The sequence below is a fragment of the Miscanthus floridulus genome, chromosome 19 (genome assembly GCF_019320115.1).
Source record: "Miscanthus floridulus cultivar M001 chromosome 19, ASM1932011v1, whole genome shotgun sequence".
NCBI lineage: Eukaryota > Viridiplantae > Streptophyta > Magnoliopsida > Poales > Poaceae > Miscanthus > Miscanthus floridulus.
In genome coordinates, this window is record NC_089598.1 from 93,238,329 (window position 1) to 93,377,272 (window position 138,944).

Consider the following 138,944-nt stretch of genomic DNA (forward strand, 5'->3'; position numbering starts at 1 on the left):
GCAGACGGCACAACGAGCTCGGCCATGCTTGCCATCTCAAGATGAAGCGATTCCTCGTGGTGAAGCCTGGAGGTGAGCGTTGTGACACAGGGTCGAGGGCAGCGCTAGTGCCAGCAAGCTCTAGCCCACAGGGCGAGCCCTATGCCCCTCTGACTTCATGACTAGCCCCTCTCCCTCCCCCTCTTGGATGGATCTATGATGCTACGTTGGAGGAGCATGACGCGTTTGTGGGCAAGGAGCAAGAGGCAGAGTAGCGGTGCGTTGGTGAGCAGAGGGCGATGGCCGTGTGGCTAGGGCTGGAGCTCCTCGTCAAGATCTGTTTTAGCGGATCCTTCATTCTTGTGATCTTGCAACATATGATTGTTTATGTTGCATTGATCTTTTTGGAGCCGTTGCATTGACTCACTCGGGATGTTGCACCGCATAATAAGCGGATTTTGATATGTTTCTGTTTTAGATGTATTTTTTTGGATGTTGCGGCAATTATACCTATATGTCCCAACATTAAGTTGGTCTTGTTGCAATGACTTTTCTCTGCCTGTTGCTGGTTTGTTTGGTCGAGATCGAGATGGAGATAGACATGTGTTTTTTCTATGTTGCAGTTGCATTCGATGGTGCAACAAGTGACCTAGTTTTTTTTTAAACATTCTCTATCCTATTGCTTCATGTTTTCACTAGTTGTTTCATAATGATTCAAGATGTTGCAACAATTGTGTTTTAATGTTGCACCAGTTTTTCTCTAGTTGTTTCATAAGATGATTCAAGATGTTGCAACAACTTGTTTTAATGTTGCACTCGTATCTCTTCCTTCTTTTTCTCTATCATGTTTGGGCGGTGCAGCATGAGGTTGTAGGTTGGTGCGCGGTTGTGCTCCACCCTGGTTGAGCAAGGCGAGCGCATGGAACATGGTGGGAAAGGGTCTGGGTGCGCGGCGTGATAAGCATATGAGCAAAGATACTTTTTTAATCATGGAGGTGGGTCAACACATTATCCGACATTTATTTGAATTTTCCCATTTTTCCCATTCACTAGATTCGTTCACACGCATAGAAATTTCCAGGCCATGGTCAGCGCTAGATCGCTCTACGTCGTTTCAATTTTGCAGGCCTGGCCACACGACGGACGACGCAGATTCGTTCCCCAACGGCTACCACGGCCACGCACCACAAAGTACCAAATCCAAACGGCAGGCGCGTCGGTGCACGGCGCCCACGTGGGCCCGCGCCATCCGCGCCGCTCCCGGCCTGGGGCCCGCCCGGACTCAACGGTCTGATCTCTCGTCCCTATCAGGGCATGACCCAGAGACAGGTGGTCGTCTGCAAGAGCCTAGAATCCGACGTAAAGACACTTTAAAAGATAAGTCGCACAACCCATAGATAACCCATAGATAGTGACTTGTCTGCGAGCTGTTTAATGCTTTGAATGTAGCCAAGATTAATCATGAATAGCACTTTCGCCTTGTTTAGTTCACCCTCAAATTCCAAAAAGTTGCTACAGTACCTATCACATCGAACGTTTGCGGCCCGTGCATGGAGCATTAAATGTAGACGAAAAGAAAAACTAATTGCACAGTTTGGTGGGAAATTGCGAGACGAACGTTTTAAGCCTAATTAGTCAATGTTTGGACACTATTTGCCAAATAAAAACGAAGGTGCTACCGTAGCCCCAAATTCCAAATTTCGCGAACTAAACAAGGACTTTGTAAACCATTGTGTTGCTATAAGATGGAAAATTGATAAGCAAAAATTTTTAAAAAAAATTAGTACAAAGAAATAGATTGCATAGTATTGTGTTACAACAATTCAGTTCATTCTAAAGAAGGGGGCAGCAATTTTAGATTGAAGCTTACAAATTTACGGACACCCACATTCCTTCAAAATGACAGATAATCTAAGTAGTCCATACTGATACATCATAAGCTCCAATCTTTATCCCTGCAGCAAATAACCAAAATTGCTCAGAAACACACAGGCAGTACAGCAAGATAGCTAACACAAAGAGACTGAAACCATGTTCTCAGAGAGACTGAAACCATTTGTCAGTACTATTCTCAATCATTTGATACACAAGTTTCAGAAGATAGCCTGCACTAGCATTCTGGGTCAGCAAAGAGCATTGCCGTCTAACAGCAACAGGTTGCTTATTCTGTGCTTTCTCTTATTGATCTTCTCTACTTCTTCAGCTAGTCATAACTGTAAGAAACAAGAACATTTGGTATCTTAGCTGATGCAGGTCAAGAACAATTCTCAATAACAAATTTTCAGTCCAAATTACCAAAAAAAAAATACAGGAGAAAAAGGTACATAATAGGTACATTCAGAGGCCTGATGGAAACAAATTGAACACACCTAAATATTCAGTCACGCTAATTCTTATAAACAGCCAGGGAAAACTGCAAGTTGTACATGCAGAGGTCTGATGGAATATAGGAATCCACAATTTTACACCTACAAATACTTCATGTTGGAAATATGGCTGCACTATTTTCAGAGTTTACACTATCTTGCGCCTCCTTCCTTTTGCAGAGTTCACACTTAGATTCATATTCACACAATCTGACTAAAAGAGGAGTTCACACTATGTCATAGCTAGGTAGATAAGCTAAGTACCCAAACAGCTAAATGCTCACTGACAGCATATTTGGCTCAATCAGACCATACATTGCAGTAGGTGCTAAACAACCAATATATAACTTCAGTTTTCAGAAATGGTTGTTCATATGACATACCTACTGAAATCGATGTTTCAGTAGCTGGATTGATTTGCTAACTAGCCCTTGTCTGATTAACAGAGAATGGACATACATATCAGAGAAAAATATAACAACTGGTATTCAGAGCTTCTCCCCTGTGCTTTCCAAAAATAATATACCCATTGATCCTCAATACTACCTTGAGAACCAAATTAGCAAGGTGAAAGTAGCACTATATATACGGCTAGTGCTAGATTATGAATCAGATCGGACCCATAAAAAATGTGAGATGCAGCATCAGGAAGTAAAACATCACCTAGTGGCAGACTGCACTCATTTTCTCAGATGTATGTCACACTCATGTTTTCTCAGATGTGTATTACTTTCACACCATAAAGAAAACGGAAAACTGAATCTGAATATAATAGAGCAGGAGCTGTGTTCAGTCAGCAATAACACATATGATAGCTTCGAATACACAAATGAACGAACACCTTGAAGGCTAGGGTGGGGAAGAGGCGCGGAGGCAGCAGAGAGCGGCCGGTCCTGGCCGGTTCCTGCGGCGGCGGCGGCACCCCATCTGAGCGGCGCGACAGAGGTGGCGCCTGCGGCGGAGACGAGAAGGACGCGTCGAGCTGGACGCTGTGGGGACGTTGGGAGACCGTCGGCGAGGTCGGAGAGGATGACGCGACAACGCCCTCCTACGAGCGCCAAAACCAGAACCCCGCGCGCCCGGGATCCACGCGCCTTCGAGTTGATGAGGCGACCGTACAACGGCGACTCCACCTCGGGCCACGGGCTCTCCCCGTCGTCTCGCGAGACGACGATGGCCCCGTCTCTTCGAGTTGGCAGGGGGGTTTCCGCAAAAATGACATCACGGAGACGGGTTCAAGAGGACCGTGGTACATGCCCTCATGCGCCGCTCCCTCCGGTTTCAGAGAGCAGTTGGTTCTCATCAAAGCTCGCAACTACTTCCTCCCCTCCCCTTCCCTTCCCTTCCGGCCGCCTCTCCTCCTCCCCGCCTAGGGTTCCGGTTCCGCCCCCGTCCGAGCACTACCCAAGCGGCGGCAGCCCTCCCTTCTCGTCGCCCCCGAGACTTCCCTACCGCCGCACGTCTCGGTTGCTCGTTCGGCCGCTCCCCCGCCGGCCCGCCCATCGCCTGAGGTAAGCGCCTGCAGTACCGCACTTCTACTTTTCCAGTCGATCGTTGCCCTCGTAGTGCGTGGGCATCGTCCCCGTGCCGCCGGAGGGCGTGGTCCGGGGGTGAGGTCTTGCGAGGCGCGGACCGCGGAGCGAGGGAGAGCGGCCTCCTCCTCCGACCGGGGCCGAGTTGGTGACCGGTCGATTTCTCAAGCTAGGGGTAGAGCGGATGTCCAGCGGGTTTCAGATCCACCCGCACGGTGTTTCGCTACTGTAAACGAGCGTCGATTGTGTTTGGTCGATCGATTGGCCTCGCATTTCCCCCAAACCTAATTTCTGGGCAGAAACATTTCTGAATTCTTAGGTAGTCCCATGTTCTAGCACACTGCAGAGCCTAGATGGCCAGGCAGGGGCTTGTGTGGCTCAGGCTGGTGCATGTGCCCACTTGCGCTTGTGGATGTAAGGAGGGAGGGGAACACTTCGCTTTTCAGTGCCCATAGTAGTCTCATCTTGTTGTGGTCATGATATTATTCACAAAGTTGGCTTGTGGAAGTGGTTCATTACTAGGTTAACATAGTTGTGGTAGCATGGGACTAGGAATGTACTGTATCTAGAGCCAAATTTCCAATTACATTACATCTTCTTGCCAAAATGGTTCGTTGGTGCAATTTATTGAAGATGTGGATATGTGCCAGTAATAGCCAGTTGCAGGCGTTACTGAATGCGCCTTTTCATTTCTTAGAAGCATGGGGGCATAAGAGCCAACTCCAAGGGAGTTACCCAGAAACCATGATTTTGAGGCTCTAAAAGAAATTGGTCTCCCAAACAACAACCCTCTCACAACAAATGCACATTCATTCCATTCTCCATCTTTTAAAAGTGCCACGTAACTATTTTGTACCAATTTCCCCCCTGCCTATCAGATCGCAACTGTTTCGCACCAGCGCATATCGTGCGTCCTTCCTGCCTTCACCCAGACAGGAAGAAAAAAAAACATCAGCTGCCGTGGCCACCAGTTACCCGCCATGTAGAATACTGTTTTATTCATTTCATAACTATTGTTGTCATATTTGAAAACAATTCCTATGTGCTTTCTCACATTTCATTATTTAGTTTCACAATAATATTTTGAGAGCTCCATTATTTGAAGAGTGACTGCTCTCTGCACATGCACAATCAGTAGTTTCCTTCATTTAGTGTTGGCATGATTTTAAGCTCTCTTTCAGGCTACAAAACTATCCACATCTAGCTCACAACTAGTACTACTACTACAGCTCAGGTGGCAACACATTGGTGCCAACATATCTCTCCACACAAATAAAACTGAAAAGATGAGCCCCTGCTGGAGTTCTGAAACGTGTTGCAGCAGAGCTGTTGCTGCTCTGAAAACTGGCATTTCAGAAGTACTACATGAAGCAAGCAATGGTGTAGATTCCACACAAATTTCATTAAATCCAAACTAATAGGATCAGTAGTTCCTGACGGCTGAAAAGCAGTACAACAAAGATCATTGTCTTTCTGATGGCACTCAGGAAGTACAACAAATACAGATTATTAAATTTTAAAAGCTAGAATCGCCCAAGAAATAGCTACAGGGAGTCCTTTTACGTCTTCTTTTTGAGTTGCTCTAAGGAGGGGACAATGGTTGCTAAGTTTGCAGAATTGTCCTCTTTGACCCTTGGATGTTTAGGTATTAACTTATGGTGGTCAACACTTAACACCATGCAGATGATAAATCGGGCTTGTGTAGATGAATAAAGTTTTAATTACATAGGTATTGTGCTTACCTCAGTTAAGTGTTGTACCTGAAATGCTGATACACAATGGTTTCTGTAGGTTCCTACGGTGCCACGGAGTTGCAACTGCACAAAGGCCTTTTGTGGTCACAAAGGGTGCTATTGTGTTACAACAACAGTTCTAGTTGAAGTAATAAGACAGTTTTGAAACTGTCTGCTGTCATTGCTTCCATGGTGAGCATTGCAAATTCTCATTTTTTTAGGATTTTCTGTGCTGTGAAAGAGAATCATTACAACTCAGCAGTACTGTATCCCATAATTCTAATGGCATGTCTGTGACACTGAAGGCAACCAATGAGAACCTCCCACCAAATGTTATCAGGCAATTGGCTAAAGAACTGAAGAATCTTGATGAGTCACCTCCAGAAGGGATTAATGTAATTGTCAATGATGATGACTTCACTACTATTTTTGCTGATATTGAAGGCCCTGGTAATATTCTCTCAAGATGCTTTGGTTTACTGTGCAAATATTTTTGGCCTTCATCTATTGAATTTGCGTGATCGATCATGCTATGTACCTACTTTGCAGACACTGGTGTCTTTTACTCTTTTTCCATTCCATGACTTTCCTTTCTCATTACTTTTTAATAGTACGTCTTAAAATTTTAATCTGGACATCGTGCAGCTGGAACTCCATATGAGTATGGGGTGTTCAGGATGAAGCTATTATTGTCTCACGATTTCCCTCAATCTCCCCCAAAAGGTAGTTATCCTGTGAGATTTCCCAAGTTCTTCCTTTGTCGAAGTGAAGCCTTCAGTCGAAAATCTGTTCACTCTTTGATCTTACTTTGATTTGCAGGATTCTTCTTGACAAAAATTTTCCATCCAAACATAGCTACTAGTGGTGAGATATGTGTAAACACACTGAAGAAGGATTGGAATCCTGGCCTTGGATTAAGACATGTTCTTCTGGTAAGATTGGCGTTCAACACACATAAACCAGTCCATTATTTTATTCGCAGCACTACAAAATTTCTTTGTAAACAATTACTATGCTTTGATCTAGTAGACCAGCTGGATATGTTTCAGTTGTTGTCCAACATGGTCGAAACATACTGAGTTGCTTGTTGGCATGCCTTGTAGGTAGTGAGATGCCTTCTGATCGAACCATTTCCTGAATCTGCACTTAATGAACAAGCTGGGAAGATGTTACTTGAAAATTATGAGGAATATGCACGGCATGCAAGGTCAGCCCTTGAACTTTGATGGGATAAGTCTCTGTGTTGGCTGGTCTTTGTGGGGCTGCAGCATATGGTTCTTGTGGCTGCATGGTGGTCTTGCTGTCCATCAAGGACAACATCCTTGACTGGCTAGGACAGCATCTTAGCATCTAGGACAACATCCTTGACTGGCTAGGACAACATCTGTTTTAGGACAGCATGTTAGCATCTAGCATCTTGGCATATGCTTGGCTGGCTAACAGCCTATATTTATGTGGCATGACATTTGTGTGAGAAATAAATCAGAAAATTGCCCCAACTCCTAGTGTCATCCTCTCTCGATGAGAGTAAGAATTCTGCTACTACCAAGAGTAAGAATTCTGCTACTATCAAGAGTAAGAATTCAGCGACTAACAACTGGTATCAAAGCCGTACTATCCTGTAGCCTGAGCATCTCCTGCTCATCTCCTTTCCTAACCTCGCAACAGCCCTAGCTGGGAGCAGCAGCAGTTCCGGCCGTTCCTGCTCACTCATCTCCCTCTACGCAGACGAGCAGCAGCAGCTCGTCTGAAGCATCCCTCTCCCCACGCAGCAGCCCCCCGGTAGCGCGTCATGTCCGCAGGACAGTCTCAGCGCTCGGTCACCTCGAGCACGCGGCGTCGGCAGGAGGCCGAACTTGCCACGGCAGAGGAATGCGAGCGAGCGACGGCAGAGACCGCTGCGGCGGCGGCAAGGGCAGCTGGCAGCGACGGCGCTGGCAGCAGCCAGAGCGGAGGCGGCGGCGGATGCATCGCGTGCGGCGGCGGTTCTGCGCGGCAGCATCAGCAGCTCCATTTCTGCTGACGATAGTAGTCGACGTCGCCGTATCGGACTCCACATGTGCCGCACCTGGAGCTTTACCCTCATCACCGCAGCCCACTCGACGTAGTTGGTCTTAGTGAGGGTAGGCCACCCGCCGCTGGGGCCGACGTCCCTGACAATAGCCTGGAGCCCGTGGTAACCACGGTACCGATCTGGGGAGAGAGCCACGCTGCCTATGAAGGCCGCGCTCTCCATCGACCTGTCCGCCACCGTTGCCGTGCGCGCCTCCTCCAGGAGCGCCACCGTCGTGCGCGCCTTCTACAGGAGCACCACCGCCGTGCGCGCCTCCTCCAGGAGCGCTGCCGGCGCGTCCGCGCATGTCTGGGCTGTCGCCACACTCGTGCTCTGGCTGATACCAGTTGTTAGCCCCAGTTGGGAGCTGCAGCAGTTCTGGCCGTTCCTGCTCACTCCTCTCCCTCTGCGCAGCTTGTCTGAAGCAGCCCTCTCCCCACGCAGCAGCCCCCGGTAGCACGTCATGTCCGCAGGACAGTCTCAGCGCTCGGTCGCCTCGAGCACGCGGCGTCGACAGGAGGCCGAACTTGCCGCGGCAGAGGAACGCGGGCGAGCGGCGGCAGAGACCGCTGCGGCGGTGGCAAGGGCGTCAAAGAGCGGAGGCGGAAGCGGCGGCGACGGCGGATGCAGCGCGTGCGGCGGCAGCGGAGGTCGAGGTTCTGCACGGCAGCATCAGCAGCTCCATTTCTGCTGACGACAAGCGCGGACCTCGAGCTGCTGGGGAGGGAGGCAGTGCGAGCGCGGGCGGCGCAGTGGGTAGCCGGCGTGCGTGCGCGGCGGCAGCCTAGACATGCGCGGACGCGCCGGCGGCGCTCCTAGAGGAGGCGCGCACGGCGGTGGCGCTCCTGGAGGAGGCGTGCACGACAACGGTGGCGGACGGGTCGATGGAGAGCGCGGCCTTCACAGGCAGCGTGGGTCTCTCCCCGGATCGGTACCCGGTTACTACGGGCTCCAGGCTGTTGTCAAGGACGTCGGTTCCGGCGGTGGGTGGCCTACCCTCACTAAGACCAACTACGTCGAGTGGGCTGCGGTGATGAGGGTAAAGCTCCAGGTGCGGCACATGTGGGAGGCAGTCCGGTACGGCGACGTCGACTACGACCAGGATCGACGGGCGCTGGATGCCCTCATCGCTGTAGTCCCGTCCGAGATGCAGTTCTCACTTACCAACAAGCGGACTGTCAAGGAGGCTTAGGGACATCATCGGCAGCGACCGCGCCCGCAAGTCCACACTGCAGGCACTTCGCAAGGAGTGGGAGAACCTGGCCTTCAAGCCAGGTGAGGATGTTGATGACTTTGCTCTTCGTCTCAACACTATTGCAGAAGATGGTGCAGTTCGGCGATGACACCTACGGCGAGGAGAGAGCTATTGAAAAGCTCTTCCGCTGTGTCCCCAAGAAGTACAAGCAGATGGCTTGCTCGATCGAGTCTCAGCTGTCGATCGAGGAGGCGATAGGTCGCCTCAAGGTCGTAGACAGCGATGAGCCACAGTCTCTCTCGAGGCCCATCACCACTGGCGGGAAGCTCCTTCTCACTCGGGAGCAGTGGGTTGCTTGCCAAGGTAACCGGAAGAAGGGCCCCTTCTTCCGCGACAGGCGGCCGCAAGCGTGGCAAGGCGCGCAGAGACGTCTAGGCCGGGGCGCGAGGACGTGCCGAGGGTGATCCCGCGGAGGCGTCCAGGGCGGCGCCAAGCCGGCACGAGACGACACCTGTCGTAACTGTGGCCAGCTTGACCATTGGGCCAAGGACTGTCGACAGCCACGACGCGGCCAGGCCCATGTCGCACAGGCGGAGGAGCCGGCTCTGTTCATGGCACATGCAAGCATCGAGCTACCTCCAACGACACCGGCTGCTGCGACTCTATCATCAGCTTGGGACAGCTGGATGAGAACGGTTCGCGCGTGGTGGTTGAAGATGGAGTCATGAGGATTTAGGATCGCCGTTGTCGCCTTCTTGCTAAGGTAACCAGAAGCGCAAATCGACTCTACGCCTTTAACGTGCAGGTGGCACAACCCCTCTGTCTTGCTGCTCGTCGGGATGACGAGGCGTGGTAGTGGCACGAGCACTTTGGGCACCTTCACTTCGAGGCCCTGAAGCAGCTCAGTGCCACGGAGATGGTGCGAGGCCTGCCGTGCCTCGACCATGTGGAGCAGCTCTGCGACGTTTGCGTGTTGACGAAGCAGAGGCGACTCCCCTTTCCCCAGCGGGCGAGCTTTTGAGCCAAGGAGAGGCTCGAGCTTGTGCACGGGGACTTGTGTGGCCCGGTGACACCGGCCACACCGGGAGGACGACGCTACTTCCTGCTGCTCGTCGATGACCTCTCCCGCTACATGTGGGTGATGGTCCTCGGCAGCAAGGGAGAGGCTGCGGACGCCTGATGGCGCGCGCAGGCTGCTGCGGAGGCGGAGTGCGGCCGCAAGCTACGCGTGCTACGCACCGACAACAGCGGCGAATTCACGACGGCTGAATTCGCGTCGTATTGCGCTGATAAGGGCATTCGGCGCCACTACTCCACGTCGTACAGCCCGCAGCAGAACGGCGTCGTCGAGCGGCGCAACCAGACGATTGTGGGGATGGCTCGGGCCCTTCTCAAGCAGAGGGGGATGCCGGCTGTTCTCTGGGGAGAGGCGGTGGTGTCGGCCGTCTACATCCTCAACCGCTCGCCTACCAAGGCGCTCGACGGCAGGACACCGTACGAGGCTTGGCATAGGCGCAAGCCGGCGGTCTCCCACTTGCGGGTCTTCGGCTGCCTCGTGTTCGCCAAGGAGCTTGGCCACATCAGCAAGCTCGACGACAGGAGCACTTCGGGAGTGTTCATCGGCTACGCGGAGGGCTCGAAGACATAGCGTGTGCGCACGGCGCGCGATGTTGTGTTCAACGAAGGGCGAGGATGGGCGTGGGACAAGGCGGTGTACGACGACTCGGCTTCGACGTACGACGACTTCACTGTCGAGTACGTTCACTTCGAGGGACCTGGGGGAGTAGGCTCTTCTTCGACGAGCGCGTCTACCCCAGTCCCCGAGCCTCCACCGACCCCGGCGTCTGCTACTCCGACAGCACCACGCTCTCCAGCCAGGACCTCGGCTGCGATGAGTTCTTCGCCGGCTCCACCACAGCCGGCACCGCCACGCACTCCAGCACCGACAGGCACCTCTCCGGACACGTCTACTCCAACACCAGCTCGTGTCGAGCACAGCCCGGTTGAGCTCGCTACTCCGCTCTCTCACGACGAGGAGCGCATCAACGCGTACCACGACGGCGACCGTACGATAGAGAACCTTCTCGGCGACCAGCCGGTGCCGGGACTGGTGCCTCATGACCTGGAGGACGCAGTTGCCCCTTGCGTGTGACGACAGCGAGCCTCGGTCGTTTGCTGAGGCCGAGAGACACGCGGCATGGCGCGCTGCGATGTAGTTGGAGATGGATGCGATTGAGAAGAACCGCACTTGGGAGCTTGCTGACCTTCCTCGTGGCCACCGCGCGATCACCCTTAAGTGGGTGTACAAGCTGAAGAGGGATGAAGCCGGCGCCATCGTCAAGCACAAGGCTCGCTTGGTGGCACGAGGTTTCGTGCAGCAGGAGGGGGTCGACTTCGACGACGCCTTTGCTCACGTGGCACGGATGGAGTCCGTGCGACTCCTTGCGCTAGCTGCCCAGAAGGGCTGGCGTGTTCATCACATGGACGTCAAGTCGGCGTTCCTTAACGGCGACTTGAAGGAGGAGGTCTACGTGCACCAGCCGCCGGGATTTGCGATCCCCGGCAAGGAGGGCAAGGTGCTCCGCCTGCGCAAAGCCCCTCTGTGGCTTGCGGCAGGCACCGAGGGCGTGGAATGCCAGGTTGGATTCCACGCTAAAGGGAATAGGCTTCGAGCAAAGCCCGCACGAGACGGCCATCTACCAACGAGGCAGTGGAGGAAATGCTCTGCTGGTGGGTGTCTACGTCGAGGACTTGGTGATCACCGGCACCAAGGACGCGGAGGTGGCGGCATTCAAGGAATAGATGAAGGCCACCTTCCAGATGAGTGACCTGGGGCCTCTCTACTTCTACCTGGGAATCGAGGTGCACCAGGATGACTCCGGGATCACGCTTCGACAGACCGCCTACGCCAAGCGCGTCGTTGAGCTAGCTGGGCTCACCGACTGCAACCCACCTCTCACTCCGATGGAGGAGAGGCTGAAGCTGAGCCGCGACAGCACGACGTAGGAGGTGGACGCTACGCAGTACCGGCGTCTTGTGGGGAGCCTTCGCTACCTCGCCCACACACGGCCGGACTTGGCATTCTCCGTCGGCTACGTTAGTCGGTTCATGCAGCGACCGACGACGGAGCACCGACAGGCTGTGACGAGGATCATCCGCTACGTTGCGGGGACTCTCGACCACGGCCTCTACTACCCTAGGTGCCCATGGGGCGGCACACTTCGTCCGGTACAGTGACCACGCCGGCGACATCGACACCAGCAAGAGCACGAGCGGGTTCCTCTTCCTCCTCGGCAAGTGCCTCGTTAGCTGGCAGTCGGTCAAGCAGCAGGTGGTGGCCCTGTCCAGCTGCGAGGCCGAGTACATAGCTGCCTCCACTGCTTCGACTGAGGCGCTCTGGCTCGCTCGACTGCTTGGTGATCTCGGCAGAGACACTAGAGCGGTAGAGCTTAGGATGGACAGCAAGTCCGCTCTGGCCCTGGCAAAGAACCCCGTTTTCCATGAACGGAGTAAGCACATCCGGGTGAGGTACCACTTCATCCGAGGCTGTTTGGAGGAAGGGAGCATCAAGGCAAGCTACATCAACACTAAGGACCAGCTTGCGGACCTGCTTACCAAGCCTCTTGGGAGGATCAAGTTCCTTGAGCTCTGCTCCAGGACCGAGATGGTTCAACTTTCCCACAAGACGACGCACAAGACTTAGGGGGAGAAACTTATGTTATCAACTTGGAAGTGCTCATATGTCCTCTTATTGGTCAAAAGTACTGTATCAGGAACCTTTGATTCTTTATGCCAGCAATACTGACACTACAGCAATCATTTGACAATCAAGATCATATCACTTAATTGTTTTTTAGGTCTCTGTCCTCGTTGCTGACTTGTTCGTTGTGCTCCATATTGCAGGTTATACACTGGCATCCATGCCCTTAAACCTAAGAATAAGTCCAAGACTGGAGCTATATCTGAGTCGACCACAGCTCTGAATGTCGACACGTCGAGTACTGCTTCCAGCGAGAACACACCATCGATGCCGCCGGCAGTATCTACCTCCACTGCATCCAGAGCATTTGGCACGAATTTGCAGGATCAGAACCCTACTGTTTCTGATCCTGCTGTAGGAGCAGCGGCGGCGCGAAAGAAGAATGGCCCAATGGCCTCCAAAATTCCTGTTGATAAGAAAAAGATGGATGCGCGGAAGAAGAGCTTGAAGAGATTATAGGCAGGGAACCCTCCTGGGAAGAAGAGGGTTTATAATAGTTCAGAATTTAAATTTGTCAGAAATTCAGCAGATGCTTAGTGAAGCTGGGAGAGAAACAATAAGTCGAGAGGCATCTGATGACCTGGCTTTCGGGAGAAGGGGTCCGGGGCGGGGCCAAGAGTGAATAATGTGAACTGGTCCTTCGGGACAACTGTATGTGCAATGTTCAATCATTTGGAAGAACACTTGCCTATTTCCTTTTGTTGTTTCCCCTTGTCTGATCTGATGCATTCAATCAGCATGCCTGCTAGTTGCGGTGCAGGAGCAACTGGTGGCAGAGCGTACTCCGCGTACATGGCCTTCCTACCAAAACCTCTACCTGACCAATTGCGCGTCAGATGGTCAGATTCTGGTTTCAGTGCTGGCTGCAAAACTATGCCTGTATACTCTCTGGATCGTGGTTGTTGTGGTAGTAGCAGCGGTTAAGATCTGATACTTGGAGTAGCCTGGCTAGTTGGTGGTTGCAGACGTTAGTTGCTTGCGCTTGCGCGTTACCAAGCTAAGACCCACCAGCTGGGAACTCTCACCATTGGCGTATGGCGAGGCGACCCATCCAAGTCAACTTTTCCAGGCCTTCCTTGAAATGCGGGAATTTGTTTAGGCCGAAATGATTCCCAGCCGCACAGATCTTTCACAAATTTGTATTACCGCGGAAGATTTCGGGGCTCGGAACGGCCCGTTCCGAGACAACCGAACGGCGCCTTACTGATTCCTGTGTTTTTCCTATAATAGTTCGAAACCTGGTACTTTTAACTAAAGTACTGTCTTTGCTTTCCCTTTCCTCCTCTGCCAATCTGCAACCTCCACATCTAATTCCACCTTCTCTATCTCCTCAGTCTTCCTCGATAGCTTCCGTATCAGTCTTCTTCGCTGCTTCGTCTTCCCCTTATCCTCCACAAACTGTGGTTGCTCTTCCTCTCTGTCTCACTGTCTCCACCTCCGTACCAAATTAATCTTCACGTTATCACGTAGTTTACCTATACAAGCCGGAGGTGGCTTCCCGAAGGAACCACCGTCCACGTCACCGGAATTTCCTCGTCCGTTCGATCTCCCCATCCGATGCCTGAGATTGGTTCCGTCAGTTTTTACTGAATCGGATTCTACTTCTTCTTCGTAGCTTCTTATGGCTCCTCCTCATGTTCCTTTGTCTAGAACGGCTCCTCTTCAAAATCAGCGCAAGTCAAATATATATACAGCTTCTGCTTCACTTTCCGAGACTTCTCTCCCGCACGCGCCCTCCCTTCCGAGGAATCCGAGCCCGACGCTTCTCCTCCCGCGAAACGCCGCCTCCACCGTCTCGGCCCCTGCCTTCCCTTCCTCTCTCTCCCTCTGCCTCCCTCCCTCTCTCTCTCTCCCGGCGTCGAGGTGTGCCGGTCCAGCCCCACCGCCGCCGCTTCCCCGCGCGAAGCGCTGGCTGGCAGCGCCGGCGTCGGCCTCGGCCGCGGCCTGTGCCTGTCCCCGGCCATGGCGCGGCGAGGCCAGCCCCACCGGTGCCCGTCGGCCTGCCTACCCCCGCCGCTGCCTCCTCCGTCTGCTCCGCGTGTGCTCATATGCTACAAGTGCTACAGGAAACCCTACCTGCCTTTGCTACACGAAACCCTAGCTGCTGGTTCCGCTCAGGTCAGCTCTCGCTCATTCATTCTCGTCTGGTAGGCCTACGTCTCTTCTGATTTCACGTGTCCTAGGGTTAGGTCCTACGGTCGATGGGTCGATTTAGAATACCAACAGAGTGATCATCTACCTGTTCACTCCAGTTGCGTTGCCATTCACACACCTTGTTTAGAATTAATTTTCCTGTTGAAGTTGTGCATCTGTACATCGATTTTGTTCTCATGGATATCGTCTACCGCCTGCTCTATCACTGCAGCAACAAGAAGGACAATTGGAATGCCTACGTATTTTGCTGGTACCTGTCTATTTGGTGCCTTTTTCTGTACTACAGCGATTTAGGCTCTGTCTGTCTCTCAAAATTAACCTATCTGAAATCATTACAATGCAGGGTAATGTGGTGGATTGTTATTTCAAAATGGTGAATTCAACTATTTTAGATCCTATTTATTGTTCCTGAATATGAATACTTATATTTTGCAAAAACGGAATAAAATTCTTGTTTGGATGGTGAGTTCAGCTATTTCAGATCCTACTTGAATATGAATACTTATATTTTGCAAAGATGGAATAAATAAAGCATTGGAAAGGAGCATTGTCCCCTTCTATAAATCATAATTATTTAAATATATATGCATGTAGAATGTTCTGTTTCCTAATTTGGTGACAACTTTTCAGGTTTGGTTTCCTAGGTCATAGGATCAGCAAGATAATAAAGAAATTGGAAGCTACCTGCTACATTCTAGCAGCATGAAAAAGGTTAGCCTTCAGCCTATTTTTTCGATGGTTTGTGTTTATGCCTCCGAATGGCAATGACATAATTTATTGTTATAGCCTATATAACATTTGTCTTTGAAAGACATATTTTATCCACTACCCGCTGAAAAAATGTATAGTGTGACGTTTCCTTGTCACTACCTCGGTTGTTTTTTCACATAAACAACCGAATTTTCATGACCTTTGTAAACCACACACTACGAAAGTAGTCTGTAGTCTTCTTCCAATTATTACAGGTGTGTAACCATGTCCTTCTTAGTCATTGCATAAGACAGAACGATTGAAATTGAGCTTTCCGTGTGCAGGTTACATCTTGGGCTGCTACTTAGCGAGCACCAATACTGAAGAAGGCTAAAGGGCATTAGAATGTTACCATTTCATTCTGCCTGGCGATGAAAAACGAACGCCGGGGGGCTCTGCCTGGCCCCGGAGGTGCCTTGCTCCTATGGTTTTCACATTATCAATCGAACAAGAAATGTTCAAGTTTCTATATGGGTTAGTACAAATGTTCAAGTTTCTATATGGATTAGTACAAATGTTCGAGTTCTTATTAGCGTGCACTACTGTTCAGGAGCCAAGACGTGTGATTTGGTTTAATAAATGGATTTACTATTGCTCCTTCTTTTGTTTTCTCATGCTGTAGCTTCAGCTGGCTATCAATGTTGACAAAGCAGCTGTTGTCTTGGTCCACCAGAAGGTCTTAGCAGAAGCAAAGGATCCTGATAGGCGACCTGCATTCCATGTCCGTTTCTTGAGGGTAAAGCTCTTTCTTATGTTGGTTGGGAGTTTGGACGGGTGGGACGGGGGCTCGCTAGACTTTTGATGCAAAATCTGTGTTTGTTTCAAAATGGTTCTGCACTTGAGTTCGTGTCTGAATGGAGCAAGGTTGCACTTCAGTCTTCAGGCCTCCATTCTAACTAAAGCCATATTCTGTGCTTATAGATACTGTAATCACGTTTCATAGAGCTAATAACATTGTAGGTGTCTTATATGGTGGTGATCATTAACCCTTTTCTGGTCTTGTTTGCCTGTCGACAGGCTGTATAAAGGAATGCGACAAGTCAGTTGGCGATATTCTATATGCAGTAAGCACCTTGACTATGGATTATAAATCACTTGATTTTGTTGTAGAAGCCTGAGAACATCTTACTGGATGCTAATGGTCATGTAAGGATCTATTAATATATCTTCTGTTCAACTGTTTGGCTGCACAACTGTTTGCTCCATGTATGTATGTACTTAACAGAACTAGAGTCTAAAATAGTTGTATGTACAATAGATGATAGCTCACAATGATAGCTCTATTCTCATCCTGCATTTTTCTTCTTTAAATCATTCTGTAACTATTCTTAGTCCTTGTGACAGACATGCTGTGACTGACAATTATCATGCTCCCCGGAGCGGAGGGCCAGGAGGCCACGAGGAGGAAGGAGACCATGAAGCTGTTCCCGTAGAGCGCTGGGTTTGACGTTGAGGATGCTGCTGCCCCTAGGTGTGTACTGCTGCTTCACATCATGTAAATCCATTTTGATTTGGATCTGTACCACTAATAATGCACCATGTCTGTTCTGTCGAATGATGAGATTCAGATGCTTTGTTATGCAAAGGTGTTTGAATTTTGATAGATTCCCCGCACCTTGAGGTCACTAATGGGAATAGTACATCCACAAATTCATTGTTGTGAGTTGAGGTATGAAGGAAACAAATCTTTGCATCATTCTCTTTAATTCATAGCCACCTAGCAGATGTGTGGTACAAATTAACAGGTTTTTTTTACTTATTATAGAATGCCAATAATGACAATACGCTCTCTGGCTTTGCTTACAGGACTGGCATATCGTTAAAATAAAGATTGGTGGTAGTTGCACACTAAAAGAAAATATTAGGACGGTTTTTTTTTGGAATGAAACTATTAGGAGATAAGTGGTCATTTTTCTCCTTCTCTGAGTATCAGATAAGTATCATGACACATGGTTCAGCCGTTCCTCAGCTCCACATTTATCAATCTTTGCATGTGTTCAGTTCATCGATTCCAGTAATGGGGGAATGACTCGTTGCTTATTTCTTTTTTTTTCTCCACCCATTTTGTTGATGATTGGTTTTGTTTCATACTGCAACCGACCATTATCGAAACGAGATACACTAAGAAACCCACACGAATGGGGTCATGAAGCAAACAGCGAATCAAATTTATTTTCTCAATGTGGATCCATTTCCATTCAAAAATTTGCCGTGATGTTTTGATCCAATAACCTCTTATTACATGATACCTTGCCTTTGGTATGGCATCCATTTCAGGAATTCTTTAAATTTCTCAGTAAATAAAATTTGCTCGCTGTACCTATTTCTGATCTGGTAGGTTGGGACAATCACGCTTATAGCATTGATTGGCCTTCTGATCTTTATGTTCCTCCTGCTAATTGCCACTGCTAATGCCATCATCGTCTCAGTCCAGATGTCCCTGGCCGCTGCCAGAGGATTCTTGGCTATCTTCTTTGCTTGCTCAGTTGCAGTGTATGTTGGAGCAGTATTAGTTGCTATCTTTGCCATTTCTGCTACTGTCATCTCAGCATTTGTTGGAGTTATGATTGCTACCGGTAAATCATCTCTATTCCCATGTAAAAGATAGTACAACTATCATTTTATTTTATTTCTTATTTACTTCTTATTTACTGAATAATGATTAAAAAGTTTATTCAGTCTAGCAAAAGATATTCATGGATAAAAGTGTTCTAGGAGGACTAATACCGACGGGCCCCGGTCGAGCCGTTGCACCCACACTTATCCCCCCAATAAAGTCTGGCTTAAATATCTTATACATACACGTGTTGGTAGTTATGCTATTATTCCAAGCTAAGCTTATAGTTTCTCCCTAAAACATCCTCTAATTTACAGATTGTTTATGGCAATTTGTTTCTCATAGCATAGTGTCTGTTCTTGTCTTAGGTAGGTACAATAGATACAACCATGCAATTTCTTTGGCTATATTTAAAACATGAGTTCTTAGATTACTTGAGTTCTTAGTTATGGTTGATCAGTCAATCCAACATATACTACCGGCATTTACCTCCTATTACGGCTTATTCACACTGCCTAAGTATGATATGATGCCCTTCGCTAAACTAATTTCCCTCTGTTGCTACTCACGCTAGCGAAATATTAACAGATTTAGGTTAAGTCTGACTAGTTATTTTTTCTCCAAAGATCGTCCTGATTTAAAGTTTTTGCATCTTGTTGTGTTCTCTTTCTATGTTTTAGTCCCCCCTGGATTCTATGATTTTCACCTTCCAGGTTTTGTTTTTCTAACCTTGTGACAGTCACTGGTGCACCACATTAGTGCTTCTATTATGTTGTGATTCCATCTTTGCTAAAAAATATAAACTGAAGAAAAAGCATTACCTACAGATGCCATAACAAAAGATTTCATTTCAACGCATATTGTACGGATAGCTAGGTTCAGAAATTTCAGTCTCATGTCATTATTAAGCTTAGCGACTATATTGTTACATGATAGGCCTGATCAGTTTTCCTTGCAGTTTGACCATCTGGTACCTTCGAAACAGTGCCATTGCAAAATCTTGAAGCTATCCCACTTCACATTGATTGGAGCCAATAATCGTGTCAATATTTTGGAGTTCATAGACCAAATCTTGAAACTACTCCACTTTGGCTTGATTTGGAACAAATCATGTCATATTTTTTGGGTTCAGGAACCTCACACTAACTAGAGTGTGCTTAGTCACAGCAAAAGACATTCACAAAGCCATGTCGTGTTGTTACCTTTAGTTTACTGATGATAGTATCTTGCAATTGACAACTATGTGTTCAGTTTGCCTACACCTACTACATTTTAGATCATGGCTGTGTACAACACCTCTATAATTTTTGGGCCTAAAAAATTTGTCTGTCTTACCATATCTAAACTTTTCATCAGATGTTGCTCACATCCCTCTGCAGTGCACCAGATTGGCAAGGGGGCTCCTGCAGCTATGAATCAAGCAGTCCCATGAATGCACCCCTTCTAAACCTAGGTCTCCTTTGTGATACCGCCTACGTACTTTTCCCCTCTTCAGTTTCCTTCAGTGTATTTCGAATGTTCATAAAAAACAGGACTTCAGAGTCGACTTTTTTATTGTTATGGCTAGGTTTGCAAGCAGATTCTTCAGGCACAAGTCTAGCCTCCATGGACACAACTTTCGGACCGCAAGCCAAGCTACCGAGAAGATCAGCAGCAACCAAACACCATATGTATGACCTGCACGTACTCATGTAAAACACATAGTTGCTGCCTACAATGCAGCGCAATGAATAGAATGACCACAAACCAGAGGCCTTATCAGTCAGCTACTCATGTTATCTATCTACGTAATATATAAAACTAACATGTTGGCCTGCATCAGTGGTGTTCGCCTGCTGCTTGAAGTTGTCGATTTCCTTGCAACTGCACATTACTTCATAGACCTACTTATAGCTGTGTTTGCTTTGTATTGCACTAAACCTCTTGTTGGGTTTACTTTTCAGCCTGCACATGTACAACGTGAACGCCAATGCAGCCGGCTAACTTGGTAAGCTCTCATGTTCCTTCTGTTTAGTCCGCTGTCCAAATTATGCATGTCCAGTTAGTAAAGATTAATTTCTTTGGCCTTGCCGTGTAGCGATGAAGTAGTAATTTCCTACCGATTCAGTCATCACCTAGGATTCCAAAACGATCTGTTGTTTTGATGAGAGCCTTTTTTTAACATTTTAATTTATATTTCAATTCATGCATCTATGGCATTTATTTCTGCTCGAGTTAACCTCTTCAGCCATGTCAGGTTACTGCCTATTTTTAGACTGCTTTTACTTGCCTTCTCAATGCACATATCATGCCTCCAGGACCTGGTAAATTTCTGAAGTGTCAAACTGAATCTCCTTATGCCTCACAGACCACAGAGAGCTAACAAAAGCAAATCTGCATACAGATTCATCCACCTGGGAAGCTTCTGTCTCCACGGATAGTGACCTCTGAGACCGAGAAGCGAGATGCTAACAAGGTCATCACCGAGTGCTTGACCTACAATGTTTAATTACCTGAACATGTCACCGTGTGTATAAACTATGTGTCCTCATATCAGCACTGCCGTTGCTACCTAGCATGAACCCTAATGTATAAAGCTTGCAAGTGTCGTCAACTGTTATGTTAGCTCTACAGACCTGACATGTGCATCTAAGGGACCATTACCGCGCTTATCACATCTATGTAAAATATATGTACATACCATCCTCATGCTACGACAATGAGGAGTTGTCATGTCAGTTGCTAAATATTAGTTGATTGTTCGATCCTGCGTTGTATCTATGGTTGGATAACCGACGCGCGCAATGGCGCGCGCAACATACTAGTACTTCACAATCCGGCAGGCCGGCCGGAGAGAGCAGTGGTTCCTCGCTGCCCGCCGGAATTTCGAATCCGAGGCCTGGGCTGCTGGGCAGGAGCAGGACTAACGGCTGCCACAGCCACGGCCCACGGTTCCGGGGCCTATCAAACTGTCGGCAGGTGGGCCCATAAACTCTCCTGGGCCCATCCTCTAGGCCGTGCTCATCATCGGCGGGGACCACTCGACGTCAACGGTCGGATGGCTCTCCTGGCAGCGGAATAGCGGATTGCGTTGCTCCCATTTCGGCAGCTCGACTCTCAACAAAGACTCAAGTTCCTGGCTCCTTCGTCCCTCTCCTCTCTCCTCTCCCCCTTCTCCCCGCACCTAGGGTTTCGTACCCCTCCCCTCGTCCAGGCGTCCACCCGGACCACCGCCGGGCGGCGCGCGGCGGCCAGCCCCTCCCCGCCGCCTGAGACTTCTCCACTACCAGCAGTCTCAATTGCCCTCTTCGTTCGCTCTCTGGCAGCCCGCGCTCCGGGATCGATCCCTGCCTGCGTACCTAGAGCCGGGGGGCGACGTCGATCTATCGGCCGTACAGCCGGAGGCGGTGGTAGGCCGGTGACGAAGAAGGGGCGGTCTCTTCCTGCCCTGCGTCGGGGGTAAGCAGCCAATTTCTTATGTTGGATTGGAAGGAGGGGACCCAGATGGGATCTCAGCTAACCTCGTGCCCATGTGCGCTGGGGCAATTGATTCGTCAATTGATTGGTCTCGCATTTCCTTTGCCCAACATTGATCATTTCTGAACAGAGACATCCGTTTCTGAATTATGAGATGGGGTTGGATTGGTATGTGGTTTAGGACTGCCATTGTGTTGCTGTAGTGAAAAGTTCACCGTGCCAGATCCTGGATGTAAGGAACATGAAGCACACCCTGCACAATTGATCAAGCTATTGTAGTCTGATATGTTTAGTTGGCGTTGCTGTTTTCTATCTCTGTGTTGTTAACGACTTAACCACAATGAATAGCTTGTGATAACGCTCCCATTGATAGATTGACACAAATGCAGTAGCATGGAACAACAATGTAATGGACAACCGTGACTCACTTCCAGAATGGCAATTAATTGGTCTGACTTAACTGCGCTATCCACATATTTAATACTTCTTTCATATTTTATAAGTTGCTATACATTGCAGTTCTTGGTGTTTGCCGACATTGCGGGCATAATTTCTTAGCAGCATTGAATTACTACTGTCGCCCTTACGTGTGCCTTGTGTGGTTGTGCATGTCATGTGTATCCTTCTGTGTATGAGGGGACAATGATTTATAGAAGTTGGTATATTTATTAGGAATTGATTCCTTTTGATGTTTGGATAGCCAGCAAATGACTAGTTAGGCTGTGGAAATGGCTCCTTTATATATCAAGAAAGTTGCAATTACTTGGGACATGGAATGTTCCATATCCATCTCAATTATACGGTCGATCTGAAATGCTGAAGGCCTGAAGTACTCCTTTCCTTTTTCTGCTTCTATGTCACTTCCATCGGTACCTGCCTACCTGGTCTACACCTAGTTACCTACATACATAATTCATATGGCAATATTTTTTATTCAGTACCATCGTTAAAGTTACCACTTACACAGCAATGGTTCTTGATATTCGTATCAGAGATCATTTTCATTGGGTGTGTCTATATCTCTACAAGAGCTAGTGATATACCATGTGTCGCAGGAACGAAGAATACAGGCTTAGTGATGTTAATTGTTTCGTAAGAGCACCCCTAATGTGTGTTCAAATTGAATGGGGCGATTTTCGGCTGCTTTGATATGTGTGGGTTCCACAGACAACTTAAAAATAATTCCTCTCTTCCTGACCTTTACATGACTATAATAAGGGTTCTGCCTGTTCCTTTAGGTTCCCTCACCCTCTCAAACAAATTCAGCCATGGCTCCACAAAACTCGTGGAGATGACTAGATCCGGTCAATGGCACAAAACTGGCCGGATTTGCTCCAACTCCTCTCGTAGTCTCATTTGTTTCCTTCTCCATTGGTTGTTGCATCCAGATATCACTGGAGCCCATAGAGCTTGCATGCGATGCTGATAGAGACCTATCCTCCACACTGCATAGGAGGCTGTGCTCCACTGCTCCTCCACACCAGACCACTTCCCGCTGCCTGAGGTGCTTCCAAATCTACCACAGAAGTGGAGAGGGGGGTGCTGGTGTCGCATGGTACCTCTGATGTCTGCTGTGCACCATCCTCGGATAGATGCAGCAAGCATGCGGATGGTTGGGCCAACAGCAAAGAGCAAGCAACATGTGCGAAAAGCCGAAAACTATTTTTATTCTTTTTTAGTTGGAAACCGAACTTGCAATTCGATTTTAGGGTTCTGAAATAACTATTCGAGTGCTCCTATGTGCAATGTTTGCTTTCTGCTCGCCACAGTTTAATTTGCACACAGTCACCTGCTTTGGAGCCACTAGCACAAGACCATTCTAAGCACCTTATGCATATTTGATTTTTTCCTTAGTTTTTATAAATGCTTACTTGATTTTGTGATGTTCTTCTATATATCCAACAGTATCTAATACCATAAATACATTTTGCAATTGCACAGTGCTCAGTTTGTGCCAAAGGTGTTATTTTGGTACTACAGGATTTATAAGTGAAGTTGCTGAAGAAGCGGCTTTAAAGCTGTCTGCTGCTATTGCTTCCATGGTTAGAATCTGAAAACTTAACATTTAGGATTACTTTCTGGATTGAGAATGATTCCAATGGCATATGTATATGTACGTCACTGAAGGCAACCAACGAGAACCTCCCACCAAATGTGATCAGGCAATTGGCTAAAGAATTGAAGAATCTTGATGACTCGCCTCCAGAAGGAATCAAAGTTAGTGTTAATGATGATGACTTCACCACTATTTTTGCTGATATTGAGGGTCCTGGTAAGATATTGTCAAGATACATCGGTTTTACACCTGCCATTATTTTGTTACTTTAATGATTAATTTTGCATGCATCTTTATGGTGCCCATGCTGTTGAACTTGCTTAGTAAGTAGTGTTAGTCTTTTGTCAGTCCATAGATTTTTAACAAACTGTTTGTTTAGAGCTAAGTATTATGAAGCTTGCCCTATGACAGTGGCTATGACAGACCTTGAATTGCTTTGAAATTTCTAAGTTTCCTTTTATCTTGTACTACTTTCTTAAATTATGTCTTCAAAATCTAAATCGCAACATGGTGCAGCTGGAACTCCATACGAGAATGGATTATTCAGGATGAAACTATTATTATCCCGTGACTTCCCTCATTCTCCTCCAAAAGGTTGCTATCTTTTGAAACTTTGAGAATCTTCCATAGTAGATTTTTTCCCCTTTTAGTGAAGCATTTAACTAAAAGTCTTTGGCTTTCTACTTACTTGCAGGATTCTTTTTGACCAAAATTTTCCATCCAAACATAGCAACTAGTGGTGAGATATGTGTGAATACACTGAAGAAGGATTGGAATCCTGGTCTTGGATTAAGACATGTTCTGCTGGTAAGCTGAAAGTACAGCACACTCACCCTTAGTCCTTATTCCACTGCTAATGTGTTACCTGTCTGTAATCAATTTTCAAGTTTGATCTATCTCACTATTGGACTTACTATTGGTCGCTTTTTTTACACGTTTGTCAGGTAGTTAGATGCCTTCTGATTGAACCATTTCCTGAATCTGCCCTCAATGAACAAGCTGGAAAGATGTTACTTGAAAACTACGAGGAGTACGCACGGCATGCAAGGTTCGCCTCAATTTCATGTTGTCAGCCTAGACTAGCCCTCAGCTTTTTTTCCCTTTGTGGTGAAGATTACATTGTTAGGCTTGTGTGCAAGCACTGTCTACAATTACATGTGTCAGATCATATCTCTTACTGAAGCGTCTTTTGAACCTGTAACGAGTTCCTGATGACCATTTCTGTTCTCTGTATGTAGGCTATACACTGGCATCCACGCACTTAAACCTAAGAACAAGTCGAAGAGTGGAGTTATTTCTGAGTCAACCACAGCTCTAAATGTGGGCCAGTCCAATACTGTTCTCGGTGAGAACACACTTTTGGCGTCAGCAGCGATATCTACCTCTGCTGCGGCCAAAGCATTAGGTAAAAACTCTCTGGATCAGAATGCTGCTACGTCTGATCCTGTTGTAGGAGCATCTGGCGTGCCCAAGAAGGATGCGCCACATGCAGTCAAAGTTCCAGTCGATAAGAAGAAGATGGATGCAAGGAAGAAGAGCCTGAAGAGATTGTAATTGTAACCGAATAATCCTGGGAGGAGAGGGGGAGTGCTTAGTGGTAGATAAGATAATGATGACTTCATTTGTTGCTAGATTCAGAAGACGCCGGGTTAGAACTGAAGGTAAAATAGCGCCAGAAGCATCTCATGGGCTGTACTCTGTTTGAACAATCTGTCCGTGCAATTACAATCATTTATTCATTTGTTTGGAAGAATAGTTGCCTTTTTCTGTTGATTCCCACTATCTCTTTGTTTAGTCTTGTTCCTCTACAAAAGAGATTAGATGCTCCATGGACGATGGACATGGAATAGCTAGTTCAGTGAACGTGAAGCTTTCTTTGACGAGGCGTTGAGTGCTAAAGTGAAGAAGGCAGTAGATAGATACTCGTTCCAGAACCAATGAAGAACGGACACGAGAAAACAACAAAACTATTGCCCCACCGTAATGATCATTTCGGCTACTGCAGAACCTTTTCCTTCGGGTAGTAGGGCTGGGGCCTAAATTGGGAAACCATGACGGAACTTTCGTTCCGGGCTGATTCTCAGCCCACTGACTTTTGTCCCCCGTTGGGAGCTGTAATCTCATGCCCACCTCGATTCTTCAGGAGTACTATCAAAAAGGCCTTTTACCAACACTAATCTGCCTCCCATCATGCCCATCCCCACTAGCACCACATCAGTCCAGCACCAGCTCCGGCACTCTCTCTTGTTCAAGCACTAGGTGTCTAGGTCATGTGGATGGAGTTTCCTTTTCGAGATACGATTTCTTGTTTTCCTTTTCTTTTTCTTTTTGAGATATATTGTTTCTGTTTATAGACTAACTCAACTTATCTGGGACTGAAAAGCTATGTTGTTGTTGTAGTATATATTGTCGCCAATATTCTTCTCAATTTATCTGGAGCAATGTGACTACTGCTAATCTTCAAAAGACTAAGATTACAAGCAGTCAAGATCCAAGAATCCAGATGACAAAGCCCAAGTGAGCTTTTTACACTTTGATGTGCCGGTGACGTGCTATGCCCTGCCATGCGATGGTGATCCACTCGCTCTTCCGACCCCAAAGTTCTCGTGACCCAAAGAGGATTCAGGAACTTTCACAGCCAGCCGCGCCACTAGGCACTAGGCAAGGGCACAAGGCTGGCTTGGCTATGCTTTGCGCCTCTCTCTCTCTCTCTCTCTCTCTCTCTCTCTCTGCCCTTTTGCTTTGTTTTTTTTATATATAAAATATACTCTTTAATCCGTTAGGTTACTTTGACAGGAGAGACCAGTAATGAAAAGTCCAAAGCGATGGCAAGTGAGGCGGTGACGTGCTACGTGCTACGGCTTGGCTAGGGAAACATGATCTCGCCACCTCTCCGGACGCAACGGAGGAGATACGCGGCTTGTTTTCGAAGCCAGGTGCGGAGAACTCTGTGCAGCATAAAGCTGCGGCGATTTTCGTGCCATCAGCCTCATGTTTTAGCCAGGTTATCCAGAAGGTCAAAGCAGCTGGTGGTGGATGAGATGTTTCAAGGGCAAAGGCTACGCCGTACTCCTGGTTGGTCTTGTCGCGAAGAGGAAAGAAGAATCTCTAATGTCACGGGCACGAAACGTGCCTACTCTTGCGTCTATATATCCATGCCATGATCTTCTCTCTGACTAATATAAGTGTTACGGTTTCGTACGTTTCACTATTTTCTTTATATTATATTATTAGGCTACTAATAATACCATTAAAATAACATTGTGTACACTGTAACGTGTGCTCCCTTAAGAATAGTCCAGTGTTATTGAGCCCTGCAGGTTGCAAACCGGGCTTAATTAATACAAGAAACTGTGGTGGATGAACGTCAGTCGTCAGGGTTGTGACAAAAGATTCTCCATGCCCGGCCTAGTGGCCACTCCTCCTACCCGCACTAATCAGATGCCCAAATCTTCGATCTCAATTCTCACAGGACGAATGTCCGTGACATACGCGTATATGAGTGATGTGAGATCCACCGTTGTTTGTTTATAAGGCTTTAAGCCGTCGTCCTTCCTTCGTGCACCAAATTAATGCGCCTCGATTAATTATTAGTATTAAGCACCCAGTCACAGCACATCTATCACTGTATTTAGTATGGGTTATTATAAGTCTTCGTGTGATTAGTCAACTCATCATGCAGATGCAGGGATAAGGATGTGGCTCGTCAACTCATCACTATTGAACGGGAAGCGAAAGGAGATGCCGCAGGTCTCTCGGTGTCGTCCTGGCCTCGTTTCGTCTCGTCATTTTCTAGCGCTTGATTTAGAAACATGTGGTTGACCGTAGCGAGCACTGCAATTTCCATGGCATTAGTCTCGCATCCATGATGAGGCTAGCTTGGAAGAACGGTTCTACGGTTGACCAAGAGCTCGATGAGGAGTATACGGCTCCGTTCGCTGGTCTGAAACTTGGCTGAAACTGACTGAAAAACACTGTTCCGGCTGAATTGTTGTGAGAGAAAAATACTATTCCGGCTGAAAAAAGAAGCCGAACAAGCCGAATATAGGGTAAGCCGAACATGGCCTAAATATCAATTTATTGTTGGTTAGTGAAGTCACCACACCAGATGCTACTTGGCAATTTCTTCCGCAACAACAACGTCCGGACGTGGAGCCATCGATGGAGAACTTTTGTGCCCTAGACGACCGTGTGTGTTTTGAAGTCGTACAAATGTACTAATAGGTGGCAGACCTCAGCTCTAAGAGTTATCTATTTATAGCTGGCCATCGCTTGCTCTAGAAAATTTTAGAGCTAAAGCTAATGAGTGGGCGAACGTGCACTTAGTTTAGCTACTTTGTTTCTAAATTTGGATTAATTAAACCTAGAGGTTCAAATGATCTTGGTTTATTATAGAAACTTCGAATTCTACGTGGATCTCGAAGAGCTCTGTCAACAGGTTGTTGGTAGCAGCAGGTAAAGAGCAACGTAGATAACCTTTTTCTATAAAAACTTCGAATTCTATGTGTAGATGTAATAATTCTTAATGCAACTGTCAGTCAACGGCGCAGCTCAAGTAGACGCGGTCACCGGTCAAGTGCACACGCACAGACACAGTGCCGAGGTGGTTTCGCTCTCCGGTAGGCTCGCCATCGCCATCGCCATCGTTGTCAAATCGACGTTGTACTGCGTGTCTAGATCACCCGATTTTGGATGGATCCTGGGGATTGTCTCAAAATTCCAAGTTTTTTCACTCTCTATTCATCACATTAATTTTTGAACGAATGCATGGAGCATTAAATATAGATAAAAAAATAACTAATTGTACAGTTTAGTTGTAAATCACGAGACGAATCTTTTAAGCCTAGTTAGTCAATGATCAGACAAAGTTTGTCAAATACAAACGAAACATGCTACAGTGTCCAGATTGCAAAAATTTGCAATCTAAACAAGGCCCTGGCCATTTCGGTCCCAAGAGAGACTCCCGACGACCAGCCAGTGGTAATTAAATAAAAGCAGCTCACGTTCCAACCTGTTCGTTTGGTTGTGGCGTGTCGTAAACGATCATAAATTTTTAGCTAGAACAGTATTATTCTCTCACATAAATCAGCCAGCTGTACTTATTCACAGACCAGCAACAATACGAACCATGGCCGGAGTAGTTGGTGAACTGCGTGCCTCGTCAGAAACCAGATGAAACGTGCTACGAGCAGCCGGCCGGTCCGCCGCTAGCGGGCCAGGACAGGAGGAAACGAGACGAATAGGAAACAAAACCTGGCAAGAACAGCTATGCCCACGAGGGCGAGCGGGAGGGAGGCGCAGCGCAGGCCGCGACCGCGACATCCGTCCGTCGTCCACGCGCAGGCGGGCGCACATGCTCCCCCCGCGGTCCACGCACTGTTACCGCCGAGGACCAGCTAGCCAGCAAGCCCCCCGAGTCCGGAGTCCCCCCGCGTCGTCACCCCGGGCCCCGCCAGGCGCCATAGCGTGAGCCGACGCGCCCAATCATCCCATCCCCATCCATCCCACGCTGTAAACAAAACAAATCCCACCCCGTGCCAACGCCGAGGCAACGCAAGCCTTTTTTACGGCCGCTGCTGCGTTGCGTGCTCCCCTCCTCCCCTGCTGGTGCCTGCTGGCAGCCGCGCGCTACTTGCCTTGCCAGTTGCGTCGCTGCTTGTCCCCCAGTCCCATACCACACCACCCCAGCCATCTCCTCTGTCTCCGACTCGTCGCTTCCGTCCACTCCTCCTCCACCCTTCCTCCCCTCCCCCACTGCTCCAAGCGCGGCGGATCTGGGCGACCGGCGGCGGCCTCCGCGCGCCGTCTGAGCGGTTGCGATCCGAGGCGCGGCGGCCACTTCGAATGGTGTGATCGACCCCGTTGGGAATTGGGTTGGGAGCGAGGCCATGCAGCGGGCTCCGGAGCGCCGCCGTGGCGCCGGGCCGCTCCTGCTGCTGGCGCTGGTCGCATTGGTGGCCGCGCCGAGGCTCGTGCGCGCGGTCACCGACGCTGCTGATGGTACGCTCGTCCACGAGCTTCCCCGCCCCCCCTCTGCTCTGCTCTGCTCGCAGCAAGTTGGTTCCGTGGACTACCACCGCTTCGCCGCCGCTCGCTCGTGCTAGCTGGCTCGCTCGTGCGCTGGTTTGGGGTTTTGCGTTCGCGGGTGGGTAGTTCCGGTCTTGTCGGTGGTACTGTACTGCGAAGCGAAGCACCCAAGCAGGGGGATCGGATTGATTCTGTGCGGTGCTGACGTGCTGTGCAGCTGTGTGTGCCGCTGGGGAGCGGCGGTTCACGTTGCTCTCGCACTTTTCTTTCTCTTCTGCCCGCCCACCTGTAGTTAAGGATATGTGCGGTGAAATTATGTCGGTGCCGGCGCTGCTGTGGTGTGTGTGTGTGGTGACAAAGTGAGGAATGATGAGGGCCTCTGCTTTTGCGGATTACTACAACTTCGTCTCGATTCCGTGAGCGAACCCGACATCCGAGCTCGCTCGCTCGCCCGACTGTCAAGTTTTGTCATCAAACCTGCAATCTCGTGTCTGCTTGCTTCTGCCAGTGCGGGGCGGCTGTAATTTGGATCGCTTGGTGTTTTTCATTCTGTTGGTTTGTACCACGCGGCAGTGGCGGAGCTTGCATGAATGCGTAGGGGGGCCAATTCAAAGCTACGCTGCTACAGTAATTATCAGTAGTAGTATAGACAATTGGAATTCTGTGAAAAATATTTGTTTTTTCAAGTTCTATCTATATAGACTGCAATGAACAATTGAAATTCTGTCAAAGAAGAATGAATAATGTGTGGATTTACATATTTGTAAGCTGTGATCCATTCATCAGCAACATCAAGCATGGTACGAGAGAGGCATGAATTAATTACATACATGCAGTGACATGCAAACCTCCAGAGTGATACAGCCGGAACAAGAGAGGCCAAGACCCAGTTTGACCCCACATAGCTCCGTCCGTGCTTCTAACCGCTGGCTAACGGGCTATTTGACACGGCTCCGGTAGCAGAAGTGACGAGAAGCTGTAGCAAACACCACAAAAAGCTAAACTATTTTTTTTTGTACGGAAGAGGAGTGACCAATACCTGAGTAAGGGTGCGTACGTACCTCAGCCAGAGGTATAACGACACATATTTCAAATCCCTGAAAGGTCACAAGAAACAAGGTGCACTAAATGGGCGGACACTAAGCCTTGGGGCGAGGACTCCATGCGCCACGAGTCTCCTAGAATAACTCGATGGCAGGGACTCAGTTGTGTCCAGATCACGCAAGCCATCGAGTCGCGAGGCATAACTAGGAAGTTTATTAGTCTATGTTTATTAGAATCCTACGCCTGACTACTCTTTAAAGGCTTGTCCATGCTCTGATCCCATTCCACAGCATACATCCTCATTTTTTTTTACCGGGCAAGGGGGGGCCGGAGCCCACTATGACCAACACATGGCTCCGCCGGTGCCACGCGGGCCGTCCCTCTCGCCTGGGATAACGAAAGGGACTTTTCAGGCGTTATCGAAACAAGCTGCCTCTGTCCTCTGCGCCTGTCTTATCCCTATCTCTTATGACAGCAATGACAGACGTGGATGGGCTGCTCGCATGTTGGATCCGTGGGATATTGATAACATGCAGATGCAGGAGAAAATGATGGTTTGCTAATTATGTTACCCGTACTAGTAGCAGGATGGTTTGTTAATTACGCTAGCAGTACAATACAAACAGCACGGGAGCATTAACCATACTACTTGTGTTAATTGTCACATTGATGGTACTGCAGGTAGTGCCCGTAGTGAGGGCCCTACTCATGTTGGGATCCTAGGATGGTAGTCTAATTGACAATGATAGTGATTGGTGTTGTAGTTGGTTCATTAGTCAATTATTAAGTGTTGATGTGGGATCATGTTCCTAGAATTATTGAACTTACATATGCTTTGAAAGCGCAAAATCTTCTTTTATACGCTGTTTTCAGGTCAGGTGTTGTGCAATGCAGGCAGTGTGGATTCTTTTTCTAAGGGTTACTCAACGCTAATTGCTTCTTCATGCATTCTTTTATCATCTGTAGTCTCTGCCATAAACGGACTGTACATTTCACTGGGATCACCACCTCTTCCTGGATGGACTGGAAATGGTGGAGACCCCTGTGGTGAGAGCTGGCAGGGTGTTGTGTGTACCGGCTCTTCCATAACTGGAATGTATGTCAGGTTCTTCATTGCATCTCCTTTTATCTATTATATTTGTTTTACTTTTCACCATTATCAACTCACTGTTTCTAGAACCATGAATGCTGCAAACTTGGGAGGACAGCTGGGAAGTTTAGGAAACTTCACTTCCATCACCAGCATGTAAGGATGTTCACACTAAATTTGTTACTCATTATTTGAGGTTTTTCATTATATCCTTGTGCCATGATCAACACTAGTATGTTACAGTCTGAATTAGAATATTTTCTACTGGTTGAGTTTATGCCCACTTCATATACAGGTTGAGTGTCTGACCAATAACTTTATTTTATCTATAGAGAGCTTAGCAACAATAATATTGGTGGAACCATACCGGAGGACCTACCTGTTACATTGCAGAGTCTGTATGTTCATCGATCATTTCTGCAGTCCCTTTTAGCCTTTTGAGACCATTAATTTCATGGAATGATCTATGTTTTCTCTTGCTACAGTTTCCTCTCTGCTAATCAACTTACTGGAAGCATCCCAAGTTCACTGTCAAAACTCGAAAACTTAACAGCCATGTAATCCTCCCCCCCCCCCCCCCCCCCCCCCCCCCTGCTGCAAGATTGTATTCATGCTGGTTTGGTGGTTTGGTATGTAAACCACATGCTGTGTGATCCTTGTTTTCCCAGGTCAGTCAACGGCAACAGTCTAAATGGAGACCTACCAGACGCTTTTGATTCACTCAATAGACTTGTAAATTTGTAAGATGTGTCCTGTTTCCTACATTCACTCATTGGACTTGTAAATTTGTAAGGCATATGTGTGCAGATGTGGACCAATATGGTGTCTTGATCGACTGACCATACCATCTGCACTTGCTTTACAGGGATATTTTTTCGAACAACTTGACTGGCGTGTTACCATCTTCAATGAAAAGCTTGGCATCTTTGACTTCATTGTAAGTTTTCTTGTTTTGTGGCCTTTGTTATGTTATTTTCCTATCTTTGTTTTCCCGAACTTATTTCCTTCTCCACCTCTTCTATGATAGGCACATGCAAGATAATCAACTGTCTGGGACCCTTAACGTCTTGCAGGATCTCCCACTGAAAGACTTGTAATACCTCGATCTCATAGCTTTTGTCCCATAGTTGTTCTGTTACATTTGTATTGATAATTGAAGGCATGCTGTTTATCATTATCTTCTCAGTTACATAACTTAGCCTATATGTCGAGTTTTCCCTAATGTATATGGTATTGCAATACCATGTGGTGTGAATTTCCATCGCTGATTTCCAAAGAGTGTAACATTTCATATTGGCTCTAGCACTACATGTTTGACTTGAACAATAGTTTAGCAGATCGTGATTGGCTGATGGCAAACACTCCACAAGCTTGTGCACGGTTGCTAAAGGAGTTAACAAATTTAACAAACTATCTCTTGCTGCCTTCTCTTAGTATGTTGCACTTGCACTTCTCTCATGTACCGCTCACTAATATTTGGAGGTAATGATATCTCGATAGGGTTTTCTTCTTTGGAGAAAGCAACTCATGCTTCATTTACCATGATCTTGCAAATGAGCACTTAATCAGCACTAAGGAAGCGTTAAGCAGTTCATGTCAAGCTCTGCATTCATGCAATACAGCTGCTCAGCTCTTGTAATTGAACTGAATTACTAAAACCACATGTAGCTCTGACCTCTTATATTGAAAACATTACTTTGATCATTAACTGTTTGCATTTTTTAATATACTTTCCTGACTTTGAACAGGAACATAGAAAATAATCTTTTTTCTGGACCGGTGCCTGCGAGTTTACTTAACATACCGAACTTCAAGTGAGATACCTTCTTCGGTTCTTCCTTTCACGTTTACCTTAATCAGCCTCATTAAACCTCCACTCTGTTGTCTGTAGCAATGCTATTTCATCTATTAGACAAATATATAATTATTTAGTTAGATAAGTTATCTATATGACTTGTTAAGCGACTAATAGTATATCATCACAGAAAGGACGGGAATCCATTCAACACCAGCACAGCCCCATCTCCTCCTTCAACAGGACCAGCACCAACTCCAACAGCAGCAGGACCAAAACCAGCTCCAACGCCAATACCAGCACCTACCACTTCAAATTCAACGCCCCCAGCACCAGCACCCCCATCTCCTTCAAGAGCTCCTCCCCCACCTAAAACAACCCCAAACTCTTCTGAAGGATCAACTACCCGAGACAGCACTTCATCATCTAGGAAACACAATGCATCAACCCTCAAGATTGTTGGCTCTGTTCTTGCCGGAGTAGTGCTGTTTATTATCATAGTCCTCCTAGTATTATTTTGTCTATCCAAGTACGAAGAGAGACAGTCAAGATATGATCATAATAGAAGTCAGCTGGCAAGGGTGCATCATAGGGTTGAACCACAAATCAAGACACCTCCAGTGCAACAAAGCAATGATGTTAAAAAAGGTAAACCTTTCATCCCAGTATTATATAGCTTTTTGTTTATTTTTGGTGTCCATGTAATTGGTTTATTTGATAGGTCCAGGTGAGGCACTTGATAGGAGGGGCCATGAACTAAATTCATCCGCGGCAGGTATAAAGTCTTTGTGACAAAGTGCATCTAAGTTATATTCACCAACTACAAATGTCTGAAAGTTTGCGTGCTATTGTTTACAGCTCTCCCAAAGAAGTCTCCCGAAAACCAAAAGGAGCACATAATTAACTTTGATCGAACAGATTCAGATCTGTTTCCTGTTTCTCTACCACCACCCCCTCCTCCACCGCCATTACCCCCAATTGAAAGAGTTGTTGCAAATCCCATTGTTCCACCAGAAAAGCGATATAGTCCTCCAACAAAGACAAGTAGCCCGACTTCTGCCACACCATTCTCTGTTGCATCTCTTCAGCAATATACAAATAGTTTCAGAGAGGAGAATGTGATAAGAGAGAGTAGATTAGGAAGGGTTTACCTAGCAGAGCTTCCTGATGGCAAGGTACGAACTAAGTATTACCTGTCTTGATGAAAGAGCAGTCATTATGCTCAACATTCAGTTCAAATATTAAGCTAGTATTATTGTATTTTGTGTAGTTATTAGAGGTTATGAAGATTGACAATGCTAATGGAAGAATATCAGTAGATGACTTCCTAGAACAGGTTGAATGTATCTCAGATATCAAACATCCTAACATTCTTGAGTTAGTCGGATACTGTGCTGAATATGGGCAGAGGTTACTCGTGTATAATCACTTCAGCAGAATGACACTAGATGATGCCCTTCATGATGGAGAGGATACTGAAAGTGCACTGTCATGGAGTGCCCGCCTCCAGGTTGCTCTTGGTTCAGGAAAAGCCTTAGAGTAAGTGAAATTATTATTCTATTATCAGTATAATAATCCACATATGGTGTTCTTTAAGGCAGTTAAGCTTTCTGTCAATTTATTTTCAAATTAATTTTTCCTGCAGGTATCTCCATCATAACTTCGAACCTCCAATTGTGCACCAGAATTTTGAACCAGCTAATGTGCTCCTTGATAAAAAGTTTTCAGTGTGTGTTGCTGAATGTGGACTGGCAGAATTGATGCCATCAAGTTCAGTCACTCAGGTAAGCTATAATATTGATGAAGATGTTTCATGTTTTTAGAACACCTAAAAAAGGGGATAATGCAATCATGGTTCTATTTACATCTTTTCGTCATGTCCAGTCTGTTTGAATTGCTCACATTACTATGGCTGAAGTATCTCAAAATTAGAATATCATCTTGAATTCTCGATCCATAGGTGTTAGTGTTAACAGTGTTATCACTTATCAGGCGTAACAGTTACTTGTTCACTGTAAGATAGTTTGTGTTGACAAGCCAGGGATTTCCCATGTTGTAAATTGTAATCAACTTAGCTACTGCAATTGCCTATTGCAACATTTCTATCTTAATGTTTTTCAGCAAGGACATTTTAATCCTTTAGCTATTCTGTTGTTCATAACAAGCTAATATGCTTTACCGATGGTGGGTGCAAAGGCCCTGTGGAACCTCCAGCGCTAGGTCTAGTGGCTGTGGCTGCAGTAGATGTTAATCAAAAGGTCACAAATCGGTGAATGCAATCAAAAGACTAACCCCACTGTGGATTTGGCATGTAATTAAACCGCTTTCTATTAATGCAATGACACAGTTCTCCTGCATGTTTGAGAAAAAAAAAGGCCTGGAACAGAGTAACTGAATGTTAATGGCAAAAAATCATGTAATATATGCAACTAAGGTCTGAACAACATGGATGATAGTATGGTGATAATATATCCACTTCTCTAGCAACTCCTTGTAGTTCAGCCTTGTAACCAGATCCTGACTGACATAGATCAGCTTTTGGCTCAACTTGTTACAAAATGGTACATAGGACATAGCCCTTTGGTTTGAACTTGGAAGCGACTAAATTCTGATTTACGTAAAGATGTTGATTGTCTGCTCATAGTTGATGCCTAATGCTTTCCTAGTCTCATCACAAATGATTGGCTTAGTTTGTTTCATGTTGCTGAGGTGTGACAAAATGCATCTTCTTATGCTGAAGGGCAGAAATTTCAAGTTTACTCACAGCTGTTGTTTATTCATTACAGCTGTCAGGTCGGATGCGTGCATTACTGAACTACGAAGCACCTGAGTTCCAGGATTCTGGGGTCGTTTCAGAAAGGGGTGATGTCTACAGCTTTGGTGTAGTGATGCTGGAACTTCTTACTGGGCGTAAACCATATGATAGGTAAGGGGTTGTTGAAAGCAAAAGGCCTAAGCTTAACCAGTATCTTTTCCTAGTCGTTTCAGATAATTTTTGTTCAGTTCAAAAGAAGTTAAAAATGGCTTTCTGGTTGACATACCCGTTTTATGTGAAAATACGCAGTTCACGCCCGCGTCATGAGCAACATCTTGTTAGATGGGCCAGTTGTCAGCTTCATGACATTGAATCCCTGTCCAAGATGGTGGACCCATCTATACGTGGACAATGTTCTGAGAAAGAATTGTCACGTTTTGCTGACATAATCAGCCGCTGTATCCAGGTAATTCAAATTTGCTTTCATCTTCGTCCTTTCATTGTAGTCTGCAATATCAAAGCGGCATATTCCATAAGATTATTTGCACAAAGTGTTTAGGATCTAGAGATCATGTGTCTGATCTGAATCTTTCATAATGCAGCGGCAGCCAGAGTTCAGGCCACCAATGTCTGAAATTGTACAAGACCTAGCTAGACTTGTAAATGCTACTGGTGAGGAATCAGAGTAACAAAAAAAAACATGGAGGGCATACAATACAAACCTCGTGACCATGACCAAGTCGCGTGTTGTACAAAATTTTTTGGTAAGATAATTGTCTTGCCACAATCTGAGGAGAATATTGCGAAGATGTATTTTCCTCAGAGAGCATTCCACACTAACTCATGTCAAATTGGAATTTCATTTGATAGACTTGTAGGACCTCTAGGTGCAGATTAGTTGGGAAATTCTTAACTTAGATAAGCAGACTTGGTAATGTATCTCGTCGAGTGTAGTCGTGGCTGTGGCGCCGCCAACAAGGTGGCCGCGACGTGTCGGAGTAAGGGAAGCCGTGCATGCGCCTGCTATGTCGTCGACAGTAGCAGCAGCGTAGGCGCGGACCAGTGGGGACGGTGAAGGCGGTGTGGACTTCCCGTCGCTTACAGCGCGCCCTTCTAGATCGGACTACGGCTAGGAACCTCGGTGGGGTGTTGGCGGCTACGGTGAACCTCGTATCTTGCGCCCCGGTCACCACCTTTCTTTTTATAGCGCTGCGCGACGGGGGCCCATCAGCTAGGAGAATGGCTGGACGTCCCCAATCAGGGCACGGATAAGGGTCCAATTGACCGTTGGGCCAACTGGTGGAGATCAATCTAACATTCTCCCCTTTGATCTCACCTTATGACTTAAACTTAACTTACTTTATCTTTTTTCCATTTCATCGCTGATCAGTGCATAGAGCGTGCCTTATCGTTACGGTCAGTTGCCATTAGATTAAACAGCTATAGTGCATCTCTCTGTTTTGAAACAGATTCTTAACTAGGCCCTTAGTATCTAGAAATTATAGGCTTTCCCGTAAACCCATGTCGACTGTGTGTTATCTAAACGCACTGGGTGGTTAGCCTTTGATAAGCGGATCCGCAAGTACTTGCTTGGTATTTATATGCTCAATGCTTTCAAAATGATTCTGGATTTTCTACTTTACAGCATATAACTTAATGTCAATGTGTTTGGTAGCACACTTGACCTGTTGTCTTATGAGTTAACTTTAAATGGTTATTGTTGTTGACTACCATTGTTATATTCGGGTATATATTCCCTTAACCACTTTTGCCTGTTCCTGAGGCCTCACGACAAGCTATACTATGGTATGCATCATTGATGACACTACAACTGTTTCATTGGAGCTTTTCCACAATAATACTCCAACTGCGAGTGTTAGCAACTACTGTGAATTTCACTACACATCTCGTCAAAACTTAACATTTGTACCCACAACTATTTGAGAGTACTTATTCTTTCTAACTCAGCACGAGGTCTATGATACTTTGCAAAAATTACAAGACATTCTTAACTCCATTCCAGTATTCTATATCTGGACTGGACTTCTGCCAAAATATCCCATATACGTAAACTACGTCAGGGTAAGTTCTTACTTATACATTCTTTAAGCTTCCAACAGCTGAAGCATATGGAACCATGTTCATTTGATCGATCTCATATCGGTTCCTGGAACACTGAAAGTTTCCAAATTTATTGCCCTTGACTATAGGAGCAGACGTAGGTTTACTCGCATGCATACTTTATTTCTTTAAAATCTTTTCTAAGTATGCCTTTGCGATAGTCCTAATACCATTTTTCATCTATCTCGGTGAATTTCAATTCCTAGAACCAATGAGGCTTCACCAAGATCTTTCACATTGAAACTTAAGGACAAAGACTTCTTCTCCAATAGCAGATTAATATTACTACTAGTGAGTAGGATGTCATCTATACACAGGATGTGGAAAAAGAATTTTTCATTCTAGAACTTCACATAAACGCTATTGTCCTTCTCATTTTCTTTAAACCTAAACTTTCTTATCGTTTCATCAACTTCAAATACTATTGTCTAGAGACTTGTTTTAACCCATAAATAGATTTTTACAGGTGACATCCCATACGTTCTTTTTCTTCCACAACAAAATCTTTGGGTTATGCCATGTAAACGTTTTCATATAAATTCCCGTTGAGGAATGCCGTCTTTACATCCATCTGATGTAACTCTAAATCATAATGTGCCAATAACACCATTATGGTTCTAAAAGAATTCTTGCATGAGACCGGAGAGAAAACTCTCATCGTAATCTATTCATTCTCTTTGCGTAAAGCCTTTTGCTACAAGTTATGCTTTATATCTTTTCACATTTTCTTTGGAGTCACATTTTGTCTTGTAGACCCTTTCACAGCCTACTGTTTTGGCTCCATTAGGAATTTCTTCTAAGTCCCAAACATAGTTGGTATTCATTGAATTCATTTCAACTTCCATAGCTTTTTGCCATTTAAACGAGTAAACGCTTCTTATGACTTCTTCAAATAAGGTGGGATCACCCTCCATTTGAATTTCTTCACTAACATAGACTTCATAGTCATCAGAAAACTGGTTTACTAATTCTTTGAAACCTTCTGGGGCCTCAGCTACTGGCACTTTCATATGGGGCTGTTGTTGCTCTTCATTGCTAAGAGGCAATTGATTCTATAGGCTCCTGTATCACAAGATCATTGTTTACATTATTTATCTTCTTCGAAGAGCCAACAACAGGTGTTGTATAAGTCGTACAACATCAACAGGTTTCGAGAAATTCATTGTTTTGAATCACTGAAGTGGGCACGCAGTCCCGCTTCTCTTCAAGTCATAGGTCTCTACATACCGTGCTCCCCCAGATCGTCCCATCTTTTATAAAGATAGTGTATCTTCCAATTTCTTATTTGGATTCAATCTGTTAAAACCTTATATGACGCTTTAACCACCGCTTTAATATCTTTGAGGGTGACTACGCTATCTTTCTCTTAGAACTTTAAAAAATACAGGAATTTAGCTGTTTTTCTGCTTAGGGGTATCATTGTTATGACCGACGGTCACATTTATCAAAATCTTTATCTTACTCTTAATGAAGAGTAGTTTTTTAATTGATCTTAATTCTTACTCTTAATTCATCTCACAATTCTCCCATTCGAAATATGGCATGAACTATGATGTCATAATTTCGAGAACTATTCAGAAAACTATGAACGAGGAGACACTTATGACTTACTTCATTCATATAATTATGCCATGCAAATAAAGTTATTTCTTGATCCGTATAGGAGTACACTTTTCTCATTCCACTTCAAGAATTCGACGAGGTCTTTTATTAACTGTACTTTTATATGTCACGCTTACATCTTTTTCTTGTCCTTAGATTAGTATTGACCATGACGGTGCATTTCTATTGTGCCTAGCATAAGAGCTACCCAAACTTCTCTCGCTATGCGGGATAAAAAACATATGAGTCATCACAAAACTTCTCCCGTCATGCAGGATTGACTAGCATAAGTACTATGCCAAACTTCTCCCTATGCGGGATAAATTTATATACAAATTACGGTAACGAAAAATTTAGTCATGATGACTAAAACATTCACTTATACTTTATTTTCCAATTAAATCTGCCCATTGGTTCTAATTTAATCAGAAAATGAGTAAACTAATAAAAAACTGTCCTAAACTGGCTTGACTCAAGCCTTTTCATTCACCTACCCTAGCATTGCAGCCCGTTGACATACAGCCGAGTGATCTCGTCGATTAAAAAATAAAACTTACAAGATGCTTCTGCATCAATTCTACATCACCGTTGGGCAGAAAATAAAATTAATGTATAAAACTCATAAATTAACTTAAAAGACATATAACTACTCTTCAAAATTAAATTCCTCCGTTGGGTCGAATTTAATTAGAAGATAATCAACATCATTGCAGTGAAAACATGAGAATAAAATACATTCTATTAGTTCAGAAGCATTTCTTGGTCCTTATCTACTCTCTGAAAAATTAACCATGTTGGTGTAAAATTTATCAGAGATTTAAACTTCAAACTCATAAATAAAAAAATATAATATTGCTATCATCAATGTTGCTATCATCAACTTTCATCAGAAAAATAGCAATATCATAAACACAATATTCTTCTACATTAATTCTATATCACAGTTGGACAGAATTAGAATTAATGCATGGAAAACTCATTAATCAACTTACAATATTGTTATCATCGACGTTGGTCAGAAAATAACAATATCATAATTTAACTTAAAAAAATTGGACTACTCCTCTAATTTAAATTTTTCCGTTGATTCTAATTTAATTAGAGGATAAACATAATCATAATTTACTGAATAAATATAACTGCTCTTCAAATTAAATTCTTCGGTTGGTTCGAATTTAATTAGAAGATAATAAACATTAAATTTTGCAGCGGAAACATGAAAAATATTTTATCTACTTTTCAGAAGCATTTTGCTGTACTCATCTACTCTCTGAAAAAATTATCCCGTTGGTTCAAATTTTGACAGAGATTTAAACTAGACAAAAATAATAAAAAATTTGCTTCTGAAAATGATAAAACAATTCATAAACTTTACTGTGCATTTTGGGCCGAAACACACTCGCGCGCTGCGCGCTATCGTGGCCCAACAGTGAAATCCGGCCTGCATCGGCCGCTTGCGCCGCCCTCCCCCGCGCCTAGGCCGCAACCTAGGCTTGGGCCGAGATTTCCCTCGCCCACCTGGGCCGAATCTAGCCCGAGCACCCGGAGCCGTTCATCGCGATCGGACGGTCGGACGACGATCTCGGCGGAATAAAAACCCCCGGCCGCGCCGGTCACCCAAAACCCTAGTTTCATTTCTTCCCCTGCCTTCTCTCTCTTCACCACACACGGAAAGGAAAGAGCAGTGGAGCAGCGCCACCGCCGGTCGAATCACCGGCGCGCGCTCTCTCCCTGGGCTGAGTACGCCGACGTCGAGCAGTCTGGGCGACGGTGCCCTAGTCCCCCACACGCGCTGCGGTGGGGCTTGCCCTAAACCCTAGCTCCTCCCCCTTTCTCCTTTATCAACCCTCAGTGCAGCAGACGCCGGAGAAGAAGTGCGGCGCCGCCGCGGGTCCCCTCGCCGGAGCGCGTGCTCCCTAGTGGGTGAGCGCGCCGCCGTCGAGCGGTCCTGTGATGGTGCCCTTGGTCGAGGCTCGCGCGCACGGCGATGAGCGCGGCTCGACTATCTCCTCGCGTGCCGGCGAGGCGGTGGCGGGGCTTCTTCCCGCGCGACGGCGGTGGTGATGGCGGCGAGAAAACCGGGTAGATCCCTCCCCTCTCCGTCCATTCTTCTAGGGTTATGGTGAGGGTTAGATTTAGGGTTGGAGTTCGATCTGATTTGAATCACCTCCTTCTAAATTTCTTGTTCTGATCTACCCCAAAAGCTAGATCTACGCCTAGCAACCTGGCTCCGATACCATTGATAGATTAACAGGATCCACTAGCCATAGATCTAGTGGGTCAAACTGACATTTAGGATATGGAGTAAACCCTAGAACATGATTTAGTGTGAGGAAACAAAGAGAGAGAGAGAGGGATGCGGGGTAGCAAACCATCGGCCGCCTTCGAGGAAGACGAGCTGGCCATCGCGTCGGTGTCGGTGACGCGGTGGAGGCGCAATCGTAGAGAGGCGGTGCAGAGGCGACGGTGTAGAGGCGGCAGTGGCCGGTGGCGGTGCTTCCCGTCGCTGGCAGCGCCTTCTCTCTAGATCGGCTTAGGGTTAGGATGTAGGTGGGGTTGTGGCGGCGCAGGTGAATCTCGTGCCTTGTGCCCTGGCCCCCCATCTCCCTTTTTATGGCGTTGTGCGACGGGGGCCCACCAACCATGGAACGGTTGGGCACCCCCGATCAAGGCGTGGATCAAGGGCCCAATTGGCCGTTGGGCCAAGTTGGCGGAGATCAACCTAACATCATTTACACATGGCTGGAGAGTGGAGGTGCAGCCATTTGTGCACCTGGTTGTTGATGATCAAATCCATGTAATTTTTTGCAGACATGATGTTATATATAGCAAGACCCTGAATTCTTGTAACTAATAGTCAGGAATTCGTTAAATTGGTCACTCTAAAGTTAGTCATTTACTTATTCTCCTGTTTATCATGCTGAATGGATCACTCAGCAGTCAAAGAAAAGCCGTTGAGCCTTTTACTGCGTGAAGAGAATAGAGATGATTTGGTTACTGTTGTAAAACTCAATGGCGTTCTCCTTCCAATTCTTGACGGGCGGGCCTGGTGTAAGCGGTAGAGTCTTACCGCCTGTGACCGGAAGGTCCTGAGTTCGAGTCGTGGACTCCTCGTATTGAACAGGCGGGTAAGGCTTGCCACTAACACCATTCTCTAGACCTCGCACAGAGCGGAAGCTTTCTGTACTTGGTACACCTTTTGTTCTCCTTCCAATTCTTGCCTGCTGATGTTTATCTGTGGATCTATTCCGGCAATGCTGAAAAACAAATGTAGTGTGAATTTTGTTCATAGTGCATAGTACGTATCAAGATATATAAAATTATGCATCGTGACTCATGAAGACGTTCAATTTTCCAGCTCCACCAGTAAAGCTGTGGCTGCTCCAGATCTCCTTCGCCGCATATGTTCTTGCTGACACAATCAGGTACGCATCGTGACTCATGAGTTTAATTCCTCAGCAAGTTTCCAAGAATATTATGGTTTATATGATTATTACGTCTTGAAGTAGACCGTAGATGTTGGTTGCGTCTGAGACTTGAGTCTTTGGTTTGTATGGACCGGCTACTTCTGCTTCCCGGTCTGTCGATTCTTTCATGGCATCATGTGGTTGAGGTTGACGGTAGCCTTTCATGGTCTCCGGTGGATGTTGCGGTCTCTGTCGATTCCTCCTCGCGTGAGTTGTCCGTTTATAGGTGTGTTTTGCACCTTGCTTACAGTGTAGTTTGGCGACTTGATTCATATCTACTTTTCCTCCATTTGGGGAAACCACACGATTATTACTGATTTTTGTTTTCGCAAATACTGATTTTTGTTTTCGCAAAACTTTGAAACAGTATGTATCTGTGGATGCCAATTCGGGTCACATGCCGGTAAGAAGCGAGGACTAGATCTTCTGGGCTGCAAACGACCAAAACGCATAGCGGAGGTAGGTCTAAACGAGGCCTATCAGCTGTAATTTTTGTTTTTATAAAACTCCAAACCAGTATGCATATGTTGAAAACGGCTACCGGTAAGGGCTAGATGATTGCAAACGGCTAAAACACATAGCGGAGGGAGGTCTAAACGATAAGGTCGATTAACACACAGCGGAGGAGGTCTAATCGGCGAGGCTGACCAACAGGTTGCCGGAGCCAATTGACGCTCGTTTTTCGGCCGATACATCCACAAACGCCTTCCGGGAAGACTCGTTGGAGAGACGTACGACGGGGGTGCCCTAAAATCTGCAATGACATCTAAAACGTCCACAAACCCATCGAGAGGCACGTAGGACGGCAAGGTGTTGGAAGAGATAAGAAGTAAAAAATAGTAGGTAGATTGATAAATGACCGATTGTGTAGTTGGATATCTTAATTGGATGTGTACCCCATATTTTATATGGAGTAGGAATAGTCTTATCTCGTTGAAAACCGATGTGGTATAATTTTATATCATAGAGTTTCTCTTGAATTGGGTTAAAACTGGCTGGACCAATTCTAAAATTGGTCTAGGCCCAATTCAATTTCAACAGCATCAAAGTTTACCATCATTAGAGCTGCGAACTCCGTCAGGACAGCGACGAGTTCGCATCTGCCCAGCCCCAGCCCCAGCCCCAGCCCCAGCCACAAGATGCTTGTAGTATGCACTATGCAGTGCCTCGTGGACACATAGGTCTGAGAACTGCGACGTTGGTTTAGTGGTTTGGAGCAGGGGTTGGCGATCATGCCATGTGGTTGGCACAAGTTGCACATTTTTCTGAGGCAAGACAAGACAGATGCTTAAAGCCTTAAACCATGGCTGGGATAGCTACTAGACAGGTTCTCTTTTTTGGCTGTTGCTTTAATAAAGGCGAACAAGCTGATAGTTTTTACCATTTATCTAGAATGACTTATAACTAGAACAGAGAAAGTATTTAACATTCTTTAACTTGTACCTCAGTTAAAAGAGTGGTTTGGTACACAGCGCACCGAACGCATTCTCGCCAGCGACGCCGTCTCATTCGCTATCCATGCCGGCACCTTCTCGACTCTTTCTCACTGGCCATCGATGCGATGCATGTATCGTCAGTTTCGTCCGGTAACTGCACACCAGCGCGCGGCTGCATTCTGCGAAAGAGCATTTCAGGCCCCGTTCTTGTGGCTCTCCCTGACTGATCGAAAGGCATTATACATGACTCCATCAAGTGGGCTAAGATGCAACACGTATCAATTAGTAGACCATACTACATCTGATGGTATCATCCCATACATTCAGATGGTTTGTGTGGCAGCCGTTGATCTGGTCCCGTGAAGGGCGATCTGGATGGGTTAAGTAAGCCTTGTGCTCCGTCAACCCGTAATGGCAGATGCTAAAGCTGAACTGTATGCTTTGTGTGCCTGCGAGGTAGTACTAGGTTAGAGCTACTAGCTGAGGCGTCCGCGGCCTCTCTTGTGCGTACTCCTACGTTTCATTAAGGACGCATATTTGCTGATAGAACCAAGTGCACCAACCTTTTCGTCTCTGGACGCTTCTGATTCTTGCCACGGCCAAAATGCGTCGGACTCGGACCGGAGTGCAGGTGCACCGGCCGAAGACGTGGCGCGGTACAGAGTCCTCACGAGCCAGCGTCACGTCGCGCTGGCATGGCGCGGCGACCTCAGAAAACTCGTGGCTGGAGACGCGAGTGGGGGCTCGGCTTGGTCGCTGTCGCCGTCGCCGTCGCCGTCGCTTCTGGGCTCCCCGTTCTGCCCCCGCCCGCTTCTGGACCAACCGCACGTCCCGGGGCATTTCCGGTCGTTCTCCCTCGGCCAAATCTGATCCGCCGACGAGGTGCCGCCACGTCGGCCGGGCCGATCTTTCTATTGGGTTGGGTTCGCGTAACAGTCGCCGAAATAAGTAGAAGGTTCGAGAAAACATAAATCAAGAGGTGACGAACTCACGAGAGTACGAGACACATTAAAGCAACCATCAGGAGAAATACCATTATAAAAAAAGTAATGGTCCAGAATCAGAGAATCCATCTATATTCTTATACGCAGGGCCTTGCCTGGCGCCCGTGGATCACACAGCTTGGGATGTGGATGTGGATGTGGGCTGTGTTTCATGCGAACCGTTACCACCGGCACGTCATTAGTGGGCGGAGAGCCGGAGAGCCACGAGTTGAGTTGCTGTGCGGTGCGGACTTGACCTGCCCGGCCGGGCGCCGGTCGACACGTACGTACGTTACGCGCGGGAACGTGCCTAGCCCGGAAATCAGAATCAGGCACGGTTGAGTTCCTCAACAAAATTTACTTCATATTCAATAGAAGGTTAAGTATTAAATATAGACTAAACAAATAACTAATTGCATAATTTACAACTAATTTACGAGATGAATCTTTTAAGCCTAATTAGTTCATGATTTGACAATGTGGTGCTACAGTAGCACGTATATTACTGACGGGTTAATTAGTCTTAATAAATTCGTCTCACGGATTATTGACGGATTCTGTAATTTATTTTTTATTAAGTATTCGAACCCCAATATAACACTCCATATGACAGCAGATGCGACACACCCAAACTTTACATCCTACGTTTATAAGGCCTAAGGGCCTGTTCGCTTGGAGGAATTCTGGAAAAATTTGGATGGTTTAAAAGAATGCTGAAGGAATTTGTGAGAAAAAAATATTGTTTCGAATAAAAAAAAAACAGACTAAGTCGGATTTAAGGTCACGGGAACGGACGTTAAGTCTCCTGGACTCGGGCGCGGCACCGTGTCCGTCAGCCAACCTGGTGGTCGGATATTTTCCCAGGCAGAGGCAGACGGCAGAGGCAGCAGCAGCGTTCCGTTGCTGCAACGTAACCAGAGGCAGGCGATCTAGCGTCCCAACTACCACCGCCCACCGCTTTGTTAACAGCGAGGATGGGACCACGTGCACGCAATCGGGCAAACGAACAACCAAGGGCCGGATTCCATTTCATCCCCATGGCAGGCACGAAAGCTAGCGAGAGAATTCAGAATTTTCAGACCAATGTTTTGATCTCGTGGGCTAAACTTTATTCCTTTATTTTTTATCTACTTTTAGCTCTTTTAGTTTTTAAGGATTCAAGCAGGTGGACTAAAAGAAAACTAATTTTTAGCCTCATTTGCCTCTTAAAGTGGGCTAAAAGGGTCTAAAAGTGGTTTTACTCTCCTTTTGTCTCCTCTCCTTTTTATCTTTTAGTCATCTTTTAGCATATGGATTCAGCCATTTCAGACTAGGATAAAAATTGTAGCTCTGTACCACTTAAACTTATAGCTCTGTACCACTTAGGTCCACGAACTCTCAAAATCGAAATCTAACTCCCTTTACTTGTTAAGTCGTGCACTGCAGGTCCATACCCCCTTCATGTGGCTGCTGACTAGGATAAAAATTTATGAAAAACACCTCCAGCAATGCCCAGCTTATCCTCCGAGTCCTGGACTCCCGGTTCACCTGCTCCAGCTGTGACGTGATCTCCTGCGCGTCGAAGGGGCTCTGGCACTTCTCCACGAACACACGCAGGGCGCTCACAGCGTCAGCCACGCGGTCGTCGTATGCCGGCATGTTGGTCACCCTGGCAGCGCATATGCCGCGGAGCGGAGGCAATCCTTGTACAGCGCCGTGCAACTCATCACCAGGCGGTCTGTCGGCGTCCCTCACGCCCAGTAGCTAAGGTTGAACGCGTGCAGCCTCGAGGATCTCCTGGCGGCAGCCAGCGCGACTCCGGTTGCTGGACTCTCGAGCAGGGAGACTCAGAGGCGCTGGTTGGACGTCCAGCCGCAGGTCTAGGCGACCAGGGACGTTATTCGATGCTCATTATTCGAGTGAAAATTTTTCATGATGGAAAACCTGTTAGTTTTAGTAGATGAATGACCAGTCTCTGGAGAAGGCGAAGGCCAGCATCATACGCGCCAAGCTGGACGCGGACTCCACGTGGCCGTGCACCGCGCCGGCGTACGAGGTGGCCTCCGGCCCACAGCCGCGCCGGCCCATCCGGTCGCACCTATCCTACGAGGTGGCGGCGTCGGTCGCATCCTACGTCTACGCGCACGGGGCCTACTCTCGTTCGGCGTGCGGCCGCCGCCGCAGTAGGCGTGTCAGGGTAGGCTGTACAACTCGGGCGTGGCCACGGACATGGCCGCCTTGACGGTGACGGCGGTGGTGGCCGCCAAGGACGAGGCGCGGTAGGAGGCGGCCCGCTACCTACGGTCGCCATTGTCGTCGCTATGCGAGTGGTTCTTCTGTGACGAGGCGGACGCGCGGACCCGGTGCCTCGGCATCCAAGGCTCCAACTCGCTGGCATCGTCGTAGGGCAACCTCCTGTTCGAGCCCACCGAGTTCGAGGGCACGGGGGGGTGCTGGTGCATTGGGCATATCTACAAGGCGGCCAAGGGCATCTACGAGCAGGTGATGCCGGAGATCGAGGCTCACGGACCACTCGCTCGGCGGCAGCCTTGCGGTGCTCGTCAGCCTGATGCTGCTGGCGCGCGGCGTGGTGACAGCCGACGCGCTACACCTGATGGTCACGTTCGGGGCGCCCTCCATGTTCTCCGGCGGGAGCCGCGTCTGGGCGTCGCGAGGCGCACGTTCGGTCCGTGGCCATGCACCGCGACGTGCACAGGGCCTTCTCGTGCCGCTAACCGGGCCACGCCATCGCGCTGCGCCTCAATGGCGTGCTCCGCAGTTCACACTCACCCGTGCCTCAACACGCACAAGGTGCTGTACACGCCCATGGGCGCGACGTACATCCTGCAGCCCGACAGCGGCTTGTCGCCACGGCACCCGTTCCTCCCCGAGGGCACGTCGTTGTTCCGGCTGGACTCCGAGGATAAGCTGGGCATTGCTAGAGGTGTTTTTATAAATTTTATCCTAGTCAGCACCCACATAAAGGGGTATGGACCTACGGTGCATGACTTAACAAGTTTAAGAAGTTATATTTTAATTTTAAGAGTTTATAGACCTAAGTGGTATATGGTATAGAGCTACGACCGTCGGTCTATTTAACTACAGGCGACAAGGAAGGAAAGAGGAACGCCGAAAGGCTGATGATCCGCTCTCTGCCTTCGGTCGGGTGAAAGAATAAAATATGTGGCAAAAACCAGTGGCCCGCACGCGATTAGTTTTGAGCGCGACGAGGTTCTGTGGACGAGTCACTCTAGGTACCTACCACTCTGTTCGTTAGCGCTTATTTAGCACTACTTTGAGGTTATAGAGTAGTATTTATTTCTCACGATATTTCAGCATAAACATCAGTATAAGCTAAATTTTAGCATAAGCGATCTCTATAAGTATTAAGGATGGCATGAGTGCCAGTTTATATTGTTCACGTTTTGACCAAATTTTTAAAAATAGTATTCATATTTATGGCTCCAAATCAATTTATTGGGCCTGTTTACTTGGAGGAATTCTGACGGAATTTGGATGGTTTGGAGAAATACTGGAGGAATTTGTGAGAGAAAAATACTGTTCTGGATGAAAAAAAGAAGCGGATCAAGTCGGGTTTAAGGACACGTGAACGGGGCTATTATGAATATACATTTCGTAATTAATTCAGTTATATTTATTTGATATTATAGATATTTATACTTTTTAAAACATACTGTTCCACAATTATGTTCTTTTTTAGACGGAGAGAGCGAGAAGCGCCACGCTACATAGCCCAGCGAGCGAGCGGTCAATGCCATGGCCCATGTGGCCATGTCCCATGGGGATTGTGGTCATAATTAACTTTTGCTAAAAAAAGGTTAACTCCAATCATTCCCTTCTCGGTTAACTATAACCACTTGTGCGTTGTTGTGATGAAAGAAACGCAGGGTGCGAAAGGAAATCCCGGCGCTACGCGCGAGCCCAGGTGTCGCGCGGGCGGCGTCGGACGGGCGACCATCACACCGCAGGTCCACGGCCCACAGGTTAGGGGAGGAGGTAGGAGGACTGGAGGAGAGACGACAGAGTAGGCTGCCTGTGTGTTCTTGTGGGCGCGAGCCGCGAGCCCGCGAGCGTCCCCGCTTGCCTCCACGTCGTCGTCGCGAGAGGGACGGGCCCCGCCCCCGCGTCGCCCTCTGCTCGCGTGCCATCTCCCGACTGCACGTGGAAGGCGGCACCCAACGACGTCACACACAGCTGCGACTTGCGAGCGGCCAGCCACCCCCGGCACCGCTCGTCCCGCTCCCGCTCCCGGCCTCCTTAAATACGCGCCACGCTGAGCTCTCGTTAATCGCTTCCGTTCCACCATCGCTCGATCACCACCAAGCTCACAAGTCACAACGGACAGCAGCGCAGCACGAGAGGCGAGCGCGGTAGCTCCCTCGAGTCGTCGGTGCAGGACCCAAAACACAGCCGGAGCGAGGAGGAGCTAGCTACGTAGTTACAAGCGCGGGGATGGGTCACCACCACGGCGGTGTGGGGTGCTGCTGCGAGCTCTGCGGCGCGCCGGCGGCCGTGCACTGCGCGGCGGACGCGGCCTTCCTCTGCGCTGCCTGCGACGCCAAGGTGCACGGCGCCAACTTCCTCGCGTCGCGGCACCGCCGCACGCGCCTCCTGGACCTCGCGGCCGCCGCGGGGGCGCCGGACGAGGAGGACGAGTACGACTCCGCGTCGTCGTCAGCGGCGCCACCGCGGCGGAGGAGGAGGCGCGCGCCGGCCGGGAGCGGGAGCCCGAGCCCGAGGCACCCCCCGTGCGCGCGGCGCGCCGAGGCAGTGCTCGAGGTGTGGACCAAGCGGACTTTGGGCCTCGCGGCGGGGTCGGCGGCGGCTCGCCGGCGCGCCGCGGCGGCCGCGCGGGAGCTCCGGGCGTGCGCCCACGACCTCGCCTCCGCGCGTGTCCCGCCGCGCGTCGCTATGGCCGCCGCGCTGTGGCGAGAGGTGGCGGGGCGCGGCGGTGGGATCGGCGTCGGGGGCCACGGCGAGGCGCTGCGGCGGCTGGAGGCGTGCGCGCACGTGCCGTCGAGGCTCGTGGTGGCGGTCACCACGTCCCTGGAGCGCGCACTCGAACGCGCACGCACGCGTAGGCGGAGGAGGGCCGCCACGGACGCCGTGGAGGGTTGGGACGAGTGCGCATGGGCCGGGCCCAAGTCCAGCCCGGCACGTTCTTGATCTTCTTCACTCATCGCATCTTTTGTTGTGCTTGCTGAAGAAACAACACGACGAGAAGCATGGCTGATGGGAGGAACAGACTTCGTGATTTGTGGACCTTGTTTGTTCGATTTCGTTTGCCCAAGATCCAAGCAAACTGAGAAAACTTGTGGTTAGGAATGGAATGGAATAGGGGAGAGAGGAGAGCATACATAAAGTGGGGTCTTAATGTAGGTCAGTAGTATTTGATTAGACTTGTGAGCCAATGGTGGCTCCGAGTGCGGTACTTGGGTACCTACAGTGTTCGTGAAACTGCGATGATTCGCGACAGTATTTTTCTTTCACACCAAAGCAATCAGATCGTTTTATCCCCAACCGAACCGGCTGATATTTTTCAGCAACTCTGTGATTCAAGTTTCTTTTTTTCTCGTACATACAACAAAGTCTTATACAGTAGTAGTACAAAGTCTTACACGGTAGTAGTGCATTCTTGTGTACAAAGTCCGTGCAATTTGAAAAGCATCAACACGATATCAGGTGCAAAAACGACACCTGAAGGCACGGCAGTCCAACAGTCCCAAGTCCAATGCAGCCTCGCGCGTGTTGCCGATTGTGTCCACTGTCGTACTTCCAAATGATTGCAATTAGATCTGTTAGACTACAAGTAATAATTAATATAATATCCATTTAATTTTAAATCTAATATAGTAGAATAAATAGGAAATTTTAGATACAGCTTTTAGATCTAATTGATGCATGTCTAATCTATTAGATGTGGTAGATCTATCTTTTTATTTTGCAACTTTGAAAATGGTATAATTTGGTTAGCACAAAATGCTTACTTTTTTTTTTTACTAAAATACATCATGGGTTCTCACTTGAATAACTAAAAACGTGATCATCTAGTTCCTCGATGGCTCAATCTACCGTGGATTCTCACCTAAGTCCTTCGACTAAAAAGGATGACTATTTAGGTCTTTCAACTAATATTGCGTCCGAGTAGAGATCTGAAACTCTAAATCTCCTCACATCACCTCTATCTCTATATACCTACGTGGTTATGTCACGTGGATGAGGCCAGGTGAAATATATAGAAAAACATCTACCTCCCCCTCCACTCTCTCCACTGTCCTTTGTCGGTTCGTATCTGCCTCACGGTCGACCCAGGGCTAAAAGGGAGAGAGAGAGAGAGAGAGAGAGAGAGAGAGAGAGAGAGAGCTTTTTTTACAACTTTAACTAGCACGACCATGTAGGAAGTTGGCAGGGACGTGGTGGGTTTTGGACCTTTAATCGAGCACAACTTTGGGTTTTGGACATTTAATCGAGCACAACTGTAAATTGATGACTGCTATGGACACACCTTTTAGTTTGTCCATATACTTTGAGACAAAAACATATATGTTAGCATCACATTGTACATGACAAACCCGTTAAAATATAATAAGTATATAGTACACATAGATAAAGAAAACTTATAAAAATTAATATAATTATTAGTATATATATTAGTGACTTAATAACACAAATAAAACTATACATAAATATGATAAAATATAGCAAAAAGGAAGCGTGCTGCGACCTCGGTGCGCACCAGCAAGGCAGGGGTCATCGGCTCATCGCACGCCCACTCGTGTCCCCCTAGTCCCCATGATGAGAGGGTTTGAGAATATTTTTTCGGTAATGCTAGATATAGGGCATCCGTCCGCCCGGACGGTGCCGATGGTGGGCCACGACGCAGCCCAACGATCGCTTATTCACTCACCCTCGCCCACAACTATTCTAAAAAAAGAAAAAAAACCTTTTTATCCCTTCTGCTTCCTCCTTTCCACCACATTGCCTTGTGACTGCCACTCCGTCCGTCATGTCCCTAATGCGGATGCCATTCTGCCTCGCTGCTGTCGCGCCCTCCATCCGGCGCCGCTCGCTCGACCCCGTCAGAAGCGCTTCTCGCCCCTTCCCATCACGCGCGCCGCCTGCTCGGCCGAGCCAAGATCGGTGCCAGTGGTGGGCGTGGGCGTGCACCGCTAGTGCTAGTGCGCCCGCCCGGCCGAGCCAAGCTCGTTGCCGGTGACAGTGGTGCTCGCGTGCCGCCGCTCACTGCTGGCTCTCACCATGGCGGATAGAATCGACCGGCCCCGGACTTCCTCTCCTCTATGTTGCATATGTATATTTCAATTATTTCAGACGTTTCAGATATATGTTGCAATTGTTTTATTTTGATGTTGCAAAGTAGATGGGAGGATGCTGCATATGTCGCAGGTATTTCAGATGCATGTTGCAAGCGTTTGTTCAAAATATTTCATCTATTTACAGATATATGTTGCAATCGTTTTTTATTTAGATGTTGCATATGTTTCACACATATGCTGCAACAGTATGTTCTAAAATGTTTCAGTTGTTTCAGCCTTATGTTGCAGTAAGTGGTTTCATGTTGCAAGTTGCAAGTGTTATTTTTTGGATGTTTCATGTGTTCCACACACATGTTGCAAATGCATATTCCAAATGCTTCATCTGTTTTCAGAAGTATATTGCATTTAATTATTTTTTTTCATATTGCAAGTGTTTTATGTTGTTCAGTCGGGGACGAGCTGGGGGCAGAAGGACAGCCTCATAGGCGTGCTCTATGGCCTAGGGGTGAAAATGATACGGATATTTCTCGACCTTATCCGAAATCGAATTCGTTTAGTGGTCCAGATCTGTCCGTATCCGAGTCTGTATATTTAACATTCGATACTCAAATCTCATATTTCTAATGTCAATATCCATTCGTATTTGATCCGACATATATGATACTATCCGTATTCGAATCCGATTTCAAATAGAAATATGAAAACAAATGTAATATCAACGATATTCGTCCATATCCGATCCGTTTACATCCCTACCTATGGGTATAAAATGGGCACTATATTTGTTCAATCTATCAAATGAAACAATTCACCATCTTTTTTCAGTTTTGGTCATACTGAGCACCTATTGTACCTCAATTGGGGTCTGATTTGATATATCCGAGACCTTATTCAGATGACACTTCGTGAAGTGTACACAGTTAATGAATGTCAGACTAAATATTCTATACAATTTCCTTTTGATTTGTTTGTCTCAGATCTTACATACAAATCCTTTCTAAGCCACATATATCATTGGCTACTAGCCTACTGCTTGTTTTAAAGTTTTGATTTTTTTTTTGTCTTAATAATACAGCACTGTACCTGCTTCAGTTATAGTTATCTGATATCTACCCTTGGCCAAGGCAAGCTACCTATTGTGCCTACGATTTTTGTTAGGAGCTGTCATAGTTCAGTTTTTGGTGGGAGCAGTCACAGTTGTTCTCAACTGAAGACATGGCTTTAAAATCTAGTAGATGCTCAGATGAAAGCTATATAGAACCTGTCCTATGTTGGAAGAAGGAATTCAGATCTTCTGTGATTAAAATTGTTGATTCGTCCTTGAACTCGAGTTTGATGCCCGTCGAGAGTATTTGTTCAATTCCTGCTTCAGAAGATGGTTTCTATCTGAATAAACGAAGGAAGATGGATGAGGAATGTGATCACCTTCTGACAAATGGAAATATGAGAGATGGTAGTACGACAAACTTCACAACCACTGGATATATCTCATCTCCAGAGCACAACACGGATCTATTTGTTGGTACTCTACTTGGAGCTATTTGGATCTTGTTTATTCATATTCTTAGTGTTTCATTGCCATTACTCACGCCTGTTTACTTTATGTTGATTGCATGATGTTTAAGGCACTACCTTTTTTGAAACCTATAACTTAGTCAGGCAATCAACATAAAAGTAAAGCACTAGCCATGAAATGCCTAAATAGGATCTATACATATGGTGGAGCATGACATTTGTGAGGTTGGTGTCGTCTTCTACATCTTTCTATGTACTCCCTCTGTCGTGTAATATAATGCATTTCAAAAAATTTAAGACAACTTAAGGGAATACTCAAATGACGCATGTACCCATGGATTGAACCCAATTAAGGGGTTTATCCTCAAATTATGTGTAACAAACTTTGCCAAATTTGAGCATGGGCACCATATAGAGTGCTTTATATTTCAGTACAAATTTTAGAAGGTATAATGCAATGTAATAGAGGAACTACTCATAGTATGTTAGATCCTCTTGGTCTATCTTCAGGTGTGATACAACGCAAATGATAATTTAGGGCCTGTTTGGGACTACTCTTCTCCATGTTTTTCAGCCCCGCTCCACTCCATGAAAAAGATGGAGTTGTGACAGCATCTGGGACTGCTCCACGAACTCTGTTCCATGAACTCCACTGTGGAGTAGCTCCACCAAAAACCTAGAGTTTGTGGAGCACCACTTTAGGTGCTCTCACAACTTCACCTTTTTTCTTGGAGCAGAGTTGTATGGCGCTGAATCTGTTTGGCTAAAAAACGTGGAGCGGAGCTGGAAAATGTGGAGTGGAGCCCCTGCTCCAGAAACTTTAGTTTTTTATGGAGCTGCTCCATGGCGGAGTTTGTAGAGTAGTCCCAAACATGTCTTTAAATAAATAATGAGCACGACTATGAACAATAAAACAATCGGAATAGAACAACTCTAAGTAGATTACCGATAGATAGATAATATTTTTAGAAAAAAATTGGTAATTGTTTTATTTTTTTATTTAAAGTAAATTAGTTATGAACTTTTAGAGATTAAACCAATTTTTTATTATTTTTGAAATATAGAAAACCACCTTCGGAACCAGCTAGAGGACTAAATTTGACCAGTTTAATAGATGGGATAAATCTTGTACTGTCTTATACCGTTTATTGCTATTGTCCCGACCGTTTCCATATTTATGGGAAAAAAACAGTAACGGGGTTGGATTGACCAGGACTGGGACCGGAAACGAGATGGAGGATTTCCCGCCCGTATTTGCAGGATACTATTTTTTACAAAGATGATCCTTTATTCATCCTGTTTACATGCATATTCTTTGTTGCAACTTGGTATTATGAAAAAAAAATCAACCCCTTGGGGACAGACCTTCCCTGTGGTTTTGCCTTAAGAAAAAAGATCTCAACACAGGGTCGAGAAAAGGGACCACAGGGCTGGACCGCCCAGGAACACGTCGAAAGCAACATAACTCAGCGAGTTCCTTTTTTCTAGAGGGTCTTGAACCCTGGTTGGTGGCGTCGTAACTGGATGCAAAATCACCACAATAGCGGTGTGTTCTCAACTTTGATATTATCAAATACAGTCTCTAATGTTAATGCCACATTCTTTGTGCAGTAGAGAAGATCAGTTTGCTGAGCCCACTGAACTTGATCCTAGTAAAACGACAATGCTGGGTGTATGTGTCAGTCCACTTTGAACCTGATAAATGATAATTGACAAAAAAAAAATCCTTAATGCTTATTATCAGGCACCCTTCCTGACCCTCTATGTTGCATTTTCAGTGCTTGGAACAGTTAGGATAAGAAAACCACTATCGGTAACTGGATCCAGTGCCGGGAAGTTCTAGACACAGGAGTTGTTTGTGGCAAATGGCGGAGGTAAATACTCCATTCCAAATTGCAGTTTTTCTCATATCTATATGTTTGTGTTAACATATAGCATTAATATGTTTATATGCCTTTTTTACTGCATGGACCTTTTGCAGGGCACCATTGTTTGTTGTTCAATCAAGCGACTGGGACTGTTCGTGTTCAGTTGTTTGGGATCCTTTCCATGCTGATTGTGCTGTTCGCAGGTACATTCTGTTAATACTTTCGTTTGATTTGGTTGTATTTTTTATGCGGACTTGTGAGAAAGAGCTGTTTGTCTTATGTGATCATCAAACTGCATTAGGATTAGGGCAAGCTATTCATGACTGATGGTACCTTGTGTGGTTGGTTATGTCTTTTTTGTTATTTTCACTGTTGGTATCCCTTCTTTGGATCTTTGGACGTTTTATTCATGTGCAAGTGCAATTGTATTTCCACGACACCTATTTGAAAAATTAAAATAACTCTTGAATCTATGGAAGAAGTGATAACACCATCATTGCCACCTTGCATTGTTTGTATCATATTAAGGGCATGTTTGGCCCAGCTCTCCCCGGCTCCGGCTCTGTCACTGTAGCGCGGAGCCGGGGGAGCCAGGAAACACAGCTCTGCTGCTCCTAGGCAAAATACCGGAGGAGCCGGAGCCCTTTTCATGCCAGCACAGTAGCGCACAGTCCATATGGAGCCGGAGCCCTGCGAGGCGGAGGCGTGCCAAAGACGCTCTAAGTAACTAAAACTACTTTTTTTTTGAGAAACTGATTTCTCGATTATCTTTTCCATTGTAGGAATTGGAGACCGCTGAAGTTCGCGAGCAACTGAAGTACATAAATAAGGTATGTTCATTGTGATATTGGAAATGGTTATGATTGGCACTTTCTTTGCATCACATGCAAGCTAGCGCTTTGGCCCAGCATTTGAACATGACAAACAGGGAACTGACTACATTTTTCTTCCTATTTTTGACCTGATAAACTAATGTGATGTGCTTTCTGCAATAAAAATTGAACGCTTCCTATTTATGGAAATGTTTCTTTTTTGTGATACCTCATAACATATGAGGACCGTGACCATTGGTTGGTAAAACTTCAAAGAATATTGTATAGAAGCCTTTTCTTATCACAGACATTAGTATCACTTAAATCTAGTTACTCTAGATTTTTTTTTACACTAGTGAAGTTTGGATATTTTTTATGTCTAAATTTTCTCTTTAGTAATGCCATGTAACAAATCAAAATTCGCATCTAAAAATATTTGTTTACACTAAGTTTTTAAATGAAGCTGTCTAAATTTTCTCTTTAAGTAGTGCCATATGACAAAATTAAAATTCGAAAGTGGTTTAAACCAACCAGATGATCATATGTCCACAGAGGCAAATAATCTGACACCATTCAATCCTGGCTGGTCAAATATGTATCATCATCTAATCCTGTGCTTCTATGTGTGTTTTGATGGTCTTAACCACTTACCTGAGCTCAACATATTTTCATAAGAAAAAGAAAAAGAAAAGGCTGCAGTCCAGGAATTATCTGTTCTTGTGCAGTGACTGAAGTTCAATCAGTTGCATGAAAGTGATATCTAGGAGTAAGCATTTATTTCAGTTTTAAGTGCTCATCATGAAGGAGTTCAATGACTATCTACGTGAAGAGAAATTGAACTCCGTGTGACCGTGTCCCCTGTAAGGAAAAAGAAACTGAAGTATAGGGCCTTATGTGAGGTTGCCTGATCTTTGTAGCCCTGGGCTTCATGTGCTCATCAGTCCTACCTATTAGGACCCTGAATACACTTTAGATTTTGCCATGGATTCTCTTTGAAACTGTTGGAAACAAAATCTCTTTGTTTCCTACAGACACAAGCTTGCACTATATTTTTTCTCAAACGACGCAGGAGATCTGCTTGTCATTTCATTAAGATAGAAGAATACAAGACGAGCTGGATTTAGAAAGAAACCTAGCTAGCCAAAGAAAACACCACCAAACCCACCCACCCCAACCGAAAAGGAAAGGGTGGGGGTGGTTCTATACATGACCAGCTTGCACTATGTTGATCTTATAGCTTCACACTACAAGCTTTCACACCTTGCTTGATCTTCACAACTATGCTCTCCTATCACACATACACACTACATCTTCACAACCAAACCAAAGCTATCTCCTCTAATTCAAACTCACTTCTACACAGGAGGGTTGTTGCCCCTTTTATAGGGTTTTCAGGTCGGTTGCTACACGAACCGATCTAATAGAGCACAGTTCACATTCCCCTACTTGCTAGCTAAGCAACCTATTGTTATAGCTACAAGTAAAAAAACAATTTTGCTCCATTTTCACCCCAGCAGCTTGCTTCCTGCGGTGTTAGACTTCAATTACCACTAATGCTACTGACTTATGTACTCTCTCATCTAGAAATGCCTATACTTTATGATTAACACTAATATGCCTTATATGACAAGATTAGTCCTAACAGAAACCGGTTTAATTGACTTTTTATCTTTGCAGCTGAAGAATCGTCTAGGTGACAGCAATCAGAAACGCTGAAAATTGTGCACCCATCCTCAGATGTGAGTTGTGCATGTGAAGGTATCATTTAAGTCTAAGAGGTAACAATATTTCTTAATTTCTATCGTATTCCTGTGAGGTCTTTTGCTCGCTTTTTATAGCAGGCCACAGACTAGATGAGGAAGTTTTTTTTTTTCCAAATAGGGAACTCCTGCTGTCACAGATCGGCGTCGATACAATGGGTCAATTTTTCTCGGATGAAGTTATTAAATCCGTGTCTATACATGGCATCTTGATGACACATAAAAATGCTCCTTCCAACACCCAACATACGTCATACGAGTTTCAGTGTCTTCGTGTGTAAACAAAAGAAAGGAAAAGCATTTTAAAAACAAAAGCCATAGCAAAAGCAAAAGAAAAGAAGAGTAAAATACTCGATGCTGCTGGAGAACTACTACTCGGTGAGATGTAAACAGAAAGGTTTTCGTGTTTGGAAGGACCCAAGTAAACAGAAAGGTTGTCGTGTTTGGAAGGACCCAAGGCTGTGTTGTATCATGCAACCATGAATCGCCGATAGATTTTTGTTATTATGTGGGTGTAAAACTGGGTGTGGGTATGTGTGTTTACAGTTTTGTCACCTTCGCTGCATGAATTTTGATGACTGAAGAATGGATCACAATGTTATAGTTGTTTAATCTCTTTTACAAAAAGCTGAATCACAATGTATATGCTAGCTCGAGTAAAAACAGTCGTGGTTCAGTGTTCAGTGAGCTCTTGGGGGACTGACGAGCTTACGCATACGAGGCGTGCATGTCAGGGTGTTTGGCGTGCCTGTTGAGTGGCGGTGGCGGTGCTCTCCAATCCGATCCCGGCCTGCAGCCACGGTCTCCGGGGTCGGCGGATAGCTCTCCGCCGGAGTCGTGTCAGGCCACGGTCTCCGGGGCCCGGTGGGTAGCTATGCGCCGGGGTCGTGTCATCACCGATGGAACCGTGCGGCCAGGCTGGTACCGCCGGTGTGTCCTATAGCTCGTGAAAAACGCGCATCGGGACGACAACACGAACGCGCACGCCTTTGTGGACATCTCTATAATTTCTGTTGGGCTATTAACGGTTGGCCAGACACTAATGTCGAAATTTCAAACACTAAGACCCAACCAGTCCCCGTTTGGTATGGCTTCTCTGCTCTAGCTTCGACTTATGCGGAAAAGTCTTATCAAACGAATTATATAAAATTGTGGCTTCTTTAAAATGGCTCTGGCTATTTCGGAGAAGCCTTCAAAGATAAGTCTTATCAAATAAGGCATTATATGAAAGACACAATGTAAGGATATGATGTTAAAATGCTGAATTCTGGAGACGAGACAATTCGCTTCTCTAGTTTGGTCCTAATGATGTTAAAGGCGTGCCCAGCAACTGTTGTTATATGTCACCCTCCTCCATAATCGGTTAGTTTTAAGTCCCATCTTTGTAAACTGAAAAGGTTCACACTTTGCACAGCGGCACTAATATGAAATTTACCATGCCACCCTAACTAAAATAAAAAGATGTTGTCGGCTTTCAATACAAGCTGGACTGCTGGACCAAGCAGTCTTTTATCGAAAAAAAGATGAAATTTACCATGCCACCCTAACTAAAATAAAAAGATGTTGTCGGCTTTCAATACAAGCTGGACCAAGCAGTCTGTTATCGGAAAAAAAAGATGTTGTAGAGTACTCCCTCCGTTCTTTAATATAAGCCATATAGATTTCTAAAGAAAATTTCAAAATATAGGTACGTATCAGCTCCCACGTCGATTAGTTTGGAAACTTTCCCACCGTATATAGCATATACCCCAACCAATCTTTTAGATTTAGGAAGCAATCTGATTGGGAGAGAGAATATGACATGATTTTCCTTTTTTTCCTCAGTCTCACATCCTTCCCAAACCGTGCGTTAATATTGGTGCTAAAAACTATACGGCTTATATTAAGGAACGGATGGAGTATAGCTTAGTAGACATGGAACGGCACAACATAGATTCGTTGAGGCCTTATTCGTTTCTTTCCCAAACAAAAGAGTTGGAGAGGATTGGAAGGGGTTAAGGCCTCAGTTCAGTCCATGGGGAATCATTCTCAGCCAAATGATTTCTTCACAAATTTGTATAAGGTAATTCCTCGATCCGAGCATCCGATTTTTTACTCAAGTATCGGACGGACGCGGGCGTGAAGCCATGTGCCATAAACTTTGTTTAATATCCGGTTAATTCATCCATCGCTCAGTCCGCAATATCTAGTCAATTCATCAATCTCCCACTCCGCCGCCTACCCTGCTCCTATCGCAACTCCTGCCGCTGCTCCCGCGCGCTCGTGCCCGCAGCTCCTGCCGCTGCTCTAGCCGATGCTTCGCGCCCGCGCCCGCTGCTCTTGCCGCTGCTCTGCGCGCTCGCCCTGCTGCTCCTGCTGTTGCTCCTGCTTCGCCGCCCGCTCCGCCGCTTGCTCCGCCCGACGACGTTGATAGGTACTGCCAGCGCAAGGAGAAGCGTCAGGCCTTGGCGCGGAGCCCTCACCTCCCGCTACGGCTGCAGCGCCCCAATGCAGACGGTGGAGGAGGCCGCACCGAGATATGATGCATGTTGTAAGTGTACATTTGAAATGTTTCAGATATTTTAGAGATATGTTTCAAGTGTTTTCACACGGATGTTGCAAAAGTATATTGGGATGTTGCATATGTTGCAATGGTGGTACACGTATGTTACAAGCGTTTTTATTTGATGTTTCAAGTGTTTCACACCGTCCGTCCCCAATGTTTATTTGTTTTTCTCAGACGTACGTTGCAAACGTGTTTATCTAGACGTTGAATATGTTTCACATATATGTTGCAAGTGTTTTTATCTGGATATTGCGTATGTTTGGAATGGTTTCCAATTGTTTTTTAAGTGTTTCAGATGCATGTTTCGAATTTTTTGTCTGTATTTTTTTTATATTACAAGTGTTGTATCTGGATGTTTTAAAAGTAGATCGGGTCATAGTGGATGCGCGGGAGAAGCGGGAGGGGTCGTTCGGGCGGCACGGGTGATGTAGGTGCGGTCGAGCGATGGTCTGGGCAGCGTGGGCCCACGCGTGGACGTGCGAAACGGAGGGGAAACCAACTGCAGCCTCGGGCATCCGGATGAGTGTCCATGCGGATGTCCGGCGCTAGCGGTGACCGTTTGTATAGTACCGGAACTGTTTCAGGCGTGGAACGGCCTGTTCCGGAAGAACCGAACCGAGCCTAAGCAGTATTTTAACTCCTCAATCCACTCTAACCCACTTGGTTCCGGATAAAACGGACAAGGCCTGAAGGCGATTGATTTGGGGAATCATACTCATCGAATTTAGCTGACACCGTGACAGAGTCCGGTGGCGCGCGTGCGCGCCCTGCGCGGGCGAGGTGACCTGATCGAGCCGAAGTGACCGTACGCGCACAGCAGGCCGTTCCGTTCCTACCAAAACGACGCAAGCCCGCGCCTCCCGTCCTAGCTCCTTTCCCTTCGCCTCCCCGTCCGTCCGTCCGTCCGTCCGTCCGCCGCGCGCTAAACTTGGGGAGTTGCCTAGCTGGCAGGTTTGCCGGTCGGTGAGCGGTGATCGCGTGGCCCGTGGGGACGCGGCGGAGGACGGCGGGGCACGGCCGGCCGGCATGGGTTCCGGGACGTGGCGCAAGGCCTACGGCGCGCTCAAGGACTCCACCAAGGTCGGCCTCGCCAACTTCAACAGCGAGTACAAGGTGATGACGACGATGCCTTGCCTCCGATGTCCGATCGATCGATCGGTGCCCATCTATTCACCCGCCGCGCCGGGCGCCGCCGCCCGGCCTCCCGTCCCATGGCGTTCGACTGTCATCTTCCTTCCCGGCTCTTCGCCCCCACAATGGCCAATTGGCCATTGCCCATTGTGAAGGCGTTTTAATTTTCTGATGAATTCCTTGCAGGATCTGGACATCGCCATTGTGAAGGCGACGAACCACGTGGAGTGCCCGCCCAAGGAGCGCCACTTCAGGAGTGAGTGCTAGCTCGATTCTATATGTTTCCGAGAGGGCATTCGCAACAGCAGCAGGTGTTCATGGTCAGTTTCCTCTGCTTCGTGCAGGGATACTCTTCGCGACCTCGGGGCATCGCCCGCGAGCCGACGTCGCCTATTCGATATGCACGCTGGCGAGGAGGTTGTCCAAGACCAAGAACTGGATAGTGGGTCTTAGCTTCTTCTTGCTCCATTGTTCATGAATTCGTGACGATCCTTTGATTCACACATTATTGCCTATTTCTTTCTGGTTCCCTTTGATTCTGCTACCTTTCTGAGAACTGCTCGTTTGTTACATTTTGCGATGTGAAGGGCAGCCAGCCATGAGCACATGCCAACCCATTTCTTGATTACAGGTTGCACTGAAAACGTTGATAGTGATACACAGGCTGCTCAGAGAAGGCGATGGCACATTCAAGGAGGATTTCCTCACCTATTCATACAGAGGGAACATTCTGCAGATCCCACAGTTCAAGGATGACTCCAGCCCATTAGGTCGTTTTGTGTTCAATCTGCATTTTTCCATGGGTGCAAAAATGTGCCTTCCCTGTGTTTGTTCTACGTGCTTCAATGCCTGAACAAACAGGTTCTCTGCTCGCTCGTTTTTTCATGCAGCTTGGGACTGCTCCGCTTGGGTTCGCACGTACGCGCTCTACCTGGACGAACGGGTCGAGTGCTTCAGGGTTCTCAAGTACGACGTCGAATTAGATCGTCTGCTCAAGTTACCCCACGCTTCTGGCAAGGTAGGCATCATTGTGAATTGTTTGCTCCATGTGAATGCTATGCTGAATCTTGGCAAATCCCAGGCACACAGCAGAACAAGAACCCTGCCGCTCGGGGAACTTTTGGATCAGTTGCCAGCATTGCAGAAACTGCTTCTCAGGCTTATTTACTGTCAGGTTTAATTTTAGAAAATAAAACTGTGTTAAGCCTGGTTTATGAAATAAGAAACACTACTGAGCTTTCAAATAAGAAATTTTGTTAAGCGGCCAGTGTATACATACAACTCTCTGATATAGACTGATGCCGATACAACATTTCATTTTCCATTGTCATTTTGCAGCCTGAAGGTGCAGCCTGCACAAATTACCTTGTACAATATGCCTTAGCTCTTGTAAGTCTGAAACTTGTTCTGGCAAAGATTTTTGGCACAATATGGTGTGTGTTTCCTTATATCCTTAAGTCTTACAGAGGTCTTATGGGCAGGTTTTGAAGGAAAGTTTCAAAATATACTGTTCAATCAATGATGGCATCATCAATCTTGTTGATATGGTAACTTCCAGTTCTTACTGAAATGCTTTTTTACATATATCTCCATAATCTGAACATACGGAGAATAACTTACATTTCTCTCATGTGATGCAGTATTTTGAGATGCCAAAATATGATGCAATCAAGGCCCTTGAAATTTATAAACGAGCTGGTCAGCAGGTATAGAAACTAAGCAATTTTACCATAAACTGGGTTCAAGAGTATATATTTGGATGAACTATCTGGTTCTTGGAATCTCATGGTGTGTACCATCAATTTCACAGGCAGAAAAACTTTCTAATTTCTATGACCACTGCAAACATCTTGAGCTGGCCAGGACTTTCCAGTTTCCCACTCTGAGGCAGGCATGTTCCGACATTCCTTACTGATTTTAACAGATAAATCTTCAGGAAAGATATATTACATCACTGAATATACCACAGTTATAAGTGTAAAAATGTCAGTGGTTTAAATCCCATTTGGAAATTGGAATGACTTAAATTTTGTCCTCTGCACACTGTATTGTACTATTAGTCACTGTGTTGATGGTCTACTAATTACCACTATGCAGCCGCCGCCTTCATTTCTTGTGACAATGGAAGAGTATATCAGAGAAGCACCCCGTGCCGATACTGAGGTAAGAGTTTGGTGAGTGTGTCCAGTGTCAGTGGAACTGCAAAAGGTCAAAGCACATAGGAGAATATCTCTGATAATTATTGCTGTTTGCTAAACCAGGAAAACCATGAAGATAATCAACCTAGTGATAATGAAGAAGCAGCTCCACAGGAAGCCGAGAAACCTGTGGAAGATGAAAAACAAGAATCTGCTGAGCCTGAAGCAGAGCCACAACCTGCTGCTGGGCCTCTGGAAGAACCAGTGGAACCTCAGCCACGGGCGACTACCGGGGATCTATTAGTATTTCCTCTATGTTTCAAGAAGAATCTACACTTCAGCTCAATACCTGCTTCTTCCAAGCCTCATGTTTTACTAATATATGAACTGCAGAAGGATGAAGAAGTAAACCCCATGATTGCAGACCTTGAAGAAAGCAATGCACTGGCTCTTGCTATTGTGGCACCAGGTTCAGTGTTTATAATATCAATGCACTGCTCAATAGCATATCCTGTTAAGCATAACTGCACTAGCAGCAATTTTGAATTGGTGCTATTTTGTGAAGAGAATGCTTTTACTTAAGGAAAATCATATGTGTTAAGCTGCATGCACTATGTAGTAACTTGTCTCTTAAATGTAGGTTATGAAAACAAGATGTCAACTTCTCGAGACTTGTTTGCCCTTGACAAGGCTGGATGGGAATTGGCACTGGTTACTGCACCAAGTAACCACACAAATCAACAAGTCGACGATCAATTGGTATGTAGACCTTTGCTATCTCTAGAGAAAATATGATCATATGAATTCACACAGATTATTAGCTGTAAAAGATGTGGTCATAAATACAGAATTTAAGTAAAAGCAATCAGAGCTAAATTACTTACTTGCATTTGCTGAACAGGCTGGGGGATTTGACAAGCTATTGCTCGACAGTCTTTACGAAGACGAGGCAAGGAGACAACAAATAGCCAGTGTGACCTACACTGGAAGTCTTGCAGCAAACCCATTTGACCCCAATGATCCATTTGCCATGTCAAATAGCTTTGCGCCACCGTCAAATGTGCAGCTAGCTATGATGGCAGAGCAGCAGCAATATTACCAGGCACAGCAGCAGCAGTACTATCAGGTACAGCAGCAGCAGCAGATGGTGATGTTGCCGCCTCAAACATACCAGCAGCAGTCCCAGTATTCTGCCCCTTCTAATCAATCTGGATTATCCAATCCTTTTGGTGATCCATTCAGTAGCCTCGTCACGATGGCTAATCCACCGAAGCAAAGCAATTCAAATTTAGTCTGAATTGCATATTTTGTTTCTACCGCTCCCACTAATTTTGATCACACACAACATTGACAATTATGAGGAGCAACTTGTATAGTTCAAAAACTTTGAATACTGTATCTTGACAATACACTGTACTGCAGTAGTGCTCACAATTGAAAACTAATATGATCTGAAACGTTAATATAATACACAGCTTTGACTTGTACACCAATATCAGCTAATATGGGAGCAGTGTCCCATCATACGTTCCTGATGTCGGATAGCATAGAGAAGATGGTGAAACCATAGTTTTTATTTATAGACTAGTCTTACATAAAATTAGAAGATCACATGAATTCAGTACAATTTTATTTTACACGGTAGCTCACGAATTCATCAGTTCAACTCCTTTTTTTTGTACAACAGCACTAAATGACATGAAAGTGACACCTTTTCCAGACCCCCTTCATCCAGTGCAATAACGTAGCTCCTTCCATTCATTCCTCTTGAGCTTGATTAGCATCCATATTTGGGCTCTCCACTTCATATGGAAAGTGACCTGCATATTTGTCGATACTCCATGTGAGACAGAACTCTCAATAAGCAGGTGCTATAGAAACAAAGCAGAACGATGAAATGTCTCGAAATTGTTCTGATTTCTAGCAGTTCTTATGCATCCGTTTCAGTTCAGAATCGAGCAAATCCGAATAGCGAAATGGAGATCCCAAATAGTCGAATTGTTACCTTTGATGAAGTAGGTCGAGCATGGGTACCCGCGGGAGTCGGCGACGACGGCGCGGGCCTCGTCGGTGGAGAGCCCCCGCCTCGGCGCTGCCGAGGAGCCGATGTGCCCACCACCGTGGCCAATAAGCGCGAGAATCCCCTGGGCCACGCCGGCGGGCCGGGGCGGCACGAAGTAGGATGTCCCGGGCCGGAAGGGCGCCCAGTCGGGCTCGGCCGCCCGCGCCATGGCGCTGTCGATCGCCTCCTCTAACCGCCGGGAGAGCGCGGAGGCGTCCGCCGCAGGTGCAGAGGGCCCCGCGGCGTCCTCTTCAAGAACCGCCGCCGCACGCCGGCGAGTGTGGTTGTGCCGGCGGCTCAGAACCACGCCGGGCTGGGGCTGGGCCCCAAGGCGGCGCGCCAGGACCGCTGCCCGGGAGGAGTGCACGCGCGCCATGGATGCCTTCGCGTCACGGATCCGGAGTCGGAGCGGGCAGCCTGGGAGACGGAGCAGCAGCAGTTTGCTAGGCGCTTGCGTCCGACGGCGAGCTGGTGCGCGTCTCGCGAAGGTCTGAGGGCCTGTTGGGAAGAGAAGTGGGGAGCGTCGGGTAAATATAGCAGATACTCAAGGGCTTTTCCGGCGACTCCCACGTCCGTTCTGGAAGCAAACCGGCAAACCGCAGGCTGCTTCCGCCCGCCCGCCGGTTTCTCTCAGGGGTAATTTCGTAACAATTAAAATCTTACAAGGGGTAATCAGAACATTAGCAGCCGCCCACCACCGTCCACCGCCTTAACCCTCATCACGCAACTGCCTCTTTGCGGCGGCGCGAAACACCGACGACGCGTCTTCTCTCCGGTTGCGAGCGCGGTCGGGGAGGAGTTAGGGTTTCGCCGCGGCGAGATGTCGGCGTACGACGAGGTGGAGATCGAGGACATGGAGTGGAACGCGGAGCTGAAGGCGTACACGTACCCGTGCCCCTGCGGCGACCTCTTCCAGATCACGCTCGACGACCTCCGCCTCGGGGAGGAGATTGCGCGCTGCCCCTCGTGCTCCCTCTTCCTCACCGTCGTATACAACGCCGAGGACTTCGCCGACGCCAAGGAGCCGACCCAAAAGCCGTCACCGAGCCCAGTCGCCGTCGCCTGATGTGGCCCGTGCCCGGCGAGATGGTGAGGCCCCTGTTTCCTGGGAGTTTCTGTAGTCGCTCTGAAATTTCGCCTTTTGAAGCCTTCTGTTATATGTCTTGTTTGGACCAATCGGTAGCTATGAAATTTTGGGTGCAGTAAGATTGGGGATTAAAATCCAGCTAGGAAATTTGTTGCAAGCTTAGTGCTGTGGTTGGATTATCGCCCTTCTATGTGGAATTGAGAACTAGTGATTGCTGCTGGAAGGAATGGGGAGTATTTATTGATTATATTTATGGTGTGCAAAACATCCAAGTTTTTTTTTTTTTTTTGGTATCCTTATTAGTCTGTGGGGCAACCAACTTTGCCAAAAAGAAAAAGAAAGAAAGAAAGAAAATTTGATTAAGTTGGTCAAGGATTGCTGGGAAGGTGCATGCAATCTGGCTGAATTGCCATGTGCATCAGATTATGAGGAGTTGAGGACAATAAGCTGGATGTTGGCAAACTAAAAGAATTCCATCAGTTGAGTGGCTGATTTGAGCTTCCTGATGTGGTTTTGCTTGTGTGACTTATGAAGTTTGCAAGTCCACAACATTCAGTTCGTGTTTGTCCATTATGATGGGGTTAAGCCCACAACGTTTATTATACCTTGTACAACAAGTAGTTCAAGTTCAAGTAATCAAGTTTGATTTTTGTGTGGTAGGGACATGGAGATCGTTTAGTTAACCTGTTTTAGACTTTAGGCATCTCAAATCTCCAAGACATAAGTAAAATCTGTATAGCTAGATTCATGTTGTGCCCAGTACTATTTTCTCAAACAGTTTGGTTCACATCAGACTCTACAGTGTAATCTATAACTTCCATGTTGTATAAGGGTCACTGATGTTTCGCATTTGAATCATGTTGACATTATTTTATATTGCTTGCAGGATACATGGAATGGATCTCAGAGCAGGAAAAGGAATGAGTTCATGTTTGACACACCACTGCGGGAGCATTTGTACTACTACTTAGATGAGTGAACCCATATGCATATTTTCAAAGCTCAGGTTGTTAAACTATCAATTTTTGTGTGACATTGTTGTAAGGTGACATGGACAACTCATGCTATGAAAATTTTTGTTTGTCACTATTTATCGTTGATCGTGGCCTTACCAAGTTTGATCTTCGCCTCTTCGGTGATATATTCATTTATGTTCCACCTTGTGAGTTCTTGTTGAAGCTAAGCCATTGGGTCGTGCAGACATTCTCTGCATGAATCTAACTTCATTCCTTGTCTGCTTTACAATAATGTATCTAAAGCCAAAATGAATACGAGTAATTATTTTGTTATGCCTTAAACTTGTATGGTTAATATCATCGCCTGGCCCAGCTTCCACACCTATAAACAGTAATGTTGACTGTAACACAACCAACTTGAAGCATATGATCGGACCACTATTGAATCCAGCTCTTTCGGCATATATCAACAAACGGCAGGTTTTGAAGGTGAATATCTAAACAGCTGATAAACTTTCTGATGATGTGGAAATGTGGAAGGGCTCAAGCCTCAATGGTACCACCACAATGCACTCTCATCTGATGATGTAGGTGGCCACTGTATTCACATCTCACACGGGCAACAATCTTTGATTGCCACCGTTCTCAAAATAAGAAATGGCAAAATGGGCGTTAAGAACGCAGAAACCTTGCAGATTTATTGTTGGGTCACAAGCCAAAAAATGTATGCCGCCTTCATTTAAAAACCAGCAGGCAGCTGTTCAGATGTACAGTTACGATTTATCAGGCTATCAGCTTACAGGGAACATGTACAAAATTACTATTTACCAATCAATCAGATGGTTATATACTGTTAGCATGTTACATCAGATCCATTGTCTAATGGGATACGTATAAAAAACTACAACACTGTATGTTTTTTTTTAGTACAACACTGTATGTATGGAAGAAATATTTATAGCTGTACTGGTTAGATTTGACGTAAAAGGTCACTGATCTTCCTGAGTTCTTTTAGAGCTGCTACTGCCTTAGCTTGCTCTGTGCTTCTAGGAATTGCTTTCTCAAGTTTCTCCACTGAAGTTGATAGTGAATTTGGTTGAAATAGCATCTCGATATCCTGTGATATAAACTAGCAAATTAGCCAAGGGAAAATACAAGAAAAGGCATCTCATGATCTGAGCTTAAGGTGCATATATCCGACAATGGGGGCATTATCTGCTTGTTCTTTCACATCGGGGGGGGGGGGGGGGGGGGGGGGGGGGGGGGGGGGGGGGCGCAGGAAGTACAAACTCTAATATTTGATAAACCTGTCTAGTGTCTGATTATCAGAATAGTATGAGTTCTAAAAGGGAAATATAAATAAACTAAGAGGTACTGACAACATAAAATATGAACTTTACAGAAAAAGATCGACCAGATAAATATATATATATATGTGGCCTCTATCTGGCAACAAGTTTCTTTTTAGTTTTTATCAAGTAAGGTTACCTGTATGTTCTCAACCATAGATTCACCAAGAGATCTTAATGTTCTGCTCAACTCTTTATCAGCCACATTTGTTATTGAACATATTGCCAATGTTTCTTTTTGGCCACCTTTATCACTAGTGGAATTTTGGTCATCTTTTATTTTCGGCTTCCCATCAACAGAACACAGTCTACGCTGTTGAACTGGATAAGTATCCACTATTCCAGATGTTCGATCTGTTGTTGCTGCTTCATCAGTTCTACCATTGTGCACAAAGAGTGGATCAGGTTCATTAACCACTCTGTCATCACAGGGACCACATGGTTCTTCCAGATGATGGGTATCATGATCGTATTCAGTGCCACATGACAAAGTGGTACTGCTGCTCCTCGATAAATACCCACTAGCTGCTCCAAGAGGATCTCTAATTTCACCTGAAGTTGAGCAGTAACCATCATGCTGGCCTGTCTCACATGCATTCTTTGAATTACTCTCAATAGCCTCTGCAGTACCTTTACCAACATGATGCTTTTGTTTTTCTAATAGCATGTGTGGCGCACTATTTATCAGCTCCGCAGGAACTACATCAGCATTGTGAAGTTCATCAGTAGTGGACTGCCTAGTTGAAGTCATATCGTTGTTTTCAAAATTAGCAGCCCTGCTTCTGGAAACATTCGACTCAGTGTTAGACAAGCTTCTTCTCAAGAAGCCCCTTCCCTTCATCTTGAAGACACCACCACCCTTTTGGTCCATTGATGGCTGGAGAATCTTCCATGTCTCTTCCCAATAGTTGGGTGTAGTCAAGAGAGAATTTCCTCTCATTGGGGATGAAGGAAGATTTGCTTCAAGGGCAAAAGATTGCAGTAACTTGGCTTTCTCAATTAAGCTCTTTAAGTCAATATCTTCTGGAAAATTTAACAACCTCACTAGGCAAGAAGTCGCATGTTCACTCCCTAACAAGGAGGATCTGAGATGAAGCATCATTGATACTGCCATCGACAAAATCAGTGCACCACGAGGAGAACATAACACTTTAAACTGATAATCTGCCCTACTACAGATATCGGTACAATAAGAATGGTTAGGAGAAGAGAAGATCTCTCCCCAAATAAACAGAAGACTGTCAAGTGAAAATTCACGACCAAATAGGACACGTAGCCATCTTAATGCAAAGTACTGAGGTTCAACTCCTAACTCCACAAGGTGACTATGAAGAGAGGAATCAACACTAGCAAGCAAGTGATATATTGCAGATGATGCCTCTCTTACAGGTGTTAAACCCATGCTTGATTCTGGGGCAGGACTCAGAGAATAGAAGTCAGTGATAGCAACCACTCCTTGTGCACCGTTCATCAAATTCTCAAACATAGAGTAAGCATCATGCTCCATAAACTTTTCTGATAAAATAATACCCAGCTCACCCTCTGCTCCATATGCATCATTGATCAAGAAAAGATCTCTAGTATCAGGATCAAGGTCAGCCAAACTTCTAATTTTAGCTGTTCTACCCTCAACATTGTTTTTCCTGTCACTTCTGTTCAGCTTTGAACGATCTGGAAAAGTTTGACCATCAAAATCATCACCCAAAAGCTCTTCATGAAGGTCCCTGACTTGTCTGAAGTGCTGCACATCAGCGTGAAGTACATAGAGAAGAGGAGCTAAGAGTTCATGCATTCCTGTAGGAGGAAAGTGATTTATGTTGACAAATGCATACAATGAGGACAGATGAATGGTTATCTCATCAGAAAACAAAAGTCACACACCTACTGGTTTGGACCCTTGTTTTTTTTCCACAATGGCAATAGCCGAATTTTCATTACTTGACAGCAACGAAATTACATGTGTTTGATTTGTCCAAAACTTAAAACGATCCTAACAAAAAGCCACGTCTTGTTAAGTTGTTCAAAAAGGTTTTGGCATGTTGTGACAAAGTGCACCTATATTTTTACCTTTGGCAGAAATAATGTTTAGTCACCTAAACTAGGCCAAATAAATTTTGCTTCAATATGCAATATAGAAGTACTCAACTAAAGTTAGGTTAATAATTGCAGAAAGAACTAGGTAGTTATTTTTAGAAGTGTGGTTTTGGTTCCACGTAGTGAGTAGTGACAAACTTTGAATATGTATAAGATTAGGAGCCAACTCCGGGGATGTGCACTTAGGCATATCATGTTGCGGCTATACAACTTTAGTTGGTATCAACCATTTTTTCAGGAGATAAATAGCTTGCAGTGAGCCAGCGACTGAAAAGATATCAACGATTTACCTTGTCTGTAACCAAACTCTGGGTATCTGAGGCTCCATACTAACAATATACGTCCAAGCATAGACTGGCATGTGCTTGTTTGGAAGAAGTCCCCCAATTCAGGGTATAGGCGGGACAGATCTTGGTTAAGCATTTTCTCAAGCTCCGCATTCCTGAAATATTGGCCCCAAGTGCTCCCTGCATGACAATGTACAGATTTTTTTTTTCCATAAAAGCTGATGTCACTAATGGTGACTTTGTGGAAGATGTCACTTTCTTATATTGCTATAGGATTGAGTACTGATTGAAGATAATATATGACTGGTGAGATAATAATAGCATGTCTTGCCCTCCCTTTGTGTATTCTCTTCTCTCTTTTAATGAAATGATGCGCAAGTCTCTTGCATGTTCAAGAAGAAAAAAAAAAGAAAATAATAGCATGGTCTGCAGGTTGGAGCTAGTGAGAGATAACAGTGCAACAAAAAAGGTTTCTCTCTGCATTCCCTCCCCTTTCTTTTAACAGAAGACTTTATTTAACATCTGACTACCTTCACGGACACATGGACTGTAACTCATATGTTAATCTAGCACAAAACATCCCCTATCCAAGCATAACCTTAGTTTTTTAATAAATCATGGGTAACACGACAACTCAGAGACCACACACTTTAAAGGCAAAAGGCAAAAGCTAGTGCCTACCTGGGCTCTGCGAGAGTGGATTCTCCACAATCAAGTCAGGAGCACCTTCTTCATCCTTGGAAAGATGGGGATCTATTAGCAGCCTTCGCCGTAGATTAGCATATCTGCAGCAATCAACAATTAAAATTCTAGAGTCAAAGCCCTGAGACCCAACAAAATTTGCATCTTTTACCACATACTAACAAGTAGTAGTAACAAAGATCGTCCATTTAACAATACTCTGCATTTTGATTACTTGATCAGCTTGTCCAAGGACAACAAAGCATGTTAGTTCCACTAGTAGGAAAAAGGGGCAGACCCAGTGCCAGAGGCTCCCACATGAGTGGGGTCTGGGGAAAGGAAAAACCGAGGCAATCCTTCCCCCCGCAAAATCTGCGGAGAGGCTGCTTCGAACCCGCGACCTGGTGACTCAGTGAGACAGCTCTCACCACTGCACCAGGCCTAGGAATTCACCCTAATTACAATTCAGTGTTCTCAATTTCCAATCTCTAATCCCTTCTAGTTTGTTTCCATGGAGTCAAACCAAACAATAAAGATCTTTAGAACAATCAAGGACCATTTCAGCATTTCAAGAAGTCAGAACTTTTTTTTTATGAGGAACTGTGGCAGGCGCGAGGCTGACATGAACATTACATTAGTATATGCAAGGATCTTTGGCATACAATATTTGAGAGAAAGGCAATAAAGAACTAAGCAACAATCTTGGTATGAAAGCGTAAGATAACTTGATCTACGGCCGCGAAATGAGCTCAATCTTGGTATTAAATCATTTCAAGAAATGTAAGAAGCTTCTGCAGGGTCGAAAGCAACATGATTCCCCGAGACGATCAGACCTTCGGCGGGAGTTGGCAGCGGCGCGGCGGAGCTCGTCGGTGGATACGGCGGCGGAGCCGGGGATGACGCCGAGATCGGCGCGCCACCGGGCACCGCGGAGGGCCGAGAAGCTCGGCCTCGCCGGAGAGCCCGGCATTGTCATCTCGGCTCCAGCCTCCGCTGCGGGAGCACGAACCAGACACACCCTCACCGAAGGAAGGAGTTGCAGGCTGGCGATGCGGAGGCGACCGGACGGGTCGATATGGGTTTGTGATCGTGACGAGGAGGGATTGGGATCGAGGACGACGAGGAGGGCGGTCGCAGCGTTCTTGTCGTGGGAAAGGGGGAGGACGGAAGGGAGGGGGAGAATGGGGAAAGCGAGGGAGAGCATGTGTCGCCGGTGGCTTGTATCCAACTGTCGCTGGAAAGCCTGGAATACAGCAAGCGTCCTGTTTGCTCCTCGGCTCCATCAACATTCGGCCTTTTCGCTTGAACCATCTTAAATTTGACGCTATTTTTATCTCGCACCAAATCAGCCAACGGTAATAATCCATGATCGTATACCACCACCAGACGAACAGGCTGATTATTTATTTTCTGTTGTAAAAAACATTATTTATTTTCTGGCTAGTCATTTTGTCAATTGATGAAATTAAGGTACTCAAGATTTTCGCACAAACTTGATACCAATGTCTCCATAATGTAAATTCGGTGCTAACGCGGCTTGCTGAATTTTAACTGAAACTGGCTGAAAAATACTGTTCTGACTGAATTGTTGTGAAAGAAAAATACTGCTCCGACTAAAAAACAAGCCGAATAAGTTGAATATGGGGTAAGTCAAATAGGGCCTAAATGTCAAATGATTGAGATGTGGACATGAGGTGAACCAACCGAAGTGATGTAACGTGCTATTTTGTTCCTTGCACAGTAACACAAATATAAATGGAATTAGGTCAAATCTATCTTCCACTGAGCTTTGTTTCATTTACGTTTGCGTTACCACAGATACAACCAAACATCTAAGTCCGTGTCTCTCGCTTAGACTGTCTCCAATGAGGATCCGCAAACGCAAAATCGGTCACGCACAGTACTTTTGCCTATCAAAATCACGCTCCAACAGAAAACCTATTCAAGCAACCCATTTTGCGTCCGGCGCCGGCAAGAATGCAAAAAAGCGTCGTCGAGGAGAGACGACGCAAAAATCTTGCGCCGTGGTGGTGGACGCCGCCGCGCCAGGGGAGGGGGCGCTCGCCCAGGGCCACCGCCAGGGGGCGCGCTCGCCCTAGCGCCGCCGGCCGAGGAAGGGGCTCCCGCGCCTGTGCCGGGGGGCGGTCACCGCGGACGCCCGGTCGCGGCTGCGGACACCGGCGAGGCCTGGCCGCACAGGAGCGCCGGCGGGCGAGCACCGCGGGGGGCTGGTGGAGAGAGAGAGAGAGAGAGAGAGAGAGAGAGACGCACGGCCGGAGGAGGAGGGGGCTAGCCGCCGCCAAGGCCCAGCCGGGCGTGCCGCGCACGCTGGATGGGGACGCAGAGGCCGGAGGAGAGAGCGAGGCGCTGCATGCCGTCGACCATGGCGGCCTAGTCGGCGGGGGAGGCTCGGTCACGGGGCGTGCTTCCCCCGGCGTTGAGGACGCTGCCGGCCCCGAGGTCCGTGAGGGCGCGCGGCGTCATGCGGGCCAGCAGGAGGAGCGCGGCGGTGGATTTGGGGGTCTCCGTTGGAGAGGAGATATTTGAGTCCGTCGTTTTTTTTACTGCAGACGACCTATAACTCCGAATGGGTGTTGTATCTGCGTCTCTTCATTGGAGTTAGTCTTAGTATGGGTGATTGTTTTAACTAAATTGTTTCTCCTTTAGAAACTAGAAACTGACATCTCCGTTGATAGCTAGATGTATATAGTAACTTTATTATTTTTATAATATATTGGCTTGGTCTTTTATAGGCCTTCACAAGCATGTGTGATGCATAAATTTTACAGAAATATGTTGGCAAGACTTTCTTCATACGACTCTCTTATCAACTAGTGCATGCACAACAATCAATAACTTTCTATCCATAAATATTTGATTGTGTTGTGTGCCGATATCACCATTCTAATGTGCATTTGTGGGATCTCATTAGAAGTTGGATATTTTTTTAAAACACCTAGAAGATTCCGGCTTATATTATAGAGACAACAGGTGAAGTGCTTTAGTGTTGAGTTGTGATTAAAATTCAGTTATGTACAAGATAAAAGCTAATTTCTGCCGGAGCAAAGCGAGGGCCGTCGCCGGGAGGCTTGGGCCGAAACAAAGCGGAGGCTGAAATTAGCTCATCATGTTTCGCTGCCGCACCCAGAGACGTCTGGGGGGTGCGGAGGGCGAAGCCCCCCACGGTACGGATCGTCACTTATTAGGGTTTTTTCATCTATATATATACTTCATGTAAGCCGTCGTCTTAGAATAAGGAAAGTTGTAAATCTCCGACGTTTGTAACCTCACCCGATATAGTGAAGATTTACTGGCTGGTGCCCGTGGTTTTTTTCCCTTCCACCTTGGGAGGGTTTTCCATGTTAAAATCTCGTGTCCCCTGTGCTTGATCTACTGTTCTTCGTCGTTTATATTGCCTATCGTTTATAACAATTAGGTGGCAAAAAAATACTCTTTTCTCCATTTTTTTCTCCCATTGTGTTTTCGAATGAGTTTTTAATGAAACTTGAGCTCATTGTGCTGAATATACCCCTGATGTGTTGACACCATATAAACTTACATGCACCCATCTATTCTTGAGTAAGAGATCAATTATTTCAGTGCTTCATCTCTCTCATGTGTTCTTCGTGCGTGTTTCACTTGGGATTGGGAAGGAAGACGGATAATCTGTCATTTTCTCCACGCCTAATCTACTATCGAGAAAGAAATGTGGATCACTAGATTCATGAGGACATTTACATCCACCTTAACAACGATGACTCTTACGTTGGGAAGAAAACCCGATCAAGAAGCCTACCCCCTTACCTACCTCACATGCTCCATAACAACACTAAGAGAGAACCACTATGATAGAGAAGCACCCTAATAAAACCAAAGCCTCTAGATATCTCCGGACCTAATTCATACCGGCGTATAAATAAATCCTAGGCCCGCTTGACCCAAGGTTAGAATGGCATTTTAACAACATACATCATCTCTTTCTATTGATTGTTTTTTTCAATGGCAGCCTTTGCTTCGTGAGTCTAATTATGTAAAACGACCGATAAAAATACTCGGTTCCGAAATACAAGGTATCAAAGCAATTTTAGGACTAGATAAAGAGTTTGAAAAAATACTAACTTGGCTCTCACTAATTAGATAGTTTGGTTGTTAACTTGCTTAATTTCCTAGTAAGACATAGTTTAAAAAGACAAGCATGCATGTCATTGATTTTGGCTACCAATTACATAATTTGGGCAAGGTGGTGTTTAAAAGGTATGCATGCATGGATGTGATTCAAAAGACAAGCAGTATGAATGAGGTTGAACAATCCAGAATACCTTATAATTTTAGATAAATTTAAAACCTTTGATGTCTTGTATTTCGAAAATCAAATGTTTAAATTAGGTAATAATTAGAATGGTTACAAATGATATCACTTTTATCTAAAATTTCTCAATGTTCCATTTTTATTTTCATCTCTACTCCATCAATTCCAAATTATAAGTCGTTTTAGCTTTTTTTAGATATATAGATACTACATTTTTAAATCGTGTATCTAAACTAAGCACCATTTTGATAGGGACTCAGTTTCTTTCCCGTTTGCATCTCATGGATTAATTTCATGGAAAATTTCCCTAAAGAAAACATGGAGACCGTTGCAATCACGCTAATGTTTTTTTAGAATCACGCTAATGTTTCTTGAATGAAAAAGGAAAGAGTATGCTTTTTTCTTTTGAGAAGGAAAAGGAAAGAGTATGTACGGCCCACCGGGCACTGGCAGCAGCAGTTCCCTTTCCACATTTGTGCGATCTACACGCCGCGCAACTACAACAACTGCACATGACACGTTCACGGCGGCGGCTATGGATGTTAACGGGCACATTACTCACGGGTGGAGGGTTTACAAACCCGCATCCGGGAGGCAAACCCTATGTCTGCACCTGCATCCGCGACCCGTCACGAGCCCGAAATTGAACCTGCATCCGTCACCCGCGGGCACACCCGTGCCCGCCAGCCAGATCATAAATTCATAGTTCACAATCACAAACCTGTACAGATCACAGATCCAATGCACAACAACACAAGTTCACAAATAACAGTTCACAACTATTGTTCAATATCTTAATAACAAGAGTACAAGCCAAATAAATATGGTTCAACAAGCACAAGTGACAAGTCTAGAACATCACACACATGGCTCAAATCACACAAATATTGTTCACGGGTGGTGGCGGCGGGGGGAGCGAGGGCGGGCGGAAAAAGTGGCGGCGGGGAGGTGGCGGCGGGCGTGAAGGGATGGCCGAGGGTGGGCGAGAGGCCTGGGAGGTTGGGAGCGGTCGAGCGGAAGCCGAGGGAGGTTGCGTCGCTGCGGCTTGGCGTGCGGGAGGGGGGGATTGCGGCTGTGCGGGGAGGATAAATGAAACCCTAGAAAGTCCTTTATATACTTGTGCAGCCGAGCCACATATCAGGCGGGTTCGCGGGTTTGTGGGCACGGGTAGGATATTTTCATACTCGCAAATTTTTTACCTGTGAGCACAAAATCAAATCCGCACCCATACACATATGTACAAAATGATACCCATATCCTCGTCCTAACGGGTTTTTACCCGCGGGCACGCAGATAATTTATACCCGTTGCCATCCATAGCGGCGGCGCCCTCAAGAAGGCACCGTTTCACTTTCACACAAGCGCGACGGCACCGTACAAGTGTACTGCACGTCACGCCGCGCAACTGCAACTGCGCGTGACACGGTCACGGCGGCTGGGCGCCCTCATCACTCATCAGCCCCGCCGCGCGCGAGACGCGGCCCCGCCCCGCCCCGCCAGCCGCCAGCCGCCCCCTTCTTTTCCTTTCCGTACCCGCAGGCGCCACGCTTCTTATCCTCTCGCCGTCTTGCTCTCGAGCCTGGCGTCGCAGCCCCGGCGTGCGTCCTCTCATCTCCCGGATAAATACACAGGGGGCAAACAGCCCGGCTCTCCTCGCTTTCCCTTCACACGTAGTACGCACGCACGCTCGCTAGCCAAGGGCAAAGGCGGCCGGACGGGGAGCGGCGGCGGTGGCGCGGTTCTTCTCCACGCCTGACGTCTCCCTCTTCCCCGCTCTCCGCAGTAATACTCCGCAGCCTCGGTGCCCCCTTCTCCCGTTCAGGTGGTTCCTCTGCGCTTTCTCCTCTTCTGTCTTCTGGTCTGTATATAGGAGGACGACTAATCTGGTGAACTAGCCCGTACCGGCGAAGTTGCCACCGCCGTGCTGTTTCCTTCCCTTGTCCGTGGTTGCGGTTCGACGGTTGTTTTGTTCGCATAGATCAATCGCTGTGTTGTCGAAAGATTCGCCTCTAGGTTCTTGTTGGGTCCATGGTGAATGGTTGTACGGATTGGAATCTGAGGGTGAAGCAATGCGCGAGGCCGTTAGGTTTGGTTTTCGCGGCGTCAATGCCTGGATTCATTCCAGCATTTATTGTTGGGATCTCGAGTTTCACCTTTCCCACGCGCCAAAAACACAAACTTTGTGGGCACCGGCCACCGTGGCCCGTCTCCGAGATAGGTCATGGAAATGATGCTCCTTGAAGAACACGATTGTGGAACTGATATCTGTGTGAGTTTTTTAGTTGGCAAGACGAGAACTTGGGAGTTTCTTGAGGGGAATTTTCACAAGAACCTGCTGTACAAGTACACCATCTATTTTCCCGATGTAGTACAAATGTACAATAGGACCTGCTGCAGTCCTGATTCTGGTATTTTGTCTGAGATTTTGTTGAGGGGGGGGGGGGGGGGGGGGGGGGGGGGGGTAGGATTTTTGGAGGGGTATTCTGTCTGAGAGATGGCACAGGCAGATACAAACTTTCTGGCAGCCACAGTGATTACAGAACGAGCACCTATGATGGGGATGGGAGCTACCTGACCATGGGTGATGGCCTGGTGGGGCGAGAATGGGTGTGACCTGGTGGGGGATCAGGTGAGCGCCATTAGGGGTACAAGGGTTCAGGGGACGAGTTTGGCTTTCTCCTCCCCAACCACAGACACTGGGAGGAAGGTATGCCGGTACAGTGTTGGGGCACCAGGTGAGCGCCATTAAGGTTACAGGATTCAGGGGACGAGTTTGGCTTTCTCTTCCCCAATCACAGAAACTGGGAGGAAGGTTTGCCGGTCCAGTGTTGGGGCAGTGAGGCAGCAGGGTGCCACAGGGCTTTCTAGTGGGGTTTGGTGATACTAATATCCCCGTTAACCGTGTGCCCCTTTCTTTCGTTAACTATTCTCTTGAACTATGTGAAGATACCTTTTCTTGATTTACTGATCATTCACCATTCACCATTGGGGTTACACTTGATTGTGCAGAAGCCTTGTTTACTGAAGCAGCTTAGTTCCTGTTCCTGTCATGGGTATGGAACATTTCATGAGTTCTGCAAACCCTTCAGCAGGTTCCGACCATGCTTCGCTGTACATAATATAGTTCCATTTTATGGGTAACTTATACAAACTGCGACTAAGACCCAGTTTACATCTTATAAAAAAGGTTTTGCATTGTATGGAAATGAAGCAACAGAGGAAATGAAAAGGCTACAAGGTCTAAGAGCAGAAACACTGAAGGAAACCTACCAAAGCACAGAAAGCAGAGATGTAGCGATCAGGTGTCCAATACCATGCAAAAGCAGCAGGTACAATCCAGCTCTCTGATCTGGTCTGGCAGTTCTGTTATGATAGTACTTGTAAATATTTGCATAAACAGTCATACACTTTGCATGTTCTGATGTTTTCTTGTACTGATGCTCATGAGTCAAGGAGGTATAGGGAACATGACTTGAGAGCCCCGCAAGATCTTTCTGAGTTTATTCTTAGCAAGGTTCGTTTCTCTGCAGTTCTTTCATCAATTTTTTTTGAACGTAAAGTTCTTTTATCAAACTACTACCTGTATTCTGATGTTTCTCAAACGTGGTTCCACTTCCATTTAATCTATCACCTTTATTAAAAAAATCCTTTTTTTTCTTTCTCTTTTCTTGAGGTGGTTTGGTTTAAATTTTTAGCACAGTTAAACTGGAATTTATTTGGAATTAAACTAATGCTTCTGTTGTCGGACCTTGCAATCTGCAGGCTTCACCTCCATACTTTATGGGATCCCCACCAGTTCGTGCAACCAATCCTCTTGTTCATGATGCACAATTCTGTGCGTGGAAAGTGCACAACGTAGATCAGTCAATAGGAATTCCTATACCAGCCAAGAGTTACAATGCTCGCTACTGTGCAGGAACAGAATCTTTTACGAAGGCTTAAGGTTGAAGCTACATTTATCAACTTCATGATCGTTCAGTGACGTTGTAGCCGAATCTCTGCTTCTCCCAGCAAGGCTAACTTGTATATATGAGTAGCTTCCCTTTTGAAGGTGTGAGGTGTCTTATTGAGTGTTTAGAGTATCTCATTGGCCGTGTTGTAAATATCATTTTGCTCGTTTTTTTTGTTAGTGGAGCTAGTATTGGTGAATAAGTACTGGCATAAACTTTGTTGTTGAGTAATGAGGTAACCTGAATGAAAATGTTTGCCTTTCTTCAGTTTCTGGTTGTCATGTTAAAATGTGTTGTGAATGGGCCTCTAACTGAGTTGGTTAGGTGGCTTTTAGTAGCACTCTTAAGTCCTGAGTTCGACTTCCTGTTGGAGCAAATTTTAGGCTGAGGTAAAAAAAAAAACCGGCCTCGCTTGTGGTCATTCTTACATGGGCTACGATGCTGGGGTTCAGGGGTTTTCTTGACCTCTTACCCTTACCCTTACCCTCGCAGGTTAATGTTTAGCCCTTCTAATCCTTTGTGCTGGATCTACCGACAAACATTGCAAAGTGTAGCTGAATGCATCTGAACATTTCATAAGACCATAGAGAAATTCGTGCATGTTTACACTACAATCAGTTATGTAAAAAAAATACTTCATCTCCTACTGATAGATGGTTCTAAGAGCCTCCTATTTTACTTGTCTTCTGTACGTGTTGTTTGGTCTTCTCTGCCGGTTGAATTGCTGATCCTTTTGATTTTCACCGTCAAACTTCAGTGGTACTATCTGCCTGATGTATGAGGCCCCTGGGAAATTTCTCCTTTCCTTTGTGAGCGACCGAAGTTCTGTTAACCAGTATGCAACGTACTCCCCTTCGGGATCATATGTCTTGGCCTGCATATGGATGTTCATGCAATCATGCGCGGTCACCAACTGTTGAGGTTGGACTGGTATTGCTATAGTTACAAGCTAACATGCTGTGAAATTAACATCTTGGTACTTTGAAGTGATCCGTCGATTCATAAAACATACAATTTTCTCACTGTGGCAATGTATCCCAAGTTTTGGTTCATTATGGTAGTGATTTTTCAGGTAAGAGAGTTCAGTCTGGTCAAATACTTACTTGCTTTGGGATACTGAAGTATCGATCTTCTCGCGGATCATTGCCAACTCCTGTCAGAGTACAGCAGAAACATTTCATTCAGTTCCAGTCTACAAGGATATGTAAGCGACCTTTGTAGTTTTTCTTGAATTTATTTTCTTTGGTCATATTGTTCTATCCAGTATTTAAAGGATCAGTAAAGACATAACTAACCTGCTCCATATGTCCAACTGCCATAATTTGAAGCTGGGTCATAATCGAATAAGCATGTCTCGAACCATTCGGCTCCCATTCGCCAATCAATACCCATATCTCGGACAAGAAATGGGCAGACAATCTGCAGATAGACAGTGATTGAGAGATTAATAATTGGGAATAGATGCCCTGCAGTGTTAAGCCCTCTGCTGTCTTTTCTGCTTATGTGGTCAGATGTGGAAGGATACCTGACGACCACGGTTGGACATGAAACCGGTGGCTGAAAGCTCCCTCATGTTGGCATCAATAAGAGGATATCTAGAATTTACCATGACTGAATTAAGAAGGCACAAGAACAATGGCTCCAGATTTCAAAAGAATAAAGTGGAGTAATACGATACCTAGTTCGACCATCTCTCCATGATTCAAGCAGTGCTTGGTCCTGACTCCACTTTGATACTACTTTCCTCGGACCTCCTGAAACAATAGTTTGCAGCCGGATTATACCTTTACCAGACAAAATTGAAATGTTTCCCAAATGGCATAGTTGTGCATTATTTTCATCATAAAAGGTCTTTTTTATACAAAACCTAAGGGTATGAGAGAGAGAGCTCCATATTTGGTCCTTACCCAGGTGAAATATGGCGTTCCCATATTTTGCTGATAGAAATCGGAAGTAGTCTCTCCATATCAACTCAAATAAAACCCTGAAGCCATTGACTTATCAGGAAAAGGCGCTTCACTCTATGAATGGGAATACACCTTACAAAAGCCTGCGAGGAGTGCAACTTATGAGAAGGCACACTAACCAATATGTAGAATCATTTGCCACTCTTTGCTTCTCATATCTCTTCACCTGCATCATAAAGGACATATAACATATTGTATTAGGCAAAGCTAACGAGCTCTGCAGGCAATGAGGAATTCCTTACCTCTTCACAAATATAACGTGGCGAAAGACTGCCAGAAGCAAGCCAAGGAGAGAACTTTGTGGAGTAGTCTGGACCTAACATGCCATTCCTAGTCACCTTGTAGTCTTTCAACTGATCCTTCTTCCAGAAGTACTCATGTACTCTACCAAGAGCTGCTTTCTCTCCTCCTATGAAATGCATTCCTTTCTCAGACTGCAGGGAGAAGAAAACAGTACAGATTAAAATTGGAACTAGTGAAGCACCTGACTAAAGCACAACTAGCTGCAACTAAACCTGCCTTTGTAACGCTCAGGCCTAGTGACTCTGCTGTTGGTATGGTCCCCCATCCTCCAATCTCATCTATGCTGGAACTAGGGGGCGGACAGAGCGACAGCGGCAACTTGGTGCAGTTCCTAACCAAAGACTTCGATTCAACTGCCTGCCAAAAAACACTGCTTCAGCATTAATCATCACGCCTGCAAAAAAGACCTAGAATTTGCAAAGAAAATCCCAACCTTTCTGAACTGTGTGTACACGTCTGGCAAGTTGTTAACTGGGAACGGGAGGTCATCGATGTGGTACGTTGTTGCTCCCCAGATGAGCTGCAACCTGGGGTTCAGAGGTTTCTTCGGGACAGATGCTCCTCCTTGACCAATCTGAACTTGTTCCAAGCCTTTGCTCACGAGGCGTTCGACAAGGAGCTCTTCGCTACAGGTTTCCTTGTGAGCATAAATCTGGAGATACAGCGCTTTTCTGACTTAATTTTAGGTGCCTAACATGAATTTAGTACCTAAAGATCCAGAATTCAACTATATTAAAATTGATTGAGATAAGATTGTGCAGAAGGGGACCTACTGTGTGTGCACTGACAGCCTTTGCAATTGATGGAAGGATCTCTTCAGGCTTGCCATGACGGACTAGCAAATCGAGGCCCTTTTTCCTACTCTGCTTCAGGTCTCCTAAACACTCTATCAAGAACTGCGCCCTCAATGCTGAATAGGTGATTTAAGTTTCACCAAACACAACAAATACACGTAAATCATCATTATTTTCTAATCAGGCAATGCTTGCAGTTGGCTCTACGATGACAAGAATCAGCATTTTCCTGAGCTATCTCAAATCCCTGATGCAGCAGCAACGAACAAAATGCAGAATCGCTAGGTCCTCACCTCCCGTCTTGGGGAGCCCAAAGTAATGCGTGCTCCCCGCAAAGACCCGTGGATCGACGCAGTACACCGGCAGGACAGCCTCTGAAGCCGCCCACGCGCGCAGAAGCGTCTCGTTATCAAGAACTCGGAGGTCGTTCCTGAACCACACGACGGCCACCCCGACGCCGTCTCTCCTCAAGCTCGGCGACGTGTACCTCTGGAAGGCCTCGTCTGCCACTGCACAGGCCTCGTCGGCGCCGAGGGAAGGCACCGCCGCACCGCTCACCGAACGGAACGAGGAGCTCGATGGGACGGCGCTCATGGCGAGGAAGCGAAGATTGGAGGGTGGGCTAGGGAGAATCGGGGACGGAGTGGGGAAGAGGAGATGTAGTGGAGCATTTCTTGATTGGACTGGCAGTTGAGAGTTTTGAGAAGTGAGGGGGTGATTTGCAAAGTTGGAAAGGGAAGGTGGAGGGAAGAGCGGAGAATGGTGCCACGTGTCCGTGTTCAAGTGGTGCTACGTGGCCTGATGTGGGCCTGTGGAAATAGGATGTGGATATTGTAGTCCTGGGTAGAATTAAGACGGATGGGCCCATCATCCACATGTCAGTGTCTCATCTTGGAGATTGAAAATGTACTAGTATCTCCTAAAATATAAATATCATGTTTTGAGATTCTATTAGCTGCAGCTCAAATGCTTACTTTGCTCAAATAAGTTTTTGCTATGGTTCAAACGACTGTAGATCATTGATTTAGATGTTATAATAATGATCACATATTACCTAACAGGAACAACAACAGCAGCAGCAAAGCCTTTTAGTCCCAAATAAGTTGGGGGATAGGTTAGAGTTGAAACCCAACATAAACCCCTAGTCATGGTTCAGGCTCGTCAATAGCATATTACCTAACAGGAAGTAATAGAAAAAATAAGAAATATCTTTCTATTAAATCTATCTAATATATACGTATTCCCTTTATTTCAAATTATAAGTTGCTTTTTTAATACATAACCAGCCCAGCCCAAACCAGCCAGACAACAGTGTTTTCCTCTCACAACAAACCAGCACCAGCCAGCCTAAACCAGCCCAGAAACCAACCAGCGAACAGGCCGAACTTTTATTATATACCTAGATAGATATATTATACATAGCAAAGACTATGCACCAAGAAAGACTATAACAATTTATAAATTGAAATGGATGGGCCCATCATCCACGTGTCAGTGTCTCATCTTGGAGATGGAAAATGTACTGTACTAGTATATCTCCTCTCCTACAATATAAATATTATGTTCTGGAATTCCATTAGCAGCAGCTCAAATACGCTTACTTTGCTGAAAAATTAATCACAGTGAAAATTAAGAAATGCGAACACCTAATTCAGTAGAATCCATGATAAAAGATTTAATAGTGACAAAATTAATATGCACTTGTGGTACATCTGTTGTAATCTCTGTGTCTACAAAGAATGGATCATATAATGACAGTATAACATTCTGACAAAAAAACTGTTCTTCAAGAATAAAGAACTAATGAGTTGGGAGTTGGCTGGAAGACTATGGAGACATACATTGAACACGACAAATTACTATGAGGGCAGTGTCATTCTATAAACATTGCTGTGGCCGTTTTACCGAGGACTGAGCTCCAAGCCATCACAGTTGTTGCAGTTGTACCGGTATCTTTGGGCCCAGATCCTAATAAGTACGGACTTCACAATTTACATACAAACAGGGAAAAAAAGCTTGTGGGATTTGACAGCCCAAGGCAAAGAATCAGGTTGGACTCAAACAGATGTATAACTGGTAAATAGCTTCAGTAGGTTGTCAAGTGCTTCAGGATTAAACTTCCTAGCGAAAAGATAGCACGGTCTCTTTGATCCATTCCACAAACAAGGCTTCTGCATCACAAGTTTCTGCAATATGGGGAAAAACAGCACACCAGCATTCAATGGTTGTTGAGATGCATTGAAGCTGGAAATTTCATTGCTTCATGGATGCGAAATACAATTCACGAGTTTGCTTATAATCCATAATTAAGTTCATGAAATAATTTGTTTATTGTTCTTCAAAAGTCAATAATGACGATAGATCTTTGTGCTTACCTTGTCATCACTTGTTACATGGAAGATCTCATCAATTGCCTGCAAAATGGTAATGCACATCAGTGTATGCACATAAAAATCATATGGTAGGCGAGAACAAATTAAGCAGCTAGGAAACATACTGTAATATTCTTCAAGAGATCATAGGTGACATCATCAGCGCTATATGACCTTGGATGCCATTTTCCCTCAGACCAATCCACATTTGTAACAGACCAATTAGAGATTCCACCAGGATCTACCATCTAAAGTCAAGGAAATGAATTAGCAAGCGCCCAACTAAATAAAGGCTAAATGTTACTTCAATAGATAGTGAATACCGACATTGAACAGGGTTGGCAAATAATGCTCATCTGCAATACAGTTGCGCCCTTCCGCTGGCTGTAGATCATGGGAGAAAGGTAATTCTCTTTGCAGCAAATGTGCTTACTAGAAAAACATAAGTGAAAACTGGAAAAGTGGAAATCATGGCCATTGGTTCAGACTTGAGAAACACTAATTTGAATGTATGCCCCTATTAAGCTTTACATATTTATCAATGACCCAGCATGTATACAATTATTTCTTCGGTTCCTTCTGACTTAGATTCTGAGGCGTTGTATGAATTGTGTGTGTTTTTTTATGTGACTACCATATCCAAACAGGGTTTTAGAGGTAGTTGTCAAATTTCTGCACTGAAGTTTCACTACAACAAGACTTTACTTCATATTGAAAAATATATATTGACCTTACTGCCAACCTTACATCAAACAAAGTAAAAGAATAAATTAATATTTGAGCACATATCTAAATTAAGTCATTGTTGTATTCTATGCATGTTTCGTACTAAGATAAGATACTTGGTATCCAGTTTTACTGTACCAACTCGATGTAATGATTGTGAATTAATAAAATCCTTCCTTTATCTAAGATAAATAAATATACCTTGCAGTATAGCTTGAACTTCTTGTAGTACAGGCTGTCAGCCAGAATCATTAAAGCATGTCTCCTCGTAACTGCAAACCACTACAACAAGAACAGAGAAAGGACTTAAATTAGATTTCCGCTCAGCTATCCATGTAAAGTGTTCATCGAATGATATACCACCAATAGAGTTTGATAACGGCAAGTATTTTATATCCTAACAAATTAGTATTGAGAATAACTGTACCTGGGCACCCTTTCTAAAATCCCTCTCGTCTATTTCAGGATACATCTCAGGAGAGTACCTTCCACTGCCATGTGGACCTGGATCCTTGAAACTTATAAGTTGAAACAAAGGCAGGGCAAAAAATCAAAGTGAGTGGATATGAACATCTTCAAGAGAGAAAAGGTTCTCATATCCTATTTTTCAAAAGGATTTTGAAATATAAGTTTATAGTGTTCTCACCAATCCACGAAGCTAACATTCGTTCCCATCAGGTAGTTATACACATAATCAAATGAATGCAGCGGAACACAGCTGTGAAATAAAGCAAAGATGACTCAGTGATTGAGAACAAAGGATCAAAAAGGGAGTCACCGTAATCAGGGTCCAAACCTGTCAGAAAGCAAGACAAAAACTTGATTATCAACATCTTCCAGTGCATTCGCTAATAGTCTCTTCTCAGCATCAACCATTGAAATCAATCCCCATACTACCTGCATAACAAATACATACTCTGCTCAATGTTAACAATCTCAAAATTACAGCATAAGCAATAGGATAGTCCATTAGCAGAGAAGAATTCCAACTAAAGATACCACTTTATAACGATCCATTCAATTTGCAAGTGGTGGAACAGTAAGTATTCTCAATCCAGATTGCTAGTAGCGATTTTGTTAGAACTGGACCTACTGTTGTAGGTTGTGGGTTTTAAACAGTAATATTCTCAACCCAGAATGCTATCTTTATTCTTTATCAAGTCACTTTGGTGTGTTCAACTTCAACATGAGTTAAGTCCTATAGTCCTACGCAAAGCATGTAACTACTGTTTGGCTTTTCACACAAAAACTACTGTAACTACTGTTTGGTTAATTGCTATTGCTGATTATTGCTACAATGGAGTAAAATCCTAGTTCAAAAGAAGTGTCTGATGGCACCCAAGGTCAACCACTTGTACATTCTTCATTCATTATTGACCAGAGGGAGGGGTATTTTCTTTTTTTTTTTTTTTTTGTAGACAAAAGGTCTGGAAATATAATGGATTGAGTTGACAAGATGAACCCCTGATACAGCAGATATATTTAAGACAAAAGTGTTAAATCCAAATGTATGAAACACAGACGAAAATGCAATTATGATATGTTGTGGTCCTTTCTAGATGTGTCGGGGTTCGCTGTGTGTAGGTGGCTGCGTTCTGGGGCCTCTGGCTGATGCCCGCCATGGGAAGTGGGAGCTGATGGTCACTCTTGTGACAAGCTTGGCAACGATGATGCATGGTGGGTTCCATCGGTTGCCTGTTGCCGTTGAACACTTGTTTGTTGGTAGGTTGCTTAGGGTTACTTGTCCAGGCTACCATGTTCAGGTTTTTCGCCCAGTTTTCCTCAATAAACCACGTGTTTATAAGGTTTTTGGGCCTAGTTTCCCCCATAAACTAGGTCAATTCTTTTCTACCAATTCGGAGTTGCTTTGGAAAAAAATGAAACAGAGACGAAAATTATTACCGCATCACTGTGAATATCCCGACCAGCAAACAAAGAACTAGTATGAACCGGCTTTTCACGTGATGCGTGCACATAGATGGAGTATCTTCCCTCATGTCCCTGTTCAAAGAAGGCACAGTGATTCAATTTTCTTTAAAAGTCACATGAATCATATATGAGATGGGAAGTATTACATCACATAAACACAGAGGGTTAGTAAAAACAAGGGAGCATATTACAGTGAGTATTGGCTACTACTTGCTACAAATCTTACCGGCTTTGGTCCCTATATGGTGAAAACATAGGCTTAACCTATTTATACAGATAAAACAACCTATTCACTAATGAAGGTTCATAGGCTTAATCTATTTATACAGGCTACTACTTGCTAGGAGCATTGTTACCTCTATCAAATGAAGGGTCATAGGGGAATCAACATGTTGGCCCAATGTTATATACTCATATTTCAATAATACACACTACAAACAAGTAAGTATATCCACTAAATTGTTTTTCTGGAACCAACCTTGGTGTCGTTATACATTTGAAAGACTTATGATTTCTTGCAGTTTAAGGAAACAGAAAGACCCTTGAAAGGCTTATACTCCTTAAGTGGCACAAAAACAACAAGTACATCTTAAGTGGCACAAAGACAACAAGTACATTTTGACCAACCTGTAAAAACTTCTCCCACAATTTCTCAAAGGGCAATGAACCTGGTGTCAAGAACATAAGGGCGATCTTTGGATTTTTTGACACAGGCATGGGCATTGAAAGGATATCCCTAATAACTACAGATGAAATAATCTCCTCGTCAGTCCGCTCCCGACGGCCCATGGAAGGGAGCCAATCCTTGAAATTCGTACATACACTTGAAGCAGAGAGGTAGCACTTAGAGAAGCGCCGCGGTGGGAAGACGTAAGCCCCAATCAACACGATGCAAACCATAGACAAGAGCACGATTATCCACATGGGCTTCTTGGCTGTAGCCCGGTGGCGCTGAGGCATCATGACAGTCATATCCTTGCTATCCCACTGTACACTTTTGGTACTTTTTATCTCATCATCTCCATCTTTAGACCATCTAAAGCTCTTTCTTCACCATCAAACTGGGTAATTCAGCTGCTACACCAGGGCAGGCAACCTTTTTTTTTCCTTTCCTGCAGTTGCAATCCAAGGGAAACAAAGCATTAATACATGGATCCCATCGAAATGATTCAAAAACACCAAATAATGCTCCTATATACTTTCATAGTGACACATTCAAGTCAACTCACCAAGATTTGTCCCTACAATTCTACCACGACCGAGCAGTCCACCCCAGTAATTTGGTGGTTGTTCTAGTACATATTGCGATGCACTAACTAGTATGCGATTAAGTCACGATCTGTTCTGGAAATTGTGATGCAAGCTACTAACATTGAGCGAGCAGCACCACTTTATCCAAAGCTTTGTAAGTTGTTCGACAATCCAGGAAATGTGCCGAGGTAGGTGATCTACAATGTCCAAAGCAGGCGATTTGCACAAGAAAGACAGCGGCCGAGTCCACGGCGGCGGCGGCCGGCGAAAAGTCAAGCTCTGACCAAATCAAACCAAACCAAACAACCCCTTCCCATCCGCATTACCAGTTCGATCCGGTCAGCGTCACCCGCAGCAACCAACCCAACGGCCCAAACCCAAGCTAAATCACAGCGCCAGCACCGGAAATTGGTTCTTACTCCACGTAAAAATCGAAGCTTTACACCCAAAACAGCCCACTCCAAATCGCACGGAAACCTCCAGGTTTCACGCAACCGAGCCCAATGCAGGGAGCAGCCACGCAGGGCAGTAGCTAGAAAGTAGAAACAAACACAGCATGAATGGCACGAACCTGGTAAGGGATTTGAAGAGCGAGAGGAGAGGAGCGCTGCGAGGAGGGTTTCACCGCCTGGAGCTCGCTGTCTCCGCCCGCCGGGGATCTGGAGGCTGCGGAGATCGATCGGATTTGGAGGGCGCAGGTGGAGGTGGAGCCGAGGCGACGAGGCCACGAGGGAGGCGGTATAAAGAAAAGGATTAATTAAGCTGGATGTGTTTATGCTCAATGGGTTGGGTTAGAGGTGGAAGCTTGGCTGGCTCTTGGCTATTGCTGCTTGCTTCTTGTGGTGGCTGATGACGGGTTTCCAATTGGAGGCAGGAGGAACGAAAAGAGAGAAGAGGGCAAGTGTGGGGGCTGAGAAAATTTGGATTAAAGTAACGTTTGGGCGTGCGCTTTTGCGTCTGGGACCTCGTCAACTTTATCTTTTTCTGAGCTCCGGTGGAATCAGAAATTTCTTTCCGAGCTCCGGTGGGATTAGAAATTGACAAATTGTCCTCCTCTTCTGATTCAGGTTTTCTAGATTTGGGCGTTTGCCGAAGACGGATTACTACACCATCATGGTATTAAATTGAATCTAGAGAATAATACTAGTATTTTTCACTTGTCACATTAACTTTTCATAGGTCCACGAAAAGTGTTTGTGTGGCGAAAATATCTGGACTTTGTGGACAAGTCAATGATAAAGAGGTCTTTTTCTCCATGCATATTCCAAGAAATTGACACGTCCTCGTTAAGCAATGGGAGAAGATAGTTACTGTGAGCTGTGAGAGGTTACATAGTCTACTTTTTCAAGGTTGATCCTGAAACTTGTCCATTCTTGTTTTCGTGAGTCGGAAACATGGTTTTTACTCCCTTCCTGTCTCCAGAAGAATGTCGCCCTCGAATTGTACCTGTAAACTTTCCTTAGAATCCGAAAGAGAAATACCTTTGCTTAAATACTTATTAACTTGCTGTACCTTTGGTAGAAAAGTACATGTGCTGGCTACAATACAAGCGATGAGTACGAGAACTGCAGGCACCGAAGAATATTCGCACGACGCCAAAGAGAAGAACCTTTGACCACTTACGAAGAGTATGAACTGGGGGAAAAAACGGCTGGATCTACCATTCTACCTAGCAAAACGCCAAAGAGAAGAACCTTTGACCACTTACGAAGAGCGTGGACAGGGTAAAAAACGGCTGGACCTACCATTCTACCTAGCAGCGACAAAAGAGGACAATTTACCCTAAACCCCTAATATCCCGTCGTCCCATCCTTTTTTTCCCAAACGCCCTAGCGTCGCCGCCACCGTCGCCTCCGCATCCACCACCATTGGCCCCCCTACCTACCCCCTCCGGCGTTTCACCAGAGGGAGTGGGGATCCATCGTTTTTTATAAGTTTTACAGTAGATCGAGTCATCTAGGGTTAAAGTCTCTCCATGTCAAGTTTTTTTTTGGTACTGGGGATTTATCTCCTCCTCCCCGCGCGACAGCGAGGTGGAAGGGTCGATTCGTTTTCTCTATGGCGGCTCTGTTGAAGATGAGGGCGACATCAGCGTCAGCAACTTCATCGGCTTGACGACATGGAGACTTGGCTTTCCGGATGGTGACATCAAGGCGGAGATAATGTCACTGTAATGGAATAATTTTCTTCGTTCTATTCTCCGTTTTGTTGTGGTTAGATCTGACCACAATAAAGGACCAGGGACAATAAGGTTCAGATTAGTCTTTCTTATTCTCCGGTGGCGGAAAGAAGAAGGAAGACACAAGAAAGAAGTTTCTCCACTTCGCCTACAGGAATATTGGTCGTCGTTCGTTGGGCATATGTTCTCAGGCATTTTGCCGAGTGTTTGCCTGTGCGGTCATCTATACGAATCATCGTACATGTTTGGAGTTAAGATTTTGGGCTATATAAAGCGTAGGTACAATTTAGATGATCAAGTTCTGGATATACGTAGTGTATTCCAATGTGCTTGTAACATGATGATGTACTCGGCTATCATTTAATATAATTCTTCTTTCGTCTTAAAAAAAGCCTAGCAGCGACAATAACTTGTAACGGCCAAAAGAGAGAAACCGGATCTGCAGTGCATGGCATAACGAAAGCCGTCTGAGGCTGTTCCACTTGCGAGCATGCGTCCATTCCATCCAGGCAAGCGGAGATGTGCAAGAGACAAAATTAGGTGGGCTGGGCTTTGGCCATGCTTTCTCTTCAGTCTGTCTCCGCCCTCAGCAGCTTCCGAGAGGATGCCATGGGTCAGCATGTGCTTCGATGCAGCAGATATCCCCTTGTCTGGTAGTATATGATTTGTGTACGATCAACCCCACAGCTGGTCGGAATCATCATGTGAATCAACGATCTACCCCGAACTATCATCTGATTCTGACACAATTAACCGGATAAGGTCAACACACTGTAATGTCATCTCCCATCTCAAGATAAGTCTGCTTTTCGCTCCGCTGGTGACAAGAGTTTTTTTTTTTAAAAAAGTTGTACTGCTCAAGCTGATGGGCATCGCGCTTATTCAACTATGAACATGTGCACCAGTATCTTACAATAAAATAATGGTACATCAATACAGTGCCCGTCGAGCACCCGGGGGGACAAGGTACAAAAATAACAGTGTTGGTGGGGGGAAAATCTGATACCTAATTTACATCTACAACGTCAGGCTGGGCAAAACAGACTGCTCCCGGAACCTTCCGGGGAATTTGGTCTTATTGTTGACACGGACTGTACAATAAATATTCACCGTGCTTCGTCTTCTAGGTTGCGGAATCCGGCCGTAAGGTCGTCATACAGTTTCTTGAATTTTCCGACTAGAGCCTCTTCACCTTCAGCTGGATCCTCAAACTTTTGTGAACTGTTGTAAAGAGGGGGATAACAGTAACAATTAATCGTCCATAAATCATTGAGAAGAAAATTGCAATCAGTATCCCTTTGGATACATGACTCAAGTACTTACACTAGGCGATAGAAAAGATCACCGAGGCGATGCTTTATAACACTGTAGGTTATCTTTTGTCCATCAGCACTAGCAGCTCGTTCCACAGCCTGCATAGGTTAAAAAAAAGGTTACAGTATATGCAAGTCATATATTATGTAAACATGAAGTTATAAACCATTTCTGTCATGAGCCCATAGGCCATGGCTCAACATTAATCAATATCCTTCAAAGATGATCGAACATTTTTAATTCAGAAAACACACACCCTTTAATTAAAAAAAACAAACTGCTTGTGCTTGTGCGAGATATAAGACTGATGAAGTACTAAAAGGTAAAAGTAAAGAAGAATACCTGGTTCGCTAATGTGTTGAAATGAATAATATTGCGCATCATCCAAACAGATTTGTAGAACGGGCAAAACTTGTCATATCTATTTTGAGAAGTGGAATCATGGTCAGAAAGGTTATATACATTTACAAGACAGGCAATTCATACAGATCCGCCTAATTAGAGTAGCACTCACGGTGTGAATGCATTCTGCGCCAAGTAATCTTCCCTAAGGAGCTTTGCAGTCTCCAGAGTAATCTTGTCACTTTCTGCCAGTGCATCTTTGCCAACAAGCTGTATGGTGGAACTATCAGTCCAAGTGAAGTCATAAACTACGCAATGCAAAGGACTCCAATCTTTCTATCGAACCTTTCAAGACTTGCATTAAACTAAACATGCAAATCAAATTGTCTTAAACAGATTCCATGTCTGTTCAAACAACAAATCCAGGGAGGAAAAAAAAGGAACCAGGAAAACAGAAGAGCCTGTTTTTTTTACTGTTCCTTCTGTGCAAATATAGCAACATACACCACAAAATCAGTGACTGACTTCCATCAGATTCAGAAAAATCAGAGTTGGTACATATACATTTGCAAACCTATACCCAACATATCACCCTACACCAAATGCCCAACATATCACCCTCACACTGTGAGCAAATTAATTCTATAACAGGATATGCCAACAAACCCCAGAATGGGATCCATGGCAACTGATGCATAGAAGAAAAAGGATACCTGGACAATTTCATTTAGATCATCCTCTCTCTGTAATACTTCACGTGCTTTTGTCCTAATATCAATGAAGTCTGGATCAAACTTTTCGTAGAAGGATTCCAGAGCCTTAATAACAAAAGATAGTATGTCAGTATAACACAGATGTCCCAGGAGCCATGAAGAAACCTCATTACTGATGACATGTAGAACCATATATACAGCAAAGGCAATTAATAACTGCCTACTTATTTAGTTATTTGCCAAGTAGCAATGTCTTGTGCATGCACTTATAATGCTATATTCATAGTTCATGTGATACATACGCTGTGGAATAAAAATGGTAAAAAAAAAATATAGCACAGTTTTCAATCTGTGGTTTGAGTTATCACTCAATACTAAAGGTACTAGTTCCAATCAGCTTGCAACACTAAACTACATTGTCGATATTTAAAACACTGATAATTCAAGTGAACCTAATCAATTGATGCAGTGACTTCAGATAACTCATAAAAACTATAGTTGATGGAACCATGTGATACAGGGAGCTCAATATATCTGGGAAAAGCGGTCATGGATCATGTTCCCAGTTTGCTTCTTTTCTTATTGGTTGTGCTTTCTCTTAGAGAATTCAAAGGACTGATTGGATTGACATCCTGGGCAAGTTAGGGAACAACCTTGGAGTATTTTGAATATGAAATGAGCCAATTCACAGATGGGAAATGCTTTCTTTGAGCCAGCTTCTTATCCAATCCCCAGAAGACCTGCACTCAAGAGCAGTTAGTGACATCAAAGTAATGAAGACGATGTCATTAGATTGAACCTAAAGAGGAATAGTTGAACAGTTTTTTTTACCTGTACAATACTAAGGGTTGCAGAGGTAACAGGATCTGAGAAATCACCACCAGGAGGAGAGACAGCACCGACAATTGTGACACTGCCAGTCCGATCTGGACTGCCAAGGCATTTCACCTTCCCAGCACGTTCATAAAACGATGCCAACCGTGAAGCCAAATATGCAGGGTAACCACTATCTGCAGGCATTTCAGCCTGGAGTATATTGATCACTTTTAGTACAAGAAAATCACAATGCTATGCAGTAAAGCAGCAAGTAAAACAGCATCAACCACAACATGAATCAAGATGATGGAACAGAAATCAAATCCTCATGGTAAATCGTGTTGTCCATAAGCTTACTAAAGCATTAAGCCATTCAGACACAACTTCTCCATTACAGCTGAGCAGACCATGGGATACAGGGAAGAAAAGAAAAATGATAGCTGGAAGGAAGAAAAGCCATCATACCAAACGTCCTGAAATTTCACGCAATGCTTCAGCCCATCGGGAAGTAGAATCAGCCATCATACTGACATTATATCCCATATCACGGAAATACTCAGCTATCGTAATTCCTGGGTACAAAAAAAAATGCACATCATCATTCTGTCAGATACAGAAAACATCAGTTGATTCCTTTTAGCATGTTAGCAGGAAATAGACACGCTCAACCACTTCAATAGCGTTAAATCACTAAAAGATCTAGGGCTCTGGGCAGTGGGCACCAAGTTCTGAACATAAACTGAACAACAAGAAGAATAGTTGGGGATATATCAAGTTATCAGCAGATGCTTATGGGCCTGTTTGTTTCCGCTCATAAGCGCGTTGACGACCGAGATGCGCGGAAAACGACGCCGAACGGTCTGCGGCGCTCGCGCGTTTCACGGCAGAAAATGAACGCGGTTCGGCGATTCCCAAAACGCGGCCTCGGAGCCGCGTTCGCTCAAACGCGAACGCGCGATACGGCATCCCGGAAACAAACAGGCCCTATATCTGCATGTGCTAAGTTCTTTTACTTTTCCAAACATTGCGCTGTTCCCATCTGTGCTAGATGGTGCTAGAAATTTTTACTTACAAAAATAAACAGTGTGACATAGTCATAGATAGATAATAGGTCACAAGTCGGTGAGTTATAAGCTTACAACAGAACTCATGCCTACGTAAGTGGAAACAATCTGGTCAAGAAAAGCACTGTGATCTGGTCAAGAAATGCACTACAACCTGGTCAAGAAAACAATCTAGAGTCTGAACTCATGCCTATATAAGTGGCAAAAATCTCAACACATAAGTGTACCTGTATAAATGGATGCTTCACGAGCAGCGACAGGCATGTTGGAGGTGTTAGCCACAAGAGTTGTTCTTTTCATGACAGACTCTTCACGTCCATCAGGCAATGTCATTGTCAATTGTGGGAAGTCCATAAGGACCTCAGCCATCTCATTCCCTCTTTCCCCACAACCCACGTAAACCACAGCTTCTGAATTGGAATACTGTTTTATAAGGCAATTTGGGTCAGTAAAAGAGTAGGCTTAAGGCACTTTAAAAGCCAGCATGCAGAATTGGACAACACTGGCAGCTATGGGGAAAAAGTAAAATAGAAGTAAGACCTTTGAAAGTGCTTGACTAATGACAGTTTTTCCGCACCCAAATGCTCCAGGAATAGCACATGTTCCTCCAAGCACTGAGGGAAACAATGCATCGAGCACACGCTGAAACCAATTACAAAACATGTGAGAGATATCAAGACTCAATGGAGCTGGACAGGAAAGTTTTACTTTGTTGCTTCAATACCTGTCCTGTTAAGAGAGGTGTGTCAGCAGCAAGCTTTGACGAAACAGGCCTTGGTGAACGCACAGGCCATGTCTGCAGAGCACAAATATGATAATTACTCAGACGTTTAAAACTATGATAGTATATTAACTTATTAAGACTTTAAAAAAAAAGAGAGATAATGCTTCACCTGGAGCATAGTAAATTGCTTTTTGATGCCCTGAAATTCCAATTCCAGTACTGTATCCTGCATTTATAGGAAACAACAACAGCGAAAAATTGATCATGGAAATTTAAGCAAAAATAAAGGAAAATGTAGCAGAAAAGGCATGATATATACTAACCTGCAAATTGTACTGACCAGCAGGGGCAATGTAGCTTATTTTCCCCATAGAACCAGGAGGAAGGGCAACATGGTGTTGCATCAGTGTATTCTCAAATACAGTCTGCAAAATAGTCGCCAGTATTAGATTGTGCATGTTAGGCATTGTGTCAATGGATGGAATAATCAGAAAACTTCAGCAAGATAGTAATAAATTAAAAAAGGAAAACTGATATCTCTGTACTCACAGCATATAGATCTCCACCTGTGATGGCATCTCCTACGCCTGAAAGAAGTGAATAAATTATTGCTCTTTCTGCACAGGACAAAACTTGAAACGAGGTATTTAGACACCGTGCTTAGCTTTTATAGACTATTCACACACAAATTACCTAGCTTCTTTGGCTGAAATTCCCACAGCTGATCTTTGTCAAGGGCAGGAACTGATACACCACGTGGTATGTACACGTCCCCAGATTTAATTGCAATTGTTTTTAGAGGGCGCTGCAAAGGGATGATAGGAGGCCATATCATCAGAACAGATGTACCCGAGTTAACACTACTATGTGTTTGTCACATTTATGTACCTGAATTCCATCAAAGATGTTTCCAAGAATGCCAGGCCCCAATTCAACCGAGAGAGGCTGCATGAAAAATAGCCATGACACAATTAGAGGAAAAAACAAGAAACATACACAACTACGTGCAGAAATCAACACAAACAATACCTTTCTTGTTCTCAACACTGGGTCATTAACCATCAGCCCAGCTGTTTCCTCATAAACTGCAAAATAGTTGTAGCAATTGGGTAATTCATTGAGTGAATTTCTTTAGTGCTTTTCAGACCATATAATGAAAATGAACAGGAGGATTGGGATTGTACTGTACAATACCTTGAATTGTAGCTGAGTCACCCTCAAGACGAATAATTTCCCCGATGAGGTTGTCATGGCCAACACGAACAAGTTCATACATGGCAGCACCACCCATGCCATCAGCCACAACCACAGGTCCAGAGACCTACAGAAGGAGACAGATACATCATAAGAGACCGTAGTACAGAGTAATGATCGAAATATCGTCTAATAGACTAACAAAATCTCAAATTTAATTGCTAGGTTGTGTAACCTACACGCTTGACCACAATTTCATAAATAATATCCAACACGATCATGCTAGTTTCCCGATATGCAGGCTAACTAAGAACACAGCTGCAGCAGCCAACTCTCAGTAGCATAACAGTAATCCACAAAAAGAGACGGCACATCTCTCCCGGTCCAAACTGGGAGCACCAGCAATAGAACGAATTCCCCGTATATTCAATTTGACCCAAATATCATCACTGGAATCCCAGCAAAGTTGCATGGCAAGTACCGGACAGAACATTCCCGCACCCAGATGCTCCAATGATCGGGACAACACTAAAATTGGCAGACAAGGCCGCTACGGTTCCGTGATCCAGAACCAACCTGGCAAGACATCACGCGAGCCGAGAGGTAGGGTCTAGTCTAATGATCTAGAGAGCAGGGACGGGAGAGGAGGACGCGGACCTTGCGGACGTAGCCGTACTCGCTCTCCTTCTCGCTGTCCTCGAAGGTGGTGACGCGCTCGTCGAACGCCATGGTCGCCGCCGGCTAGGGGTCGTCGGCCGGCGTCGGATCGAGAGAGAAGGGTCGCGCTCGATCTAGGCTGGACTGGGGGGAAACGGAAACTGACGGATGGAGAAGGGGGCCACGATTACAGATTCGGATTTATCTTCCTTTTTCTTTTCCGAGTAAAAATAATACTTATTGTTGCATTATTGTTTTCTCTTTTTGTCAACACAAGAAAAAGGATTCTGCTACCGGTACTCGTGAGTTGTGACACGTGGAGCTGTGAGCTATGCCTATGCGGGATGCTTTATGGGCTTTGGCATATACGGGTATGAGCTGGTCCCTCGTCCCATTATACTTTCTTGGAAAGTCAAATACTTTTAATTTTAATTATATAGAATATATTAATATTTATACTACAAAATTAGTATTATTAAATAAATCTTTAAGCATATTTTTATAATAAATTTATTTAGAGATATAAATATTGTCTTCCTTCGTCCTAAAATAAATGCATATCTCGTTTCTCGAGAAGTCCAATATTGTTAAGTTTGACCAAGTATATATAAAAAATAATCATGTTTATGCTGTGTAACAAGTATAATTAGATTGGCATTGAAACATACTTTCATAATAAATTTATTTAGAGATACAAACATTGATATTTTTTTCTATTTACTTGGTCAAAGTTAAAAGAGTTTAACTTTTCGAGAAGCTAGAATTGCATTTATTTGGGGATAGGAGAGTTATAGCTTTTGCATAGATTAATATTTTTTGCTCTTTAAACTTTTATTAGTAGACATCAATTTACCTTGTCATAGATCATTTGGTCCTTGTAGAGCAACTCCAAGAGACGCTCTATTTCCTTTCTAATTCCTAGGAATAGATATTTTGATGAAAAAATACCTCCAACATTTTCTTTATTTGGTTATTCAAATATAGCCATCTTTTATTCCGGATTTCTTGCTAGACAAAGATAGAAAACGAGAATGACTCTATAGAGTGCACACAAGATATACAAAAATTATTGAACAGCAGAAAGATATAGGAAGTATTTTTTTCTGTTAATGGCTCTTCAAATAATGATTATGAGAATAAGCTTGAGAAAGACTCTTAGATATGTTTTACCAAACAAGTGAAGCAAGCATATAAAATCATTGTAATCCACGGTCCATGATCTCTGGGCCAGCTTATCCCCACACAGCCCGGCTACAGTCGCAGGCCGCAGCTTTTATATACCGGCCCAGGTTAGTATTCCACTTCGCTGAACCAGAGGAAGCAGAACCGTCTGCTTTAGCATTCTCCTCCTCCATGCTTGCGCGCGGCGGCGTAGCTAGTCCAGGGCTAGAGGGAAGCTCCGCAGCAAGCGCGTAGCAGCCAGGAGGGAGAGCGCGCCGCGCCTGACCGCTGCTTGAGCGGGTGCCACGAGGGGAAGAGGTATGGTGCTCCTCGCTTCTTTAGGCCCCAACTCAAATTTGTTGGTTGTACTGCACGAACTTGCTGTTACAGGAACAGCTATCAATCTTGGTATATCCCTGCATCTGAATCCAGTTTCTGCAATTGATCAAAATACAAAGGAAGTTCTGGTAGCAGCCTACTGCTGGTGCGGGTCTGTTGATGGTTAAGCTTTTCCATATAACTTGTTTTGTGAACTTGTGAGTTTGTGACTGGGTCTGCTCGAAATCTCCACCAAACACCATAGTCTTCCAATCAAATGACAAGTTAGGACAGTCCATGATATCATGGAGGCTGTTGTCTAGCGCCTCGACACCTTGCCTTTTCATCATGGTCACCTCATCCCAAATAATAAGGGATGCGGTCCGAAGCAGCTTGGCGGTACCACTCTGTTTTGTGAAGCTGCAAAAGGCCCCATCATCGAGGGTGACGGGAATCTTGAAGCGCGAGTGGGCGGTTCTGCCACCAGGCATTATTGAGGCTGCAACACCAGATGTTGCTATTGCCATGACAATCTTGTTCTGACTACATATAGTAGCGAGCAGGGCCCTATATAGATAAGTCTTTCCGGTGCCGCCAGGTCCATCCACAAAGAACAAACCCCCATGATCGCTATCAACAACAGACATAATCTCATTGTAGGCAGCCTGCTGCTCCTCGTTAAGGGTCTTTGATAGTGCCATGCCATCAACGCTTGTCTCAACGCTAGCCTCCTCGAAAATCTCCCTGGGAATATTGCTAGATGGATCATATGTGTCATCGATATTAGGAAGTGGATACATCTTTACGTACTTCTGCATTGATTCTAACAACTTTTGAATATCTATGAGGACCATCTGCTCCATTGCGAAGCTGGACTGGTTATTGCACCTGTAGTCCTCTAACATTGCCTCCTTGTGCTTTTCCCAGAGTTCTGACACATCGCTTGGCTCACAAAATACCAAGATTGTTGTAAAGAGCCTTCGCAGCGCATATGACATCATCCATAGAGTAGCTTCGGCAAGGCCCTCATGTAGTGTGTCCGCTTCAATGAGGCCCCTTCTTTCTGCAGCTTCACAAAAAGTCAGTAGGAGTATGCCAGAAACTGTCCTTAGATCAGTGAACGAGTTTGCACCAGCCACGTGGTTTAGAAGAACCCTAAGATAGTAACGCTCCCCTTTGGCCAGATTGGCACATACAACTCTTCCGATCTGTCATAAATGATTCTTTTGCGCCCTCCTAATCCATGATTTTCCCTGTGAGTCCCACTTATAGTACTCAGGAAAGTCCCAATACAATATACCGCGGGCATGTTTAGATGTGTTGTTCTTCTCAAAGTAGGCTATAAGCATCGACCTTTCAACACCTAGACGATTAAGCACTCGTTGAACACCCTCGTGCTGGTGAAATGACACCATGTGCATGTCAGAAAGATGGAGCTACAAGGACAACACCAAAGGGGATCTATCACTTATATCAAACCATATATCCTCCACAAGGCTTTTGATGGAGTTACCCATCTAGCATCCCTGTACTGTTTGATCTCATCGATGTTTCCTTCATTGTCCTCATTGTCAACCTCTCTCACAGCCACAGACGCGTGGTCATGACCCTTGTAAATGTACTTAAACAAATACTTGATGACCTTGATGCTCCCACATGCCTCAGCATTGATGTGGCAATTGAACAGACATAGGAGGTATGGGTTGTAAGGCACTACCCATCTGTTGTCAAGGTCATGCCCGCGAACTTTTTTTTTCTACCATTGTCACACCGTCTGTAAACCAGGTATGAATCCTTGCCCTGTAATGTGGCATCACAGAAAGGTCACGGGTAATGGTTCTTGCATGATTCACGGCCCTTTGTGCACGGGCAATCGCGATTAAGTACTCCATAAGGGCCATGCATCATATGCTTTGTAACCATTTTATACAAGTCCAAATATTTCTTCTTGTTTGGGAGCTCGGCTGAGATGAGAAGGTCATACTGCTCTGGGCATGTGATTTTGTAGTGTCCCTCCATGATTAGCAAAAAAATGTGCTTGCAGTAGACCCCTCTTCTAGAACTCCACAACATACACGTGTGCACGAACCTTTCCAAGGATATCCTTATTTATCAACATGTGCTTAAACTCTTCCAGTTTTGCCCTAAAGACCCGATCAATAAGATCTGGATGATCCTATGGTGTTTGTCCAGGGTACAACTCATGCGTGATCTCATCCCACTTTGGATTACATGTCATAGTCAGCAAGATGTCTAGTTTTCCAAACCTCCGCACCAGTGCCATGGCATCCAAGTACCTATGCCTCATGTCCCTCGGGCCTCCGATAAACAAAGAAGGCATCATCGTCCGCTTTCCAATAGCTTCTGATCTTCCATTACCTATATGCAGGCTATCAACCAATATTTGGTAGAGGTTGGCCCTAATATCTGTTTGACGATTGTGTATGTAATCCAATCGAGAACTCTTAATTTTGATATACGTGTCCACCGCAAACTGTTGGAAAAGACGCTTGCCATAAAGTATGGGATTAAAGATTCCTGGCCATATCTAGAACTTACAACAGTAGTAGTCAGGCACAGAAACACATAAATTTCCCAGAGAGTACAAAAAATATGGTATTAGAGGTGTTTCTAGGATAATGGTTTGATATTCATGAAAAGTATAAGAAGATAAACAAACTTGTTTCTTCTTCTATACCACTACGAGCCTTACGTAGGGCACGAGCTGTGTTGACATCCTCCATAGTAACACCTTTCTTTGGGATATCCATATGCCATCCAAGCTCACCGCTAGGGAAGAAGAGTGGGTATGAAAGAGCATCATAGCATCCATGGTATGATCGGATGCCATGCCTGCTCCTATCTTTCCCATGTAGGACAACACTATTCTAAAACTAACTAAGGAGTTCACTACCCTCGATCCAAATAGTAGCCACCTTCGAAGACACATGCATGTTGTATGTCCTTTGGTCTAATCACTGATCAAGGTTAGTGTGACGATAGTCCTCGAGTTGTTCAGCTTGCCCCATACTCCTCAAATGTTGTGAGTATGGGTTGTCATAAAGGATGGCCACCAATCTCTCTATAACTTCTTTATCTTTTTGGTACTGCTCTTCTTGACACCTTCGGTACCGGTGCTCAAGGCTCGGATAGTCATCATAGAAGTAAAGCTCAAGATGTCTGGGCTTCTTACCATCTTCTCTCCCAAATGACCTTATGTTGTGATAGATCATGCCATGTGCACAGAAGGTATATATGCCGCTGTTTCTGATGTTAGTAGTAGCACTGTCGAGACGATAATAGAGGGAAGTGAAAGAGAAGTGGCCATTGAAAAACCTGATATTGTTACGGAAGTGCCTAGCGTCCACGTCAGAGCTCGTCTAAAGCCTCATGAGCTGGTCTGGTATGACTGGTGCATTTAGCTCGACCTTTCCGCTGCAGTAATAGAACCCAGGAGGCTCTTTTGGAAACCTCTTTGCCCCGCAGTGGCTGCAATATGGGACAAGTTTTAACATGTGTGTCTCCCTAGGCATGTTACTATACACCTTTTTGTTTGGGTCAGGTACTTCAGGGTTAGAAGCCATGTCTTCCTCTAGAGTATCACTTTGGACATCATCATCTGATTCCTCTATTGAAATGACATTTGAACATAAAAATAAAGGTTAGATAAAGGAGTGGATGTTTAGAAAGTTATTCAGTATTTGGTACAAATACCTTGCCCAGCAAACAGGTATCCCTCGTCCTCTTTCTCATCATCTTTGAATATATCTTCCTCATCATCATCTGTGATTGTCACACCGCCATGAGATATTACAGCTTGGGTAACAATAAAGAAAAGCAAATACTATAAAGAATGTTAAAAGTAGTGCAAATTACCAGTGTCGTCAAATAATGGTTGTGTAGGTGTAGCTGATGCATTTTGATTGCTTGGTCCAGCGTTTTCTATCAATCACATAATGGACATGGTTGAGATAGAAATAAAGTTGTTTCATGTGAAGGAATAGGGGTAGGGAGACCTCGTTACTTACTGTTGTTGGTCATGGTTGACTGAGGTAAATGCATTTCTTCATCCGCATGGTCTTTAGTCATGCATTCATCATCATTGTTAGCTACTCCTATGTTTCGACCGATGCGACGCTCAAACATAGTGTTACGGAGGGCTAACAATGCATGTCTTTGCCCAGATGGAACATTTTGTCTATGTGTCATATGACTAGGCAATATATCACCACATCCATCATCATCATCATCATTTGTCTCCTTAGTAGCTTATGGGAAGAAAATTGGTGTTGTAGTGGATTCTAGGTTAACCTAATAGTTGGGGCTTACTATGGGTGCATGAGGCCCATATGAGTTTGTAGTAGGCCACACCATCTTTGGATTAAAGAGTGGATTCTCTATTGCGATGGACTCACTGTTTAAGGTGTGTTTCTTCACCTCCCTAGAGTGGTTTGTAGTCACTTTCATTGCCTCTTTACGAGATGGAGTTTTATTGTAAAGCCTCTGTCGCCTGCGCCTTTGTTCCCATTGCTCAGGTGTCATGTTTGCATATGTCATCCTCTTCCTTGCATGATCAGCCATGACTTGCTCATTTGTTAACCGTCTCTTACATGAAGCATCGGCGCGTTGTGACTGCAATTCTTGATTAACTATGCTGCGAGCAGTAATTACTTCATCTTCATCACCTACATAGTTGTGTTTAAGTTAAAATAGTAACAAGACAACCAGAACACATCAGGTATCCATCAACGATCCTCTCACTATATATAAAGCTACTGATAGATTCGCCAACACAAAAATGTAGGTGTTGATGCCATATAAACAACAGTTCAATTACCTGATATCTGATTGGATATATCATCAATATTAATTGTATGGAGTGAATCATTCCTATGCAACCAATCATCTGTTTCATTAGGATCCATATTTTCCTTGTTTGGTGCATCCTGACGATCTACCAATTGTGATACAGCATGTATGAGTAACATCAATAGTATAGTAATATCTATATTATTACTCAACAACGTCTCTACTATACTACCATTGGTAGTTTCAATATGTAGGTGTTGCCCCTTTTTTCTTTTATATGCTTCTCGATGTTTTTTATTTCTTTCGTCCCTTTTCTCTTGAGACATTGCGAGCCATCGAGCCTTTTCTCTTTCTCTCTTGCGTTCTCCAGCATCGCTTCCTACAGTGTTACATCTAGGTACTTTAATTATCATTAATAATATAAACAATACACTGAATTTAATAATATAGTAAAATGATGATTTATTTTGTTTACCTCCATTAGTAGTGTTAGTCTTGTCACCCAATGGTGCTGGAGAGCCACTATTTTCCATTGAATTACCCATCAAATGTCTAGGAATCTTACAGTAACCATTAGGTGAGAAACAAAAAGGCAAGTTAGTGCTACATGTTGGCCTAGCAAATAATGCCACCGAGCGGCCGGGCTACACAATAGGTAGGACTGAGGAATTTTTTTGTGTGGTTACAAAGAGAAAGTGAAGTAGTTATAATCTCTAAATCAGAAACAAAATCTAGGAAGGGCAAATCCATGTTTGTTGGGATAGAAACATAGAAGAACAATCCAATAAGTGGGCTCTTTATTATTATGAAAACCCCAGGGGTGCATATATTTATAGTCTTCATATACCTCAGAATACAAATTCTTTCTAAGCACACAAACTTACCGTTAGAGTTGAAAAATCAAAATCATTGAGTAACAACCTATTGATAGACAACAAAAAGTTTGGCACTAAACAGAATTAGCATGTTGTAGGGTCGAGATGGCGGACTAGAGGGGGGTGAATAGTCCTTTCTAAAAATAATTACGTCAGCTAACCGAAACAAATGCGGAACTAAAACTATCGGTCTAGCCAAGACTACACCCCTCTATCTAAGTTTTAAGCACCTTACAAAGATCCTAAATAGGCAACAAAGTTCCTGGGTGTTGGTCATGAGTTAAGCAGTGAAATTGGACTTAAGTAGGATATGTCAAGCAATGATTACGATCTCTAGTTCATAATCTGGAAGTAATGATGAAGGTATTGAGGTCAAACCTATGAAAATTAGCCCCAACTTGGACTCGGACAATACACTTTGCTTACATGTGGACCCTGGTTAAGATTAGGCATGAGTAATGTTAAACATGCTTATTTCATGAACATTACATCAACATGCATCCATCTTGACCAGTGAAAAAGTTTCGTGAAGTTTGGAGCCAAGAAGTCACATGAAATGATAAGTTATAACCTTGATTGAATTGCTTTATTAAGCAAATGGAAACATGGGATGTCGACCAAACCTTACAACCTTGCTCAAACAACTCCAATTCAACTCATGAACAAAAGTCATGAAGGGTTCATGTTGAGCAAATGTCAAGAAAATGCTTCTAAGTGTGGGAATAGCTAAAATTGTCCTTTTTATGATATGGTTTTGACCTGTGTTGATCAACTGTCTAAAGTGCTTGCATGGAGTTGGACCTTAAATAAAAGTTGAAGTTTGAGTGGAGTACAACAAACATTATTTTTGGACCAAGACTTGATTCAACTTCTAAGTGGCTTAAACAGTGGCCTCAAGTTTGAATGCAGTGCTCCTTTTGAGCTCTCAGAAATATTTGTAAGTCCCTGATTGACAATAGCAAGTTGACATGTTTGTGAATTTTTATCTTCCAAATTCATATGGTAACTCAACTGGATTCCTTAATATGAGTTGAAGTACATTTTGTGTTGCAAACAATAAAATAAGTCTCATCAAGTTTGGATCACGTTTGCACCTTCAAACTTCAATCCCAAAATTGAATGTTGGCTCTAAAAACCGCACTTTGGTCTGAATGTTCAGAACTTGTTTTCAGTTTCATTTACTCATCTTTAGAGCTCTGGATCTCTCAAACGAATCCGAATCTCACTTGGATCCTTTAAGCAAAGTTGCTCTACAACTCATAGTAAGAAAGTTTGATCTGCTACAACATGAAATCGGGAGTTAGAGAGGGGAAAAGTTTGGGGATTCAGTGGATGTTTGAGCTGGCTTGAAATCTTCAGGGTAGTGCCGTCGTTCGACCGCGCGCAGGCACCGCAGGCCACGTGTCTCCCTCGTGCCCTCGCATGCTCAACACCTCGTCAACACTCACGCTGTGTGGATGAAAATGCCGAGCGCTCGCCCCTCCTACCTCTAGTTTGCTCTCTCGCTCTCTCTGCTCACCATGCCCGAGTAGTGGAGCTCCATGGCCATCGCCGTTTCCTAGCCTCCGAGCTCCCTCGTGTCCCACCGCATGCACCACCGCCTTCGCCTCAGCGTGCTCCATCTCGCGCGTACGCTCGCCCAAGCCAAACGTCATTGGAGTGCTCTGCCACCGTGACCACCATGGCTGAGGCGGGCCGAGCTCACCGCTGCCATGGCTAGGCCACTCTGGGCCTTCTCCTCCCCAGCCGAGTGCCGCTACGCCTCCACCGCCACATGCCACCCCTCCTGCGCCCCTTTTCCAGCCATCACAGCCACCGTAGTGCCGTTGTCGGAGCAGCTACCGCTGCAGCTGGGGGCACACGTGGCCAAGCCACGTCAAGCCACCATGGGGCAAGCTGTGGGCTCCTCTCAGTGTGTGTGGGCACCCTGATGCTCCCTACCGCCACCGGCCACCGCCTGCCAAGGCCGGCCGACCCCAAACCGTCCTCACCGGCCGTCGGGCCGCTGCTGCTGTGGCCGCACCACCTAGGACCACCTTGGGCTGAGGCGAGCTATCCCATGGATGCGCGTGGACCTCCTAGCACTCTGCCACTGCCGCTCACCGCCGGAGGTCGACCACCTCGCCGGAAATCGAGCTGCCGTTGACCTCCTCTGCTCCAACTCGCGTTGGGGACCTCGCGCAGGAATTCGATGAAAGGGAAGGGCCTAACTATGAATCCTGTGACACAGATAAATTATGCCTGGTAGGATCTGTTTGCTGAAATATGTTTAGTGGAAAGTGTAGGGTCCTCTTTGCAAATGTATTTTTTCTTTTATGGCTGAAACTTTGGAAAATCATAATAAATTATAGAAAAATCATAAAATAGAAAACAAGGACTTTTTGGAATCCTTGAGAGTAGATCTATGTAGTAGAGTCATAATATAATATGTGTTAGTAGAAAATTTCTATTGTTTTTATTTTTTCTTGTAAAGTGCTTTTAAAAATGCTTTTAAATTGGACAGATGCATATCTTGAGTTATAGAAGTCAAAAAATGGTAATTCTAGTTGTGTTAATCTTTTGATGACATGATCTAGCTAATAAAAATATTAAACATACTAGTTGTGTACTATTTTTATAATGTTTTGATTTAATCTTGTTAAATAGACAATTTTAGCTTGTTTTGCTTGTTATTCTCATATCTAAAGTTGTGGTGCTCGAATTGCTGTGAAATTTTTATGGTAGGCTACTGATGCTATGTGTGTGCTGTTGTAAAAAGTTCATGGTCATTGGATACAGTATGATTGAGTTATTGATTTAATTTGATTAATGCTTGATAAATGGTTTTAAATAAGTTATAATTTTTATGTAGGTGTAAAAATAGAAAATGTGGTTCCACTACCTTTGTATGATATTGTGCTACCATAATAACATATAATATGGCTATGTGTTTATAGAAAATGGTGATCTTTAGATTTATCTTGCTTTTACATGTTTTTTGCAATAGCAATTTGTCTTTTTCATAGTAATTAAGTTATAAAACCTGACCATGTGAAAATAATGCAGTAGCCATGTTTTAATAACATCTACCATTCATAATAATCTCAGACTCAAACTAGTTGTTCTCATATATCACTAAAATTATATATATGTTTATTAGGAGAAAGGATCAATTAAAACATAATTGTAGATAAAGCTTATAATTGTATTTGGTGATGGTTTGAGTGATTGGTGTTCAATACAGTGTTGCTATGTATGTTAGTGGTGGTTGAAGTTCTTGAATGGCTCATGTGTGCATGCTCTTTGTTAGCAAAACAAGTGAAACATCAAATTGTTACATTCTAAACTGGCTGCTTGTGCATTTTCTATTGTGATGATAACTTCATGGATCAAATGATGTTTTCTATAAATAGGGTGAATACCAAAGTTGTAGATAATTTCCTTATATTGCTTGTCCTAAAATTGCATGATTTTAGGCCTGATGGTTTAGGAGTTATAGATTTTAGAAGTTTGCTGTCAGATTTCGCATGTCCTCTGGATAGATCTGAATGATTGTATTGTTTGGCTCATTTAAACATGGAATCATGTATTAATGATAATAGGAGAGTTGTAGTGCTTTTCCTAAGATTTCCAAAATGTTAGAGAACACTCTTTTTGGTGGTCTAGAACTCTAGTTATAGCTGTTCAAAGTGGAATGGCATATTTCTGTCCAAATCTGGATAGAGATACCTTCTTGGTATTGTTTGACCTTGTTAGCTATAGAATCATCTTAAAATGATAATGTGAAAGTTATATATAACTTAATAAGATTTCCATAAAGTTAAGAATCATGCTTGCTGAATGCCTAGAACTCTAGTTATGTATTTCTGAAGTCAATATCAGTTTTCTGTCCTTAGTTGTATAAACTCTGCTTCATGATGTATTTTGATCTTGTTATTTGTTGAATCAGCTTGTGGTATGAATAACAAAGTTATAGATAATTTCCTAGGCTTTCTAGAAAGTTTAAGGTCACCTTTATTGAATGTTTGTAACTTCGATTATAGTTGAAACAAGTGACTGTTGTGCTGCTGTCTAGATTTCTGTACATGTGCTAAGTGATTGCTTTAGCTTGCTCTTGTTTTGGCTAAACATGTTTGGTTAGTTCTTGATCGATGCATGTGTATGTAACACCTCTGGTGTTTTGACCTAGCACTAAAATTTGACATGTCATCATATGCATTGCAAAGCATTCATATAGTATAAAGTTTGGAATGCATTCACTAAATAAGGTTTATTTCAGAATGTTGTTATTTAATGTGATGTGATTCAAAACCCTAAATAAAGATCATGACTACAAGGGTGAAAATTCATGTGATCATGTGAGGTCATATGTCTTTTGACTCAAATAACCCTAATGGACCATGTTACTGGTCAAAAATCAAAATTTAAGTAAAAGGAAGACAAATCAAATTTGAATTCAAATTCAAATTATAAAAGTCCTTTTTGCTCCTTTTGACTAATTCAAAATCCATGTGGAATTTGGGGTTGAGGCAAAAAGCAAAGTTGGAGATTATTTTATGTAGATCAACTTTGGTATTCAAAGTTTTTCAAGTTTACATATAAAATTTTGGAGTAATTTTGAAATGATTCAAATGCTCAAATGCACCTCAAATTCAAATTTCAAAATGGAGGCAGAATTTGAAAATGTTCCTAGAAGCAAAGTTGTAGAGTTTGAAAAATTGAACAACTTTCATTTTTGGAGATTTTCAACTTCTTTAGAAAATTTGAGAGCAATTTGAAAAATGGACTCAATGGCAGTTCTGTAAATATTTCAAAAATCAAACTCCACCTCTCTACTTGCCGCCGGCGCCACGCAGATGTCGCCACCGATCTGATTTCACCGCTTTCACGCGCAGTGACACGCCCATACCTCCGTGGTGAGTTTGCCCGTGTGCTGTCAACACCGCACGCCCTCCTTCTTGCTATAAATAGGAGCACGCCATCGTCATTCCCGTTTGAAGGGTCGAGATGGCGACTAGAGGGAGGTGAATAGTCTTTTCTAAAACTTAATCGCGTCAGCTAACCGATACAAATGCAGAATTAAAACTATCGGTCTAGCCAAGACTATACCCCACTATATATATTCACTAGCACCTTGCAAAGATAACAATTATGCAACAAAGGTGCCGGGCTAGCTAGAGCTCTCCTAAACAATTCTAGGAGCAAGGTTACACAAACATATGCCACTAGTACTTTAAGCGACAAGGGAGCTCCTACACATGCTAGTAAGCAAAAGCACAAAGCTAACTAAGCTCACTAGCAATGCTCAATAACAAGGCAACCAATGCCGAATTAGAGAGCGCAAATACTTAGCTACACAAACTAAGCAATGTGACTAACAAGGTTACTAAAACCAAATTAGCCACGCAAAGGAGCTACTTCTATGCTACACAAGCAAGAAGGTAATTAGCAAGCTACACAAGCTATCTAATTACAAGAGCAACTACACAAGCTTAATATGTATAAAAGTAATTGCAAGCTTGTGTAATGGGGATGCAAACCAACGGGAAGAACAAGGTTGACACGATGATTTTTCTCCCGAGGTTCACGTGTTTGCCAACACGCTAGTCCCCGTTGTGTCGACCGCTCACTTGGTGGTTCGGCGGCTAATTAGCATCACCCGCTAAGCCCGCACGTCGGGCGCCGCAAGAACCTACCCCTTGAGTGAGGATAGCTCAATGACACGCTTTACTAGAGTTGCTCTTCGCGGCTCCCGCGGGGCGAGCACAATGCCCCTCACAAGCACTTCTCCGGAGCGCCGCACAAGCTTCTTACGCGCTTCGACGGAGACCACCACCAAGCCGTCTAGGAGGTGGCAACCTCCAAGAGTAACAAGCACCATCGGCTTGCAACTCGATCACCTAGTGCCACTCGATGCAACCTCACGATGCAATCGCACTAGAATCGCTCACTCACACAATCGAATGATCACTATCAAGTATATGTGTGATGGAGGGCTCCCAAGCACTCACAAGCATGGACACTAAGTCCCTTGAGGTGCTCAACACCAGCCATGGCCGAAGGCCACTTCTATTTATAGCCCCAAGGGCTAAACTAGCCGTTACCCCTTCACTGGGCAACGGTCGGGCCGACCGGACGCTCCGGTCGTGTTGACCAGACGCTGGACCTCAGCGTCCGGTCGCTCGCATACGACCACGTGTCCCGGTTCCAACGGTCACTAGACTTGACCGGACGCAGCAGCACTCAACTGACCGGACGCTGAACCCCCAGCGTTCGGTCGTTTCCAGTAAGCTCTCGAGCATGACCGAACGCGTCCGGTCGAACGCGATCGGACGCAGCCAGTGTCCGGTCACACTCTAGCTACTGCATCACCGTACGTCAGCCTGACCGGACGCAGCCTTCCAGCGTCCGGTGCATTCAGATCCAGTGTCCGGTCAGTTGACCGACGCCAGCATCTTCGCGACCAACATGTTTTCACTTCTAACTTCTTCACCCTTGCTCAAGTGTGCTAACCACAAGAATTTGCATCCGGCGCAATAGAAAATAGGCATTCCATTTTCCCGAAAGCGCCGAATCCCGCCAAACACCACCGCCTTTGTAAATGTGCCAACACCACCAAGTGTATACCACCATGTGTATGTGTGTTAGCATTTTCACAATCATTTCCCAAAGGATGTTAGCCACTCAACTTGCCACGCCACTCGACCCTAGCAACAATGCAAAGTTAGATCACTCGAGTGGCACTAGATGACCGATATGCAAACAAGTTTGCCCCTCTTGGTAGTACGGCCATCTATCCTAAACCCGGTCATAAACTTCTCTACACACCTATGACCGGTGAAATGAAATGCCCTAGGTTATACCTTTGCCTTGCGTATTCCATTCCATCTCCTCCAATGTTGATGCAACACATGCACCAACACGATCAACAATGATATGATCCACTTCATATCATCACATGATCATATTGGTTCATCGATCTTGACTTTACTTGCTCTTCACCATTGCCATCGTCCATCGGCGCCAAGTCTTGCTCAAGCTTCACCGCCACGCGGTCCATCACTCCAAAGCCTTCGACTTGTCCTTCATGCTTGCAACCGGTCCATCAAGCCAAGTCTTGTCTTGATCTTCTCCGCCTTGATCACATGACTCAATGTCATGTCTCATGTGCATTTAAGCTCCTTCATCATCACATGTGTGAGCTTTGCAACATCTCCAAGCCATTTTCACCTTCATGGCATATGTTGCTCACACACATGTACCTATGGACTAATCACCTATGTATCTCACATAAACACAATTAGTCCACCTAGGTTGTCACTCAATTACCAAAACCAAACAAGGACCTTTCACCGTTTTTCCCCTTCTGCTCTGCTCCGCCGCCAGCTTGCTTCGCTGTTCGTCGTAGCCTCCGTTGAGCAGCATCCATCGTGCCCAGCTACGCCTATGCGATCGCCTCGGCCTTGCGCTTCTCTATGGCTTGCCTACGCCACTTGGGTTGGCCGGAGTCGCTCGGCGCAACTACTTCTTCCCCGAGCCCGGCCGGAGCTCCGCCAACATCATCTCGACGTGGCTAGGCCATTCCAGACCATCTCCGCCATCACCTAGCCCACCGGTGTGACCGTGGTGAGCTACTGAACGTGATGTTCACTTCGCTTTTGACTCTACCGTAGTCTTGTCGGGGTTACACCGTGAGCCGACGTGCTCGAGTCGCCATGGCCGATGTGGAGCCTTCTCTAGCGCGCCTTCTTCCGATCTGAGGGCTGGGATGGGTTCGTAGTAGTGTGTAGATCATTTAGGTGAGGTTGGCCTCGCCGGAGCATCACCGTCGGCACATTTTGAGACCGGCCAGTGAGGGCAGCGCCACCGTAATTTCTTTGAGTCACTGACAGTGGGGCCTGGCTGTCAGTGCGAGTGAGGAAGAAGAACAGTGAAAATTTTTATTTTCTGAATTTGTAAATAGTGCTGAAACTTTGGGAATTTGTAGGAAATTCATGATAGCTCCAAAAATTCTGAAATTTTGTGTGTAGCTTCTGTACATGTTCTAGTATGATTTAAAAATTTGAAAATTGAAATTTGAATAAATTTTTAATGTTCAAATATTCAGTCCATTAATTAATAAATGCAATTTCCATGATTTTTGTAGGCCACTGTATAATTCCAAAAATTATGAAATTTGTTTTGGTACACTAATTTGTCATAAGGAAGCTTACATAAAATTTTCAGGTCATTTGGAACAAGTTTATTTTTGGGCTTAATTCCAGATTAATTCAAAAATAAATAAAGACAAACCCTAAGTGTTTGATTAGTGTTGGATCTTGTTTTGGTCATGTTTTGTGACTAGTAGGGTTTCAAGATCCATTTGGTCAAGTTGCATGTGTGGTTCTTGATGGTAGGATTGTAAGTTGGTTTTGTTGGCTTGCAACTGTACCGTGAAATAAAATCATTTGCGGGGTGTTTTTACATTTCATGTACCATAAAAGCATCATGTTTATATTATCATCATGTTAAAGCATATGTTATCGTTTCATGTAGAACCCGAGAGTGAAACGATTCTAGTTGAACAAGTTCTGGAAGAATCCCCGGTTATCACGGGATTCGATAATCGTGGTACAGATCTGGAACCTGAGATCGTCAATGAAGGCAAGCCCCGATTTATGCATTAAACCCTTACCTTGTTTACTTTGAAAAGTTTATCACCTATGTTATCTATTGCATTAAGTTGATTTATTCAAATGTTACCTACTTGATGCATTACCTACCTTGATAATTGTTTACCATCCTTGAAGATGTTCTCATTTATAAAGGCATAGTATGCTTAGTATGCTTTATGGTAGGCTTTCAAAGTAAAAGTTTTGATACTATCAAAGATGGCATACTGGCCAAAGAAAGAAAGAAGGTAGAATGAACTAGAGACTAGTCAGGTGACTTATCTTGAATGTTGGGTAATGTTGTCGACTATGTCGCTTAAAGGCCACTCATTATGGATCTTCCGAACGAGACACTTTGTAGTACTGGTCACATACTCCGGTAAGCCTACTTCGGCTAATCCGATACTAAGACGAATGCCCACGCACTGGGAGTGGAGAGATGGCGGGAGTAGCATGTACCCTCGTGGCTGGAATGTGGCTAGATTTGAGGTGTGCTATGCTCTCAGGTGGCGTGGAGACGTCTTAGTATAGGAGGATCCGGTAGCGAGGTTGATATATGCAAGATTAAGTTCTACATATGTCGTGTGATAAGGAATCCCTAGCTGGGACTTGAATCAATTCGAATTGCCGGTGCTCCGCGGATATAGAGACTCGATTCATTACAGAAGCAATGCAGGACTGGTGAATTACTAAAATATGAGAAAAAGAATGGAATGAGAAGGAATGGAATATGGGAAATGTATACTTAGTTAAGATAATGAATTAAAAGGACTTAGGGGTAAAATTTGAGAATAGGATAAATATAGTAAGCTTTTGGCAAAGGACTTTGAATTTTGCTACACCCTTACCTTGTCCCAAACCCCTGCATCCCTAAAGTCTTACACCCGTTACGTCGGGTTAGTCTTGTTGAGTACTTTTGTACTCAGGGTTTGTTAACCCTTGTTGCAGGTGAGTCGCATGCGCAGGCTTGTTTTGGTCCCTGCTGCATGACGGTGTTTGAAGTTGACGACGATGAGGAGTAATGAATGGCCTTTGGACAAGGCACTAGTTTGTATGATAAATAAAGTTAATGTAATATTATCCCGCTACTATAGTTGTATGACACTTATGCATTGTAAGTTTGAAAATAACTGGTTTGTAACTATGTTATCTTAAGACTTCCGCTATCTTTTACTCTGGTATATATGTTTGAATAAAACTATTATAATCTGCAATGTCTGTGATTAGGATCCTGTTTGAATAGAGAATCGTGGATGATTCGGGTTTCCCGAGGACACCCGATAGACCTGTTGAGTTGTTGGGAACTTGTGAACGTTATCCAAGGTCTGTTAAGACAATGATAGGTGCATGTGGACCCGATTCCTTAGGAGGTTCTGCCACAGTGTACAATATCTGAACTTAAGTTCACTTGTGTGCCATGTCTAATATGCTTGCTATCCCTCTATAGTAGGTTGTGTGATGTTTAGTTAAATAACTCTAGGTGCCTATGTCTTGCATAATCTTGTGTTTGTCTTGAACACTCTCATGTGATGCATCTCTTATTACCATTCTTTAGATTCATGCACTTGCATCTTACATCTCATCTAGGTGCACTAGATGAACCATGTGAAGGACGTGATGTTAGAGCCTAACCCAAAGAAGGTGTATGGTGGACCTATCCTAAAGATAGAAGGACTAAGCAAGTGCTAGGACCAGAGATGTCACCAAGACGGTGCGAGCTAATTGAACTAATTTGTGTCAGATCCCAAGCAAGCCCCAGAGCATTCTAAGCCTCCTATATTTTTATAAATATCACTTGAGTCCTTTATGTTTGATGCATTAGGTTATAAGAGTTGATTGGAACCACTTGATGCATAGAACTACCTTGTCCAGAAATATACCTTGAACCCTATGTTGGTTTAGGATTGAATATATGCTTAGTAATGCTTAGACCGGTAGAAGTCGGGTGATTTCCTATCACCTATGAGATATAGGTGGATACCAAAGCATGGTTGGCTATATTTGCTATCGTGGAAATAACCATGTGTTGATAAATAAAAGGAGACCGGGTGGGATTATGATAGAGAAGCAACAAGGCATGGAGGTCTTGGTGCCTATTTATCCCCGTTTGTGTCGGTTAAGGACCGATTCGTTGTACGTCCTCATGTCATATTGAACGCATGCCTAACACTTAGTTGGTTGGATAAGTCATTCCAACCATGAAGCCAAGTAGCTCAACTCAGGCCATGACCCGGTAAGTGAAAGTGCGCACACTGGAGGCAGTAAGGATGTGTAGGGAGCTAGTGGCGTGAGTCCAAGGGTAGGCTAGGCCTAAACTTCCTGGTAGACTGGTAGAATCTCTGAGGGTGAGGCATTGATCGGACCCACGACTATACCTGAGGTATACGAAAGGTGACCTAAGACTACCTTGACGCAGGTATGTCTAGGTTTGTGTTAGGAATAACTCCCCAGCTTGTTGGAATCGATTCGAGTCGTCGTCTCTCCTGGATAGTGAGAACTTGACTGAGCAACGACAACGTAGCATTAATTGATGGAATTTGATGGTTATGATGAATATAGAAATGTTACACTTGTATATGGTTACTAATGCTTGTTAGCTTAATCACATGATTGCTCTAGTATAGGTGCTAATCTAAAGATGAATAGCTATAATTAACTTGGTTACCGAATTATAAAATGTATAGCTCAACTAGTGGCTTTTATGCAAAATTTTGTCAAGCTAGTTCCACCTATAAATCCTTGCGTACTCCTTGGAGTCACTTTATTTCTGGTTTATGATGGGTAAGTCTAGCTGAGTACATTCGAGTACTCAGAGTTTACCCCACCATGTTGCAGATGAAGTTCTTGTCCTATTGACGATGGTGGCTAACCACCGGTGGGCTCGGTGACTCTATACTTATTTCTCATCTATATGCTTTTATCAGAAGATGTGACTTATGCTAGCAATGTATTTGGAACTTATATTATTATAATCATTTGAAAGCTATGTTGTTTTCACTAATCGGTTTTGGAACTCAAACTTGTACTATTATTTGTGAACCCATTTATAATATTATTTCTGCTGCAACTCTGTGTATGTGATGTGTATTTGCTTAATCATATGATCTTGGTTGTGATGTTGATTTACCGAGCTCCTTTGTGACACTCGACGGACTACCAAGCTTATATAAGTGAAAGTTTGCGTATGTCAACGTGTTAGCGGGGACAGCCGTACTTGATCTTGTATAAATTGGGCGGTTCTGTCACATCGGGCTAGCTAGAGCTCACCTAACAATTCTAGCTTGCAAGGTAACATAAACCTATGCAACTAGTACTTTAAGCAACCGAGGGTGCTCCTACACAACTAGTGATGCAAAGCGCACAAAGCCCCTAAGCTCACTAGCAATGCTCAATAACAAGGCTACATAAGCCAAATTATAGAGCGCAAATTACTTAGATACACAAACTAAACAATGCAACTAACAAGGCTACACAAGTCAAATTAGTTGTGCAAGGGAGCTACTTCTATGCTACACAAGCAAGAAGGTAACTAGCAAGCTACACAAGCTAACTAATTACAACAGCAACTACACAAGCATAATGTATGTAAATATAATTACAAGCTTGTGTAAGGGGAATGTAAACCAATGGGAAGACAAGGATGACACGGTGATTTTTATCCCAAGGTTCACTTGGTTGCCATCAAGCTAGTCCTCGTTGAGACAAGCTCCAAGGTTGCCCCAGTCCTCTTGCTAGTGGTGACCCACAAGTCACACTTCCACGTGGAGTGCTTACCACAAGCTCTAGCACTTGACATGGTCGGACCACTTGTTGCCCTTCACGTCTCGCTCTACTAGAGTTGCTCTTCACGGCTCCCACGGGGTGAGCACAATATCCCTCACAATCTCTTCTTCGAAGCACCACACAACCTTCTTTGCATGCTTCTACGGAGACCACCGCCAAGCCATCTAGGAGGTGACAATCTCCAAGAGTAACAAGCATCACCGGTTTGTAACTCGATCAACTAGTGCCACCTGATGCAATCACTCAATGCAACGCATTAGAAATCGATCACTTCGCAATTGGATCACACTCTTGCAAGCACAAGTGAGTTAGTGAAAGGTCCTTGTTTGGTTTTGGTAATTGAGTGACAACCTTAGATGGACTAATATGTATTTGAGTGAGATACACATGTGATTAGTCTACAAGTACATATGTGTGAGCAACATATGCCATGACAGTAAAAATGGCCTAGAAATGTTGCAAAGCTCACACATGTGATGAAGGAGCTCATTGCACATGAGACATGACATTGAGTCATGTGATCAAGGTGGAGAAGATCAAGACATGACTTGGCTCAATAGACTACTTGTAAGTGTGAAGAGCAAGTTGAGTGATGACTTGGCGCCGATGGACTGAAGCAATGGTGAAGAGCAAGTGAAGTCAAGATCAATGAACCAATATGATCACATGATGATATGGAGTGGATCATATCATTATTGATCGTGTTGATGCATGTGTTGAATCAACATTGGAGGATATGTAATGGAATGCGCAAGGCAAAGGTATAACCTATAGGGCGTTTCATTTCACCGGTCATAGGTGTGTAGAGAAGTTTATGACCAGGTTTTGGATAGATGGTCATACTATCAAGAGGGGCAAACTTGTTTGCATATCGGTCATCTAGTGCCACTCGAGTGATCTAACTTTGCATCGTTGCTAGGATCAAGTGGCATGGCAAGTTGAATGGCTAATCCTTTGAAAATGATTGTGAAAATGCTAACACACATACACATGGTGGTGTACACTTGGTGGTGTTAGAACATTTGCAAAGGAGAAGAGGTTGGAGTTGTTGTGGATCAACTCGGTGAAGAAAAGGAGGCGAAAGGAGATCATTGTGAGTGACCGGACGCAGGCCTCGGTAGGACCTTCTCTTTTGGACAAGTGGTAGCAGAGAGCGTGCGGTCTCGGTCTTGTGACTAGACGCTGGCACGAAAGAGTGACCTGACGTGTAGGGGCCATGTCCGATCACCTCTGACATATGCTGACGCAATGGCCCGGGCATAGCGTTGACGTGTGGCAGCCGGTGGAGGATCAGACTCAGGTGCTGCGTCAGGTCATGGCCGAACTGACACGTCAGATCATCATTTTCCCTCTTAGGACCTCTCTAGAGTCGACTTGACTCTACATGATGGAGCATCAGGTCATTCGGTCGACACGTCAGGTCACTTGCTCGCTGGTACATGGTGGCACAAGATTGGACATAGGGACACCGAGTCAGGTCATGCCAGTGGTGCGTTCGGTCGTCTTGTGACCATTGGCGTGGTGTTAGTGACCATTGAGATCGGGTGGCCATAGTTGAACGCAGACGGCACATGGACGGTGGAGAGTGACCAGATGTAGGGACCTACGCATCAGGTCACATTGTAAAGCATGTCGGGTCGTGTCGAAAAATGCCTAGTGAAGGGGTAACAACTCTATTTGTTTATGGGGCTATAAATTGAAGTGTTGGCCAGCCTTGGCCAGTAGCTGAGCACCCTTGGGCCTTGGTGGCTTGTGTAGGTGTGCTTGTGATCTCTCTAACTCACTCTTGTCTGATAGTGTTCATCCAATTGAGTGAGCGAGCGATTCTAGTGCGATTGCATCATGAGGTTGCATTGAGTGGCACTAGGTGATCATGTTGCAAGCCGATGGTGCTTGTTACTCTTGGAGGTTGCCACCTCCTAGATGGCTTGGTGGCTTGTGACTCCATTGAAGCACATGAGAGGATTGTGCATTGCTCTAAAGGAGGATTTTGTGAGGGGGATTGTGCTCACCCCATGGGGATAGCGAAGAGCAACTTTAGTTGAGAGTGTCATTGAGCTACCCTCACTTTTGGGGTAGGTTCTTATGGTGCCCGACGTGTGGTCTTGGAGGGTGATGCCAATTAGCCACTGAACCACCAAGTGAGCGGTTGACACAACGGGGACATAGCTTGGTGGCAACCAAGTGAACCTCAGGAGAAAATCACTGTGTCAACATTGTCTTCATCATCTTCTCGATGGTTTGCTTTCTGCGAAACATAAGCTTGTATTTCTTTCATTTACATTGTGTTTGTGTAGTTGCTCTTGTGACTAGCTTAGCTTAGTAGCTTGCTAGTTGCCTTCTTGCTTGTATAGCATAGAAGTAGCTCCCTTGCATGGCTAATTTGGTTTTTGTAACCTTATTAGTCACGTTGCTTTGTTTGTGTAGCTAAGTAATTTGTGCTCTCTAATTTGGCTTCTGTAGCCTTGTTATTGAGCATTGCTAGTGAGTTTAGAGGCTTTGTGCTTTTGATTCACTAGTTGCGTAGGAGCTCCCTCGGTTGTGTGAAGTACTAGTGCATAGGTTTGTGTGACCTTGCTCTAAAATTGATTCTGTGAGCTCTAGCTAACCCGACACCTTTGTTTCCTAATTAGGATCTTTTTAAGGTGCTTGTGAACTTAGATAGAGGGGTATAGTCTTGGCTAGACCGATAGTTTTGATTCTGTATTTGTTTTGGTTAGTCAGCACAATTAATTTTAGAAAGGACTATTCACCCCTCTAGTACGCCATCTCAACCCTACATGTGGTATCAGAGCTTGGTCTCTCATTTGTGGTCTTCACCGACCCGAGAGGATGGTGAACTTCGGGCTAGATGAGTGTGACACATTTTTGATGGCACACACTTTGCATGGTGGAAAGACCATATGCTTGATCATTTTCATGCAAAGGGGTCTAAATTTTGGTGGGTTGTCACAAATGATCTCACCCATGTCTTAGACCATAAAAATATAACCAAAGCTCAAAAGGTTCTCTTTGAACTTGATTCCGATGCTTATTTATTTCTAATAGATGCTTTGAGCTTTGAGTTATTTTACAAGGTGAACCATAAAGGAACCGCCCATGAGTTGTGGGAATCAATTAAGCACACCTTCGGTGACTCCTCCTCATGGGATGATGGCAAGTTCAAGAAGGAGGATGAGCCCAAGGTGGAGGCACATGAGTGTGTCGAGCATGACCACAATTTGGTGATTGTGGAAGATTGCTCCACCTCATGGTCAAGTGATGATGATGATCGATCCACTACAAGTTCACTAGATAAGATTGATGATGATGATGCCTCAAGTGATGCCGATGATGATGCTACTCCATGCATGATTCATATGATGAGCATGTGAGTAGACTTGCTAGCATGACCATGTCTTTAGAAAATGAGAAAGCTAAAATATTAAAATTGGAAAATGAAAACTCATTTCTAAGAACTCATGTGAAGAACATAAGCACTTGATGTTCTTAAAACTTCACATGGTGAGCTAAAATTGACTCATGAGACACTACTTGCATCTCATGAAGAATTATTGGAACAACATGCTTCTCTCATTAAAGTATTTACAAAGAAAATTAAAAACAATGAGAGCTCATCACATGAGTCAAGTGATCAATTGCAACATGTGACTAACTCTTGTAATGTAGGGAAGAAGCTTGTATCCACCTCTTGTGATGATTTATTAGATATGCCATACTCTTCACAAATAGATACTTGTTCTACTTTCTTGTCTTATGAGACTAACCTTTTAAAGGAGAACAATGAGCTCAAGAATAAAGTGAAGAAATTGAGCAACAAGTTAGAGAGGTGCTACAACTCAAAAGTCACCTTTGAGCATATGTTGAAGACTCAAAGAAACTTCGGTGACAAGAGTAGCCTTGGCTTCAAAAGAAAGATGATAAATGACAAAAGAAAAAGGGCAAAGAAGATGAAGAAGCAACTCCAATTGAAGTTGTCTCACTCCATGTGCTACCAATATCATGAAGTGGGACACCTTGCAAATGGTTGTCAAAACATTGAGAAGCTCAAGAAGATGAAAGAAGAAGAGAGACTCAAGCATGTGAAGTGCTTCAAGTGTCACACTTGGGGTCACCTTACCTCAATGTGCCCAACCAAGCAATTGGTGAAGTAACTAGAAGAGCCTCAACCAAAGCCACAAGTTGAGCAAGAGAAGACACTCCAAGAGCAAATCAAGATCAACCATAAAGATGGTGGTGACTTTATGATGAAGAAGAAGACAAGAATGGGTGGAAAGGCAAGGCATCCAATGCAAAATCAAGATGCCAAGATGATGAGCAAGAATCAAGAAGAGAAGAAAGTTTATGCTCACATCAAGTGCTTCAAGTATGAAGATATGTGACACTTTGCCTCGAAGTGTCCTACCAAGCTTGAGAAGAAGGCTGAAGCAACTCATGAGAGGCAAGGCAATGAGGAGCACCACATGAGCAAGGAAGAAAAGGCTCAATCAAAAAGAAAGTGCTACTCATGCCGAAAAGGGACACATGGCTCATTCATGTCCCCTAGGTAATAATTCTAAGCCCATTTCATTTAATGGTCATGACGTGCTTAGAAATGATGGCAATGGTACCTCATTGATTGAAATTGCAAAATATCCCGCTACTCATACTAAGACAATGCCTAAGTATGTTGCTCTTAACCTAAGAGCACACAAACTAGTTTGGGTACCATCAAAAGGTGGATGAATGTGTGTAGGTACCATGGCATTGGAGACTTGATTCAATTGATCTCATATTGTTCATCATGTGTTGAATCAAGTTATGAAGCTTAGTGATATCCTACCCCAATGCCAAGCCATGACAAGATAGTGAAGTCCAAGTGCTACAACATACAAGTGCAACATTCATATTGTGTATGATTCATTGATATAATTGCAGTTTTGGCTCAAGTAATAACAAACACCTGATTTTTTTAAATACGTAGGAAAAAAGATACTGCAGAAAAATGTATGGGTTGCATCAGGCTCTTAAAATGATGAAGTATTAGCATATATACAACAAAAATATTCCCATACATATAAGTATTTCATTTTTCCTCTTTCAAGCTGAGAACTTGTTCAATGACTATTGTCGTGTGCATAATTCTGAACACGGATCATCAACAAAAACCAAAAATTGCACAAATCTCTACAACAGAACTTCCTATTGTTAGCTATGATGGTAAGAACACGACACTGCAGTCCAAATTTTTTTCTCTAAATCCCTATTGTTAGCAAAGATGGTAAGAACATGGCACTGCAGTCCAATTTTTTTTCCTCCAAGTAATTGTATGTGAGTTCATTAGAGTACGTCTCTCTAGCCTTTAAAGTTCTGCAGTAAAAGTCCTGTTGACTTATTTGCATTGCACATCTCAGTGTACCAACCATGACAGCAGCACGCTAATCCGATTGAACCAATAGGCCTAGCACACCATAGATAACTGCTACTCCTATTATGCTTTCCTAAACAAAGAAAGCTCACAACCAAACAGATCGTCACATCAAATAATTTGACAGCAGCGATTTAACAGGAAGAGGATGTTAGAAGGGACACACACTGTTGAGGCGGAAGATGTCACTATAATATTGGCCACAAGGAGGATCACCACCAGAGGCCAAAATGACAATGTTGACGTCGTTAGCAGTGGTTGTAGCTGGTGTCCTCCCTGTCACACAATAACAATACCTACAAATGGATGGATGTACTTGATTTTTTAAGGATATCTTGAGAGACCTGAGTGTTTGGTGTGCGGCGGCTGAACTGAACTTCAGATAGCTGAAGAGAGGAGATACAGAGACACATAAATCGAAAGCTGCAGAACGAAACTGAACTGAACTTGCTCAAACTTGTGAATTTTCTACAAGGATGATGTTCCAGAATTTAGACTCAGTTGCCACATTCAGTTCAGGGCAACATTACAGAGTATGGTTCTGTGATTAATCGTTTGCTTTGTCACTAAAATAAAGCCCTTGTTTGACCAGTGCAACATTCAGTTTAGTGCAACGGTTTGTGTGCTTAGAAAGAATTTGATTTTTCAGTGTTCTGTTATTCCAGTCATGGTGTATGTTTTTCCACTACATGTTTGACCATATGCAAAAACACTTGCTGTAACAAACAAATAAAGGGGGGAAGAAAACACATTTCAATGACTTCATGGAATACTTTGATTCAAAAAAAATTAGAGTAAGATAGGAAGCAGGTGTTGACTCACAGTTAATGCCACTAACAGAGAGGGCAACTGCTTTGGCCCCTTCCTCGTATACTTCTTTGGTATTACAGTCAGAACGAAATACCCTATCTGCAAATGAACAGAGTTGTGTTGTGTCAAAGAAGTTGCACACAACAACATAGCTAGAAAGTAAGGGACTTTGTAGTGCATACTTGTGAAAAGAGCAAAGTAAACACCACTGACTATCTGTACTCTAGCTAGATAAAAATCTGCCCACTACAACGAAATCATACGGTTAAATTTCAGCAGAGTTTCTTTATGATAAAATAGTTTCTTAGGGGACCATCTTGCTATGCTAAAAGAGTCACTTCAGGTTGTTCATACCATTACTCCAAAATCAACTTAGCCAAGGTGTTTTCACTGCTAGCACCAGATGCCTTACAGAAATACTACACAGAATTTCTACCCCTTAAATGTCATCAACACAAGCACAGTGATTTTCTAAAAGACACCTTGAGGCTAGCAAATTTTCATGCCGCAAGTGAATTTCAATTCAGTAAATTTCCATCAGTTCTATCCCTCACGCACCCTGTCACGGAATCTAGGAAGGGCAAATCAATGTTTGTTGGGATAGAAACGTAGGAGAACAATCCGGTGGGCTCTTTATTATGCTGAAAACCCTAGGAGTGCAGATATTTTATACTCTTCATATACCTCAGAATGCAAATTTTTTCTAAGCACACAAACTTACCATCAGAGTTGAAAAATCAAAATCACTAAGTAACAACCTATTGATAGCCAGCAAAAAGTATGGCGCTAAATAGAATTAGGATGTGTACCTGCAAATGGATGGATGTGCTTGATTTTATAGAATGATATCTTGAGAGGTCAACGCAGGAGGTGCCTAACCTAAACAGCAAAGGCAACTGGAAATTTCAGAGTAGTTCATATCTTGGGGCTGTTTTTAGTAGGGTCAAAATGAAGGTAGCAGTTTTCAGTATTGATGTCTCATGTATAGATGCAAGCCTATGGAAAAATGGAAAATTATTGCCAGGATTGGCATATGGTACATATAATGCTCATGCGCAGAACAAAGTTTCCATACAACAACAAAGAAATTATTCATAAATTAGTTTGAAGTCTACATATGTTTGATATATGGTAGCTTACTAAAAATGTTGTACCCTAAAAAACGAGGAAGAAACTGTTACAATCAAATAAGAAAACCTCATTTTTATTGTATATGGCTCAACCTCATTAAGTTGTAAATAGTTTACTAAGTCTTATTTTATCAGTAGAAAAGTTCAGCTTGCCTCACTTCACTACCTTCTCTCATTTCCTGCAACAGTAAGACGCAGTCTAGAGAAAGCCAAAAAGGTATACCATTTTCCATTAACTTACAAGTATGCACCGGTAATTCTCTAAAGAATCCTTAATATGAATACTTGTCAGAAAACATTAAAGCACTGAATGGCACCGAAAAAAAATCAGTTAACATACATTACTCCTATATGCTTATATTAGGGTGCTCAAAACAGCAACTGCATTGGCTGGATCACAATACCTAATTTTAGAGCAGATCTGAACACATACAGGTAGGAATTTGGAGCAGCATGGTTGAACTATGGTGAGCTATAAATGTGTTATTTGCCCCATGTGCAAATTGAATTTGATATATGGTTCTATAGTTCACTAAAACAAATATTTAAAAATCATGTCCTTTTTTACATTTTGGGTGTATGGTTAGCTACATTACTAGATTTACTCACAAACACAAAACCTTCCAATCCAAAGAATATAAGCTTTGAACATTGTCAACAGAATATCGTCGGTAGTCCTCCGAGGGGTATCCCACAAAGGTAGATTGATCGGTAGAGGTGCGCGTAATCAAGAATAAGAAGGCAATAGCGATACAAAAGTTAGACAGGTTTGGGCTGTCTGCACGACATAATACCCTACTCTTGTGGTTTGTTGGTTTGTATTGGCTATCGTATGATATTGCATGTGTTTCGATGCATTAGGCTAAGCCTAGGATCCATATGGGGATGTCGACTAGGGGATGCCTGCCCCTCCTTATATGCTCTGGAGGGGTAGGGTTACAAGTCACCCTGGGCATTCAGTCAGACCGAACCGATCGGTTTGGTTCCTCGGTCATTCGGTCAGTTCGGTCATCAGAAACCTAGGACCGATCGATCTTTGTAAAAAACGAAGACCGAGGAAGTTCGGTCTCGGTTAGTTCGGTTCGGTCTCGGTCATGACCGAACTAACCGGACCTGAGTAGCAGCCACAAACAATAGCAGAATCTATAGCAATTTTCAACAGCATGCTTGCTATTTGAAGGCAAAAAAATAACAACACAATATATAAAACAAACCACACATTATTATGACAAGTTCTAGCACACAACTTTCTCAGTTCTCACAAATCAATGGGCTTTCATCAGTACATTACGAACGAAGTCTACAGAACTACGGTCAGTTCGGTCACTTTGGTTAACCGACACATATGACCGAACTTCTATCGGTTACTTCGGTTAGTTGGGAGCCAGGACCGAACTCATGACCGAACTTTTCGGTCTCGGTCTCGGTCTTTTCGGTTCGGTCTTTGGTCTTCGGTTAATTATGCCCAGAGTGAGTTACAAGGAAAGCATCATATTTGGTATTATACAATATCTAATAAATCACATCTTCTTGTAACCTTACGGTGCACGCCAACTAGTGTCGTGCACCGCATGCCTTGATCTTATGGGCTGGGCCACCTATGATGGTGCGGCCCATGTCCCTTGCCATGGGTACCTAGGGTTATACCCCCCACAACTAGTCCCCGAGCGCCTTGTATCCATTGAGCAGCGCCATCTTGAACAAGTCTGACCAGTTTGACGTGTAGCCAACCAGTTTAACTGGTGATCCGAGCAGTGGAAGTCAAAGTCGACCAGTTTAACTAGTGACCTAGGCGGTGAAAATCAAAGCCAACAAGTTTAACTGGTGACCTAGACGGTGAAATTCAATGCTGACCAGTTTAACTGGTGACCTAGACGATGAAAGTCAATGCCGACCAGTTTAACTAGTGACCTAGGCGGTGAAAGTCAATACCGACCAGTTTAACTAGTTAGGAGACCTTGGACTTAGCCAAGTGAGGCTTGCCAGAAGGATGTAAGGGGCTCAAGATAAAATTTGAAAATTCTTCCCCTTAGGAGAAGTGTAGTCACTTAGACTCCATCAATAACGAGGTTAAATCAAGAAATAAGCACTACATTCATCGCTAGGTGAAGTGTAGCCACTTAGTTCCCGAGCCTACTGGAACATGAAGAATGAATCTTGTAGCAGGGTCAAAGAAAAGAAGCCTAAAAGCTTGCCAACGTCATCTAACATGCGCATATCAAGACCCTAGACGTGCTGCCCAAGATTAGCATCCTGATCCGAATAGCATGGAGCAACTTGGTAGCACACCGATGAGACGTAGCAAGATCTGACCACTAAGGGAGTCCCCAGCTTAGCTGGCGACGCTTGCACGAAGAATTCAAACACCGAGGAGTCCCCAGCATAGCTAACAAGCCCCCAGCATAGCTGACAATGAAGCCCATGCGATGAGCAGTTCAACCAACTAGTTGGCAGCAAAGTAAACGTCGAGCAGGAGTGAGTGCCAAGCAGTCTGACCAGTTGGTTGTCGGTGAAGTCCGTCCGATAGGTGATCCAACTACCTAGACGATGATCATCGTGTCCAGTCCCTAAGCGTAAGCTCATTTACCGAACCATACCCCTACGAAACAAATGTGTAGAATGGGTAGTACATGATGTAAAAATAAAATATATGAACTCGACGATGAAGAAAACAGAGCGGAGTAGATAAACATTATGTTTGTTTGAAGTGATCAAATTGTAAATATAAGTAACTTCCTTCCAGTTGGTTCTATATTGCATCACCTGCCCTAACTAGCCCAAACTCTATAGCGCGGAGTGGCCAGCACCCGTGCACGCGTAAAAGAGAGAGAGAGCATCACCAAGAAGCCGCTGCTGACTGTCCATAACACAGAGCGTGGCTCGTGCACATGTAGGAGCGAAGTCGAGGCCAGGGCCGCTTCTAGATAGCGTGAGTAAGAACGTGGCTGGTCGGTGAGTCGTGTGAAGAATATATTCAAGATATTGCACATGGAGAATGATTGGAGTATCTTAAAAACATGGAGAATAACCAAAAAATAATAATTAGAGGAACATGTTGGCGAAGAGAAAGTTGTATTAAATGCACAAATATGAAGGGTGACTTTGCTTTAGTGAGAACGTCTGATCAGCGATGTATGATGTTATCTGGTCGGGTTTGGAGCTCTTTGGCCTGTCGTCATGGCGGCGGTCGTGGTCGGTGAGAGGATAGATGTCTCCAATCTGGTCGGCGAATTTGTCCCTTAGGGTACCCTGATGGATGGTGGCCATATCCCCTGGAGTTTGCCGATCGGCTTCTGATAGATTAGAACTAGAAGGTGGTCGGCGCCAAACCAGAGTGGTTAGAGCCGATTCCATGAGGGAGAGGCAGTCAGTGAACTTCTGATCGACCTGATCGATGGATACAATTAGATCATCGTTGCCGACCTGCTTCCTCGAGTAGCGGGGCAGCAGGTGGCGAGTTGTTGGTGAAGACGACCTTGGAGGCGGCTCTAAGATTGGATCTGCTATTATAGGCGTTGGTGTGGTCGGTGCAGAATCAATCTGCACCGGCTTGATATATTTCTATCTCCGTCAGTATTGATGACCCAAGAGATCGATCTGACCGTAAAGACCTAGAGAAGCTTTGGAGAGGACGAAGAGCCTGAAAAGTGTACCATCTTGTTCATCATGGAAACAACATGCACAAGCCTACCTGGCACACCACTATCGATGAAATCTGTTTGGTAGTCTACCGAGGGGTATACCCATGGTAGTAGATGAATCAGTGGAGGTGCATGTGATACGAACTAGATGGCAACAGAGACACAAGACACAATATTTATACAGGTTTAGGCTGTCAGCATGACGTAAAACCCTATGTCATGTGCTCTATTATTTTGTATTGATTGTGTATCATATTTGATATATCATCTAGGGGACCCTTGCTCCGCCTTATATACTCTGGTGGGGTAGGGTTACAAGAAAAATATCCTATTTGGTATTACAATATCTTCTTGTAGTCTTGCGGTGCACGCCGACCAATGCTGTGCGCCGCACTCCTTGATCTTATGGGCTGGGGCACCTCTGATGGTGCGGCCCATGTCTTGTCCTATGGGTACCAGGGGCCATACCCCCACAGCTAGTCCCTGAGCACCTTGTATCCTTTGAGCAACGCTATCTTGAACAAGTCCGAGCAGTTTGACATGAAGCCGACCAGTTTAACTGGTGATCCGAGCAGTGAAAGTCGAAGACGACCAGTTTAACTAGTGACCTAGGCGGTGAAAATCAAAGCTGACTAGTTTAACTGGTGACCTGGGCGGTGAAAATCAAAGTCGACTAGTTTAATTGGTGACCTAGGCGGTGAAAGTCAATGCCGACAAGTTTAACTGGTGACCTGGGTGGTGAAAGTCAATGCCGACCAGTTTAACTGGTTAGGAGACCTCAGACTTAGCCAAGTAAGGCTTACCAGAAGGATGTAAGGGGCTCAAGATGAAATTTGAAAATTCTTCCATTTAGGAGAAGTGTAGCCTCTTAGACTCTATCAATAAGGAGGGTAAATCAAGAAATAAGCACTACATTCACCGCGCAGGTGAAGTGTAGCCACTTAGTCCCCAAGCCTGCTGGAAGATGAAGAATGAATCTTGTAGCAGGGTTAAAGAAAAGAAGTATGAACGCTTGCCGATGTCATCTGACATGCGCGTATCAAGACCCCAGACTTGCTGCCCAAGATCAGCACCCTGATCCGAACAACTTGGAGCAACTTGATAGCACACCGATGAGACGTAGCAAAATCCAACCTCCAAGGGTGTCCCCAAGTTAGCTGGCGACGCTTGCACAAAGAATCGGAACTCCAAGGAGTCCCCAACGTAGCTGGTGAGCCCCCAATGTAACTGATGATGAAGCCCATGCGATGAGCAGTCCAACCAACTGTTCAACGGTGAAGTGAACACCGAGTAGGAGTGAGCGCTGAGCAGTTCAACCAGTTGGTTGGCGGTGAAGTCTGTCTGATAGGTGGTCCGACCACCCGAACGATGATCATCTTGTCCAGTCGCTGAGCGTAAGCTCATTGACTGAACCGTGCCCCTATGAAACAAATGTGTAGAATGGGTAGTACATGATGTAAGAATAAAATATATGAACTCCGAAGAAGAATGAGCAATGGTGATGAAATAGCGTATGCAGCTCGGTGATCAGTTTGTGTGAACACTTAGTGTTATTCTGAAGATGTGTTTATATTTAATATAAACCGTTCAACCAGTTAGTGTGTAGCTGAGTCTCTAGTCCTAGCTAGCCTGTTAACCATTACGTGGAGCATGGAGCCCATGTGCGTGTAGGAAGAACAGGGCGTTGGTAAGGAGGCGCTGCCGACCACCCCTAACGCAGAGGGCAGGAGAAGCCGGAGATAGGGCCTTCTCTGGGAACATCCGAGCATCAACATGATTGTTTAGGGATTTACTTTAGGATTAGTTGTATGTCATCTTTAAGATGGTATACATAAAAGAAAATCATTTGGAGAACAAACATGGAGAAAACAGCTCAGAGGAACATCATGGAGATATATGAAGGTTGGGGAATATTTAGAAAAAAATTAAAGCATGACTTAGCTTTAGACAAAACGTTTGGTCGGCGACATATGGCGTTATTTGGTCGGCGTCGACGAAATTGCCCACCCCTCGAGCTTTCTGGTCTATCGTCGTGGCGGTGGTCATGGTCGTCATATCATCGTTCTTTGTGGTGATCATCATTGCAACTTGGCAGACGATCGGAGCGAGTAGTTTTTGGTCATCTTCTAGGTTGTTGTCGTTGCTGCAGGGCCTCGTGTTGAGTCAGATCGCTAGATCTTGCATAGAGGTGTAGTTGTCATGCTTGTATGATGTACGTGTACATGCAAGAAACCAAGATTGGTTTGGCTTGCATGTCGCTGTACGTGTGTATGCGGCTCACGCACATACATGTAGGCCTAATTAGCTTGCGTAGCCATGTTGATCACATAGTCATTGTTTGCTTGTGGCTATGTGTATGCTTGTGTAGCTGCATACATGCTCCACCATGCAAATCCATCCGTGATTCATATTCGGCGGCTTGCTTTTCTGGTGTTAATCTAGATGAGCTCCATGGACTTGGATCAGTAGTGCGAGATGCATCTAGGGTGGCTAGGGGCTACAGTCTGGATCAGATTGCACATCGAACAAAAGCCTAGCCCCGCACCACATGTGGTGGAAGCAGGCTGCAAGCGACGCGAGGTGCTTCACGGCGTTGTTCACGGATAGCACGGTGGGAGTGCGAAGCCTTGAACACGCAGCATGGAGCGATGATGGAGATGATGCCACCGTAGAGTGCGCCGCGAGATTGCGTCACGCTATCGCCTCGATGTGCTTCGATGTCGAGCCTCATTAGGTAGGCTAGGGACACCATTGCAGCCGTCGAAGTTGTCATGAACAACATTGATCTTGGGATCCCATCTGGTTCACCAGGCGTCAACATGCACACCCCCTACCTGGCGCACCAACTATCGATAGAATATCATCGGCAATCCTCTAAGGGGTATCCCACGAAGGTAGATTGATCGGCAGAGGTGCGCGTAATCAAGAACAAGAAGGTAATAGAGACACAAGAGTTAGACAGGTTCGGGTCATCTGCACGACGTAATACCCCACTCCTATGGTATGTTGGTTTGTATTGGCTATCGTATGATATTGCATGTCTTTTGATGCCTTAGGCTAAGCCTAGGATCCATATGGGGATTTCGACTAGAGGACCCCTGCCCCTCCTTATATGCTCTAGAGGGGTAGGGTTACAAGGAAAGTATCCTATTTGGTATTATATAATATCTAATAAATCACATCTTCTTGTAGCCTTGCGGTGCACGCCAACCAGTGCTGTGCGCCGCACACCTTGATCTTGTGGGCTGGGCCACCTCTCATGGTGCAGCCCATGTCCCTTGCCATGGGTACATAGGGTTATACCCCCCACAAACATGTTGCAATATAAAAAATTAGGAAATCAGTAAATAAAAATGTTGGGTTCATAAACCTAGGGTCCCTCATGGACCGGCTTCCTAAACAAAGGCTTGGCCTAGCAGACAACATTGCGAAGGACGCACAACTCTTGGGTCGGCCCAAATACCGAAATGACAGGCCAGAAGGGCGACCCAACCTCTGACCAAAAGGCCCGCCGAGGAGGAATGACGCTTGCTTCCGACTCTAGCCCGCCTCTCCGACCGGAAGGCCTCACTAAGAAGGAACTACGCTCGCTTCCGACTCTGGCCTGCCTCTGGATGGCCTCTCCGACCAAAAGGCATGGCCAAACACCATTTCTAACTCTGACCTGCATCTTCGACCGGGGATGCGTCGAACCCCTGCTTATAGCTCCTCTCTGTCAGGCGCAATCAGAGCTGACTAGGACCAACCGACCGGGATGCCCGCTTGGTGAGGACAAGGAAACAGATAGAGAAAGTAATGCAGGGCACTCAAGTCAACCGCAATATCGAGGACCATACCCTGTACACCTGCAGGATAGTACCAACAAGGCATGTCAGAAGGGTACCCTGCAACCTTCCTGGCATGTCAGAACCCAAGCAGTGTTGTGGGCGCCGACATTTGCCCTATAGTGTTGTGGGCGCCATCAACTCCCATACCAGACAAACATGGTAAGACTCCCCCACATGCCTCTAGACATCAATAGTGTTGTGGGCGCCGTCATCTACCATACATGGTGAATATGGTAAAACCTCCCACATGCGTCTGACAACAACAGTGTTATGGGCGCCTACCATCATCTTGTACTTGATGGCGTGGGCAATAAGACTTAGTAGCATGCGTACTCTCTCTCTTGCTTGTAAGGCTGTCCCCTTCATCTATAAAAGGGGATGTGCTCTCTCCCAACAGATAGATCCCTTAGTTCACTTACATGGATTCACCCTCTATAGCTTTAGACACTCTAAAGCTACACAGAGCGCACGCTCGAACACTTAGCACATAGCGGAGCTCCCATCACTATTGACCCTTTAGACCGGAGTCCGACCAGACCTCTTGTACCCCCCATCTTTCTCCCTTCTGTTTGTAACCCCATAACAAACTTCGAGCACCTATGCTCAGGAATAAAGTCACCGATGGACTCAAACTGGACGTAGGGCATGTTGCCTGAACCAGTATAAACCCTGTGTCATTGAGTGCTAGGCCACCACTAATCACAACGTATAACAAAACTACAAATATTTATGTGTTGGTCAATTTCTGCACTGACAGTTAGCGCCGTCCATGGGGAAGACGCTGTACGTTCACACTTTTGGTCATCGGATGGCCCACTTTTCTGAAACCTTCACCATGGCGGTCTCAAGCGATATGACTCGCTTTGGCTCTTTGGAGTTTCCCACACTCCCACCTGTTGGAACATGGGTTCCACCCATCTTCAAGCCATCCCAGGCCTTTGTCTTCGGAAGCCTAGACTTCGTCGCCGATCGGCTCGGCGTACTACACCTCTGTGAGGAGGCACTTGTTTCGGCGCCCATCGGAGGGGTGCCATCCATTGGCTCTGGGACACACGACGACTTCAACATCGAGGCACCTATGCTTCACTCTGAGCAAAATCTCTATTCAAACCCTATTGTGAGTAATATACATGTTGTTAATTACTCGCTATTTACTATCTTCGTCGATTATCCAGAGGGACTGCATTGTCCGCACCGCAACCATCGTACGACTGGTTCCCCTATGGCCTTGCATCCCCCATGGACGCGTATGCTTGGGGGCTCTGAAGGACGCTGGCACCGCCCCCTCTCACATCCAAATTCTTGGGAATGGCGAGCTATGCTCCCACCACTTTCCACGAACTCCTAGATGATGAGGGTGAGAGCGACGGCTCCAGCATCGGCGACGTGGCACCTAGCCACCGTGCGTCTTGGGTGTGCGCTATGGCGGATGCTCCGGGACAGCCACCGGAGGTAGTGGAGTCCTTGTAGACTCACACCCCTTCGAACCCTCATGCGGGGGCCCTTGCGCTCGCACAAGAGCACGTCGAGGAGCTACGACAACGGCAACAGAACTAGCCACCACCTACGCCGGCGCGCTTGGTGCAACACTATGGGGGGTATGACCCCGTATACCCATGGCAGACCATATGGGCTGCGCCCCCAAGGGTGGCCTGACCCACTAGACGAAGCCTTGCGGGGCACGACTCTGCTCGGTGCCTCCCACAAGACATCGGGAAGATATCTTGAAGATACTATCAGATTTGTTAGGATACGTACGATCCCAAGATTCATGTAATATGTTATTACTTTCCATTTATCTCTTAGATCTAACCGACTTGTAACCCTACCCCCCGGACTATATAAGGCGGGCAGGGACCCCCCTCCAAACTCATGCAATGTCATACGATAGCCAATACAAACCAATAGACCACATGAGTAGGGTATTACAGCATACTAACGACCTAAACCTGTCAAACCCATGTCTCTGTTGCCTTCTTATTCTTAATTACACGCCTCTCCGTCGATCAATCTACCTTTATGGGATACCCCTCGGAGGATTGCCAACGATATTCTATCGATAGTTGGCGCACTAGATAGGGGTGTGCGTGCTGTTTCCTTGTCGAACAAGATGTCTTTTTCTATAGGCTCTTCATCCCTCCTATAGCCTGGCTAGATATTCATGGTTGGATCAATCTCATGGGTCATCAACGCTGACAGAGTTAGAGAGCTCATCGAGCCGGTGCAGATCGATTCTGCGCCGATCACCCCAACACCTGCGACTGCATATCTGATCTTGGAACCGCCTCCGAGGTTGCCTTCATCAACAACTCACCGCCCACTTCCTCGCTACCAGAATAGCCAGATCAACAACGACAATCTAATCGCATCCATCGATCAGGTTGGTCAGAAGCTCGCTGATTGCCTCTCCATCGCTGAATAAGCTCTAGACACTCTGGTTCAGTGTCGACCACCCTCCGATCCAGATCTATCAGAGGCTGCTCAGGAAACTCCAAGGGTTATGACCCTACCCTTCGGGTTCACCAACATCGCCGCCGCTTACCAAGATGCCCTAAGGGGTAGATTCGCTGACCAGGCTGAAGATGTCCTTCCTCCCGCCGACCAGATCATCGACTAGCCTCCGCTGGCTATCAGCATGCTGCACATCGGCCGACGCCCCGGAGCGTCCCTCCAAACCATCCTAGAGGAGAATCTGGACTTTGAGTCCTAGGGCTCTACGGAGATCGTCGCCGAAACCACCACCGAGCTACTTTCTCTCCCTCCTTTCCGTGGCGGCGCAATCTTCAACGTTAGCGTCGACAGCCCCCCGGCGAAACCGAGGAGGAATGCGCCGCTCATGAGAACCAGAACATCAACCGTGCGTAGCGCTGAGCAAATGAGGCTACCCTTATGAGGGCTGAGCAGCAGCTTGACTCACAAGGAAGGCCACTCTAGCACAACCTCGACGACAAGTTTGTCCGTGTTGACGGTCATGATGTCTACAAGACTCAAAGCGCCAATCTGACAGTGGCCGCCAACGAACTCGCCTGGCTTCTACAGACACCAGAGGTCGCCAAGGTCGCTGTCTTGCTTAAAGCGGTGCACTGTCAGGTCAACGAGATCCGCTAGGATCAGAGGCCTTCATGCTCCATAACCTTGATTCGCCGATCAGCCACGTAAAGATCTTATCGCCGCCCAAGTCGCTTCATCGACTAGCACCACGACGACAGGCAACCCCTCCAAGGCAAGGAGTACGAGTCGCATCGAACATCACCACCAACACGACCAGGTCAACCTGGACGTTTGAGTGCACCTCAACAATCTCCGAGATGCATGACAACGTATCGACGAATGCTAGGAGTACGAGCAATAGTATGGTAACCTAGACTCAGCTCTCGAGCCGCTCAACACCGGCAACGCTATAGACGACGGTGCTGCCAACCCTGAAGGGCCCCCAGCATTCATGAGGGCGCTTCAAACACTTCAGTGGCCCCATGGTTTTCAAATCACCGAGGTCGAGCCCTATGAAGGAAGGATGAACCCAACACAGTGGCTACAGGCTTACGCCACTGCTGTCTGCATCGTCGAAAGAGACACCAGTGTCATGGCGAACTATCTTCCTATCATGCTCATGCCAACCGCCATGAACTGGTTCACAAGCCTTGCCCCGAACGTCATCGGATCCTAGGAAGAGCTGAAAAAAGTCTTCACTGACAATTATATGGCTACGTGTACTCGGCCGGGCACCAAGCATGATCTCAACTGCATCAACCAAAAGCCATCTGAGCTCCTCTGTAGCTACATCAGATGCTTTTCTGAGATGAGGAATTCTATTCCCAACATCAAAGAAGCGAAGGTCATCACCGCCTTCATCAGAGGACTCCATCACCGCGAGCTTCGCTCCAAGTTCAACCACAAGCCTCCCACAGGGATTGGCGAGATGATCACGACTGCCAACTAGTACGTCAACACCGAGAAAGCCAAGGTGCACTTCAACGAGGTTGCGGGCACTCATTGCCCAACACGCCGCTATGACGACCGCCCCGACGACCGACGAAACAACAACCACCGCTACGACGACCGTAGTTACCATCGTGACAGCGGCCGTGATCGGCCAGAAGGACCCAAGTCTGGTCAAAATCACCACCGCTGGCCAGACCACATCGTCACCACCGTCAATGAACCTCATGCCAAGCGCAACTACGACGAGCAATACAAGAAGATCCTCGATGGCCTATGCCCTCTCCACAAGAACACCAGACATAAGATGGACTGCCTCAGCTTGGCTAAGGAGTTCCTGGACAAAAAGCTAGACGACAACACCAACAACGGAGTTAAGGCCACCGACTGTCGATGTGGGACCCACAGGATACACCGCAAGGAAGAGAGGAGATCTAGTTTGATTAGGATTCCTCCCATGTAATCCTAGTAGTAATACTACCCTGTAATCCTACTAGGACTCTACATTATAAACCGACTAGGACTATGGCCTCCTGACTA

General features: G+C 45.1%; 13 protein-coding genes, 1 long non-coding RNA gene and 2 pseudogenes across 23 annotated transcripts; 9 read left to right on the forward strand and 7 right to left on the reverse strand.

Annotated features, from left to right (window-relative positions):
- The first annotated feature begins 3,642 nt into the window (after positions 1-3,642).
- On the forward strand, positions 3,643-13,309 carry LOC136528560 (ubiquitin-conjugating enzyme E2 22-like). 2 transcript variants are annotated; one of them, XM_066521536.1, is made up of 7 exons: positions 3,643-3,856; positions 5,669-5,802; positions 5,916-6,060; positions 6,256-6,333; positions 6,430-6,542; positions 6,714-6,817; positions 12,762-13,309. In XM_066521536.1, the coding sequence occupies exons 2-7, from the start codon at positions 5,800-5,802 to the stop codon at positions 13,075-13,077; spliced, it is 759 nt and encodes a 252-aa protein (XP_066377633.1). In that variant the 5' UTR covers positions 3,643-3,856; positions 5,669-5,799; the 3' UTR covers positions 13,078-13,309. The 2 variants fall into 2 exon arrangements, with proteins under 2 accessions (XP_066377633.1, XP_066377632.1); XM_066521535.1 differs by lacking the exons at positions 3,643-3,856; positions 5,669-5,802 and having other exon boundaries at positions 5,898-6,060.
- Positions 13,310-14,076: 767 nt separating this feature from the next.
- LOC136529092 (uncharacterized) lies at positions 14,077-20,680 on the forward strand. The gene is made up of 13 exons (XR_010777202.1): positions 14,077-15,145; positions 15,403-15,510; positions 15,807-15,996; positions 16,145-16,258; positions 16,540-16,586; positions 16,867-16,993; positions 17,091-17,191; positions 17,329-18,098; positions 19,459-19,532; positions 19,647-19,923; positions 20,023-20,066; positions 20,316-20,382; positions 20,463-20,680. It is a non-coding gene; the product is annotated as an uncharacterized lncRNA (long non-coding RNA).
- Positions 20,681-21,149: 469 nt separating this feature from the next.
- LOC136527429 (ubiquitin-conjugating enzyme E2 22-like) lies at positions 21,150-25,362 on the forward strand. Of its 2 annotated transcripts, none has more exons than XM_066520159.1 (7): positions 21,150-21,517; positions 23,477-23,577; positions 23,663-23,807; positions 24,108-24,185; positions 24,286-24,398; positions 24,536-24,639; positions 24,830-25,362. In XM_066520159.1, exons 2-7 carry the CDS (start codon positions 23,575-23,577, stop codon positions 25,143-25,145), a joined length of 759 nt encoding a protein of 252 aa, XP_066376256.1. In that variant the 5' UTR covers positions 21,150-21,517; positions 23,477-23,574; the 3' UTR covers positions 25,146-25,362. The 2 variants fall into 2 exon arrangements, with proteins under 2 accessions (XP_066376256.1, XP_066376258.1); XM_066520161.1 differs by lacking the exon at positions 21,150-21,517 and adding an exon at positions 21,526-22,404.
- Positions 25,363-29,116: 3,754 nt separating this feature from the next.
- LOC136527299 (protein STRUBBELIG-RECEPTOR FAMILY 3-like) lies at positions 29,117-37,410 on the forward strand. Of its 3 annotated transcripts, none has more exons than XM_066519986.1 (17): positions 29,117-29,591; positions 31,629-31,758; positions 31,840-31,908; positions 32,085-32,150; positions 32,238-32,309; positions 32,421-32,492; positions 32,618-32,689; positions 32,780-32,845; positions 33,501-33,566; positions 33,738-34,195; positions 34,275-34,322; positions 34,406-34,722; positions 34,818-35,086; positions 35,193-35,331; positions 36,334-36,473; positions 36,612-36,768; positions 36,905-37,410. In XM_066519986.1, the coding sequence occupies exons 1-17, from the start codon at positions 29,480-29,482 to the stop codon at positions 36,989-36,991; spliced, it is 2,340 nt and encodes a 779-aa protein (XP_066376083.1). In that variant the 5' UTR covers positions 29,117-29,479; the 3' UTR covers positions 36,992-37,410. The 3 variants fall into 3 exon arrangements, with proteins under 3 accessions (XP_066376083.1, XP_066376082.1, XP_066376084.1); XM_066519985.1 differs by having other exon boundaries at positions 29,118-29,591; positions 34,269-34,322; positions 36,905-37,409; XM_066519987.1 differs by lacking the exons at positions 29,117-29,591; positions 31,629-31,758 and having other exon boundaries at positions 32,085-32,146; positions 34,269-34,322; positions 36,905-37,409.
- Positions 37,411-48,119: 10,709 nt separating this feature from the next.
- LOC136526378 (phospholipase A1 PLIP1, chloroplastic-like) lies at positions 48,120-49,396 on the forward strand (annotated as a pseudogene).
- A 649-nt stretch (positions 49,397-50,045) lies between these two features.
- Positions 50,046-51,481, forward strand: LOC136528887 (B-box zinc finger protein 32-like). The gene has a single exon (XM_066521882.1). The coding sequence runs from the start codon at positions 50,364-50,366 to the stop codon at positions 51,075-51,077; it is 714 nt and encodes a 237-aa protein (XP_066377979.1). The 5' UTR covers positions 50,046-50,363; the 3' UTR covers positions 51,078-51,481.
- A 10,659-nt stretch (positions 51,482-62,140) lies between these two features.
- On the forward strand, positions 62,141-66,360 carry LOC136527449 (putative clathrin assembly protein At5g57200). Of its 6 annotated transcripts, XM_066520192.1 has the most exons (15): positions 62,146-62,798; positions 63,003-63,072; positions 63,161-63,258; positions 63,448-63,586; positions 63,707-63,834; positions 63,898-63,990; positions 64,155-64,205; positions 64,298-64,363; positions 64,457-64,522; positions 64,627-64,707; positions 64,914-64,979; positions 65,078-65,257; positions 65,348-65,423; positions 65,595-65,713; positions 65,856-66,360. In XM_066520192.1, the coding sequence occupies exons 1-15, from the start codon at positions 62,712-62,714 to the stop codon at positions 66,249-66,251; spliced, it is 1,716 nt and encodes a 571-aa protein (XP_066376289.1). In that variant the 5' UTR covers positions 62,146-62,711; the 3' UTR covers positions 66,252-66,360. The 6 variants fall into 6 exon arrangements, with proteins under 6 accessions (XP_066376286.1, XP_066376290.1, XP_066376288.1 ...); XM_066520191.1 differs by having other exon boundaries at positions 62,143-62,798; positions 63,707-63,990; XM_066520190.1 differs by having other exon boundaries at positions 62,144-62,798; positions 65,078-65,423.
- A 136-nt stretch (positions 66,361-66,496) lies between these two features.
- LOC136527451 (uncharacterized) lies at positions 66,497-67,814 on the reverse strand. The gene is made up of 3 exons (XM_066520195.1): positions 67,680-67,814; positions 66,960-67,514; positions 66,497-66,774 (listed from the first exon to the last, which is right to left on the reverse strand). The coding sequence occupies exons 2-3, from the start codon at positions 67,390-67,392 to the stop codon at positions 66,713-66,715; spliced, it is 495 nt and encodes a 164-aa protein (XP_066376292.1). The 5' UTR covers positions 67,393-67,514; positions 67,680-67,814; the 3' UTR covers positions 66,497-66,712.
- Positions 67,815-67,822: 8 nt separating this feature from the next.
- LOC136527452 (diphthamide biosynthesis protein 3-like) lies at positions 67,823-69,203 on the forward strand. The gene is made up of 2 exons (XM_066520197.1): positions 67,823-68,105; positions 68,990-69,203. Exon 1 carries the CDS (start codon positions 67,837-67,839, stop codon positions 68,080-68,082), a length of 246 nt encoding a protein of 81 aa, XP_066376294.1. The 5' UTR covers positions 67,823-67,836; the 3' UTR covers positions 68,083-68,105; positions 68,990-69,203.
- A 666-nt stretch (positions 69,204-69,869) lies between these two features.
- On the reverse strand, positions 69,870-74,651 carry LOC136527367 (uncharacterized). Its single transcript, XM_066520074.1, has 5 exons — positions 74,304-74,651; positions 73,471-73,574; positions 72,793-72,969; positions 70,548-72,202; positions 69,870-70,176 (listed from the first exon to the last, which is right to left on the reverse strand). Exons 1-5 carry the CDS (start codon positions 74,444-74,446, stop codon positions 70,030-70,032), a joined length of 2,226 nt encoding a protein of 741 aa, XP_066376171.1. The 5' UTR covers positions 74,447-74,651; the 3' UTR covers positions 69,870-70,029.
- A 4,560-nt stretch (positions 74,652-79,211) lies between these two features.
- On the forward strand, positions 79,212-81,990 carry LOC136528312 (uncharacterized). The gene is made up of 5 exons (XM_066521257.1): positions 79,212-79,601; positions 80,789-80,871; positions 80,967-81,108; positions 81,233-81,293; positions 81,542-81,990. Exons 2-5 carry the CDS (start codon positions 80,829-80,831, stop codon positions 81,719-81,721), a joined length of 426 nt encoding a protein of 141 aa, XP_066377354.1. The 5' UTR covers positions 79,212-79,601; positions 80,789-80,828; the 3' UTR covers positions 81,722-81,990.
- Positions 81,991-82,278: 288 nt separating this feature from the next.
- Positions 82,279-85,516, reverse strand: LOC136528311 (cryptochrome DASH, chloroplastic/mitochondrial-like). The gene is made up of 12 exons (XM_066521256.1): positions 85,087-85,516; positions 84,773-84,909; positions 84,433-84,651; positions 84,216-84,356; positions 83,939-84,130; positions 83,816-83,862; positions 83,637-83,713; positions 83,408-83,483; positions 83,255-83,324; positions 83,025-83,148; positions 82,833-82,882; positions 82,279-82,603 (listed from the first exon to the last, which is right to left on the reverse strand). The coding sequence occupies exons 1-12, from the start codon at positions 85,385-85,387 to the stop codon at positions 82,400-82,402; spliced, it is 1,638 nt and encodes a 545-aa protein (XP_066377353.1). The 5' UTR covers positions 85,388-85,516; the 3' UTR covers positions 82,279-82,399.
- Positions 85,517-86,451: 935 nt separating this feature from the next.
- Positions 86,452-91,980, reverse strand: LOC136529529 (glycosyltransferase BC10-like). The gene is made up of 11 exons (XM_066522600.1): positions 91,643-91,980; positions 90,448-90,932; positions 89,794-89,892; positions 88,688-88,788; positions 88,538-88,609; positions 88,319-88,409; positions 88,093-88,173; positions 87,493-87,549; positions 87,291-87,413; positions 87,169-87,207; positions 86,452-86,979 (listed from the first exon to the last, which is right to left on the reverse strand). The coding sequence occupies exons 2-11, from the start codon at positions 90,790-90,792 to the stop codon at positions 86,851-86,853; spliced, it is 1,137 nt and encodes a 378-aa protein (XP_066378697.1). The 5' UTR covers positions 90,793-90,932; positions 91,643-91,980; the 3' UTR covers positions 86,452-86,850.
- A 2,118-nt stretch (positions 91,981-94,098) lies between these two features.
- On the reverse strand, positions 94,099-100,278 carry LOC136529528 (V-type proton ATPase catalytic subunit A-like). The gene is made up of 19 exons (XM_066522599.1): positions 100,075-100,278; positions 99,418-99,544; positions 99,253-99,308; positions 99,112-99,168; positions 98,917-99,028; positions 98,773-98,810; positions 98,547-98,648; positions 98,393-98,449; positions 98,224-98,295; positions 98,040-98,141; positions 97,727-97,922; positions 96,901-97,007; positions 96,451-96,645; positions 96,273-96,359; positions 95,620-95,724; positions 95,079-95,176; positions 94,907-94,985; positions 94,574-94,662; positions 94,099-94,471 (listed from the first exon to the last, which is right to left on the reverse strand). Exons 1-19 carry the CDS (start codon positions 100,144-100,146, stop codon positions 94,357-94,359), a joined length of 1,866 nt encoding a protein of 621 aa, XP_066378696.1. The 5' UTR covers positions 100,147-100,278; the 3' UTR covers positions 94,099-94,356.
- A 1,307-nt stretch (positions 100,279-101,585) lies between these two features.
- On the reverse strand, positions 101,586-102,416 carry LOC136526379 (uncharacterized). Its single transcript, XM_066519065.1, has one exon. The coding sequence runs from the start codon at positions 102,414-102,416 to the stop codon at positions 101,586-101,588; it is 831 nt and encodes a 276-aa protein (XP_066375162.1).
- A 2,517-nt stretch (positions 102,417-104,933) lies between these two features.
- LOC136526380 (uncharacterized) lies at positions 104,934-106,895 on the reverse strand (annotated as a pseudogene).
- Between the last annotated feature and the right edge of the window lie 32,049 nt (positions 106,896-138,944).

Coding starts and splice junctions, on each gene's coding strand:
- LOC136528560 (XM_066521535.1), top strand. CDS start 5,898: ATGTCTGTGACACTGAAGGCAACCAATGAGAACCTCCCACCAAATGTT. Junction 6,061..6,255: donor TGCTGATATTGAAGGCCCTG/GTAATATTCTCT, acceptor GACATCGTGCAG/CTGGAACTCCATATGAGTAT. Junction 6,543..6,713: donor GATTAAGACATGTTCTTCTG/GTAAGATTGGCG, acceptor CATGCCTTGTAG/GTAGTGAGATGCCTTCTGAT.
- LOC136527429 (XM_066520159.1), top strand. Junction 24,399..24,535: donor GATTAAGACATGTTCTGCTG/GTAAGCTGAAAG, acceptor CACGTTTGTCAG/GTAGTTAGATGCCTTCTGAT. Junction 24,640..24,829: donor GAGTACGCACGGCATGCAAG/GTTCGCCTCAAT, acceptor CTCTGTATGTAG/GCTATACACTGGCATCCACG.
- LOC136527299 (XM_066519985.1), top strand. CDS start 29,480: ATGCAGCGGGCTCCGGAGCGCCGCCGTGGCGCCGGGCCGCTCCTGCTG. Junction 31,909..32,084: donor TTCACTTCCATCACCAGCAT/GTAAGGATGTTC, acceptor TTTTATCTATAG/AGAGCTTAGCAACAATAATA. Junction 32,151..32,237: donor CCTGTTACATTGCAGAGTCT/GTATGTTCATCG, acceptor CTCTTGCTACAG/TTTCCTCTCTGCTAATCAAC.
- LOC136528887 (XM_066521882.1), top strand. CDS start 50,364: ATGGGTCACCACCACGGCGGTGTGGGGTGCTGCTGCGAGCTCTGCGGC.
- LOC136527449 (XM_066520189.1), top strand. CDS start 62,712: ATGGGTTCCGGGACGTGGCGCAAGGCCTACGGCGCGCTCAAGGACTCC. Junction 64,364..64,456: donor TCATCAATCTTGTTGATATG/GTAACTTCCAGT, acceptor CATGTGATGCAG/TATTTTGAGATGCCAAAATA. Junction 65,714..65,855: donor AACAAGTCGACGATCAATTG/GTATGTAGACCT, acceptor TTTGCTGAACAG/GCTGGGGGATTTGACAAGCT.
- LOC136527451 (XM_066520195.1), bottom strand. CDS start 67,392: ATGGCGCGCGTGCACTCCTCCCGGGCAGCGGTCCTGGCGCGCCGCCTT. Junction 66,775..66,959: donor CTCGACCTACTTCATCAAAG/GTAACAATTCGA, acceptor ACAAATATGCAG/GTCACTTTCCATATGAAGTG.
- LOC136527452 (XM_066520197.1), top strand. CDS start 67,837: ATGTCGGCGTACGACGAGGTGGAGATCGAGGACATGGAGTGGAACGCG.
- LOC136527367 (XM_066520074.1), bottom strand. CDS start 74,446: ATGACAATGCCGGGCTCTCCGGCGAGGCCGAGCTTCTCGGCCCTCCGC. Junction 72,970..73,470: donor TCCACTCTCGCAGAGCCCAG/GTAGGCACTAGC, acceptor ATTGTCATGCAG/GGAGCACTTGGGGCCAATAT. Junction 72,203..72,792: donor AGAGTTTGGTTACAGACAAG/GTAAATCGTTGA, acceptor TTCCTCCTACAG/GAATGCATGAACTCTTAGCT.
- LOC136528312 (XM_066521257.1), top strand. CDS start 80,829: ATGGGTATGGAACATTTCATGAGTTCTGCAAACCCTTCAGCAG. Junction 81,109..81,232: donor ATACCATGCAAAAGCAGCAG/GTACAATCCAGC, acceptor TCATGAGTCAAG/GAGGTATAGGGAACATGACT. Junction 81,294..81,541: donor CTGAGTTTATTCTTAGCAAG/GTTCGTTTCTCT, acceptor TGCAATCTGCAG/GCTTCACCTCCATACTTTAT.
- LOC136528311 (XM_066521256.1), bottom strand. CDS start 85,387: ATGAGCGCCGTCCCATCGAGCTCCTCGTTCCGTTCGGTGAGCGGTGCG. Junction 83,149..83,254: donor TGTCCAACCGTGGTCGTCAG/GTATCCTTCCAC, acceptor GTCTATCTGCAG/ATTGTCTGCCCATTTCTTGT. Junction 82,883..83,024: donor CAGTTGGACATATGGAGCAG/GTTAGTTATGTC, acceptor GTACTCTGACAG/GAGTTGGCAATGATCCGCGA.
- LOC136529529 (XM_066522600.1), bottom strand. CDS start 90,792: ATGACTGTCATGATGCCTCAGCGCCACCGGGCTACAGCCAAGAAGCCC. Junction 88,410..88,537: donor AATGTTAGCTTCGTGGATTG/GTGAGAACACTA, acceptor TCAACTTATAAG/TTTCAAGGATCCAGGTCCAC. Junction 87,208..87,290: donor ATCTCTTGAAGAATATTACA/GTATGTTTCCTA, acceptor ACCATTTTGCAG/GCAATTGATGAGATCTTCCA.
- LOC136529528 (XM_066522599.1), bottom strand. CDS start 100,146: ATGGCGTTCGACGAGCGCGTCACCACCTTCGAGGACAGCGAGAAGGAG. Junction 99,309..99,417: donor TGACTCAGCTACAATTCAAG/GTATTGTACAGT, acceptor ACTATTTTGCAG/TTTATGAGGAAACAGCTGGG. Junction 98,296..98,392: donor AGCAATTTACTATGCTCCAG/GTGAAGCATTAT, acceptor TGTGCTCTGCAG/ACATGGCCTGTGCGTTCACC.
- LOC136526379 (XM_066519065.1), bottom strand. CDS start 102,416: ATGGAGCAGATGGTCCTCATAGATATTCAAAAGTTGTTAGAATCAATG.